Below are 144179 nucleotides of genomic sequence, written 5' to 3'. Positions count from 1 at the left end.
CTCTAATATCTGAGTGAATTTGGCAAAGTCACTTAATTCACTGAGTCTCAGAAGTCTCATTTTATTAAATGGGAAAGTGCCTAAGCTTTTTTTCCCTAAGATTGCTTATGAAACTCAATATAAATTAATGTGTGTGAATGAAATTTGGCAACAAAGTCACAACACAGAACAGAAGATTTATACATGCAATCAGAAATTTGTTTCATATACTTCCCATGTGCTGTAGACTTTGCAAGCACTTGGGAGCCCAGTACTTAAAATTTGCCTGCCCCAATTGAGATTATAACCTGTTGGGGGAGAGACAGAACATGAAAAACAAAATAGAATAGAAAAAAGTGACTCATGCTATATGGTATAATAACAACACCATAGCAAAAATAGGGTGTGAGATAAAGTATGTGTCAGAGAGGAGGTGATTGAATCTAAACTACAGTGACAAGGGCATGTCTGAGAAGTTCGTAAGGTTGAAGAAAGGGATGTAGCAAGTTTTCACATACACATGGGAAATATCTTTAAAACAATTAAATTAAAATAGTACATTCATATTTCCTCAACGAAGAGTATGTCCAGTGATTTTTAAAACAGCAAGAAAGCCAGGGTGACTGAATTAGAGCAGGTTACTGGGAGAGTCCTAGAAGCAATTCCAGAGATAGAAAGAAAGAGTGACACCAGAAAAACCACTGTAAAGACTTTGGTTATCACTCTAAATACAATGGACATGGTTTGAAGGAGTGTTTTACCTGACTCATCTTCAGAAAGGAATTCTCTGGATACTGTGTCAAAAATTGTTGACACCCAGAAATAAGGTGGTAGTTGTGGATAGGCAGGTGGTGGTCAGGTTCTGGGAATATTTTAAAGATAAATTGAAATTCATTAGCTACAGAGATTTGTAATTTAAAAAAGAAAGTATACTACACAAGGATACAAGCTTAGTACATGTATTGTGTCTGACAAATGAAACAATGGAGTTTATATTTGCAAATATGCATATGACTTTAGGAAACAAGTCTCGTAGGAATGAAGCAGTGATACTGCTCACACGTTCATACATGCCTATTATAGATCCATGTGGAAATGCTTGGTAGTGTTACAGACAAGCAACTGAAACTTGGGAGAGACATCTTGACTAGAGATGTAAATTTAGAAGTCACTACTGTAAAGCAGCACTAAAAGCCTTGTGCTGGTTGACATCACCAAGGAAATGATTATAGATAGAGAAAGAAGCCTTGGGACAGTCAGTGTTAAGAAATAAAATAAAAGAACCCAGAAACAGACACTATGAAATCCCATGAGATAAGAAAAAAAAATAAAGAATATGTATCTTGCAATCAAATGAAGCAAACACATTTCAATAATGAGAAACTGATAATTAAGTCAATGTTAAGTCAATTTTGGTGGGGATTACAAATGGAATATTGGATTTAGCACAGGGAAGTTGTAGAAACTTGTAAAAGATAAGTATTATTATTATTAAACTCAAGGGGTAGAAAGAATGCTGAATTTGGAGTGAAGAAACCTAGGTTCAAGACTATAAAATTATGAACACTTTTCTCAATGAGTGAGTATGTTGGTGAAATGATATAATGAAGCTAAATATACTATGTGAAACATGAAGAGATATACAAATGTCAAGTTAAACATACCAAGATCATGGGGCATGTATGATTATTAAGTGTCTGTAATTGCTTTTATGCTCTCAAAGCCTGGGCAGTTGCCCACAAGTCCCCCACCTACCACACACACACACACACACACACACACACACACACACACATGCTGTAGATAAATTCTCTCAGTACTTGTGACTGAATATGTATCATGAAGCTTTTGGAGGTTTAGAAATTAAGCCAGCCTGTTGCAGCTCTAGTGCTGCTGACATTACCAGACAGCATTAATTTAATTCCATTCAGTTATGCTTTTAAATTTGATTTGAGAAATGTGTCATAAAATGCTATTGAGAAGTGTGGTGCTGCATTCATAAGCAGGCTGAGAGCTTGTGTCTGTTCTGGGAATCCTTGAGAGAAACGGATTGAGATCATATGCCTATAGACTATTATAGGGAGGTTACTCTTTGCTGAATCTGGTGACAGAGGTTTGCTGATCCTGGATTGCTCACGCTTGAGAGGATATCAGAAGCAAAGCACACATCACTCAGGAGTAAGGAAAAGGATTACAAAGAATAAATGGAGACATACGAAAAATTGTTAATTTTAGTAAATCACAGACATAGTTGAAAAGACTTTGCCTACATATAAAACTAAGTTTATCTTTAACTTACTTGTTATTTGTATAACTTCTTTCCCTCTGGCCTCAATTTATCTAGATATAAACTACAAGTAATAGACTAAATCCATTGTCTCCAAAGAGAAACAAAGCTACATTGAAGTATATCACAGTGATTCATTGCAGTACGGAAGGAAAATTTGGGGACTTCTGTTCTCATTTATTTTTAGTACATCTTTTAAAATGTACATTCTTTATATATTTTTTGCAATGCATATAAAATTTTGGCCTAATAGATAAACAAATAAGTCTATATTGAATATCCATCCTCTCTCTCTCTGAATGTTTGAATTGGTGACTGATTAATTGATTAATTAATTGCATGTCTGATAGAGACATGCAATCAAAATAATCCAGAGAATTACCTGATCGATCTCAGAGCTTCAGAGCACTATTTATTGTAATGATTTTATGGTTCTGAAACTGATTATTATAATCATTGTGATAATCTTGAAAAAGTGAAACTGAAGTTTGGCTGTCAAATTGACTGCTCAGCTTTTGGTTTTTTGATGACTAAAAAGAAATAACTCTTAATTACCAATTACCATGGACTTAGCAGTAAGAGCTGCCTCAGTTTCTTTTTTTTTTTTGCAGTACTAGGACTTGAACTCAGGGTCTATACCTCCTGCCACTTCACCAGTCCCCCTTTGTTTTAAGATGGGATTTTTTTAAAGATAGAGTTTTGCAAACTACTTTCCCAGGCTGCCTTCGAACTGTGATCCTCTTGGTCTCTGCTTCCTGAGTAGCTAGGATTTCAGGTGTAAGCCTCCGGCACCTGGTGTCTCAGTTTTTGTATTGCAAAAATAATTTAATTGATGCCTCCCATGAAATCCCAGACTCATAAGAAAGAATTTTAACGCAGTTTAAGTTGTCTGTTCTATTACTCCAGCACTGACACACTAGTTGGCTATAGGAGCCTGCACTGGCCACACCAACCCGGTCCAGTCTGCTCGTGTCAGTGTGTGCAATGCTCCTATAGCAAAGCTCAGTTCCTAGTGGGCATCCTCAGAGAGGATTTCCCTGTACCCACCTCTACATTGCCCCTCTGGACCTGCAGTCACTCTTTACCATAAAAAATATTTCATTTTCTTCACATAATATCCTATTACAATAACTACCTTCAATTGGCTATCTGTTGTGTTGCTGACATGTTCATTGCTTGTCTTCTCTAGAACACAAGCAGATGTACCAGGAGGCAATGAAGTTAAAGCTTCAGGACCCTGTGGCGTTGCCTTAGCAACATGGTCATGTGGGTGTTAGTTTGAAGGTTTTCTTCAAAATTTTCATAAGGAAAATATCCTATGTAATTGCTTAAGAATACCCTGTCTCACTTTACTCTCCCTTTCCTTATTACACATTATACTTTATCTTGTGACCAGTGGTGCACACATTTGGGAATTCAGTTTAAAAGATTTTAGTTGGGAATGTAACTTGGGAGGTTTGAAGGGGTGAACTTTTATGTAGTTTTTCATCACTCCTGTGTCTAGTTAATTATTATTAAAAGATTTTTACAGACTTACAGTGGAGAGCTAAGGGGCAAATGGACATCTCACTGACTCCAGTGCTAATGATTTAGTGATAAATCAAGAGACATCTATTTCTAAAAATTAATAGTATGATTATATGTCTCCAGCCAACTACCAACATTTAACACACATTTCCATCCTGCCTTCCTGGTTGTGGGACATCCTTTTTGTCTCCTCACCCAATTTTTCCCTGCTTGTTCCTTGTATTTTTTCTAAGCTATATTTCTTGACTCTATGCTTTTGAAAATATGCCATTGTTTATTTCGTTCATGATCAAAATCACCTTCACCAATCTTGTTTATGTGTTCTTCAGATCATACTGATTTTCCATGAGCTATAGATATCCACAGGTGAGCATAAAAAACAAAAATATATAAATATTATGTAGAAATTGATCAAAAACTCATATTATCATTGCAAAATGTGTAGGTAATAATAATATGTATGTAAGTTAATAACTTGCTGCATCAAACACCTTGACACTCCCTGAGATTTTAATGTTTTTAAGGAAAACATTTTAATATATTTTTCTATTTTTGAATTAGCATATGTTAGCAATGCTTTACTCTAGTAATTCCATACATGTGTACAAGTGTACTTTGTACAAATTCACTCTCTTTATGGTATATAGTTTCTCATTGCCCCTCTCCCACCTCCTACTTTTTTCAAATAATGCTTGGAGGGTTTCATTTTTCTGTAAGAAAAATATTTCTAAGAAAATTTGATACCTTTTTTCTAAAATTATGTCAATGTTATGCATGTACTCCTTAGTTTCCAATAATAAACTGTGATGATAAATAGAACTTTTTCAAATCATTGATTAAAATATCTCATGGAAGCAAGGTGCTGGTAGCACTCCCCTATAATCCTGACTACTCAGGAGGCAGAGATCAGGAGAATCACAGTTCGAGGTCAGCATGGACAAATAGTTCACAAGACCCTATCTCAAAAAAACCCATCCGAAAGTGGGCTAGTGGAGTGGCTCAGGTCATAAAGCTACTGCCTAACAAGTGTAGGGTCCTGAGTTCAAACCTTAGTGCTGCAAAAAAAAAAGTCTAGCTGGAGATAAAAATGAATTAACTTTGTAATCTATAGAAAATAATATGAAGCATCATCATATGGAAATATCAAAAGTCTGTAGGTAAAATGTAAACAATAACGTAGAGATGTATATGGTCAAACAAATTATGTTTTCTTTTGTTTGGATTTGTTGAAATATGTGTCTACCTTACAGCATTGTTAGCAGAAGGACATAATAACTTGTATCATATCTTTCTTAATTTCAAATGAAGATTACTTTCTTATCTAAATTTGTTCTATATTCTTTTTTTAAGGAGCTCTCCCAAATTATATAAGCTATAGTTCCCATCAAATGTAAGTTTACCTGGTAGAAAACTTGTGTTTTCCCTTAAGACTTGCATTCACAAGTTTTAGAATAAGAACAGAAGACATGTGTGCAAGAATCACAAGATGTTCCCTAAGAATTACTCTTCAACTTGATAACTGTTTCTCTTGAGAACCACATGACAGAAACCTTGACCTTTATTTCTCAGAGGCCATGAAGAATTTCCCCAAAGAGATCTGTTCCTGGTGAGGATTAGAGGCTCCACTTTAACAAGCATCCCAGTGCTTTCATAAGCTACATTCTTAAGACCCTCTGAAGCCAGCTCTGCAGCCTCGTCAGTGACCTCATGTATACACAGACTTCTCCTTTGGCTGGTCTCAGCATATTGGTAGAGGCACAGTTCAGAATTCCTTGCGGGTATCCAGCTTTCAGCAGTAGAGCAGGTCACACAGCTCTTCCGTGTCATTGTGATAACATCCTCCACCACTAAGGCTGCCCACCCTTCAAAGACTGTCTGGCCTTTTTTTCCCCCATTAAAACATGGATCACAACTCCTATTCAACATAGTACTGGAATTCCTAGCCAGAGCAATTAGGCAAGAAGAAGGAATAAAAGGAATACAAATAGGTAAAGAAACTGTCAAAATATCCCTATTTGCAGACGACATGATCCTATACCTTAAAGACCCAAAAAACTCTACTCAGAAGCTCCTAGACATCATCAATAGCTATAGCAAAGTAGAAAAATCATTAGCATTTCTATACACTAATAGTGAACAAACTGAAAAAGATATAAGAAAACAATTCCATTTACAATAGCCTCAAAAATATCAAATACCTAGGTGTAAACCTAACAAAGTATGTGAAAGACCTCTAACAAGGAAAACTATACACTTCTGAAGAAAGAGATTGAGGAAGACTATAGCAAGTGGAGAGATCTCCCATGCTCATGGATTGGTAGAATCAACACAGTAAAAATGTCTATACTCCCAAAAGTAATCTACATGTTTAATGCAATTCCCATCAAAATTCCAATGACATTCATTAAAGAGATTGACAAATCTACCGTTAAATTTATATGGAAACAAAAGAGGCCTTGAATAGCCAAGGCAACAATCAGTCAAAAGAACAATGCTGGAGGTATCACAATACCTGACTTCAAACTATATTACAAAGCAATAACAATAAAAACAGCATGGTACTGGTACAAAAACAGACATGACCAGAGTAGAGGACATGGATATGAAGCCACACAACTATAACCAACTTTCTTTGACAAAAATGCTAAAAATATATGATGGAGAAAAGACAGCCTCTTCAACAAAAAATGCTGGGAAAACTGGTTAGCAGTCTGCAAAAAACTGAACCTAGATCCATGTATATCACCCTATACAAATATTAACTCAAAATGGATCAAGGATCTTAATATCAGACCCCAAACTCTAAAGTTGGTACAGGAAAGAGTAGGAAATACTCTGGAGTTAGTAGGTATAGGTAAGAACTTTCTCAACGAAACCCCAGCAGCACAGCAACTAAGAGATAGCATAGATACATGGGACTTCATAAAACTAAAAAGCTTCTACTCAGCAAAAGAAATGGTCTCTAAACTGAAGAGACCACCCAAAGAGTGGGAGAAAATATTTGCCAGCTACACATCAGACAAAGAACTGATAACCTGAATATATAGGGAATTTAAAAAACTAAATTCTCCCAAAACTAATGAACCAATAAAGAAATGGGAAAGTGATCTAAACAGAACTTTCTCAGAAGAAGAAATTCAAATGGCCAAAAAATACATGAAAAAATGCTCACCATCTCTAGCAATAAAGGAAATGCAAATTAAAACCACATTAAGATTCCACCTCACCCCTGTTAGAATAGCCATTATTAGCAACACCACCAACAATAGGTGTTGGTGAGGATGCGGGGAAAAAGGAACCCTCTTACACTTTGGTGGGAATGTAAACTAGTACAACCACGCTGGAAAAAAATTTGGAGGCTACTTAAAAAGCTAAACATTGATCTACCATTTGATCCAGCAATACTACTCTTGGGGATATACCCAAAAGACTGTGACACAGGTTACTCCAGAGGCACCTGCACATCCACGTTTATTGCAGCACTATTCACAATAGCCAAGTTATGGAAACAGCCAAGATGCCCTACTACTGACGAATGGATCAAGAAAATGTGGTATCTATACACAATGGAATTTTATGCAGCCACGAAGAACGAAATGTTATCATTCACTGGTAAATGGATGGAATTGGAGAACATCATTCTGAGTGAGGTTAGCCTGGCCCAAAAGACCAAAAATCATATGTTCTCCCTCATATGCGGACATTAGATCAAGGGCAAACACAGGGAGGTGATTGAACTTTGATCACAAGATAACAGCGAGAGCACACAAGGGAGGGGTGAGGATAGGTAAGACACCTAAAAAATTAGTTAGCATTTGTTGCCTTCAATGCAGAGAAACTAAAGCAGATACCTTAAAAGCAACTGAGGCCAATAGGAGAAGGGGACCAGGAGCTAGAGCAAAGGTTAGATCAAGAAGAATTAACCTAGAAGGTAACCCACACGCACAGGAAATTAATGTGAGTCAACTCCCTGTATAGCTATCCTTATCTCAACCAGCAAAAACCCTTGTTCCTTCCTATTATTGTTTATACTCTCTCTTCAACAAAATTAGAGATAATGGCAATAGTTTCTGCTGGGTATTGAGGGGGTGAGGGGGAGAGGTATGGGGTCGGGGTGGGTTGTAAGGGAGGGGGTGGGGGCAGGGGGGAGAAATGACCCAAGTATTGTATGCACATATGGATAATAAAAATAAATAAATTTTAAAAATAAATAAATAGATAAATAAAACATGGATCACAGATTCCTCGTGCTGACTTGATAGTCTCAACAATAGTCTCAAGATAGTCTTATTTAGAAGCATTACTTAGTGCTTCACTTGGGAGATGCATAGAGGTAAATGATGTCATTCACATTCAGGAACATGAAAAGGAAATGCATATTAGGTTTTCTTTTTCTCTTCATTCCTTCAACTACATGTTCTGCTGGACTTTAATTTGCAAGGTAATGCTAACAGTGGCTTAATAATGCTTACAACTACCAGACCTGGAAAATGGGCATTTCATATGCGTGTTAAGAACAATATCTTATTTGATCATTCTCTGAATTCCACGTTATGAAGATTTTTTTGTATATTTCCTCTTCCTTGGCATATGTGGTTATCTAAATATGTTTCAAGGTCATTTCTGGGTTAGAACTAACCTCCCTTAGTTTTTGTGTTAACCACAGGGATCACTGCAGTGAGTGCCTATTGAATTGAATCTGTTTTCATTTAGGCATAGTCAAGACCAAATCTATGCAAGTTAACAAAAGAGTTTCTATGCCTAGTACAGTGTCTGACATATGGCAAAAGAGAATGACAAAGAATGAATAGGTACAAATGACAAATTAAGTAAAGGTACTATTTTCCTTATCTATTCAAGTAGCTTCCAATCAACAAAATAATGATAAATAATAATACTAAATCTTTATGGAGCATATTCTTTGAGTCAGGTGCTGTGCTAGATACTTTTGAAGATGTTATCTTAAAAATGTAGATTATCTTGTCCCTATTTCACAAGTGGAATTGACATTTAGAGAGGATCGATAAATCACTCACAGTCATGCAATTATTAAGGAACAGAGTCAGAATTTGAGCACAATTTTGACTGGCTTTAGACACTTATAAGTATGTCACATCCCACTTTTCCTCTAATTAAGAACATCAGTACAATTTGTTTATTATCTGATTTGGATTTTGTTTTGTTTTCTTTCCTTTGTTAAAATAAATCCCCATATTTACTTTATGTGAGTCAGACACTGCCCCCATCATACTGTCTGAGATCTACTTAAGAATTCTCTGCAGTTAATTTCTGTTTTCTCTCTCTTTTTTGTCCATCTCTATCCTTCTGACACAAGCAGAGTTACATCTTCCTTACAGTTTCCAATCTCAACTAGCACAGAATAAAGCTCTCAGCTCCGCAGGCCAACAAACTAACCTTGGCATAATGAATGACCTGCAGCTTCAGAATGCTGCTGGAATGCCAAATGACCACAGCCCTGTATCTCTGGACTGTGGAATGGCCCCAGCGTTAGCCAGGTGACCCACAGCTGTACGCCACTGGAATGAGAAATAGATTCCAGCTCCTAGAATACTAAATGTTTGCTGAAGAAAAAGACAAGGATAAGCCTTCCTGCTGAGGAAGAAGAAATGGTAATGATTGACTTTGCTACTATGAGATAGTCATCTGTTAATGTTGATCATACCTGAGTATAAGTCAAGGCAATCTCTTTACGCTGCAAACTGCAAAATAGTTGACCCTTCCCAAATCACAGCATCATATCTATTCCTGTGCTTAAAAATGAGTTCCCCACCCTTCCTACTTCTTATGTTTCCCCTAAGAGAAGAAACAGAAACCTTGTTTCCAAATTCATTTTCCCAGTGCGTTAATTTGGATTTACAAAGATTTATAATCTTTTTAGACAGTGTCAGCAGCTACAAAGTCCTGTTTGGAGAATGTAATTCTCTCCTGAGGAAGCCTGAATCCATCATGGAATTTGCCTGTAAAGAATAAAGGTGTAAGGATATTTGCATCAATAACACTCAGTAACTGGGATTTTAATGAATCTCACTTCCTTTTCTTCCTTCATTGTTTTTGCAGTGTCATTCCTCCGTGAATATTTCTTTTTTTCTCTCTCTCTGTTTTCCAATGCATTTCAATGCATTGGTTTTAAAAGGAGGATTTGCAGACTGAGTATTAAAACTCCAGGGCACTGTACCTCCAAAATCTATAAGACGATAAGAAGATAAGAGGCCAAACCCGCTGAAAGCTTCTCTTGGTGTCTGCGGAACTTCCAGGCTTGTCTATAATACCCCTAAGCCAAAGCAATCTGCCCTCCTCCCCGCGACCCTGTCTGCCTAACACAGGCAGACAAACTTAGCATTAAAATTCTCTACACTTTGGCAAATGAGCACCCAGGAGGCTGCTGACTCAATCAGGGCTTGTTTTACTTACAGTGTAGTACTGAGAAAGGCCATAAACTCTAGCCTGACAGATCTGTAATGCTCATCTCAATATGCTTTCCCTTGTGCAGGCCTGCTGATGAACTTTCATATTCTGCCAATGAAATGTAACAAACATATTAACGACATGTGGTAAATTGCCACTGGATATACAGGGTCCTGATGATAGAAATAGTTGTGGGTAAATGAGATTGCTTGGCTGCCTGACATTACTTTGGGGATGCAGGACGATGCACTGTCCTGGGGCAATGCTGACCATGGAGCAGGGGTGCATGAACTACAGAGAGACATAGCTGACTTCACCCAGAACACATGGGGTGTTGGAAACCTGAGGCCACAAAGTATTGGATCCAGCAGAGGCTATAGAAAGCATCTTGTTAAACTCATTAGTTTTATGTATATTAAAATCAAGTTATGGAGAGGGGATGAAAAGCCCATTGTGAAATAGCAAATATGGAATTCCTGAAGCAAATATGTAATTCCACGTCTACTCAGTGGATTTGATTTGTACCTACCTGAGAATGTCGTTAAGAGAGCAGTTAGACTAAATGAGTGAAAGAAATGTCCCTACAGTTCAAGTCATCTCTGTATCCCTACATTCAACAGGAGCACAGTGTCTTGATGTTCCTTGTAGCTCTAGCAGTTGACTTTTCTGTTGTGTATGTTATGGACTAAAGCATGAATTATTTGAGTATGTAGTACATTTTTCTGTACTATAATCCCAAAAGGACAAATATGTGACACTGAATTGCTAGTGACCCATTATCAATATAAAATACATGACTACTTTATTGTACTGAATGACTATGGCCAGTAAGACTAAAGAGGTGCAGGGTCTGATTTACTCAAATTACAGATCCATTCTACATAAATTATATGAATATCCAGGCCTGTCATCTTTCCTTCCTTCCTTCTCCCATCTGTCTTTCCCTCTTTCCCTTCCCTCCCTCCTCCTTCCTTCTTTCCTTCCTTTTTACTTTCCTTCCTTCCTTCCTTCCTTCCTTCCTTCCTTCCTTCCTTCCTTCCTTCCTTCCTTCCTTCCTTCCTTTCTTTCTTCCTTCCTTTCTTCCTCCCTCCCTCCCTTCCTTCCTTCCATTCTCCTTTCCTCAAGAAATATCTATTTATTATTAGGCCCTCTGTAAGACCCAAGAGTATAACAAAGCAAAATGATTCCTAACCTTCTGTGCTATACAGTCAATTAATTGCAACACTGTGTGAAATATCTAGTTCTGTGAAAGAGGTCAAGATGGGAGCCTGGGATAGGGCACCTAATATAGCCTAAGAGAAAGGGAGATCTAAATAAGGTTCCCCAAGAGAATGACTTCTAAATTGAAACCTGAAGTATTGACAGAAACAAACTAGATTGAGAGTGAGGGTGGAGACAGGGGATGTTCTAAGAGGAAGAGCTAAAGATGAAATGGAAATTCAGTGTGTTAAACATAAGTTCTGCATTGTGCAAAAAAATGAAGATAAATGAGAACAGAGAGGTATAAGTGGGGGGAGGGAAAGCATAAGATGAAAGCTCGTGATGGATTTGGAATTTATTCCAAAGGCAAAGGCAATAAAGAGTCATTGAAGGAGTGTCATGACTGCATTTGTCTTCCAGGGAGAAAATGATCTGGCTCCTAACACAAGAGATACATATAATGAAAATATATTATTGATCTCATTTTATTTTTTAAATAAATAAATACCTAAGTAAATGAAACAGTGGGAAATAAAACTGGTTTAAGGATTCTTTAAGAGTGTACCTCAAGATCTCCACCCTCAGGCAATGCAAACTAGGCTATAAAACCCACTCACCACCCTGACCTACAGGATCACTGGTTTCCGGGTCCCCCTCCATTCTCCAATATGCAGTCTTTCTCTTCTCTTTTCTCCAACTAAATTCTCTGCAAATAAAATCTTTCTGACCTCTGAAAAAAAAAAAAAAGAGTGTACCTCAAAACCCAAAATGAATCTTCTAATTGGCAAAATAAATAGTGTTTCATGTGCATAATGAAATAAAAAGGTAGGTTTTGATGAAAATTCAAAGCTTTTCACATACTAGTTGCAAAATGTATATTTAGGTTCATTGACATTTACTTTACACCAATCAAGCATTAAATACAGAACTTAAGGCTAGCCCCAGTCTCTTACTTCATAAAGTTTTTATCTTGTGAAAAAGAAATAATTAACAAGAAGTACAGAGAAAAAAGAATAAATGATATACACTTTCTGCTAAGCCAAAATGGCTTGGAAACCTATAGAGACAAATAATAGCTTGTTAATATCTAAATTGTGAGTAATGTAAATCTTTGAAATATCTGGAAATGTTTGGATGGATGTGAAATCTCAGGACAAAATGAAAGAACTGGATCATTAACTGGGCTAGAAAATATCCACTACACACTTAAGTACTAAGAATGAGTGATCTATAATGCTGTTCATTTAGAAATAAGCATTTTATAAATGTTAAAACTCTTCCAAAGTTTGTCACTAGGCTAGGCTCATTGGCTGTTATTAGTTGAGGTTTAAATTTAGCTATAATTTGTGAATAGAAGTAGTTAAAGAGTTGTAGAGCTCATAATATATTGGAAAGTGAGTAAAAAGAGGAAAACATAGAGGATAAGAAATGGTACTACAATGTCCTATCAGAAAAAAAAAAGATTTCTAGAAATAACTCACAGAAAGTCAGTTGGAAGCATAATTTTATGGTTATTTTTCAAAATACATGTGAATCTTTGATGATCTGTTTATAAATATTGACTCATTCATTTTGCAAGTCAAGTACATTTACTGACCACCTACTATGTGCCTGGCACATAAGTTTAGGTATGAAGATATATAATAGTTTCATTTTTACAGAATTTTCAACCTAGTAAGATACACAAGTGATAATTTCAAGCAATAATATAATTGAAGATATTACTAGGAAGAAAATAAAATGGAGAAATAAGAATGGAAATGGAAAGTGGAGAAAGGGATATGGGACACCATGAAATATGCCACTCAGCTCTTCAAATGGGTGGATCTATCACTTTCTGATGATGTCAACCCATTTGCAACCCAGGCCATACTTTCCAGGAGCTATTACAGCCAGTAACTGAACTTGATAAGAATTAGAAGGCAGTCCCATTCTTTGGAGATAAACTGAATCCTCTGGCATACAAATTTGGCCCAAGGATTTGCATATGGTCATGAAGAAACTACAATGCAGTTTAAAATGTTTTTTGTAACATTTTCCCTTCATTTTCTCCCTTCATGCTCAGAACCACATTACTGTCAGATTGCTCTCCAGTTCCTGCCCCATTTTCTCCCACTTGCATTTTCCTTGTTAAATGTCTTCTGTGTTTAATTCTGTTTTGGCATCTTCTTGAAGACAGTGTAAAACTGCATTCTTCATCTAAGATGGACCAAGATTTTTTGAAAAAGTAATATTTAAACAAAAACCTAACTGATAATAAAGAAGTTGCATAAAAGTTTAGAGAGAAAATATTGCAAACAAAGGGAAGAGTTAGTAAAAAATATCCCAATAAACATGCTCAATTGAACTGTGTGACTGGAGCACAGTAGGACTGGGGGAAGAAAATATGAGATGAAAATAATTCTAGGAGGTATGAGAACAGAACACTATAGTGTCTTCATTCCTAGTGAGAGAATATAGAAAATCTATCTGAAAACAAAGTCCTTTTTGGAGTCAGATACCTGACTGAATGATAAATCTGAACCAGAGGAAAGGCAAGTGACTGCCAAATTATGAGAACACTTGCAGTAAAGAGGCTGTGGTCTAGCATGAGGGTGGAGTTCTTGAGGGTAGCTGGAGGGAGTTCCAGGATACTTTATATTCTTTAGGTCTCCTATGACCAGCTGCATCCCTCTACCCATTAATGACAAAGCAGAGTTATACCTCTGGGGTTGTAATTCTGGAGCTACAACCTGAGTGTAGCTGTCTCTCTCCATCCACCACAATCTGTCATTCATTCAGCCTTTGATTAAGACCAGGAACTGGAGGCTGGCACAATCATAAAATGAAGCTATAATTTCAGGACTCTACATACATCATAATGTAAATAAACAAGCAGGGAATATGTTTCCTCTTCTTACATGTTTTGGGTCTTGATTGAACATCCAGTGTGTGTGTGCTAGAGGATCAGTCAGTGAAATGAAGTATAATGGAGAATGTGCCTACAAATCTGTATTTGCATATACACAGGTCTTTATATTTTTGCAGTAGGAAGACAGCCTACCTTTTTATATTCAAGATTTGATTTCTTCTCTAAAATGAAGCAATTATGCCAGACACATTTGTCTTACAACAGAGTTGTTGTGAAACCTGATGGAGTGTAAATAAGAGATTAAATTTCAGATGATTGCCATCTTCCTTTCCTTAACTTCAAAAGACAAATCTTTCATTCCACACTCATTTTATCACTTAGTCCCATTCCATAAGGTAAATTTTGTCTGTGCCAGTCCTTGCCTTGGTATTAATCCTGGGATTTTCTCCTAATGCTATGATGAATTTAGATTGGAGTAGGCTAAAATTTACTCAGAACAGTGATATGATAGAAAGAATGAAACAAGGAAGATAATAGTTACACAGATTTCAAGAAAGGACAACCATTTTGATATTTGAGGTTCACCAAGAGAAATTTTAAATTCCATAATTATCTATTATTGCTATACTATATGACCTTGAATGGAGTATTATGTTAAAATTATATCATATAAATTCAAGTTCTATGGATTATGAATACATTTGTAAAACAGGTGGGAAATTATTTAGGTAATATAAGAGTAATAGTTATTGGTGAGTTAGTACGTTAAATGGTAAATTCTTGATTTAGATCAGACAACTTACGTTCAAATCCATTCCCTGTTAACTAATCATTTTGGGCACTAAGCCCATTCCTTAATCACTAATGTTCCCATGAAAGAGAAAATGATATAAAATTTGCCTACTTTTCAAGTATATTATGAAACTCAAATGATATTTAATTTAATATGTGAGTTGCTTTGATATGACCTGTACATACCAACATAAAGCTAAAGCCTTTGAAATATTCTTATTCTTGGCTCTTCCCTTATGAAGCTAGAGAGTGTTTGGTATTTTTCTATGGTATTCTAATGCATTTTTATTTTCCCCTCTTTATTATGTATTCAAAACTTCGTGTTGATTGATCAGTATTTTCAAACACACAAATCTGTGGCTAATATTCCCATGTCCGAGATACATTTTTTTGTAGGTAGTTGGAAAAAAAGAACAATTCAAAGAAGAAAGGGACAGAAATATGTACAAAAAATAGATAAAGATGTGTGTACCAGGATTTAAGCTAACTTAAAAACAAACATAATGTTTTGGATATGAGTAGCTAAAATTTGATGCAGAAGCTGAGAAGAGAGATTCATTCCCTTCATCACTCTGTCCTTCATTATTCGTTTTCCACTCATTGCTATGTGGATCAATATTCTGTCAGTTGCACAAGGATTGCTTGGCTTGGAAACATGTGGAGTCTATCCTCAGGACAATCACTGGACCTCTACTGGAAAATAGCATCAGAAAGTAAGCATTCTCCTAGGTCTGGTAGGGGCTGAGACAATGAGAAAGAAAGCCCATGGAAGATGACAACTGGGAGAAGTATAAGACTTGACTACTCTATGTTCTCATATGTTCACTCTATGTTCACCTCTGTGAGTACTCATTTTGAGTACTTGTTTTTGAGGTCTTCATACTAATACTACTGGGTATATACATACATACATGCATACATATGTATATCCATATCCATATATGTGTGTGTGTGTGTCTATGGTACTGGCTTAGAACTCAAGATTCTGTACTTGTTAGGGAGGTCTTTTATCACTTGTGCCATTCCTAGCCCCTTTTCCTCTGGCTACTTTGGAGATAGAGTTTTGATTTTGGAAAAGCTGTCATGGGCCACAATCCACCCATTTATGCTTCCTTTAGAAGCTCTTGCGACCACCATAGATGAAATGACAGTTGCTGGCCACACACCCAGCTTTTTATCATTGAGATGGGGTCATGTGAACTATTTAGAATGAGTTAGCCTCTAACTGCAATCCTTCCAATCTCAGAATCCCAAATAGCTAGGATTACCAGCATTAGCCACCGATGTCCAGCTCACTAGGGTAGTATTTATCAATTCCATGGTCCAAAAGCTAAACTACAATATAATGTATATGAGAAATTGTGCACATCACAAATAAAAAGAGATAGGAGCAAGAGATATGAGGAGGGAGAGGAGGGAGACAAATATAAAAGGGAGGGAGAGAGAGGAGGAAAAGAGAAGAGGGGAGAGGGAAAAGAGAGAAGGAGAGAGAGAAATATTGAGAGAGAATGAGTTCATGAGAAAACCAGGAAAGCTCAAAGGAGTAAGAATTTAAAGGGAGATAATATTATATACTCAAAATTTAGTGAGAATCAGACACTGTTCTAAGTTTTTATATATATACAAATGTGCATTTACATGGAAACAAACATACTTAAGTACACATAAAAAGATACATGCTCAATCCTTTATTTCTTGAAATATCTGAGGGCAGTAAATAGTATCCATATGACATTCAACATTCAGAAAAGTAAGCCAAAGTGGTATTAAGTTACTTGCATAAGGTCATTGTTAGGGAATGGAATAGAAGTGCTGGGATTTGTATCTCAGATGTCTGACTTTTAGGTTCATAGTGGCAATCATTATATTCTGCTACCTAGGATAGAGAGAATGCTTTTAGATTTTTGATGGTACTGAGATTTGAACTCAGGATTTCCCTCTTGGTTGGCAGACACTCTACCACTTGAGTCATCTCTCTAGCTGAGAATGTTTATTAATTGAGCTTTACCATATGAGAAATGTAGTGATAAAAGGTTTTTCAAGCATAAAAAGTATTGTGAACAAAAAAATGGAAGTGGTTAGCTCAGTACAAATTTGAGAATCACTGAAGTTAATAACAAATGTTTATGTAGGCTATACAGGAAGAATGGTCTGAAAATAGAATATTTTTCCACAATCTGCCATTCAAGACTCTAGAAATCTAATTTTACTTTGGTCATAAAGTAGTGGAAATTCCATTGATGGAACTTTTTACCAACACCTACTTTAATAACAGATAATGAATATGGGAGCTATTGGAACTTATAGCAGAAATAGTCACCTATGACAGCTATTGCTCTAAAGTTATATCTTCTCACATTTGAATTCCCCATGGCAGTTGATCTGTAGTGTACAGACAGGGAAGTGTATGTTTTGAAGCCCAATATTACCTTGGAGATTGAAGTTCTGTCTAGCAGAAATTTTCCTCTGTGTAGTGCTCTGAGGATTCTCTGAAATCATTTGTCCTTGATCAGAGGTTGATTCATCCTTCTCCTACATTCCCTAAACACAGGCCTCAGGACTCTGATCAGTGTGACAACATGTGAGTCACCAAGGTTCCAAATGGTCCCTCTCTGTGGACTTCTGGATCTCACACTTTCTGGGCTGAAAATGTCTCTTTTTTTCAAGGGCAGATGCCAAGGACTCAATTTCCTGCCAGTTCAGTTAACAAGCACTTATTGATCACTTACTGAGTGCAGAATGCCAAATAATTGAATTGGAATACAAAAAAGAAATGAAAATATGGTATCCCCATAGAAGGAGACACACTAATGGAGGTAGAAATCACTGATGGAACAAAAATACATGGTTACAATTCAACAAGATGAAGTTGCAAACAATATTTATTATGTTTCAATATCATTTACATCATTTCTAATGATAGGACCAAAGGAAATTTTGACAATAACTGGCTCCTGAGTTGTACTTGTGGGATAGTACTCATGCACCAAGGAGCTACCAAAGCCAAGAACATAATATGTCCTATAGTAAAACTAATGTAGGCCTGGAATTGTTAGTTTTCCTGAACTGTCAGAAATAATCATGCCTACATCATCCATGAGTCATATTTAAGCTAAATTACTCCTGATGCAAATCCCATAGGAGAAAAAGCCATATTTTTCTTTCACAAATTAAAGATGGAGAAATTTTTTAGAACTGGAAAATGTTTAGTAAGTTGTTTGTGTAAAGCACAGCAGTATATAAATATATAAATGTATCAAGGTCAGTGTCTTGGAAAAAGTACGTTTTGAGCTCCTTCTTGTAAGTATTGAAAGATGATCAATAACCCCAAAATGAGATGATATTCCAGGCACCATTCCAGAAAATCTTGGATTCCCTACAGATTGATTTGGCTTCAGAGAAAGGTTAGCAGGTTTATATATGTAAGCAACTAAAATTACCTCTAAAAGATGTGTAATTGGCAGATGACTGCAAACCTTGAATGTTTGGATATTTCCCAATTGCTCATATTTATAAAACTAGATGGTTAATCAGAAATTATCACTGATTCCAAAGTAATTTAGAATGATAAGTGAAACTTGTTTAATAAATATGAAATTGTTCTAGTGTCTTTTGATAAAAAACCTGGGGAGAGGGAGAGTGTGCTCAGGAAAGAAGTCATTTTAAAATAATTACAAATAATTGATATTTTTATGTTGAAACATGGAATGAGGACCCAGTAAAAAAAAGTTATGTGAGTGAAATGAAAGAGTGAGACAGAGGAGAAATATATATAAATTTCTCTGAAGATACATTAAAAAGAAGTTTTCAAGAATGAAGAAAATGGGGGCCAGGTATGGTGGGTTCACCAGTAATCTCTGCTCTTCAGTAGTCTGACATAAGATGATCATCACTCCAAGGCCAGCCTGTACAAAAGTGTCAAACTCTACTTGGAAAACAAGAAGGATTGAGGACATTGCTCAAGTAGTAGAGTACTTTCCTAGACAAGCTCCAAGTTCCATCCACAGTACTGCCAAAAAAGATACAGAAAAGTAAGAAAATGAATGAACATAAAGGGATGAGATAGAAGGTATCCATTGCATGGTCCATTGCTAAAAACATAGAGTCTATCCTTTGAGCACTACATAGGTAGAATGTGTTAGTTGCCGGTCGTGAGTACCAGAAGATCACGAGGCACCACAAGGCAGATGTTCACAAGCAACATGGGTAGGTCTGGAAAGCAAAAGAAACAGAATGAAAATCAACAGTTTTCATTAACATATTTTAAATATGTATTCATTAACATAAATTTTAAATATGTATTAACTATAAAATGAGATGTTTTCTCTAAGTCTTTGAGCAGTATTTTTACTCCATTTACATGTGAAGAAACTGAGGCTGTGAAGGTTTACCAATACAACTGAGTTATTTTTCAAGGGATCTATATCAACATAAATACAAAGAGTCATATAAACAAAATGGTATTTACTAAATACCATTACACTAATTTTGTATGATGCAGAAGAGCAAATGGGGACATATGGAAATAAAATATGTCCAGGTTTTTGTAAGGACAAATCCTATAATTTGTCATGAACTGAAGGGCACAGCTAGTCAATCATATACACTAAGGGGAAAAAACAGTCATAAAAACAGTTTTTCTTAGGTTGAAGAGAAAAATGCCATAGAACACCATTCATTCCTTTAACAAATATTTATTTTCTGCCTATAATGTGCCTAGCACAATTTGTTAAGAAAAAACAAAGAACAGAATAGTACAAATCCCTGAACTTAATGGAGCTTAGATTTTATGAGGAGATAGCGTGTAAAGAAGTATATAAATTCAAACAGACATACTATAATTTTTGTGGCAGAAATGCTATTAATAAAGATAAATCAGGAAGGAAGAGCAGGGGGTCAATCAAAATAACAAGGTCATGGAAGTATTGTCTAGAAAGGTGACATTTGAACAGAGATATAAAAACAGAGCGAGAGAGATATCCAAAAATCCAGAATGGGGAGTAAGTAGAAGTCTACTGAAATAAAGATACATGAGTAATGAGGGAGCTTATGACCTTGAAACAGCAGGATATAGAGAAGCTGAAAGCAAGAAGCAAGAAGGAGCACATGGAAGGGGAGGTCATGTGAAAGACATGTGCCAAACCATGTGGATGCTTTCCAGAGGAAATAATGGGCTTGGGTGATGTTCTGATATAATGGGAAGAGTCATAGATTTGAACTAGGAAGGGACATAATTTAGTTTACTTTTAGGCAATATTCTTTTAGGATACAGTTGGGGGTACTTCTAGGAAGACAGAATGAAAAGCAGAAATAGAAAATCAACCAGAAGCTTATTTCCATCATTTAGAGGAAATGAAGGTGCCTTGACCTGGGTATGACATGGGCTTTAGCAGAACTTTCACTTTCTTCAGTGGACAAGCTGAAGAAAGGACACTTAGAACATTGTTTAAAGATGTAGACTTTCCACATGGTTCAGATCATAGGGTAAATGAGAAAGGGAAGCAAATATGAAGGCAGACTGAGGTTTGATTAGACCGGGCAAAACTGACAGACTAAAGAATTTGATTACTTTTCTATAAAATATGGAAGTATCAGAGAAATAGCCTGAGGTAACCTTGGCTTTTATAATTCCGTAAGCCTTATAAGTGATGTCTTGGAAGTCAGAAGGCAAGAGGTGAACAGAACTTAGACTAAAATCATAGCAACTTTCAAGGATAAGAAAAGACATGTTGATGTAATTAAGTATGTAAGGTACTTAAAGTTTTGCATAATGGATATGGTAATTATACTACTGCATTAGTTTCTCAGAATGTTAAGTGAATTAATGCATGAAAAGTGCTCAGAATAGGATCAGACACATGGTAATCTCTCAATAAATATTGGGTATTATTTATATACTACAAGTAGTAACAGTATATTGTTCTGCACTAGTCTATGTATGAGTAGAGTATTATTTTGATGGACTAGACCTGCAAGAGCTACCCAGAAGAATATACAAATAAAATTACCATCATTGGTTGAAGCAGTGGATATTGAAAAAGCTTGTTTCCTCTTATAACTCGCAGCTGACTTATAAGCTATAAAGATGGTACACACCATGTGCAGGGTGCTTTGGAGAGATCTGGAGGGGCGATGGCAATTTAAAATAAGAGTTTGGTAAATATTGATGGAGAGTACTTGAAGAAGTAAAGATGAACAGCAGTAAGTAGGAACTTGAATTAATTAATTACCTTATTTATTTATTTTTATTGATACTGGGGATTGAGTTCAGAGACTCGTACTTGCCAGGCAAGCACTCTACCACTTGAGCCATGTCCCAAGTCCTGTTGCTTTGAGTTTGTTTTTCAGTGTCTTCCACTTTTGCCTGTGGCCAACCTCAGACTGCAATTCTCTTAACTCCAGAGTAGCTGAGATTATAAGTGTGAACTATCAGACCTGGCCTTGTAGACAGGGACTCTTAAGTGAGGTATGACATTGGGCTGAATACAAAAACTTTGAAATTTTAATGATATCGAATACTGAGTCTTCCATATCCGAGCTTTCTTATTTTTGGTAACTTAATCCTACGAACCTCAGTTTCCTCATCTTGAAAATTATATTTAAAAAATCTTAGTTACTTTACAACACTTCCATGATGGAAAGTTAAGATAATGAAGGGGCAGTGCACATCACGGTACCTGGTATACATCAAGAAAACACCAAAATACTCCTATGACATTATGTTTATTATTGTGATCTAGTGAACTTTCATGAAAGAGCTTTATTGGCTTCTACCGACTGAGTTCTGTCTTCCTTTAAATGTTGTCTTTCACCCTGTGTGAAGGGCAAATCCTTCCCCATCATTTGCATTTTGTCTCTTTAGATTCCCATGTTTTTGCTCAATATCAAGAAAATATACCTTTCAAATTAAAGGAGATCTAATGTTTTACCCATAGCTGTCTTCTTGCTTTAGAAGTATGGCATATTGATGTGATTTGCACAGAATTCTAGAATGGAAGATTTTTTTTTTTAATCTAGTTAGAATCTTTATTTTCTTTTACTGTTTTTCTATTTACTCACATGTGTATACATTGTTTGGGCCACCTCTCTCTCTCTCTCAACAGACACACACACACACACACGCACACACACCCCTCCTTCTGGGCAGATTTTGTTGAAGAGAAAATATAAGAGATAATAAGAAAGACATAGTGTTTTTGCTAGTTTGAGATAAAGATAGCTATACAGGGAGATTCCTAGCATTGCTCACATGCTCTTGTATTACAATTCACATTGGTTCATCTCTACCAGTTCTCTTCACTACTTCCTAGTCCCCTTCCCATACCGGCTTCTGCCAGTTTAAGATTAATATATTTGCTCCTCTACCATGAGTACATCAACCATACTCAAGTTTTAGGTTTCCTTCCCTTTCTCTATTCCTCCTGTGCATGTTTTCCCCTTAGTGTGTGACCCATGTCCAATAGTATTACTGCATTTGTTTTAGGTCTATAATCCACATATGAGGGAGAATATGCAATTTTTGGCCTTTTGAGCCTGCCTAACTTCACTTAAGATGATGTTCTCCAGTCCCATCCTTTTACTTGTAAATGACAAAATTTCATTCTGCTTTGTGGCTGAATAAAACTTCGTCATGTACAAGTACCACATTTTCTGAATCCATTCATTGGTAGTGGGGCATCTTGGCTATTTGAACAGATTGGCTATTGTAAATAGTGCCAAAATAAACATGGGTGTACAGGTGCCTTTGTAATAACCTGAGTTCCATTCCTTTGGTTATATCCTTAGGAGTGGTATTGTTGGATCATATGACAAATCTATGCTTAGTTTTTTAAGAAGCTTCCATATTGTCTTCCAAAGTGTTTTTACTAGCTTACATTCACACCAGCAGTGTATGAAGGCTCCTTTTTCCCAAATCCTGACCAATATTTGTTGTTGGTGGTATTCTTGATGACAGCTATTCTAACAGGAGTGAAGTGGAATCTTAGAATGATTTTGATTTGCATTTCCTTTATGGCAGGGATGGTGAGCATTTTTTCATGTGTTTTTTGGCCACTTGGACTTCTTCCTTTGAAAAAGTTCTGCTTAGTTCAGTTGCCTACTGTATTGATTCATTTATTTTTGGGGACCTCAGTTTTTTGAGTTCCCTGTATAATCTAATTATCAGTCCTTTTCTGTATAAATAGCAAATGTTTTCTCCCACTCTGTGAGTGGCAATACTGAGCAAAAAGAACAATTCTGGAGTTATCACTTCAAACTATACTACAGAATCATAGCAATAAAAACAGCATGGTTCTGTTACAAAAAAAGATATGAAGACCATTGGAACAGAATAGAGGACCCAGATATGGATCCACACAGCTACACCCACTTTATTCTTGATAAAGTCACCAAAAACATATGATGGAGAAAAATACAAGCTCTTCACCAAATGCTGCAGGAAAAAGTGATTATCTGTCTGCAGAAAACTGAAACTAGATCAATGTCTGTCACCCTGTACAAGTAACAACTCAAAGTGGATTAAGGACCTTAATATCAGACCCCAAACCTTGCAGTTAGTACAGGAAAGAGGAAGAAATATTCTGGAAGCAATAGGTATAGGCAATAACTTCCTCAATAGAACTCCACCAGCCAAGCAACTAAGAGAAAGGATGGATAAATGGGTGTACATGAAATTAAAAAGCTTCTGCACAACAAAAGAAATTGTCTCTGAATTGAAGATGTTCTTTAGAGTTGCACAATATGCAGACTGATGTGTCAATGTATCGGTGTTAATATCAGAAATTTGACTGCAGGGTTTTTTCTTTTAATAGGATTTCAAGCTCCGTTATTCATGGCAGATAATTTTCACTGGGGGCCTGACTTTAACATTTGTGACTTAAGGAAGCCAGCTCCTTCCTAGGCCCCATTATATTTCAGTAGCCAGCAACACTAGCATTTCCATTTTGAATGTGCAGATGTTTATGAGCAATACATGCTGAAATGGAAATTTTTGTTAAGGTAAAAAAATCTGTCTCCTGTTCTTTTCCTACCACTCTTATTTTCACATTATGACTACTGAGTCTGAGCACTTAAGAACAAAGAGAAATTAACATTGGATTTTCTTTTTTTTTAATGTCTATCAATATTTTGTTATTGTTGTACTGGGATAGAATCTGACATTTACCAAAGGTCCTGCAATATATCATAGGTAAATTAATCCCTTCCATCATTCTTTTTTATCAACCCTCTCCTCTGGAACAGTTTCAATAGGTCTCATTCTTCCATTTTCATACATGAGTACATAGTATTTCCACTATATTCATCCTCCTACACCCTTTCCTACATCCTTCCCACCCCTCCCACTGGTGACAACCTCTAAGACAGGTCCTGATTTACCTTCCTATTTTCAATTTTTGAAAAAAGACATTTTCATTTATATAAGATAGTCATTGGCAAATGATCTGAACAGAGTTTTTCAAAGGAAGAAGTCCAAATGGTGATAAAACACATGAAGAAATATTTAATTTCCCTGGCCACAACAAAAATGTAAATCAAAACTAGGTTAAGATTCCAACTTACTCTTATTAGAATGGGTATCATCAAGAACACAAATAACAACAAATGTTGGTGAGGATGTGGAGAAAAAGGAAAGCTCATACACTGTTGCTGATAATAAACTAATACAATTATTATGGGAAACAGTATGGAGGCTCCTTAAAAAACTAAAGATAGAACTGCCATAAGATCCATTAATAACACTCCTAGGGATATACCCAAAGTAACATGGGATTTTCAGTGGGATCCTAACAGATACAGATAGGGTTGTAGGGACCTCTAAAATATTTAGTTCAATCCCTATACATTATTGTGCAGTATAATCTTAAACAACCTCTGAAATAAATGATTTATTATCTCCTGGTCTGATGTCCCATTTTGGGGTAGCTATGATTGCTTGAAGCTATTACTTCTTTATTCTGATTTTTCTATTTTAAGAACTTAAATTCTGTCTCTCTGTGGGCTGGCCTATTTGGTGAGACTCAGAGTTCTAGTCCTTTCTTATTTTAGCTTCTCAAATATTTTAATCTATTGAACGCATTATACTGAGCTTATCTTTCCTTTTCTTGCTTAGATTTTCTTATTCATTTTGCCATTCTTCATAGACTTCTACGCTTGCTTTAGTGTTTGGGTACATATTACGGGCATAGTCTTGAGTATTCTCAGGCACCTCTATTCACTTTTTCAAATATGCTGAGTAGAAAAGAAAGTAAAGTCAGAGTCAGAGCAAGCCACTTGTCTAATCTCTCTCAACTATTAAGCAGTATGTAAAGGCAGTGTATATACTGATGAAGAGAATACCATATTGCCTCCTAAGGACTTTTTAGTGGAGTCTTCTTGAGCAACTTCAAACCAGAATTACTCTAGCAGTAATAATGTTATTCTTGCTACAATGACTAATAAGAATAGCTAAGATTATGGAGAAACTCTGATTTAACTTCTTGACTCTATGAACTCTTCATCTTCACAACACTTTTGGGGGGAGGTTTTCATTTTACAGATGAAGAAACCCAGAAACAGAAAGATCAAGTAACTACCCAGAGTTATGCACCTAGCGAAGTGGCACATATATAATTCAAAGTCTGAGAGTCTACCTCAAGAGGCTGCACTCCGAAGCCTTGTGCTATAATCTCATATTCCGAAATCTTGATGCGCTACCTCTTAATGAAGTCTTAGTTAACATAATTCTCTGTCAGCCACAACTCAGTCTTAATGCCTACTGAACTAGCAATGAAAGTTGAGGAGTGTATGTGTATGTGTGTGTGTGTGTGTGTGTATGTTCTGATTTATAACAAACTGTCTCATGCTGTTAAGCTTTGTGTTCCCTATTCTGTAATTGTTCAGTGAGGTTTTTTTCCTGACCTGACGTTTATCCCTATTAAAGGACAGATTTAGCGATTCAGTCCATTGACTCACCCTGATGAAACTTGTTCTGTTACCTCATTGATCATTCCCTACCCACTTTCCAAATTTTGTGCCAATTATAAAAATGACAAACACTCCTAGCTTTCATTTAAGTAACTCACAAAATATTTTTCACAGGATAGAACTTAGATTTTCAGAGGTAAGTTATCCCTCAACTTCTAGGAGTTTCTTCTTTGCTTAAGCATTCAATAAAAATTATTAAGCAAACATTATGTAACAGATGTCATAATAGCCATGGTAACTTCGACTTTTAATAAACATTAAACTATTTTCTCATTGTATTTTCAGCTCATAAGTAGGACAAATATATTTATAAACTAAGAATACAAATTAATAATAAGTACTCTAAAAAGGTTATGCGTAGTAAAAATGTTCCTCTGCTAAAGTGTTGATGTGCTGAGCTCTGAACATTGAACTGGGCTTGCTAGGGAAAGGAAAGTAAGAAGAATGGAAAGCCTCTGAAACATACTCACTTTGACTATAGGTGACTGTGTACTGATTGAACTGTTCTAATAGGATGTGAAATTGGTGAAGAGAGAGAATTGGTATTAGGAAAACATTAACAGTATTCTGTCACACAGTTATAGGAATTTGATACTTTGTGGGATGTAGGAATATGTCATAAATTAGTTGCACTTGGTTGAAAGATATTCCTAAAACTAAACGACTTAACAAATCCCAAGATAATGAAATTTAAAGTAGTTTCCTCACTGCAGACCTTTTCAGATCCTTTATTACATGTAAACATATTGTGAATCTCTAAGAAGGAGTTACACAGTACAGTGGTTTTTTTTCCCATGCTACATCTATTATTTTATTCCCAATTTCCAGAATATAATTTGGAAAACATTTGATTTAGTTTAATACAATTCCTCAGATCCCACTTCTTGAAGTTACCTTGAAACATTTCTATCAAATTGAGTCTTTTCTTCAATTGCTTTAATGAAGGAGAAATATACCCAAAGTTTTCATTTTTCAAGTAAATTAAATATTTAATAATCTGCCTAATTATCTTAGTTTTGCAAATTCATCTCTTACTTTTGTTGATTAATTAGTGTCTCAAAGCATCAAATGGTAATTGTATCTTGTGATTCTCAGAAGAAGAGCTACATATTCCAAAGGTGTACACTAGGTTGACACAGAACCATTGAAATCTGGATTAGTCATATTTTATTTTTGCAAGAAAGTCTTTTTATGCTCTATAAGAGCCATTTTCTAAACTTCATTAATAAAAAAATAAAGAGCCTGCGTATGAATAAATGATGAAAGTACCTCCCTTGGTAATGTTTTAAGTTTCTAAAAATAGTTCCTATCTTTATCCACAAACTTAACCAGTTTGAAGAACCACTGAGAATGTCATTATGTTGCATGCTTTCCCAGGAGAAGCAGGGAGACAGGAGGCAATTCTGTGACTTGAGATATAATACATCTCTGTGCAGTTCATTTATTCAATGCAGATTATTTACTGTATTTCTCTTGATTGCTGTAGATTGTGCAATGTCAACACAGGGCAAAATTTATAGACCAAAATGCAGATGAGTCAGATGGCCTTCTGGAGTGGAGATGATCAGTTTAATATGCTAATATATCATCACTGTTTCTAGGATATGCTTCTATTATTACTCATATATCACATTAAATTGTTTACATGTCTTTCTCACGACTGGCTTGCTCACTACTCTTTTTCAGGTCTGGTTTAAGCCATGTCTGGCTTAACTATTTTCTTTGGTGCTTAGCATACCTCCAGATGTAAAGTATTATATTAAGGCATAGAATTATTTAATTTTTCATTAGAACAAATATCTTAATCCAAGAATTGCACCTCTAAGATCCAACAGAGTTCAATCAATAAAAATTCAATATGTGAGTTTGTACAAAATCAGTGTTCATGCTCTTATGAGCTGAATGGTAGATTGAAATCAATCATTTCAGAGTATTTATACCAAGGAGATTAGTTAGCCCCACAAATCATATTCCTTCCACACTGGTTGTAAACATTTATTAACACAATACTTCCTGTGTCTCTTACATTAGTTTTCCAGCTTTCTTTGCTTTTCACTTAGACCTCAGTGCCAAAAGAAAGGTTTCTCTTTTAATCATGGCTGATTTCGTGACTGACCTTTAAAATCATTCCTCCACACTTCTTTGGTTTGGTTTTACTATGCAACATCTCTCTCTTACTTATTCTCTCTCTCTCGCTCTCTCTCTCTCTCTCTGCCCCCACGCCCCACTTAGTCACAGCAAGGCTCATGTAGACATTAGCTTTAATGGGAGGAAATCAATTCTGGATAGTCTTTTAATTAAGGCCATAGCATAGGAAAAAGCATGGATTTCAGAATTGGAGTTGCAATCCTCTCGCCATCTTTTAGCTCTGTCATTGAAGGAGTTACTTAACCTCCCTAATCCTCTCTTCTATAATCTGTAAAAGATACAATAAAACCAATGAAAAAAGTTTACCTTGAGGATTATATGAGATCATGTATCTAAAATATCTAACAGAGTTCTTGCTACAGAATAAGTTGACAAATGCATCTATCTTATAATGCCATATCTTCTTTTAGAATTAGAACTAGACCTTTACTCTGTCAGCAGCACATCTGTGTTTAAATATAATCAGAGAGAAAGGATCTGGAATAGATGTCAGGCTTTGCCACTTAAGGGTTGTATGTACTGAGCAGAAATATCTGAATTTCTGTTTTGATACATATGAAGGAAGATAAGAATTTCATATTTACCTTTCTCGCCATACAACTGAAAGAATTTCATGCAGCAAAAAGTGGAAAACACTGGAGAACAAATATGGGGACAAGTGCAAACACACATCTTGAAAACACATGTATCTTACATGTAAGTAAATATAAAGATGGTAAAATACAATTAAAAAAGAAAATGCACGTATCTTTAGCAAATGATTCCAGGTCTGGGAATACATTTAATAAAAGGGATATATACAGCCTGTGCATAAAGCAGATAATTAAAATGATGTTATTGATATAAAAATGGAAATAATAAATATTCAATAAAAAGTTAGTAAACCAATTGATATATATCCATACAATAGAATGAATCATAGTATTAAAATCATTTTATTATAAGCTTGAAATTATAGATCACGCATTGTTATTACATGGTGGTTGGGTTCTTGATCATCTTTCTTTTCACTTCTATGCATATTTGAATTACTTTGATTAATAAAAATAATAGTAGTGTATGCTTTACAAAAGCATTTTTCATTTATGGGTTCCACAGTAGACTGTTAAGTAAAATCAAATAATAAGGTTTTTATTAAACAGAAGAGTAAGTTGAGGAATTTAGTGACAGGCAACAGCATAAGCAAGTTTTGTGTGTTTTTTAAAGTTTTCACATTGAACATATATTGCTTTTTTATTAGAGGAGCAGTACAAAATACATCAATGCAACGTGAGAGATGGATATTTAGTTAGTAGCATCACTATCCTCCAGTCAACAATATTAGTCATTCAGGTAAAGATACTTTTCTAATCACCTCCAGCTAAAAAGATAGTCAGAAAGGAATTTTCAGTGTATCTTCAAAGTCTCATTGTCCTAAGACCTTATTCAATGTCCTCCCAGTTATTTTTTTTTTGTTGTTTATTCATATGTGCATACAATGTTTGGGTCATCTTCCCCCCTACTCCCAGCCCTCTCCTTTTCCCCCCACCCCTTCCCTCTCTCCCCCACCCCCTCGCTTCAAGGCAGAAACTGTTTTGCCCTTATCTCTAATTTTGTTGAAGGGAGAACATAAACAATAATAAGAAGGACAAAGGGTTTTTGTTAGTTGAGATAAAGATAGCTATACAGGGAGATTCCTCGCATTTCTTTCATGTACATATGTTGATTCTTCTCTAACTGACGTTTTCTCTAGTTCCTGATCTTAGTGTTTGTTTTTCTTTTAATATTAGTTTGGATAGAGAGGGATAATTTGGTTAAAAAAATTTGACTTTCTGAGTCCAGTGAACTCTTGTTTCCTGATTTCAGAAAGAATTTTCTTCCATTGGGTATTGTTAGTCTTGTATGTAAATGCAGCGATGGAGAAAATGTGAACATGATGGTGGAGAGAGATGTGGGGGTTAACCACAAATATGGGACTAAAATGGGTTATGAGAAAAATGATTTTCAAAACACTTTCCAAATGAGGTACATGTTGAAGACTGCCCTTTTCTCTTGCAAGGTCTTCAATGTGGAGTGAATAGACCCCAGAATCCTTGTTTTTACTGAGTGACCTTCTCTCCCAGGCCACAGTTTATTGGTCAAGTCTTACATACAACATGTTCTGGGATTGGCAAGGCAAATTGTGAAGACATAGTTTCTATGCATTTCAAAAATTCTGTCACAGTATTGGAAGAGTCTTAAAAGAAAATCCAACAGCTATAATTACTGATGTATTTGGATTAGCTCCAACTTCTAAGATATTTGATCATTCCATCAGTTTTCCATGCTGTGAACTGCCCTGTTTTCCTTCTAGTAGTTCATTTTTCTTTTAATCTAATCAACAATGGCTTCAATATCTGTTGCTTACAACCAAAAGATGTTACCTAATAAAGCATGTGTATGCTGAGAAAGAGAAAGAAAAAGAGAGAGATTGGATCAAGACTGTGAGAAGACTCAGCTTAATGTTCACTATGCTACTGACAATGGCCAGGGGCATACTTACCCCAAAACTGCTTTGAAAGATCAGTAAAGCTACAGAGAACCCAAAACTATCTGTTAGGGAATTGCCAGAATGGAGGTCATGTCATGAAAGAGGAACAAACCTACATTAAGTGGGAGTCATGGATTGCAAACAGCCATGGAAAACAATGTGCAAACTTCATGGCTAGTGAAAGGCCAAACTGGAAGGAAAAATTACATTCTGTGGGGTTAGCAGCTTATCAATATCTCTATCTATCTATCTATCTATCTATCTATCTATCTATCTATCTATACATATCTATCTATTTATGTATATATGTATACAAATATAGATATAGGTGTACACATATATTCATGCAGGGTGAAGCAATGTTTTAAGTAAGAGAAATATGATTTAATATTGTTATGTTTTCATGTTCTGCACAGATGCTCTTTCTATGCTTAGTCTGTTGTTTATATCAGTGATTTTCATTCCTGATTTTTGAATAGGCTGTGACATCTTCAATTATCTCAAGATACACTGAAAATTTATCAAAGATTCTTGAAACAGAATTAAATGTCATACCTGCTAATTATAAAAATAAATGCAGGTAAGAGATAGTTTATGTCATTGAATTAAATGGATGGATTTTAAATGCCGCTTGCTCATGGATGTTTGGAACTGCTGATTTGGGAACTGTGCGATAAGGCAAATATATCAAAAGATGCAGGCAGAGAAAGCTGTGCTTGAGATGGGAAGAGATTGAGAGCTGGTGACAAAAGCTGTTGAGTTGAGAACACCTTGCCACTTATTATAGTTAAGATTGCTTACCTTGCCTTGGGCTCTTTATTTTAATGTAGATGTCTAAGTGAGTGGGTGATTGAGGGAATCTGAGAGAGGTTATGTGTCTTCACAGGGCAAGATGGCAATTGAGTGAAGACCAAGCCCATCCCCTGTGATGTTAATATATGCGTTCATTGTTCCACCCACTTTTCTAGCAATGGTAAACAACATTTGTCACTTGCAATAGACTACTTTTCACTTCTAAACTGATGGTGAGCGGACATTTGTATTTCAACTTCTAAAGGTAAAGCTGCAGAAGCAAGAGGCCCAGAAAAGATGTATGTGGTGGGTAGAAAGAGAGAACAAGACAAGGTTCGCATGTACAATTCAGCAAATCATTCATAAGCCTGGCCTCCATGACAGGAGATGGCCTAATGCCTCATTAATTCCCACAGAGATGACGATGATGTATACCCCCTTTCAATCTGAAACTAAGTAATGCTTTAAAAAAAAAAACTAATTTGCACATGTTTAAAGCATTCATTAAGCTATTATAGTCTTTCAACAAGAGATTTAATAGCAAATTAACATTTCTTTAAATAAAAAAAAATTTCTTCCCCTCCCTAAATCCCCCAGTTAATATAATTATTTTGTATTTTAAGTGTAATGGACTACAAGAGAAAATGTCTGATGTTAGAGGGGGAGTGAAAGACCATGTTAGGTTCTTCCATTTATTACACAATTAGTCACCTCATGGCACTATTTTCTCCCCAATAACAAATGTTTCTGGTGAACAAAAGAAATCTTGGAAGTAGTTATGAGAAGGTCAAAACCAAAAAGTCCAACAAGACTAATTTTGTGAATTGGTCATGATGAAGCAGAAATGCAGTTTAATAGTAAGGTTTGTGAAACAGAAGAAACTGACTTTCGTTGATATTCAAATATCTCTATCTACCTAATATTTATCTAGTGTTTGTTAAGTTGGGCACTGGGATAGATGATATAAGATAAGCAAAATAATAATAAAAAAAACAGAAATATATACTTTGCTTCCATAAGAATTTGCTCAAGAGCTCCTATGTAATATATGCCATATTGAGCAAGTTGATGAAATGGTGACCTGTTTTATTCAGGAAGTTATGAAAGATTGTAGAAAATAAGTATGTGGACAAAATTCCATACACAGTTTATTAAATGTTAAATTATAGGAATAAACAAAGTGCTTTGAGAGTTAAGATTAGAGGAGCTCCAATTCAAATTCAAATCAGGTATTTAGAGAAAGCCTTGTATGTAGAATGAAGCATAAGCTGTGAGGTTAAGAAAGAAATATACTAAGCATGCAGACATGCATGAGAAGTAAACTCCAAACTGAGCAAAAGCATGAGAAAATGCATAAGGGTAGCATGTAGCAAAGAATGGAAGGAAATAAAAACAAACACTTTGACTTACTTTCGGTCTTAGAATATTGTAACCTGAATGGTTTAAATCACACACATTTATGTCTCAAATTCTTGAGGCTGGTAATTACAAGACAAGACAAAGGTGCTGGCATATTTGGTTCCTGGCAAGGGTCTTCTTTCTGATTTCTAGGCAATCATCTTCTTTCTGTGCCCTCATGTGGCAGAAAGAAAGCAAGAGAGTTCTCTGGAGTCTCTTTCATTAGGGCACTAATCCCATTTATAAGGGTTTCATTTTCTTGTAATTATGTCCCAAAGGCACTCACTCCTAATACTATCACATTTAGGGTTAGAATTTCAACGTGTGAATTTTGAGGGACAGATTTAGTCTAGATAGCTATTTTACTTGACATTTTACTTATTTTTCTTTCCTGGATTTCAAAGCATTTTATTATGTGAATTCAAATTCAGTTATTTTTTTATAGAAACAAGGAAAACAGGAAGATTACATCTATTGATTACTGTCCACAAAGAAATACATATGGTATTACGAAAATGGGCTCAACCTAGCAATATAACTATTATGTTCCTATTGAGAAGATAATATGTATTTCTTATTTTCTGTAGTTAACTATCTCTGAGTGAGAAATTCCAATGCATGCCATTAAATAAATGTGAGGATTTTATATCAATCTAAATAGATCTGACTCAGTCATATCTATCTACTCCTGCCCTCATAAAATTTCCTATTTGTATCATTCACTGGACATGTGCTTTCTGTTATGGTAGATGATCCTATTGCAGCCATTACCTTCTTTAAGTATATGCCTTCAAATTAGGCATGATGAAATTTTCATTTCACATTAAAGAACCATATTTAAAATTAAAATCTAGAGTAAAATTTTCTGTGTCAATCTATTAATAGTAGTGTCCATTATTCTTTCATTGCTGTATATACATATACATACGTGTGTGTGTGTGTATTACTTTGGTTTGAAGAAGATTCTTAAATTATTTCTGAGAAAAGAGTCTATACTGATTGACAACTGCACAATGCCAGTTATTAATATTATTCTACATCTGACAGATTTTTCCCACCATGATATACTTTGCAAGTTCCTGGGGTGAACTTTGATTTGTCACCTTGGGAACCAAGGAAAGAAGAAATAAATCTTGAAAAAGCTCAACATTCATCTTTGTGGAAGAGAATGGAGAATCAAATGAGTAAATAACATCTACATCAATATTCAATGTCTACATGCACACCAGAACTTAGAAGAACATCTGTCTTCCTGCCACTAATGATTTTGTTCCAGATGTAATCCAAATATGTTTGCAATGGAGAGCTGAGAGGTTAGCACAATTTACTTTGCAAGCAGTTGGTGGTTATCATAGCCATTTTGTATTTCTTTTAATATATATATACATTTCAAAAGTGATATGACACCCTATAATGATATGTTTGAAATGACAGTAAAATAAATTTAAAATTGACTTTGGCTTTGCTTTGATGTTCGTCTTCCTAAAAAGAGACACAATATGGTATAATGGCAAGAATGCAGATTTTAGAATCAGTCATGAATTTGAAGCAAAGCTGATCAACAACTTTTCACATAGTGATATGAACATTTATGCCTCTGATTTCTTGCATAAATTTTAAAAGCCATTGCTTTTAATAATAGTAATAATAACAATAATAGACTACTGTTCATCAAGTGTTATCCTCAGTGAATTTCAGGGAATAATTCTTCTACAGTCTTCATATCAGCCCTCTAAGTTATGGGATATTAATTTGGGAAAGGAGAAAACTAAAGCAAAGTAAGATAATTGATCTGATGAAAGACTCAAAGCTAGATGAAACTCAGTTTGTCTAACAGAGGTTCAGAATAAAACATAAAACCATTAAAACAACTAGCACTTTTTAGGTACTTACTGTATGACTGGTTCTGTTCTGAAAATGCAATGCTTTTAATCTCATGAAATCTACACTCTAACCCTATCAGGTAGATCATCTTACAGATGAGGAAAGGGAGGAGCAAGAAATGAAGCCTTAATTCATTAAAGGCTGGAGCAAAAATTTGAATCCAGATATTCTGACTACAGATCCCGGGTTTTAAATTTTTTTTAAACTTTTTTCATCCTCTATGGTGCATTTTAAATATTTATTGAATAAGTGCGTAGTCTCACTCTTAATCTTACTTCTGTATTAGTCTTACTTCTTCATTGCAAAATGTCTGCGGTTAATATTAACTTCCAATTTAATAAAAATTTACAGATCATAGCTTTTTGAAAATAGGTAACATTATAACTTCCATGTTTTGAGGACACTGAAGGTATAAAAATGTTCTTCGGTTTTCTTAGATTTATCTATTCTGAAAGGACAGAGCAGAGCCTCAGATGTGGCTTCCATCGTCCAAATGCTCTGGTTCTCACCTCCTTGTTACCTTGTCTAAAGGGTGAGTGGTCATGCTGAAAGGCCCTTATGTATGAGGTGCCCTGTGATTTTAGGCACATGTTATTTCCTAGACCACATATCCCTATAAAAACTTGGCAGTAAATATATTCAATTTAGTGTTAGACAGTGTTAGAAGATAGGGAGCTGAGTCACTGGGATAGTCAAAAGATTTCTAAAAGCCATTTGCAGCCTGCCTGGTGGAAAGTACTAGAAGAGAGACTTGACGCATTAAAATTCAACTGTATCTTTCTGGCACCAAACTATCTCTGAGTCCTGGGAAGCCTGAGTCTGGGTGAGCCGAGGAGTAATGAAGCCCTGCGTCTCATGTCATTGACTCTGGCATTTCAAGCACCACATTCATAACAGTAGATGCAAGCGACTGGGTCCCTCTCTACTTCACTAAATTGAAATGGTTCCGCAGGGGAATATGGCAACAGGGATGAAAGAAAAATAACATTCCCTTCTCCACTGTAAAAAGAGAAAATACTGATGATGTTAATTCAAAAAAGGAACATCTAGAAATGGTACTGGGACATGGTGACATTATGCCTGGCCATGCTTCAGTAACGACATCCAACATCTTTGATGGTGCTGAAGCGTATCATTGTGGCCTTTGTGAGTGTGTGGAAGCAATGAGAAACTTTAAGACTACTGAGTCTCCACTATTTCACCCCAACTGTCATCAGTATCAGTCTTTTGGTTGTTACTAACAGACATCCAGAGGCAAATTAGCTTAGATTTAAAAGATTTAATATCTCATGTTATAAAGTCCAGAGTTACTAATTTCACACTAAGGAGACACAAAATATGATAAAGATTCAGTATTTCCATGATGCTTTTAGTCTCTACTTCTACTTTGATTCTATTCTCTTAGAGTTTTTGTTGTCCTGTGGTTCCCAACTTCTTTTTCTTAGTTCCTGTCTGGCAGTGAAAAACAGTGAGCCTGTTTTCGTGGTAGTTTGTTTAAAAAAAAAAAAAAATCATCAGAATTTAGTCTTTCTTTGATTGGCTTGAGTTGGACCATTTATCTATTTCTGAAAATATCTTGCCAGGGGAAGGCAGCATTTGATTTACTTAAGCCACCCTCAGAGTTAAGTACAATTAACTCCAGCAGAACATATGCCCTCAGCCAGACAAAATCTGTGAGTTTTACAAAGGGGAGTAGATGGATGCTAGGTAAAAAAAGCAAACTATGTTCAATTCACCTGCTATTCTATGAGACATCAAGAACATAATGAGTAATTAAATTCTAATCCATCTCAGAACTGAAAGAGCCTTTACATTTCATCGATCTAGCCCAAGATTTGCCCATTCATGGGCAAAGGACTGGCTTTATCTCAAAGATATGCTTTGCCAAGACTTATGTAGGTGGCTTTTTAATGCAATTTGAGTTACTTTCCTTTTTTCAGTATTAGGGATAGCAGCAACCTATATTTGCTAGACAAGCACTTTTCCACTTGAGCCTAGCCTTTTTGTTTTCATTTCATGTTTGAGATAGGGTCTTGCTAACTTTTCTAGTTTGCCCTTGAATTCACAATCTGCCTTCCTCCACACCTGAATATCTGGGATTATATGCATGTGCCAATTTGCCTGGATAATTGAGTTAAAAATTTTGGGACATTCAGATATTTTAATATATCTTAAGAAATGAGAAGATTCAGCATCTCTGAACCAGCATTCTGGCATTCTGGCTTAGCAATTATAAGCAGGAAGTGAGCAGCTGCTTCATACTTTCACCAAAGACCCATCCTTCATTTCACCAAAGTCTCAATAATCCTATACTATTTCTTTAACAATATAGCCTGGTCTAAGTCATCATAATACAAGATAATGACCTCAGTGATGTTCTTGAAACAAAAAAATATTTCTTTATTATAAAGGGGGTGCAAAGGACAGAATGAGTAATTCATGTGCACCATGAAAATGGGAGACTGGCATTGAAATTTTAGTAAGCAAATATCTGTTGCACATTAGGCACTTAAATTAAGACAAGTAGATATTTGCATTTGACCCAGATCAACTGTACTTGCCATCACCTGCAAAATGATGAAACTAGGACTAAAAGACAGAATCTTGCCAAGTAGCCATGAGTGGTAGAGCTGAGATTTTTGGGGCCCACATCTTCTGCTTCCTCCTAATGCACAGATAAAATCAATACATTATACAAAACTGGAAAAAGAGGTGCAATTTTTATTTATTTAAACTATAAATGCAATGTAAATTTTTACAGAAAAGATCTCATTCATAATCTTACTCACACTAAAACCAAGAAACGATCTTTCTTTCTTGTCCATTTTACGTTCATATTCATACTCATTATTTTGTAAGGTAATTGTGGTATACATGTGACACTATATTCTGCTTTCTTAACATATCTGATGAGGATTTTTGTGATTATACAGTATTCATCAATATTAAAGATGTAGACAATAATTCAGTAACCAATGTGCTATAATTACGTAACTTGTTTCATGTGATCATTCTTAAGATCTAAGAGCATATAGCTCATTTGCAGATAAAAATGAAGAGAGAGAAGTTACTGGCATCTGAAAATAGCATCTCAAAACTGAAGTGAGGTCTGGAGGTGTTAGCTCAAGTGGTAGAGTGCTTACTTAACAAATGTGAAGCACTGAGTTCAAACCACAGTATCACAAAAAAAAAAAAGACAAAAAACTGAACTGAAAACAATGAGTTAGAATTTGAGGGGAACATTGAAGACAGGAAAAATGAATGAGTGGACCAGTCTATAAATGTTTATTGAGTTCCTGATGTGCTTTTAAACGTCTTTATATGAATTGAAATAATATTCAAGTAAACCAAAGTTTATCCTAGCCAAGGAGGAATTGTTTGCTTTCGGAGCCAACAAGAGGAGGAAATGGAAAATGTCACAAAATTGAATTCTACAGTTTTTAGCTAAGAAAGATAGTGATGAAGGAAAAGTTTGGGCTGGGGAAAATGGACAGCTTTATAAGGATTTAATGAGATACTGAAAGATAAGTAAGTAAGTATCAAGTAGCAGGGCTGAACACAGAATGGTAAGATGGGGAGGAGCAATCAAGTTGGAACTGTGAAGAAAAGCAGAAAGCAAGTGGAATAAGTGAGCAGAACCCACTTCACAAGAACCTCAGAAGTGAGATCAAGAACAAGACATCAGGCTTGATTCTTTTCCTTTAGGAGGTCCTTCAGAAGGTGTGACCCCACACTGTTGAATTTTTCAGAATTATTTTTAATGTTTGAACGCTAGGATATATTAGAATGTGGAATCGTAAAGACACTATACATTTATTAAGGATTATGTTTCCATTCCCATATACTTTCATACAAACAACATGATATTCTAAATAACTGAATAACGGCTCCATTTTGTATAGATACAAAATTGTCCATTCATCCCTTGATGGACACCTAGACTTACTGAATTACTTTAGATATTGTGAAAAGTAGTACAATAAATATGAGTGTGCAGGTATTATCTCTGTTGTGTGCTGCCTTTGATCCCCTTGAGAATAGTTGGAACATAAGGCAATTCTATTTTAGTTCATGGAAGAGAAAGTGGGCCAGCAGGAGCAGAGATAGGGGATAAGCGTGAGTCATCAGGGGTAAATATGATCATATACATTATACAAATGCAATATATGCATTATGAAAATGCCACAATGAAACTCATTATTTCATACGGTTCATGTGTGCTAATAAAAGAAATTGAGAAATAAAAAGTATATATTTATTAAACTCAACAATGAATGACCAGAAAATGTGAAAAAATATCTAGTCATTCTAATTAAAATAAGGAAGGATGGAATAAAAAAGGAAGAAAGGAGGAAAATCATCTTTACCAAAAGATTCAAAAGTCTAAGTTTAGCAAAGATAGAGTCAAGCAAACACCATCATGTACTTTTGTTTTTAGTATATTATTCTGGAAGAAAATATGACATTAAAGCATTAAAAATATATGGGCACATTATTTAAATCAAGGATTTTATTTCCAAGAATGTATGCTACATAAATGGTAAGTGAATATGAACAACACTTAATAAGATAAAGATAAAAAGAGCCAATAATATCTGACTCTGGGATAACTATTAAAAATAATTCAATGGCATATTACATAACATCAGAAAATAGTATGTTTCTGAATGTGTTGGCACCATCCAATAGGCTGAGCGCATGAATGAAATAAAAGGGGAAAAGGAGGAATTCAGCTAACAAAGACATTCTCTTTCTGATTCCAGGGACACCATGGGGTGAACAACTTTTGCCACATGATCCTACTGATGTAATATACTGCTTTATAGACGCTTAGAAATACAGAGTGAAGCCACTATGGGCTAAAATTTCTGAAATGGTGAGCTAAAATAAATTTTCCTAGATTTACACTGTCTTCTCAGGTGTTTGTCACAGCAATGAAAAGTCTTGATCAACACAGTGGTATTATTTATATTCTTTTATAGCAAGAATTACTTTAACTTATAATCAACTATCTATGTATCTATTTATCCATCTCTCTACACACACACACACACACACACACACACACACACACACAATATGTGTTCAAAATTAATGAAATTGCTGGGTACCAGTGTATCACACCTATAATTTTAGCTACATGGAAGGCTGAGATTGGGAGGATCAGGGCTCAAGGTCAGTCTGGCCAAATAGTTGGTGAGACCCTCTCCAAAATAACCAACACATAATTGACTGAACTTCTGGCTCAAGCAGTGAAGTGTCTGCCTTGCAAGTGTGAAGCTCTGAGTTCAAACCCCACTTTCACCAGAAAAAGAGAGAGATAAAGGAAATTATTAAATAATAATTATGTTAAGCAGGAACTGATAACATGATCAACTAGAAGGAAGCAGAGAAAAAAATAGGAAGGGGTTTTGCTGTCAATAAAGATGATGTTATAGCAATTATTTAATAACTTTGAAAAGTATAAACTTTATTTAGACAACCTGGGTAAAAGTTCTTGAAAAATAGGCTTGGCTGATCTGTTTGGAAATATCTGCCTCTATCAACTTATTCTACAGAAAACATAAAATAGAAATATTTGACTACGCAACGTGGATAGGATGAGTATTAAGAGTGCTGGAGATATAAAGACTGGAATTTTCAAAACATTAACTAAAGCCAGGTGCCAGTGCCTCACACCTATAATCCTAGCTACTCAAGAGACAGAGATCAGGAGGATTGTGGTTTGAAGACAGTCTGGGCAAACATGAGACCCGATCACAAAAAAGTTCACAGTGTAGGGCATAAGTTCAAACCCCTATCTTTAAAAAAAAAAAACACTGATTAAGCAATTCAGATTTATATCCTGATTCATAAAAGCCAGTTGGTATATAGGAAAGGAGTTACTTTGGAGGTTTTGTTTTTTTTTAATGGCAAGTATTTCTAGTGTGACTAAGAAACACCTAAGTAAAAAAAACAAAGAACATTTTATCAAAAGCTTGCCTTGAACAAAGCAGGTGTGTGTCTTACCCTTAGATCTTCCTTTGATGATGCTTAACATAGGTTCCATTTGACTGCAGCCTTGTGGAGGTGGTCAAAGTAACGACTGCTAGTGCAAATGAATGCAATGACTGACATTTGTATAGTGAAATCAACCAATGTACATAGGCACTCTGAAAAAAATCAACCTTTAAAACTCACAAAGTCTTACGTGTAACATTTTGTATACTTGGCAAAAGAATTTTCTTAGTCATAGTCTTGGATGAGCCTCCAACTTGCTATCACTCAGCTCTTTTTTATAACTTTAAAATACAATGTCAAAGATTTAGATAAATTGCCCAAGGTAACCTTTGTCATCACTTAAAAATGAAAAAAGAAAGCTATCTCTTAATCCCAAATCCAATCCTTTCTCAATAAATTGTGTTATCTCATGTTTTATTAGGGTTTCAACTTCACTTTGACATGGAAAAGATAGAGAATGTGTTTATTAATGGTTCCTACGAAAAACTACTAGATACTCTAGTCAAAGGTTCACCAAATCTTTCATTGGCCAGTTAGACAAATATATACCAAAAACAAACAAAAAAATTTCATCCTGACAACCAAGGTCTCACTTTGATCTGGCTATTTATTTTCCCCTCACTGACCTGTTACTTTTTAAAAGGCTTTACCCATTTTTATGCTGTCAATAATTATCTTTCTCTAAGTAAATGATGCTTGAATATTCATCTTCTTCTCTGATATCTCTCCTCAAGATTCCACTGTACACTTCAAATTATTTTATGCTATGTCCTAGTTCTAGAAATTCTAAAGTTGATGTTCTTTGTTTTTCCATTGGATTCCTTTCATCTTCTGGCTTTTGTAGATAATGTTGCTTTGATCATGGTTGTAGAAGTATTATTTAAGTGCCTGCTTGCAATTCTTCTCAATATATGTCCAGCACCAGAATCACCTTATTAATTATAATTGAAGTAATTTTTTTGAGGAACCACCACACATTTTACCATAGTAGCAATACCATTTTATATCCCCAGCAGCAATACACTAGGATTCCAATTTCTACATACCCTAACCTACACTTTTTATAGTATCTTTTTAATAATAATAGCCATCATAATGGGTAAGAAGTAAGCACTCATTATTTATTCACTCATTTGACAAATAGTAATTAAGAGTCTACAATGTAAAAGACATTACATTAGGAGCTAGTGATAAAAAGACATAGCCAGTCTGGTTGGTAAGACAGAAAAGTAATTAAGTAGTTCAGAGCAGTGTAGTGTATTTGTGATTAGGTAGTAACCAGCTAAAGGGCTTTGTGAAACAATATTACAGACACTTAACACTGGACAGAGTTTTCAGTTTGGGCTTCTTAATAGGTGATATGACCAAGTTGAGATTTTTTAAAGAAGTACATCTTACCTATAAGCCAAGAAAAAGAGGTTATTGGACATGTTCCAACCAGAGTATACAGCCTGTAGAAAGGCCCTGGGGCAGGACGGAGAACAAGCATTATCAACTCACTAAAAATGTTCCTTATGATCAGAGAGGATGACTGTGGAAGGAGTGGTGAGAGACAGGACTTGACAGGTAAACAGAGGTAGGTCCTCAAGAGGTAGATTTTATGAGTCGACCTCCCAAAAAAGTTATGTTGAACCCGAACCATCAGAATTTTAAAATGTGACATTTCTTGGAAATAGGATTATTTTAGATGTAATAAGTTAAGATGAAGTGATATAGAAGTAGGTTGCATTCTTAATCCAATATGTCTGGTGTCCTTATGAGAGGTGGCCATGTTTAGACAAAGACTTAGCAAGAATGCCATGTGATGACGGAGATATGGAGAAATTGAAAAATCCTTAAAGCTTAGAAGATCAGGTAAAGGTGAAATGGGTGGTATCATTTACAGAAATAGTAATGCAGAAGTTTGGAGCAGGTGTAGGCCCATGAAGAGAGAAACTGAGTTCTTTTCTATCAGGGACAGAAGATTGTATTGTGTCCCCAGCCTTGAATGAGCCTGGTCATTTCCTCAGAATGAGGCCCCCATTCTGTTTCATGCACTCTATGAATGACGTGCAGCTGCACTCCTTTCCCTGTGTTCCCGGAAGCATCTGGAAACAAACAGCACTTAGCCCTGCTGCTGAGACAAAGGCATTGTTTCTTTAATAACACGTCTCTTTGGAAACCAACTCCAGACCTACTTCAAGAGCCAGGATGTGCTGACCCTGACGTGATGTAGCTTTCTCAGTTCTGCTGTGAAAAGGGAGCTGTGGAGGGAACCTAAAGAGAAAAAAGGAGGGGACCTGGACATGACTTTGGTCACTTTTATCCTACAATAGACAGGTATTTATTTAAGAATGAAGATGTGGGGTGCAAAGCTTATTTAATCCCATGTGGTGTGTGTTTGTGTGTATGTGTCTGTCTGTGTATAGTGAGCTATTATCTGGAAATCCAGAAGTAAAGCATTACCCCAACCAGTATAATAATGAAAGCACGCTCTCATTTATACCTGTGTATTTACATTACACAGGTAGCAGTAGTGGGGATAGCAGGAGTTATCACTTATTGAGTACTGAGTATAAAAAGTCAGATGCATATAAAAATAAAGAGCAATTTTGTTCCTCAGTCTAGAGTCAGCCATTCAGTTCTGCTATTCTGAGCTACACTTGGTGGGGTTCCTTCAAGTGTCAGTGGTCAACAGTGTTTGGGCCTGACAATTAGGCAAATGCAGGAGTTAGAAGAACTCTCTTGCTTATCTGGAGCCTGGCCTTGGATCACTGGGCTGATTCAACCCTGTCCCACCTGCCTCATTCTACAACAGAGTGTCCCAGGCATGTTCTCACAGCATGGCTAAGAGGTAAGAGGAAGAGCAGAAACACATGATTACCATACAGTGTCTCCCTGCTTGTGACACATTTGTTACTTCTCCACTGATCAAAAAAAAATTTACAGAGTCAAGTCAGAAATAAAAGTGGGGTAGAATAAAATGTTACCAAGTGGAAGAAGAAAGAAAAAGGAATAAACACAAGGCTGCCTTTAGTAGGGTTCATTGATGCACTCAAACTAACACAAAACATTTTTCTAGTCAGTCCCCATAAGTATTCTATGGCCATTTCATATATAAGATGCTTAGAAATAATTTAATTTCATACTTTATTTCAGATCACATGCTAAGAATTTAGAAAGCTAGGACTTCAACTCAATATAACTCTTATCTGTGTATTTTTTTGACTGTTTCTATTTCATTGTGGGGAACTAGGGTATGACAGAATGAGGGCAAGAAATATTAAATTAGTACATTGTCCTTTAACCCAAGTGTTGCTTAAACCAATAAAACAATAAGTTAAATCTTACAGACTTAGTCATTCGTAGATAATAGGTGTGGGGTGTCTACGGTTTGGTAAGGTCAATGCGTAAATTTAACACTTGAACCACAGCTTTACTGATTTCAGAGTCAAAGCAGCAGGAGAATTACCTACAGAGTTTGCTCAGAAACTGGAGTGGACCCAGTCCTCAAGGTGGTTCCATAAAAGGAAAAGATAAGGATTTATAAGGAGAGGTCAGATGGGGAGAATTTAACATAGATCTTAGCTAGTCTAGATATCTAAATAGTCATGCTTGTTAGATTTCTATAATTTCCAAAGAGTCACCACAAATTAGATGAATTAAAAGAACATAAATTTGTTATTCTAAACTTGTGTGAGTCAGAAGTCTGACATGCTTCTCACTATGTTAAGCTCAAGATGTCAGCAAAGTTGCATTATTTTCTGAATGCTCCTGTTTCTTTGCTTTTTCCAGCTTCTCTAGGTCCCCTGCATCTTTTGGTTCATGACTTCCTTCTTCCTTCTTTAAAATCAACAAAGTTGCATTGCTCTCACCATTCCTCACTAGTCACATTATTCTCTTATCTGTTCGAAAACTTCTCTATTTTTTAAGGATCCATGTGATTGGCTTGGAACCACCCAGATAAGAATCTGTTATTCAGTTAAAAGACATGATTTTAAATGTGTTCTATAAATATATAATTAACTTAAAATATGCTTACTTCCTAGAGTCAGTAGTATCTGAATTTCTGCTATTAATCGCTTGGTTTTTTGTTAAATATTAGTCTTACCCTGGAGAAATTAGGGTTATAAAATTCCTTCTTTCTTTCTCAATAGAGCTCCTGCTGCTACCTTGCCCTAATAAGATAAATGAGATACAGTTTCACAGTACTGAAAATGTTGCATATAAGAGCAAAGAATGCTCCAGTTACTCAGAATATGAGAACAAAAATTTACAAATTAAATTGCATCAAATTAGAAAGCTTCTACACATCAAAGAAAGTTTCTAGAATCACAAAACAACCCACAGAATGAGAGAAAAATCTTTACAAGTTATTCATCAAAGGATTAATAGTCAGAATATATAAAGAACTCAAAAAATTAAATGCCAAAAGAACAAATAATTCAATTAATAAATGGGTAAATCAATCGAACAAAAGAAGAAGTACAAGTGGCTAATCCATACATGAAGAAATGTTTAACAGCCTTAGCCATAAATGTCAAGCAGATCAAAATAATGCAGAGATTCCATCTCACCCCAGTAAGAATGGCTATCACCAAGAAAACAAACAAATGATGGCAAGGATACAGGGAAAAGTCAACTTTATACTATACACTATTGGTTGGAATGTAAATTAGTTAAGCCACTATGGAAATTAGTATGGAGGTTGCTCAAGAAACTAAAAATAGAACCACTACATCACCCTGCTGTACCACTCTTGGGCATATATCTGAAAGAATGTGAATCAATATATAAGAGAGATACTTGCATACCCATGTTTATAACATCACTATTTACGATAGCCAATGTATGGAACCAGTCCAGGTGCCCAAAAACTGATGATTGGAAAAAGAAAATGTGGTACGTATAAATAATGGACTATTGTTCAGCCATAAAGGAAAATAAAATCATGTCACTTGCAGGAAAATGAATGGAACTGTAGATCATAATTTTATGTGAGATAAGCCAAGCTCAGAAAAACAAATATCCAATTTTTCACTCCTATGTAGAATCTAGACCAAAAACACCCCCCAAAACCAATATCACATGATTGTAAAAACGGGACTATTGGGGGTGGAACCAGTGGGTAGGAGGAGGGAAAAGAGAAAGGATGAAGGTGAGTAAATATTACAGAAGTCATATGTATATATTCATATGGGATGATATGAATAAGCCCAGTATCTTCATTAATGATTCCCTAAGCATGAATGGGACTGAGTAGAAATGAACTAGGATAAATAGAAATAAGAACTTGGATTTCATAAATTTGCTTAGAATGAACAAGAAATGTTGATTGGTGACCAATTGTGTTCAAGATGCATTGCAGGTCTTCAATTTAAATCTAGATGTTCACAAGATTGTAGGAATAAGAGATGAAGGGTATTGTTCATCTCTTAGGGTAAAACTGGGTTAAATCTCTGTTTCTACCTTTTTCATACCAGATTTTTTATTTTCATCACTACCTTGTGTGGTTCTTAATTCCCTCAACTGTAATTTAAGAATGATACACATACTTTTCTCATATGTCCATTATAAAAATTAAATCAGATCACAGCTTTAAAGTATTTGGCACCAAATAATTGTTCAGTAAATATTGGTTATTGCAATTACATACTAATTGAATGACACAGTGCCCCAGGTTAGCATAAGATGCATCAAATTTAGACATTCAGGTTTCCCAGGGTTAGCTTGGGGGTATTTGCATTACAAAAGCAAGCCACAGAAGAAAAAAAGCTGAGAAAGTGGAGTAAGCACATTGATAAATAGTTCTAAGTGAAAGCAATTTCAGTTTGAGAGCCCTTAGGCTGTCTTCTCTCTCTTTGAGTGACTGTCAAACCCCAGAGATGTGGCCTCATATAGCAACAGACATAGAGACAAATTATGCTCTGGATAAGCTAGGGTTTTCTTTAACTACACTTGAAGTCAAGGTAGGTCAACTTACTGTCAGAATAAATCCAAAGAAAGCTTGAACACTTTCAAGCAAAAGACAAATTTTGTTGGGCATATGTGCATATATGTGCACGTGTGCACAAATGCATGCATATGTGTGTGTACACTCTAAGTAAAATTGGTTTATTGTTGGAAGATAAATCCTGTCCTGCCTTTTACTTCTAATATTTATTAAGTCAACCAGACACTTTTCCAACTGCTTCACTCTCTATTGTCCATTTATTCCATTTATTAAATCCTTAGGGGGTCTGCAGAGAGCACCCACCAGTGGGGCCGATCATGCCTAAGGCTGTACTGCACAACTGCAGTGCAGAACGATAGCATAAACACCTTTCAGATCCATTATGAAGCACCTTTTTCTTCCCAATGACTTCTGATGACAATTGGCTTGAACGAAGAACTTAGGAGAAGCATGAACCAAGTTGTGAGATTTAAATTTGAAACAATAAAAAAACAGATAGCCAAAATCAAACACACCAAAAATCCAACTATTCCTGAGTTTAAATACTATGTTTTTGGCACACACTATAACAATTTATCAAACCAATTAACACATTTTTTATTTCTAACAGCTCTTGAATTTCATGGTGTTTTCCTCACAGACATAATGAGAAAAATATCCCTGACGTTAAGCACTACAGATTCTATTATATACATTTAAGAAAGAAAAAAAGCTGAAGCCGTATTTTTCTAGTTATCTAGTCTGGGCATTCTACTGACATTTTTTCTAAACTCACTCGTATTGTGTGTGACTCCCCTGGAACTAAGAGAGACTAAGATTTCAATCTAGGACAGTCATTCATACTAATCAGATTCAGTTATTTGATTAGTCATTTGAAGAAATTATTTCAGGAGGTTATCCATGGCACAATCCAGAGTAGCAAATTTTCCCCTAAATGGAATGCATTATTTTGCTTTTCCTGTATTTATATTAGTAGTATTCATCAAAACTTAGCACCTGAGAGCAAGGATGCAAAATTCTCTACAATGCTTGGATGCTATGGGAATCAGTATGGATGGTTCAGTACAGCCTGGCACTATCTTGTCATATTTACCAAAATTTCCCTCAACAATAAACACTGGAAGATAAATCCTATGCTATAATTCCCTTCTAGTATTTAGTACATCAACCTGACTTTAATAAAAATTTATTTGGATCACTGATACATACTTATATGATTTGAGCACTCACCCTCAATAATCTAGAAGGGTCACCTGATAAAAATTATCTCTAAAGGTACAAGAAAAAGGTCAGACTGTGAAGTCCAAACACAATACATACTCAGAGTCCCCCACCCTTGCTGAAGGTGTTGATTGTAAGGTTCACAGAAGTTAATTCCCACATTAACACTGGTAGATGTTAATTAGCGCATTCAAATTTAGTAAGACTGTTATTGGCAATGCTATCTTGAATTTTGTTAGTTAGTCTGAATGACTGTGTGTGTGTATGTGTGTGCAGGTGTGTGTCTACAAACTAACAGTTAGTGGAATAGGTGAGAGAGGAATTTTTATTCAAATCTTTACAATAAACCTGTTAAAACATTGCATGGGAGCCCTCTGTGACTATGGAATCAGAGAGCAACCAAATGCTGTGGTCTCCATGGTGGGAAGCAGTGAATTGAAAGAGTGATTTAGGGCCTGTTAACACAAATGAGAGGAGACAAGCCTGCTCTATATACGACAGCCTCTTCACAAAGTTTAGACAAGCCAAAGATGTTTCTTTTCTCTCTGTCATTCTCTCTCTGCAGCCAGCAGATGAGTATTTCATAGTGGAATAATTCAAAGTGAAAGAACCCATGGGTAATGCAGCAACAGTCATCAAACATTCCTTAAGCCATTTGATCTCACTGGAGCATCCATATGTCTTATCTACCCTTTTGCAGACAAATTCCATGCATTCAATTGGATTTAAATCTTTCTCTCCATTCTGTCTTTTTCAGTCCCTCGATCCTGATAGGATTATCTAGCATTGGGAAAAGTACTAGCATAAGTTTTAAAACAGTCTCTTTCACAGTGTGCATCAGTGCTCAAGTCAGAGCCTGATTAGTCCCACACTCAGAACTCTGTATCCCTTTAAATATCAATGGCTATGTATCTGAACAAAGAGTTAAAGGACATTTCAGCCAAATGCTTTCTCCACCAAGCCTGTCTTTTTAAAAATTAGTATTTACATCCACTGGAGCATTTTGATATATACCTACAAACATGGTATACGACATTGCACATATGAAGTGCTCAACAAAAGCTGTGCAATAAAGAAAATTTCTTTGAGTTTATACTTTATTTGACCAATAAGTTTAGCAAGCTAAGAAACTAAACTTGGAACTTAATTTATGGAAGAAAGATTTACTATCCAGTACACATGAAGAAACATTAAGCTCAAATCATGGAAATCAAACCTGTATCTGCTTGTATTACTTAAAACATTTCCAATTATGGAGATAAAAGAATGAATAAAACTGTCACATACATTTTAATGCTATGAAATATATTCTACATTTAATCTATATGCATGCAGTTTTCTTTGATACATTCCAGACTAGCTCATGTAGTTTGTAGAAATCAAATTCTATTTGGATTCCTGGACAAGCAATTAATGCCTTACCACACTCAGAGAAAATCACATTCAGCACCATGGACAGAGCAGACTTGCAATTTTTCTGAACTACAGCTGTTTCCTGAATTATTTTTTCTCTACAAAAACATTCAAGCACACGTCTGTCTTTTAATTACAAGAGGAGTTGTTACTTGACATCTTGAATTTTAAACACCTATTTTAAAATGAAGAAAATTCTCTAAAAACTGGACTAGGGAGAATCTTAGGTACTTTGTAGGGTTCAAAAATTAATATCCTAGAATTTATGAAAGCCCTCTAAGGGAAAACATTGATATTAGATAGAGTAAAGAATTGGGGAAGAGAAGTGTGATCAATGATTTTTAAATAGATGATATTAGAAGAGGTTTGCAGACAATTGTCACAGTGTGGGAGGATGAGATGTCAATTTTGTCATTGTAAATTCATTGAGGCACACAAGAAGAAGTAAAATTTTTATCTGGGGTAGAAAAGAGTGCTTGGGGAATTTGGTTTTATGAATATAAAAGAGTACTACTTGTATTTTTATGCAAACTAGTAAAATAATAACAAAATTCCAATCAACTCTTTACTTTTTGGAAAAGATCAGAAGTACAGACAACTACACAAAGTTTTTTTTATCAATAATGTCTTGAAAATAATAGGCATAAAAGATTGTACATTGTCTGTACAAATATATGTTCTGTACTCAAGAAAGATGCAATGTTCATGTATCCTGATCACTTTGTGGACAAGACAGTTGCTTCTTTTTGATCTCTGCCCATTTATTCATGAACAGGTGCATTTGTAAAATATTTATTAAATACTTAGTATAGTTTAAGAACTTTGATAATTAGTCCACAGAAGCGGCCAAGACACAATGGATGGGGATTCACAGCTGCTAGAAAATGAAGATAATGCTGTTGGTCAAGAGCAAGGGATGCTTCATAGAAGGAGGTAAACACTGGTCATGTTCTTTATGATTGCAAGCACTGTGCACAAAATGCAAAATGTACCGGGTCTCAATGAGATCTGTAATCTCTATCTGCATTCCTAAGTAGATTTTCAATATCTAACTACTCAATGTCCTTATCCCCATTAAAGTAGAATTTATTTCTCTTAGAATCATACATCATACATGATTGTTTTATTTCATTTTTATATGTTTATATATATTTCCTTAAGTTATGATGTCAAAAGGAAAAATCACTTATTGGAAAATATTATCAACTTAGAGAGTAACTCATTTTATTAAACTATGAATTATTTTTGATTCTTTTAAAAAAGTTTATTACTTTAGTGATTCCTTCCAGATGACTTGTGATTTTTATGAAATGTAAAAAGCTTAAACTCAAACTAATGCTTTGGTTTTATAAAGTCATCACACTGGTAGTGGCAAATAATTTTTTTAAATTCTCTTTGACCACTATAACCAAGATTTTGTATTGTGTGTTCATCTTGGCTTGTTTACTTTTTATTTAATCATCACAGTTTGTGAGGCATACATTGTTTTTTGTTGCAGGTCACAGAATTATAGACTAAGTTCTGGAGGAGTTATATAATTTGCACAAAACTCACAGTTTATGTGTCTGAGTTCATTTAGGGCTTTTGTAGCCTAAATATCTTAGATTGGGTAAATTTTAATCAATGTAATTTATTTCTCATAGTTTTGTAGGCTTGGATGCCTAAGATTAAGGTGCTAGCAGATTTAGTATCTGGTAATTTTGCTCTCTGCTTCTAAGACAACACCATGGTTTTGCATCCTCTGAAAGAGAAAGGATGAACATTGTGTCTTTACATGGTTGAAGGGCAAAAAGGGATAAACTCACTCCTTCAAACTAATGCCATCATAGGGTACTAGTCCCATGCATGAGGGAAGAATCTTCATAGACTAATGACTCCTAAAGTGCATACCTCTTAATACCATAACCTGTGGCTTAAATTCCAACATATAAGTCTTGAAAGGACACATATTCAAACCATAGCCATATTTGTTTAATATTTTCTTACCATTATTATTAAATACTTTTAGAGCAGTTTTACCTTCTTAACAAAATTAAGATGCAAGTAGAGAGATTTCACACATATCCATTACTACCATGTATACATAACCTCCCCCATAATTAACATCCATTGCAGAGAGATACCTTTGTTGTAATCAATGAATCAATCGACAGCATAATCACTGAGATTCCATAGTTTATATAAGGGTTTAATATTGGTGTTGTGCATTCTATGCATTTGAACATATATAATGGCATGTGCCCAACATTGTTGTACATACACGGCATTTATTTTCACTACCCCCAAATCCTCTATGTCCTGCATATTCATTAATCTCTCTTCTGATCCAACTCCTAACAGTCACTAGTATTTATATTGTGTCCATAGTTTTCTATTTTCTGGAATGTAATATTTCTGGAATCACAGAGAAAGTAGCATTTCCTGATTTGTATATTTTACTTAATAATATACATTTAAAGTTTTTCCATGTTTTCTGTGGCTTGATAGCTCATTTCTTTCTAGCACAGAATAATATTCCATTATCTGAATTTACAACAGGTACATTCTCCCAAATGAAGTATTTGGACATAAAACAAAGAAAATATGTACAAGATCCAAACCAGCAAAGTTATATAACTATGCAATGTTCATGGATAGAATGACTTCATATTTTCAAGATGTCAGTTCTTTATAACTTGTTCTATGGATTCAATACAATTTCATCAAAGATCACAAAAAGCCCAGAGCCAGAGGCTCACTCCTGTAATCCTAGGTAGTTGGGAAGTTGAGACCTCAAGGATGGTCATTTGAAGCCAGCCCAGCCAAAAAAGTCACAAGACCCTATCTCAAAAATACTCAACACAGAAAAAGGGCTGGCAGTGTAGCTCAAGTGGTGAAACATAGACTTAGCAAGTGTGAAGCCCTGAGTTCACACCCCAATACCACCATAGAAAAAAAAATCACAAATTATTTTGTGGATACAGAAAAATCTGTTTCTAGAGCTTATATGGATTAGAAAAAGAATAATCTACACAATATTGATTGAAAAGAAAAAAAGTTGGAAGACTGCTGCTTCCTGAATTCAAAACTTATTATAAAGTTATTTTATTCACAATAGTGTGGCATTTGTAAAACAATTAAAATATGATTAATGAAATTAAAAAGACAGCTTAGACCACTTAACACCTACATAAATTTTACCACCTGGTTGTTAAAAAGAAAGCAAAGTCAATACAATGGAACAAAAATACTCTTCTCAAAAAATGATTCTGGAATAACTAGATATCTACATTTAATTAATATGTAAATAAATAGGGTCTAAACAAAGCTTACATCTTTCATGAAAATTAACTAGAAAAGGAACATATACATAGGTGTAAAACCACAATTGCAGAACTGCCAGAGATAAGATAAGGCACAGATGACCTTGAGTATGGTGTTGACTTTTTATATATACTAGCAAAGGCTCAGCTCATGAAAGAAATAATTGAAAATCTGAATTTCATTAAAGGTAAAATAAATAAATACATAATGCCATTCCTGGGCGTACACCCAAAGGAATGTAAGTCAGGTTACAATAAAGACTCTTGCACATCCACGTTTATTGCAGCATTTATTCAACCATAAAGGAGAATGAAATTTTGTCATTCTCAGGCAAATGTATGGATCTGTCGAACACGATGTTAAATGAAGTAAGCCAGGTTGCAAAAGACAAAGGTCATAAGTTTCCTTTCATATGTAGAAGATAGACCCAAATACAAATAAAATCATTATTATCTACGCATAAATACACAGAGCATGTTTTCAATAGTAGAACTATTAGAGGAGAATAGGGGATGAGGGAAAGAAGAGAATGATAGCGAATAATTTTGAAATACATTGTATGTGTGTAGGAACAAGACACAACAAAACACTGAAAAATATTGAACAAAATGGAATTGTGTGCAAAGGATAAAGAAGAGTATTAGAGAGGAATTAATTGAGTAAAGCACAATATTTTAAAATCTGTGCCATTCATGGACTCGATTCCCCTATAAATGTCTTCGTTATATCAGAAACCTCCTCAATTTCTTATATTTGTAAACCAACTCACTTCTGATCACACATCTTTCCTGATCCCTATTTATTCTTTCTTATTTAGTGGTCTCAGAGGCAATGTCATAAATCTGCACTTTGCTTCTACAAATCTTTCCATTGCACCCATATTTTAAAAGCTCTTATTTGTATTTCACAATTTTCAACTACACATTTTATTGATTTTCAAATCCCTTTTAATGCCATATGTAAAGAAATGACCAGTTCATCTCAAATCATCTTTTTAAGACAACATTTGATTCCTTTCTACAAACATGTAACTCACACAGTATCTGTGTGCATGGACTTTTGACTAAAACTCCTGATCTCTAAGCACTATTTGTTAATGGCATACATCGAGCAATATTTCATTGCCTACTATTTTTAGGACATGGATTTCTGTCTTTCTTTGAAATCTACCTGCCACCTCCATCCCAAGTTACATCATCAATACTAATATACCAAATTCAACATTGCTTGATGTTGGATCACATAGCCTTCAATGTCACTTCTTTGAGCAAACCACATTAGAAAATATCTTTATCCAACAATATCAAGATGAAATATTTATTGATCTCCAATTGTATATGAGAGATACAAAAATGGACAGCATTTATTGATGCAATATAGGAGATACTGTTTTTGGCAGTTTTCATTTATTAACTCTTAAATTTTTATCACAGTGTGTATTATCTTTTTTCTTTTTCAATGAATAAATTAAGAACAACTAGGTTAAATCACCTGTCATGTTTATGCACCTATATATAGGATGGAAGATTGGTTTAATGCCAGAAAAGAATAGCCATTGGGCCCATGTTCTCAAATATCTCACAATCATTTAAACTTTGATTTCCGGCCCAGGGAAACTTGTAGACTAATAAGAAATTCATAAAACTGGAGAAGTCAATTATATTAGATAAATAAACAATCTAATTATTATTCAGTAGAATTGTAGGGTAGTGTATCTAACACAGGCCATAAAATATAAGAAAGCCATTTTTAGTATTATTTACCTTTCTTTCCTTAATCTTAGGGCAATTTCACATAATGATGTTTCAAGAGGAAAATTAATCAGTGACTAGATATTGAAGTGTAGATTTTAAGTGTTTGAAGATTTTAGAGTGTATATTTTAGATCTTCAACTCCATGTTTATGCCAGACTGAAATTTCTCACCTAAGCCCTATTTATTGAATATCTCTACCCCTGAGAATGCTGACTTTAGCAAAATCTCAACAGCTCTCAAATCACCTGTGTTTAAGGAAAGGGAACAAGAGGGATGCATTGAAATCCCCCCGGGAAAATAGGCTATTCTGCTAAAGTGAGTGCATCAGCCCCTGGCTACACCCCCTTTGTTAACACTGTGTGTTGTTTACTGTGTTCTTTCATTCTTTGTCCCTGAGAGGAAATTTGGTATTGTGCTCACCGTTGAAATGATTTCAAAACTTCTATTCACTATCTACTCTTGACTATTCTACCTACTACTGCTTGATCTGTCATCCCTAAGCACCATTTTATGTTGGCAATTTTTTTTCCAAAAGACTTTCAAAGATCCTAGACTATCTACAGGGCACAAAACTACTGAGCCTGACATTAAAAGTCCTAAAAATATGAAGGCTTTCTATATTTTAAAATTGTTCTAATATTACAGCTTAAAATATATCATAGAAGCTAGACTTAATTATCTGTTTCCATCTCTCTTTGCACTGTTCAACAAAATTATTAAAGCTTTAAGGTTTTCTCTTTCTTTTGTTAACATTCTATTTCTACATAGACATCAACTCTTGTGACTATTGTTTAAATATCACAAACTGATTGTTTTAGCCTAAAATCATACTACAGATCATCTATATCAATGCCTTACTCAGTTTTGCACTTCCCTGATTTTTGCCATTTGACCTAAGATGCATCACTTCAAGTCTCTTTACTTTAGTAAAGAGACTTCTTTTGTCAAATGAAGGCTGATCATAACTTACACAATAAGTTGTTCTGAAGATTAAAAGACCCAGCATGTGTAACATACAAAGAAGGATGTCTAGCATGTAGTGAGAAGATGCAAATGTTACCAGTGTTGCTTTCCATGCTTCATCTTACAGTTATACTCTGGGCACATCCAGTACTTGGCCATCACCACTGAAGCATGAAAGGTTCCTTACAAAATTAAATAATGCTCTGCACAGTAAATTGCTATGGCTAAAACTTGGACAATTTTGTGACTTTTCATTTTCCTTTCTGTCTTGCATTTAAATATCACAAATTTCTATCTTTCATAACCAAAGTCCATTTACTTATCTCAATCTCTACTTTTGCCATCATATGAAAGCCATCACCACCTTGTACATGGACCACTGCAATGGCTTGCCAATAGTTTTATCTGCTTCTACTCTTTCCATTTCTGTTGTTCACGAAACAACCAGAGTGGTAATTTCAAATCAAAATTTTAAAAATCCATGTGCACTCTTACTGTTTCTAGAATAAAAATCCATATATTTTACCATGGTCTATCTCCAACTTCATTTGATATCATTTCTGTAAATGTCACTAAATTCTAGACTCACAAATCTGCTTTCTATCCTTTTATCACTCAGAGCTCTTTCCTATATTTGAGACATTACACATGCCATTTCATTTATCTGGAAAGCAATTTTTGTACATCTGCTCAATTAGTAATGTTCAAGCCTCATAAGAAATGTCACTTCCTCAGAGAGGACTGATATGATCATTCTAAATAAAGTAGAATCTGATATAGAGTATCTCATAATCTCATTTACTGCTTTCATAGCACATAGTTTGATAATAATGATCTTGTTTATTTGTTGTGTTATGTTTAATATGAATCTTTCCTTCTTACATGTAGATTCCATTAGTTTAGCTGTCTTATCTTTTTCACTGAGTCCCAATGTCTTGATCTCCATGAATATTTATTGAGCTAATGAAGGATCTGTGTTGCCTTTTCTTCTGAACATTCTTTGTGCCACTCAACTAGACAAGTCATGTTTTATAATGTGTGGTAGCTTACAAAGTCCATCAGTTTTAATATGATGTTTACTTTCTTACTTTCATTTATATTCTAAGATTCCTAAGATCATGAACTTTTACTTTTTTACCATTGTATGGCCAATGGCAAACCTAAGACTCAACAGATCATTGATGTTTAATCAATTATTAGTTAATGAATAATTAGTCTGTGTTTTAATATAGTGTAAGTTTATCTACACATCTGTTAAATACAGTATATATTGATCATACTCTAGGCCCTGAAGAACTAATTAAGTTGAAGATAGGCATGGTTTCTGACTACATCATAGAGTTTATGGCCTAGACCAAGGTGCTTATCTATTACCATTTGGAGTTGGATAATGCTTTTTTGTGGGATCCTGTCTTGTGTACTATAAGATATTTAGCAGAATCCCAGACACTAATAACTCAATTCTGCTAATGTGTACCCCTGCACACACACAATTTTGAAAATAAAGCATATTCTATGATTTTGCCAAGTCTCCTTTGGAGGAGACTGTGGTTGGTGATCACAAGTCAACTTAAAGAGATATTTATATGTATGCAGTTATGTATATAACTACAAGTTATTATCAATGTTATGAAGAAAGGAAAGGGCCTAACAAAGAAGATTGATTTGTACTGGTGGATATAAGCTATCAATGGAATTCAATGTTACCAATGATAAAGTGATAGTTGGCTTTGGCCTATAGGATAAATCAGATATAAGGCAAAAAGTGGAAGGAAGAAGGTTTCTGAAAGTAGCGAGGGCCTAAAACATCACACTATTTTGTTTATGATGATAACTGGTACAAAGTAGTAAAGAATGGCCTATAAAGTTAGACAAAGAGATGGAGGATACTGTGATCCATTAAAATTATGGATTTTATCCTAAGATTAGTGGTAAGGTGTTAAAATTTTAAGCAACAGGCATGGAAAACAGGAGTCAAAAGCAGAATTGGATTTCTACAAACCAACTGTGGTTAACACCTATCGTGGGGAATGAGATTATTACGTGATTTAAAGTGAGAGATAACTCTGAGTTAACCTAGAAAAACTAGTATCAAAACTGGCAAAAAAAATTACTAACAAAGCTACCTTCATATATAGTTGGATAATTGGGTGAATTCATACATTTCCAAGGAGAAAATATCCTCTAATGGGAAGATGTTCTGTGTTGGGAATGCCATGGTGATGTTTTCTTGGGAAACTTTGGAACAATTTGTCAGCTTCCTGGTTTCTTCTTCATACACAGTTCAAGTCAGCCTAAAGAGTTCCCTTTTGCAAGTATCACAGACAATTCCCACTCTTTCTCTCCCTAAAGAGACAGACCTCTCCTCCCTGCCTCCTATGTCTGGCCATGTGTTTGTGTCTGTGTGCCCTGCGTGGAGAGTGAAGAACAAGTCAAGCAAAAGACACCCATAGTCCGGGGTCTGAAACAGGAATAATTACCGGGAAAATTGTGGGTTGTGTCCTTTCTCCTTCACCTGCTTTGAGTGGTGCAGTTAATTAACAATGTGAGCACAAGTTGACAGTCTTGGCAGGAAGTAATAATGCAGTGGAAAGTGAGAAAAAGCAATCTTTCTGGGGAAGTTGCTCCTGATTTATGAATACAAGTGATTATTATGGTGGTGTCCATTTGTGATTTGATAGTTAAGGGTCTGTCATTTCCCCACATCAAAACCCCTTCTTTTCACTGATGTCTAACACAATTCACCTCAGTATCAGAGTCATCATACAAATCTAAGTTTGTTTTCAAACACTAAGAAGAAATCAATTAGATTCACAAAGTCAATTTAAAAAATCTGTTGGATTCACAGTTGAATAAGTTCAATTAAAAATTATTTGTAATGTCTTTGCTTATTTTTAATCACAGACAACATAAAAACATAAAGATCACTTGTTTCAGCCCCGTTTTAAAGAGGCGGTTACAGTAAGGTTCAATACTGAGAGTTTTAGGAAATTCTTTCATTTATTCTTACATCCCCCTCAACAGTTTATGAAACAGTTATCAGTGGGCACTTGGCCAGAGAAATGGAAAATAGTAAAAAAATCAAGGCAAATTTTTAATCTTGGAGTAGCTTAAGATTTTTTGAGGGAAACAAATTTTATCATTATACCAATATGGTCAAGAAAAAATTAGAAATGTGTAGGAAATAAGGAATTAGGGAAAGTGTACTGACAATGTGAGTTTTTCTTGTAAAAGGAAAGATTTTTTTTAATCAAGAAAAGGAAAGAGAAAGAGATGAGTGTGAAGAAAGAAAAGAAAGAAGTGAGAGAAAGAGATGAGTGTGAAGAAAGAAAAGAAAGAAGTGAAAGAGTGCTCCAGGTCTTCCTTTTTTGAGTATTATGAAACAAGTGAAGTCTTTATTTAAGACCTAGTGGCCAGAAAATACATGAAAAAATGCTCACCATCTCTAGCAATAAAGGAAATGCAAATTAAAACCACGCTAAGATTCCACCTCACCCCTGTTAGAATAGCCATCATCAGCAACACCACCAACAACAGGTGTTGGCGAGGATGCGGGGAAAAAGGAACCCTCTTACACTGTTGGTGGGAATGTAAACTAGTACAACCACTCTGGAAAAAAATTTGGAGGCTACTTAAAAAGCTGGACATCAATATACCATTTGATCCAGCAATACCACTCTTGGGGATATACCCAAAAGACTGTTACTCCAGAGGCACCTGCACATCCATGTTTATTGCGGCACTATTCACAATAGCCAAGTTATGGAAACAGCCAAGATGCCCCACCACTGATGAATTGATTAAGAAAATGTGGTATCTATACACAATGGAATTTTATGCAGCCATGAAGAAGAATGAAATGTTATCATTCGCTGGTAAATGGATGGAATTAGAGAACATCATTCTGAGTGAGGTTAGCCTGGCTCAAAAAACCAAAAATCGTATGTTCTCCCTCATATGTGGACATTAGATCAAGGGCAAACACAACAAGGGGATTGGACTATGAGCACATGATAAAAGCGAGAGCACACAAGGGAGGGGTGAGGATAGGTAAGACACCTAAAAAACTAGCTAGCATTTGTTGCCCTTAACGCAGAGACACTAAAGCAGATACCTTAAAGCAACTGAGGCCAATAGGAAAGGGGAAACAGGTACTAGAGAAAAGGTTAGATCAAAAAGAATTAACCTAGAAGGTAACACCCACGCACAGGAAATCAATGTGAGTCAGTGCCCTGTATAGCTATCCTTATCTCAACCAGCAAAAACCCTTGTTCCTTCCTATTATTGCTTATACTCTCTCTACAACAAAATTAGAAATAAGGGAAAAATAGTTTCTGCAGGGTATTGAGGGGGGGAGAGGGAGGGGGTGGAGTGGGTGGTAAGGGAGGGGGTGGGGGCAGGGGGAGAAATGAACCAAGCCTTGTATGCACATATGAATAATAAAAGAAAAATAAAAAAAAAGACCTAGTAGTAATCCACTTCTGTTTCTATACTATTGACCTGAAAGCAATAATGAGGGAAGTTTTAAATTTCAGTATGTTTTAATAAAGAAACTTACCTGTTTTCCTACTGCCTCAGAGTAGAAATTCTAAGAAGAGGAGATGGGTAGCTAGTTACTCAGAATTTTGTCATTCTCTCAAAGAAATATATATCTAATTATTTTTTAAATTTTTGTTTCCAATTAAGTGTAACTCTGGCAATCCCTGGAAGAAAAAGAAAAGTAGTTCAGCTGGTAACAATTGTTTGAGCTTTGTTTATAGCCATAATCTGTCTGACAGGAAATAAGGGTAATTTTCAAGAAAAAGAAATTTATGCATGTGTGTATATGCACACACACACACAAACACACACACAAATATGTGGTTTTTAAATTGTTAAAAGTGACATGGACAAAAAGCATTGCAAGGATAGGGAAGTATGAATATCTGACAAGTGTTCAGAAATGAGAAAACAGACCCCAAGTAAAATAACTACACAGGAAGAAACAGAAACGGAGCCTGAGACGAGGCTCTCAGGGTGGCTCATGATTGGGCTCAGATGCTCTGCTAGCTTAATGACCTTATCAACTGGTGGCTCCTCACATATCTAGTATCCTTACAAATGAAAAAAACCCACTTCTGATACAACTTAGATGTTTTTACTTCCTGTCTCATTACTTCATTCAATGGCCTCGAGTGTCCTTAGTATCCAATAGACAAGTAGAAAAATTATGACCAGTCCAGGAATTTGGTTCTGTAGCACTAGGTATATCCTGTAAAAACGTTAAGAGGACAGTATATTAAAGGCAACCCCTTGATACAATCTGGGGAAAAGCTCCTATATATTAACTTAGGTACTGGAGGTTAAACTGAGTGTGCTAGAATACCTGAGACAGGTAAGAAAGCACGATCCACTGAAGTAATAATGTTAGTCACAATCTTATCATGTGCAAAGCATTATGTTTATCATTATAGCCATCATCTAATTTATTGCTTTCAATTCCTTTGTTATTCTAATCATATACTTAAGAAAACTGAGACATGACAGATTAAATTTTCTTAAGGTTCTATGCCTACATAACAGCAAATAAGTAAAATTGACTTGTCTACTGTAATATAATTTTTCCTACTTTTCTTGGTAAAAGTTACTCTTCAATATCATTATAACTTGTGTTTAAAAATGGAAAAATTAAGCATCCTTGTGTCTTTTTTTTCTCAGTTTTTGTTTTAAGGGTTTCCCTTATCCTAGAACAGTGCTCTCCAAAAGTGTGTTTCTTAGAATATTTACTCAACAGGATATTAACAACCATTGCACTTGAGACTAAAGTAGGTAAAAAAGGTATCTGTGTTCAAAAAAAGCTTAAAATGTTGTGGGGCATGGAATCACATTTTTGTAATTGTAGGACTCTTTAAAACCTTGAAAATTCTCATGTGAACTGCACATCTATATGAAGAGGCAGAAACTGATAATTTGAAAATGAAGCCTTAGCAAAAGTATCTGACCACAAAATCCTTATACTTTTTTCTTGGTTTCTTTGTTTCTTGAGATTTGTTTGCTTTGGTAGACTGGAAGAAGGAATCAAAGTATACTAATTAATTAGCACATACTATACCTATTCTTCATTTATACTCTAGTCTCTGCTTTCCTCTCACTGAATCCTTACTGCACAAAAAAATGCACAAGCATACACATCCTTCCTTCTTTTATTCCCAACTCCCTCCAAAACCTACACACGCAGACTCTCTAAGATCCTTGAGTCAGTGGTTTTCATAGAGAAACTGAAGGTTGGTCTTTACTGAGACAACCTCCTCAGAGATTGCCCTATCAACCTCTGGTGACCACCTATGTGATTAGCGTGTGTTCCTCTTCTGTGATATTGTCCAAGTGCTATTGCCTCTTGAACTCACTCCTGAGAAATTTTGACAAGCCCATTCCTTCTATTTCCTCAGGGTATGTTTTTTATGTATTTGTTAGACACTAGTGAAGACATTAATATTGCTAGGAATTGATGGCTTTGATTGATATGCAATCATTTTGAGAAATTGTAGTTAAGATCCTAAATAAATTCCCAAAAGTAATTTTTAGATATAAAAACATTAGATTACTAATGCCAAAGAATGCAAGTAAAGTCCAATTATGTTCTCATTTTCTCATTGCCACCAAACACAAGACACTTTTTTAACAACCCCTAACCCACCTAATATGATCCTAACTGACCTATTTCCCAAATCTAATCCTATCAGTATAACCTTGTCCCCAGCTTAATGGTACCCCAGACATTATATCATCAGACCAATTCCAGCCTTATAACCCATTGGCCCATTAATATACTTCTAATATTTTCTTTATAAGACATAACCCACCCAAACAACCCTATAACCTTTTTAATGGATTCAGAATCAGCCAATTACCAAACTTGGTCTCATCTGCATATTTCCTATCACCTTTTAATGAGCTCTAACTGGCCTTGCAAGTTTCAGCATTAACAAAAGCTATTTCATTCAATTTGTGGTCTTTTATTTGATTTTTTTAAACATCAAATACTGTGCCATTTTTAAAGGTCCATTCTTTCCAACTTATCCAGTTCCTTTTCTTTCGCTTGAGAATATTAGAATGTTCTCCAACATTTTAATCCATTATCTTTCCCAAAAGAATTTGAGAGGAGTAATATAAAATGCATTTATATATATATACACATAACCACCACATCTACATTTTCCATTGAACTTAATGGAAACTTTCTAATCTGTGACCAAGGATAGACTTGATTAGGTTATTTTATCAAAGATGTCTGCTAGATGGCAATGAGCTCATACATTCTAAGAGAAATATTCCTTCCACTAAAACAATAACAAGCTAGTTGGCAGTAAGAAGGAAAAGGATAAAGAGAAAGAGGAGGCAAAGTGAGGAAGAGGAGGAAAAGGCAGAATACATGTGAAATAGATAATTTAGCATTTGCATTGAAGATTTTATTTCCCTACAATTTGTATTAAAGCTAGGATCTTCCCTTATGGCGATGTGGGTTTCCATGCTGTCCATTTGTTTATGTACTTGTTGGACAAATATTTACTGAGTATTTTCTATCCTATCCAGCTAGTACTCACAAAATACAATGCCATAAAGTAGGTGGCTTAAGCAACAGACATTTTTCTCGCAGTCCTGGGGGCTGGAAGACCAAGATCAATGTGCCTGAAGATTCTTATGGTGAGAGCTTCTTTCTCGCTTAATGATGGCTGCCTTCCTGCTGTGTCTTCACTTGGTTGAAAGAATTCTGGTCTCTTTATAGTGACAGTAATCTCATCATGTGACCTCCACTTTCATGACATTATCTAAACCTAATTATCTGCCAAAGACCTCATTTTCAAATGCCAGCATGTTGAGGGGAAGGGATTCAACATATCAATTTGGGTGTCTATAAAACATTCAGCTCATTCTATCTATGTCAATGTGCTGGGGCTCTGTGTATCCTGTGGTACGTCTTTATTACTCTACCATATTTTCTGTTACATTTGGATTCATTTTGTGGGGGTAGATGTATGTAAATGTAAATATTTGATTACTTGATTATATATCTATTGGTGTATATTAAATTACATATATAATGTTCAGCCAGGCAGAAATATTTACCAAGGGCTGTGTGCCAAGAAGCCTACCTAACACCCTTATCAAGAAGATATTGTTGTCTTCATCCTGTTTACATTGAGGAAAGTAACACTCAGGGAGCTAAAGAAATTTGCCCAGGATCTTACAAGTGACTGACACAAGATTTGAATTCTATGCCCCTAAGTTCTTTTTCTCCTATTACATTGCCTGTCAAGCAGACTTACTCTGGAGGTATTAGGCAATCTATTCCAAATTCTTTATATTGTAAGCAAGGAAACTAAGAACAGGTAAGTGAAACAATTTGCCCCAGGTTTCATGCTTACACCTGTACTTAATCCACAGAAAGATGGTTTATCAGAAGAGGATGGTCACCCTTGTAAATACAGCATCATGGCAGTTCAGAGTGACTCTGGCTATGAGCAAACAAACAGAGAACAAATACCCTATTGTTCACCACTAGCAAATAAGCAAATGACCCTCCTGTCTTTGATTCACTGAGGCATAGGCCTCCTGAGGAAGAATGCCCTGTTCATCAGGCTGGTCCCTGCCATATAATGTTTACAAATTAGAAGTACCACATATCAAAATTAACATTTGTGCAAATGATCATACAATTCCTTCAGACCTACTGTCTCCTCTTAATTAGATCACCTCTCAACTATGAAGTGAAGAGCAGTCAATGTTCTCCTGAAATCCCATTCTTTTTGTAATATTGAGAGTTTGGAGGATGTGTTTTTCTTTCTACTTGAAGGAGGCCCATCAACATGAGAGAGTTGTTGAACCTACAACAGAGGAGTCATTTTGAATTTTTATTTATATCTTTGAAGTGGGAACCTTTGAAATGTTCATGAGAAGAATAAAAACATTTGCATTTAAGAAGCTATTGCCTTTAGTACATCTGGTTTGTCTAATTCCACATTTTCTTGCTCATGGAATCATAAGATGTTAAGTGGTTCAATTTGAGAAGAATTTAGAAATCAGGCCATCCTTGCTCACAGCTTTATCTATCTGCTCTGCCGCACATTTAACAAATTATCACATGGACTTAGCTTAAATAGAACTTGCTATGGGGGACTCACTCTCTCACAAACCAGTACCTTCCTTTCACAAGCATCAATTGTTAGGGTACAATAGTTTGAATCAAAATTAGTGCCCTTAATCTTCAGACATTTGGTTTATTTTCTGTGTCTTCAGAAATAAGTGCAACAAGTTTTCATTCAAAAATTATTTCAGATGTTTGAAGAAATTGACATTGCCTTATTTCCAATCCACATTAAACAACCTTAATGATGTCTTGGGTTTTATTTTTTTTTTCTTGTCCATTAAATAAGTTCTGCATTTATTTTGTGGTTCAGTACTCCTATGGCATGATTACCAATACTTATTTATTTGAAATCAAGCAAATTACCAAAGTAACTGTGCAATATGAATTAGCTTATTCATATGGAGAGCCTAGAAGAAATAATCAACTGCCTACCAGCATGATTCTAGAACTGGAGATCATTGGGCAATGACCTAATTGTGTTGGAATGATGTGTATTTAATCATTAGAGAAAGTAATTGTGAAAATTTTAACTTTTCCTCCATCCTTTTTAAAATTTTGAAGGAATTTCAAATTTATAAAAAGTTTCAACAGTAGTATAGGAACCTTTTCTTTTTCACTGTGGAATTTGAAAGTGAGTTATAGTTGTGATGTTTGAGCATTCCTGACTATGGAAGTGTAAAAAATATTGTAATCATAAACATTTTCTAACAAAACCACAACACAATCTCCAAAATTAGTAATTGATACAGATTATGTTACTAATACCCAATTCTACAATTCCTGTCAAGTATCTTTACTAGCCAAACAGTGCTCCTTATCGGGGAGGAGGGCAATATAAGATCATATATGAAGTTATCATGTCTTCTCTTAGTATCCTTTAATTAGGAACAGGTCCTTGGAATTTATTTGTCTATAGTGACTGACATCTTTGACTATGATGAGACAATTTTGATTTGTTTTGTACTTCTCCATGATTAGGTTTGCATTACAGTTCTTAGATAAGTTAACACACACACACACACACACACACACACACACACACACGTGTCTTCATATATAGTATATATGAAGAGATTCTTACAATCTTCTCATTGTATCCTATCTGGTGGCACACAATTTCCATGTGTCCCATTATTGGTGATGCTAACTTTCATCACTTGGTTTAGGTTGTATCTCACAGGTTTGTCCACTATAAAGTTCCTATTATAATTAATAGGTATTGACATTAGGCATTCTATTTCCTTCCAATTTCTCCCTAATTTTAAACATTAACTGATGGGTACTTGGATAATTGAGTTATTAATATGGTTAAAAATAGTGATGCTTTATGGCCATTGTTTGTGATTTATTAGTTAGCATTTACTTATTTATATTAGAATGAACTCTAAGGCATCTATTTTATACAATGTGGTATACCCTATTACCATCATTATTCAATTCAATGTCAGTATTATTTCCCTGAGAAATCCTTCATGATGGTTTTTATGCTTTTTATGCATTCTTAGTGTTTTTTTCACTCTCCTTTTTTTCCTGGCATACTGAGAGGTACCATGCTTATCTTCTACATTTGTTCCTATAGCATTGAAATCTGTCATGTCCTTGAAGAGTCCTAATTCTTTTTAGTAAACAATGAGAATGCTTACCTATACACCTACATGCTGATAGCTGTCACTCTCCCTCAAATATACTCTTACCACTTCAGGATCCATCACCCCGCTCAGCCATTGTCCTCTATCCCTGAAGAAAGGCACACTTTGAATCATTTATCAAATGGTTCAATAATTTTGGAGGTAGGTGGTGTCAGGAAGGAGAAAGGATAGAAGTTAACATTATAAAAAATGAGTGAAGGAAGGAAAGAATAAAGGAATGGATAAAAGGAGGAAGAGACCAAGGAAAGACAAATATCTTATTCAAGTTAAATTTTACTGAAAGTTGTTCATGAAACTGAAGAAATTTGAAACCTTTTAGAGAAATGAAATGTGAATGTTGATAAATTGCTCAACATCCACACGAAGTGTATTCTAGTTTCAAAGACCATTACTGTAGTTATAGCTGTCTTTTGGATACCATCATGTTGGCTTTAACTTAATACTAAAGAAATAATTAAATCTCCCTGCAATCTCTGCCCCTCCTGAAGCATCCTCTAGAAAAACTTCTGTTTGCTGATACCACTTCTAAAATATGTCAACATGAACTGCAAATATATATATATATTTCTTATGAGTGAAGAATATGATATAAATTTAGCAATTCAGTTTTATCGTGAACCATTCACTTTGTAACAATATGACCAGCCATTGAATTATCAGTTTTATGTATGTATCAGAATGTCAGAATGCAAATTTTGAGAGAGACACATTCCAAACAAAGGTTTGAGACCAGAAAACAAATATTTTGAAGTGCTGTATGAGAACCTACATGGCAATTCTTCCACCTTTATTTCTCGTTAAGAATATAAAATGCTCATCAACTAGAAAGTGAAGAAAGAATTTTGGATATTGCTTTGTAGGTGTTCTAAATCTCACAAATCTACTAGGAGATAACTGGGCAAGAGTTTCCTTACTCACCTTACATCAGGACATGGGACTTCAGAGAGGCGATTCAAAAAGCTTGACTATTCTTCTTCTTATGTAACATTTAAGTCATATCTAAGAAATATAAAGCTCAGGAGGCTACATAAAGCAACCTATATTCTCAAAGAAGAGAGTTATGGTTTTGGAAATAGGCACTTTCCTGTATTAAAGCAAAGGAAATATATAAATTTCACATAAACCAGCTATGGACCATGCATTACAGAGCACTGATTTGGAATTTTCTAGCAGTTTCCAGGGGGTATATATTGAGAGGCATGAGGACCATGGCATACTCAAAGCTGTAGGCTAAGTCTAAAGAGGTAATATAGAATAGAAATGCACCATGAAAAGTTTATGTGAGAGACACTCAGAGCCAAGGGTGCTATGTTAGAAGAGCCATGAAGATATAGGCAGCATTTTCCATGCAGCTAGGTCAGCAGCCGATCCAAGAGGGAACTTCAGCTTATTTCCTCTTCTGTCCTCTCAAATGTTTCCTCCAGTTGTGGGTTATTTGAAATAAAAATAAAGGAAGGGAGCACATATTATCCACATGACCTTTTGAGGGAAGGAGAGATGCTTTTAACTTTATATCAAGTTCCAAGTTATGAGGATTGCATAGGACTGAGCATATTAAGTATTAAATTAAGTTTTATAACTTAGTTACCTTAGAACACTTTGTATGGTGAATTAGATAAGGTCCCTGTCTAAGAGCAAAGAAACAACTAATTTCTCAGGTTGGGAATTGCTTTATTATTACCTCTTATAATACAGCTTATTTGATGTAATATATCTAATGCAGATCCACCTCAATCTTACAGATGAGATAAATGACTCTCAGAATGCAAATAATTTTTATTTAGTCACATAGCTCTTTTGTGGCAACAAGAATTAGAATTTAAGTTTAACTGAGACTTAACTACTATGAGATACTACCTTATGATTTATCCAAGTACAGTATATAATTTGACCATTTCATGAAGTTTTTTAAATTAAGATTTGAGACAGACATTCCTGAGACTGAACCACACCTTAGGACCTGAGAACTTCCTCTCATCCTGCAGATATACAATGCACAAAAATCATTATTAAGCCCTCTAAGTGAGAAAGTGTTCAACTAATTAGGAAATTTTAAGTTTTTTCTAAATAGATGTACATGTACTGTACTAATTAGACCTATTACACTAAACTAACAAAAAGTAACTATACTGACCTGTATTATTTACAAAATCTTAAGGTCCTTTAAAAATAAATCATTTATATCCACATGTACCCCTCACTGTCATTCATGGATCAACTAATAGAATTCAATGATATACACACACAAAAAAAAACCAACCATGAAATACAACTAAGCATTCATCCTTTACTCATACTGGGTTGAAATTACAGTATCTTGTACTCTCATCTTATTTGTACCTTCAGCATTTCTTTCCTTCCTCTTCCTTCCTTCTTTCCTTCCTTCCTTCCTTCTTTCCTTCCTTCCTTCCTTTCCTTTCTTCTTCTATTCCTCCCTCTTTTCTTTACCCTTTCTCTTTCTTTTTTCCCCCAAATATTTCAAGTCATAGAAACACAAAAACCATTAGGGACAGAGGAAGCTCTGTTATCTCACTTTGCAAAATGATGTAATAATCATTTCTCAATCAGATAATGCTTGTGAAACAGCTAAGTGACTAATGTATGATAAAAGCATCTAAAATTTGTCCCTATTTTCACAAAAGCTATCATACATATTAAATGTTTTCATGTGCATAAATATCTAGTAGAGAGTAGATTTTCAAAACATTGAAGCCCCTGCAGATGCATATGCACATAACTTACTAGGCTTTCATCCTTCAATTTCAAGTTTAATTCTTTTAGAATCTAATAGTTAAGTCACATCTACATGAATTGGTCTCCCTTCTGCTGTCTCCTTCCACAATTTTTTTTCATTGTTCAGTTACTTTTATTCTGTGTTATATTATTTTAAAGATTCACAAGAACTCGTAGAACTATTTTATTCAAGTCCTTTAACTTAACAATTTAGGATCTCACTCCAAAAGAATTAAGAGTCTTTCACCAAATCATACCAATTTAAAAGAAAAACAGTTGTTTTAATTCATCATTAGTCTTTAATTGCTTTATTGAAAGCTCTTCAAGGACTAAGATTATATCATATTTTTTTATTTTATCTTTATTACCTAAAACTAACTGCAATGGTAGGATGAGCAAGTAGGTGCTCAATACATTCTTGATGAATTAAATTTGACAAGAGGGGTTTCCAAATGATTCACATGGGGCCTTATTAGAATACATAGAAGCCTGCCCCAGAGATTCTGGCTCTTTAACTCTGGAGTGTATCCCAGGAATCTGTATTTGTAACAGATGTCCTAAGTGAATAGATCTTAATGTTCCAAAAAGTAGTGCTTGAGAACTACTGACAAGGCTATATATATCATATTCTGGAATGTTTCCAAGAAAAAGAGTCCACAATTTTGCTTAGTACCGTGTTTGGTGTCTAATAGACCTTATAGCTAAAACTGAAAAAAAAACAGTTCTTCATAACACTATAACTAAATTCGCATGACTGCAATTTCCTCCTTACTACCACAGGCGGAAATGGGTAACAGCTGGTCTTTTAATAACCCTTGAAGATTATTATTAAGTTGCTCATCTACCTTCTCTTCTCCCAGCTAAATAGTTGCAATCTTTCTAATCTATCCTAGAGGCACTATTTCCCAAGTCCTCCTTCCTCTCAATGTTGTTTAACTTTTGAAGTCTAACAGCCTACTATTTTGCTGTCTTACATGAGGTGTAATGAAAAACTATTTTTAAAAATTTAGAAGTACAATACAACTGGTAGAATTTGGATTCCAGAGTGATATTCCAGTATTCCTTGTCTGCACATGACTTTAAAGGTTTTTCATTCCTCCAGGCAAGTAGAACTCATGGAGCAAGGCAGGACACCAGAAATTCACACCCATGTTTCTATTCATTGGATACATGACTTAGAACAAGATATTTTCCCTTGCTGTTGTTTGTTTATTTTCTTATAAGAAAGCAATATGTGCTCTATCTAAACTCCAGCAGTTACTATGAAGTTCCAATCAGGGAAGCAAGAGGAAATTTAGAAAGAATTAAGTTCAGCCTCTATCTAGACTTTGGGGTTAGACACCCAGGAGGCTAGTTTGATGGAAAGTGATAGAGAATCAGCAGAGCATTAGAAGCTTGGGGATAAGAATTGCAAGATTACTCAACAATGTCCAGTGTCTGAGACACAATTAGGACAAACCAGCAGGGAAATTCATGGCTAGTTGAGCCAAACTTCAAATGAGAATATTCTTCCTCTAGCAAACTAACCAGTGATTTTTCCTAAAAGGCGGATGCCTCTCTGAGCTCTGGTTCCCGCCTCTGCCCACTCTAGATCTAATTTCTCAGCATGATCTTCCTTATCATGCTCCAGCTGCTGTATCACTCCTGCTGTGGTGTCTCGATTGCAATCCAGCCAAATTCTGCATGCTGTATACTATTATGGTTTACATATGGATTCATGACATACCCATGGTCAAGGAAGAAATCAGATGCAAGGTATCAGCTGTAGGATAAAGACTGGTAAATTAGCAGACTATTTACCAACTATACAAGTCAGTTATTATTTAATAACAGAAAGCATTTCCTGAGTATTACTGAATAACTGATTACTGAGGGCATAATGATGATAATATCTATTGTAAGTGATCAAACACATTATCTCATTTAATCATCATATACTGTTATAAGTTAGGGATCAATCATAATGATATCATTTTACGGATTAGGAATCTGAGGTAGAAAGAGGTAAAATAATTTGAAATCCTACAGTCACCTGAACCTCAGACTGTAGATATCCAAACAGATGCTCTTGAACACCACTATCTTTGTCATATATGATAAGGTACCATTGACTGGGTGGTTTATAAACAATAAATAAATATTTTGCTCAGTCTGGAAGCTGGAAGTTTGAGATCACAATGCCAGCACTGTTGGGAGTCTGGTGAGGATCCTCTTCTGGGTTGCAGAATATCATTTTACCATTACATCCTAACATAGAGGACATAGAGGAAAAGGCTGTTGTCCACTGTACTCAACTATGCAAATTCAAATTTGGAAATGTAACTATGGCTTGATGAAAAGGAAATGATGATGTTTTCATATTCATCCTGTTAAGAAAATCTTATGGGAACTGTATTACTAAATATTAAAGTCTGAACTTACTGACATCTGAGACTTTCCAAGAGCGACGTCCAAATTTTTCTTTCTTACCTCCTGACTCTCCCCACCATCCTTCCCCACATTCAGAGATAAACAAAACAGCATACTGCTGTTCATGCTCTCAGCTATCCCACTTCCCAACTTTTGTTTTCACTGTTCTCTCTGCCTATAACAGTCTTTCCAAAATTAGCATGACCAATCCTTTTCTCTACAAATAATTTCATTGTTCCTACTTTTACTCCTAATTATTTTTTTTAATTTATTTTTTTCTTTATTCATTTATTCATATGTGCATACCTTGTTTGGGCCATTTCTCCCTCCATCCCCCAGGCCCCTCCCTCACTTCCCCTCCACCCACCTCGCATCCAGGCAGAACCTGTTCTGCCCTTTTTTCCAACTTTGTTGAAGAGTAGACATAAGCAATAATAATAATAGACAAAGCGTTTTTGTTAGTTGAGATAAGGATAGACATACAGAGAGATCCCTACCATTGCTACCCTGCATGAGTGTATTACAATCCAAATTGATTCATCTCTACCTGACCTCTTTATTACTTCCCGGTCACCTTCCCATATTGACCTCTGTCATTTTAAGGTTACTGTATTAGTTCCTCTGCAGTGGGGACATCAAACACTTACAAGTTTTGGGTTTTCTACCTATACCCATTCCTTCAGTATGTGCTCTCCCCTTAGTGTGTGACCCAAGTACAACAGCACTACTGCATTTGCCCTAGATCTAAAGTATGCTTATGAGGGAGAACATATGGTTTTTGGTATTCTAAGCCTGGCTATCCTCACTCAGAATGATGTTCTCCAGTTCCATCCATTTACTTCAGAATGATAAGATTTCATTTTTCTTCATGGCTGAGTAAAATTCCATTGTATATAAGTACCACATTTTCTTAATCCATTCGTCAGTAGCGGGGCATCTTGGCTGTTTCCATAACTTGGCTATTGTGAATAGCACTGCAATAACCATGGGTGTGCAAGTGCCCCTGGAGTAACCTGAGTCATATTACTTAAGGTATATCCCTAGGAGTAGGACTGCTGGATCATATGGCAGCTCTATGTTTAGATTTTTAAGAAGACTCCATATTGTTTTCCAGAGTGGTTGCACTAGCTTGCATCCCCACCAGTAGTGTACGAGGGCTCCTTTTTTGCCACATCCTCGCCAATACCTGTTGGTGGTGGTGGTGCTGATGATGGCTATTCTAACAGGGATGAGGTGGAATCTTAGTGTGGTTTTGATTTGCATTTCCTTTATGGCCAGAGATGGTGAACATTTTTTCATGTGTTTTTTGGCTATTTGAATTTCTTCTTTTGAAAAAGTTCTGTTTAGTTCACTTGCCCATTTCTTTATTGGTTCATTGATTTTGGGAGAGTTTAGTTTCTTAAGTTCCCTGTATATTCTGTTTATCAGTCCTTTGTCTGATATATAGCTAGCAAATATTTTCTCCCACTCTGTGGGTAGTCTGTTCAGTTTAGAGACCATTTCTTTTGTTGTACAGAAGCTTTTTAATTTTATGAAGTCCCATTTATCCATCCTTTCACTTAGTTGCTGAGCTGTTGGGTTTCTATTTAGAATGTCCTTGCTTATACCTATTGCTTCCAGAGTATTCCCTGCTCTTTCCTGTACTAACTTCAGAGTTTCGGGTCTGATATTAAGGTCCTTCATCCATTTTGAGTTGATACTAGTACAGGGTGATAAACATGGGTCTAGTTTCAGTTTTTTGCAGATAGATAACCACTTTTCCCAGCAACATTGGTTGCAGAGGCTGTCTTTTCTCCATCCTATGTCTTTGGTGACTTTTTCAAAAATAAGATGGACATAGCTGTGTGGATCCATATCTGGGTCCTCTATTCTGTTCCACTTGTCTTCATATCTGTTTTTTGTGCCAGTAGCATGCTGGTTTTATTGCTATTACTTTGTAATATAGTTTGATGTTGGGAATTGTGATACATCCAGCATTGTTGTTTTTGCTGAGTATTGCCTTGGCTATTCATGGTCTCTTGTGTTTCCAAATGAACTTTAGGGTAGATTTTTCAATGTCTGAGATCAATGTCATTGTGATTTTGATGAGAATTGCATTAAACATGTAGACTGCTTTCGATATTATAGCCATTTTTACTATGTTGATTCTACCAATCCATGAGCACGGGAGATCTTTCCACCTTCTGTAGTCTTCCTCGATCTCTTTCTTCAGGGGTTTGTAGTTCTCCCTATAGAGGTCATTCACATCGTTTGTTAAGTTTACTCATAGGTTGACTTTTTTGATGTTATTGTAAATGGAATTGTTTGCATATATTCTTTCTCAACTTGTTCGTTGTTGGTATATAGAAAAGCTAATGATTTTTGTAAGCTGATTTTATATCCTGCCACCTTGCTGTAGCTGTTTATGGAGTCTAGAAGTTTTGGGGTAGAGTTTTTTGGATCTTTAAGGTGCCAGGATCATGTCATCTGCAAATAGGGATATTTTGATAATTTCACTACCTATTTGTATTCCTTTTATTCCTTCTTCTTGCCTAATTGCTCTGGCTAGGAATTCCAGTACTATGTTGAATAGGAGTGGGGATAGTGGGCATCCTTGTCTAGTTCCTGATTTTAGAGTGAATGGTTTCAGTTTTTCTCCATTAAGTATAATGCTGGCTGTAGGTTTGTCATATATAGCTTTTATAATGTTGAGGTACTTTCCTTCTATTCCTAGTTTTCTTAGAGCTTTTACCATGAAATGGTGTGGGATCTTATCAAAGGCTTTTTTCTGCATCTATTGAGATAATCAAGTGGTTTTTGTCTTTGCTTCTATTAATGTGCTGTATTACATTTATAGATTAGTGTATGTTGAACCACTCCTGCATCCCTGGGATGAAGCCGAGTTGGTCATGGTGAATGATCTTTTTGATATGTTGCTGGATTTGGTTGCCATTATTTTATTGAGGATTTTTGCATTGATGTTCATTAAGGAGGTGTCTTTGTGGGGTTTTGGGATGAGTGTAATACTGGATGCATAGAATGAGATAGGCAGTGTTCCTTCCCTTTATATTTCTTGGAAAAGTTTAAGAAGAGTTGGTATTAGTTCTTCTTTAAAGGTCTGGTAGAATTCAGCAGAGATTCCATCAGGTTCTGACTTTACTTTTTTGGCAGACTCTCTTTATTGCTGCTTCAAGATCATTTTGTGTTATAGATCTATTCAAGTGATTAATATCTTCTTGGTTCAGTTTTGAATGTTTGTAAGTATCTAGAAAGCTGTAGATTTCTTCAAGATTTTCAAATTTACTGGAGCATAGTTTCTCAAAGTAGTCTCTGATGATTCCCTGGATTCCCATGGTGTTTATTATCTCCCATTTGCATTTCGGATTTTACTGATTTGGAGTTTTCCTCCCTCATTTTAGTCAGATTTGCCAGGGTCCATCAATCTTGTTTATTTTTTCAAAGAACCAGCTTTTTGTTTTATTGATTCTTTGTATGTTTTTTTGTTTGTTTGTTTCTATTTCATTATTTTGGCCCTTACTTCTATTATTTCTCTCCTGCTTTTTTTGGGTTTTGCTTGTTCTTGTTTTTCTAGGAGTTTGAGATGTCACATTAGGTCATTGATTTGAGATCTTTCTGTCCTTTTAATATATACACACATGGCTATAAACTTTCCTTTTAGAACTGCCTTTGCTGTGTCCCATAGGTTCTGGTAGGTCGTGTTTTTATATTCATTAACTTCCAGGAACCTTTTAATTTCCTCTTTTATTTCATCAGTGACCCACTGGTCATTGAGCAATGTATTGCTAAGCTTCCAATTATTTGCAAATTTTCTGCTGTTGTTTTTGTTCTTGAGTTCTAGTTTTAATGCCTTGTGATCAGATTGAATGCAAGGGATTATTTCTGTTTTCTTATATTTGCTGAGGCTTGCTTTGTGCCCTAAGATATTATCAATTTTAGAGAAAGTTCCACAGGCTGTGGAGAAGAATGTATATTGTGCAGAAGTTGGATGAAATATTCTGTAGACATCAGCTAGGTCCATTTGATCTATGGTGTGACTTAGTTATAGAATTTCTTTATTGATTTTTGGTTTGGATGACCTATGGGGGATAGTAAAGTCTCCCAATACCACTGTGTTAGAGTCTATATATGCTTTTAGGTCCTTCAGAGTATGTTGATGAAATTGGGTGCACTGACGTTGGGTGCATATAGGTTGATAATTGTTATTTCTTTTTGTTGTATTTCTCCTTTTATTAGTATGGAGTGTCCTTCTTTATCTTGATCAATGTAAGTTTGAAGTCTACTTTGTCTGAGTTAAATATTGCTACTCCTGCCTGTTTTGAGGGGCCATTGGCTTGGTAAGTATTCTCTCAATCTTTCACCATAAGACAGTGCTTGTTTCTGTCAATGAGATGGGTCTCCTGTAAACAACAGATTGTTGGATCCTCTTTTTAATCCAGTTTGCCAAACAGTGTCTTTTGATGGGGAAGTTGAGTCCATTAACATTCAGTGTTAATATTGGTAGGTATGTGGTGACTCCTGTAATTTAGTTGTTTTTGTTGTTTAAGGGTTTGATTGAGTGCAGGTGAATCAGTGTTACTATCTAATTCCTTGTCTTTTCTTCTGTGGTTTGATACTGCCTGTCCTCTCATGATTTTGTTTACTTTCATTTTCTATGTGCAGAATTCCTTGGAGAATCGTTTGTAGTTGTGACTTGGTGGTCATTTATTGTTTTAGTTTCTGTTTATCGTGGAAGACTTTTATTGTTCCATCTATTTTGAATGATAGTTTTGCTGGGTAGAGTATCCTAGGGTTGAAGTTATTTTCACTAAGTGCCTGGAATACCTCATTCCATTCCCTGCTTACTTTTAAGGTTTCATTGAGAAATCTGCTGTGATTTTGATAGGTTTACCTTTGTATGTTACTTGTTTTTTCTCACTTACAGCTTTCAATATTCTTTCTCTATTCTCTGTGCTTGTTGTTTTAATGATAATATGTCATGGGGTAGTTCTATTTTGGTCAAGTCTGTTTGGTGTCCTGGAGGAGTCCTGTACCTGAAAGGGTATAACTTTCTCTAGGTTTGGGAAATTTTCTGGTATTATTTTATTGAATGTGTTACAAATTCCTTTTGTTTACATCTCTTTTCCTTCTTCAATGCCCATGATTCTTAGGTATTGTCTTTTGATGGAGTTGGTGAGTTCTTACATATTCATTTAGCAGGCCTTGAGTTGTTTGAATAATAGCTCCTCAGTTTTTCCTTTAATTTCCATTTTATCTTCAAGTTCTGAGATTCTGTCTTCCAATTGTTCTAGTCTGCTGCAGTGGCCTTCCATTGTGTTTTTTGTTTCTGTTTCATTCTCTTTTCTGAGGTTTTCCATATCATGGGTCACTTCTTCTTTAATATTGTCTATTTTCATCTTTTTTTTTTGTTTTTATTCATATGTGCATACAATGTTTGGGTCATTTCTCCTCCCTTCCCACACCCCCTCCATTACCACCCCATCCCCTCCCTTTCCCCCAACCCCCTCAATACCCAGCAGAAACTATTTTGTCCTTATCTCTAATTTTGTTGAAGAGAGAATATAAGCAATAATAGGAAGGACCAAGGGATTTTGCAAGTTGAGATAAGGATAGCTATACAGGGAGTTGACTCACATTGATTTCCTGTGCATGTGTGTTACCTTCTAGGTTAATTCTTCTTTATCTAACTTTTTCTCTAGTTCCTGATCCCTTTCTCCTATTGGCCTCAGTTGCTTTAAAGTATCTCCTTTAGTTTCTCTGCATTGAGGGCAAAAAATGCTATCTAGTTTTTTAGGTGTCTTACCTATCCTCATATCTCCCTTGTGTGCTCTCGCTTTTATCATGTGATCAAAGTCCAATCCCCTTGTTGTGTTTGCCTTGATTTATTGCCCGCATATGACGGAGAACATATGATTTTTGGTCTTTTGGGCCAGGATAACCTCACTTAGAATGATGTTCTTCAATTCCATCCATTTACCAGAGAACAATAACATTTCATTCTTCTTCATGGCTGCATAAAATTCCATTGTGTATAAATGCCACATTTTCTTAACCGATTCATCAGTGGTGGGGCATCTTGGCTATTTCCATAACTTGGCTATTGTGAATAGTGCCGCAATAAACATGGGTGTGCAGGTGCCTCTGGAGTAACCTGTGTCACAGCCTTTTAGGTATATCCCCAAGAGTGGTATTGCTAGATCAAATGGTAGATCAATGTTTAGCTATTTAAGTAGCCTCTAATTTTTTTTCCTGAGTGGTTGTACTAGTTTACATTCCCACCAGCAGTGTAAGAGGGTTCCTTTTTCCCTGCATGCTCGCCAACACCTGTTGTTAGTGGTGTTGCTAAATGATGGCTATTCTAACAGGGGTTAGGTGGAATCTTAGTGTGGTTTTAATTTGCATTTCCTTTATTGCTAGAGATGATGAGAATTTTTTCATGTGTTTTTTGGCCATTTGAATTTCTTCTTTTGAGAAATTTCTGTTTAGTTCACTTTCCCATTTCTTTATTGGTTCATTAATTTTCAGACAATTTAGTTTCTTAAGTTCCCTATATATTCTGGTTATCAGTTCTTTGTCTGATGTGCAGCTGGCAAATATTTTCTCCCACTCTGTGGGTGTTCTCTTCAGTTTAGAGGCCATTTTTTGTTGAGCAGAAGCTTTTTAGTTTTATGAAGTCCCATTTATCTATGCTATCTCTTAGTTGCTGTGCTACTGGGGTTCCATTGAGAAGGTTCTTACCTATACCTATTAATTCCAGACAATTTCCTACTCTTTCCTGTATCAACTTTAGAGTTTGGAGTCTGGTATTAAGGTCCTTGATCCATTTTGAGTTAATATTTGTACAGAGTGGTATACATGGATCTAGTTTCAGTTTTTTGCAGACTGCTAACCAGTTTTCCCAGCAGTTTTTGTTGAAGAGGCTGTCTTTTCTCCATCGTATATTTTTAGCTCCTTTGTCAAAGACAAGTTGGTTATAGTTGTGTGGCTTCATATCTGAGTTCTCTATTCTGTTCCACTGGTCTTCATGTCTGTTTTTGTGCCAGTACCATGCTGTTTTTATTGTTATTGCTTTGCAATATAGTTTGAAGTCAGGTATTGTGATACCTCCTGCATTGTTCTTTTGACTGAATATTGCCTTGGCTATTCGTGGCCTCTTGTGTTTCCATATAAATTTCACGGTAGATTTTTCAATCTCTTTAATGAATGTCATTGGAATTTTGATGGCAATTGCATTAAACATGTAATTACTTTTGGGAGTATAGACATTTTTACTATGTTGATTCTACCAATCCAGGAGCGTGGGATATCTCTCCACTTTCTGTAGTCTTCCTCAATCTCTTTCTTCAGAAGTTTATAATTTTCCTTGTAGAAGTTGTTCACAGTGTACCTGCTTTCTCAGGCTGGCGTGTTTATTTACAGTTCATGTAGGAAGTGGGCTTCCCCTCTCTCCTGTGGAATTTTCCTCCCACCATCACTTTTACAAGCTTTCCTGCTCTTGATTGCTTAGCATGTGCCACAGCTCCTGCCTTTGAGTAGAATTTAGAATCTTTGGCTAAGATAGGCAGACAAGTCCTTGTTCTCTATTTTTATCTTTAATTCATTTATCTCTCTATATAGTATTCTCTGTTTCACTTTGGTGTTTATTTAGGGCTCCTATGTGTTTGTTTATTTGTTTTTGTGTCTTTTCATATCTTTTATTTTTGGTGTCTTGAAATTTCTTGAGTGTCTCTTGTACATTTTGATTAACCATGTCTAGTAACATCTCCACGAAATTCTCAGTGATTACTTGCAGGATTTCTTCTTTGAGGCTGTTCTTGTGGACATTATCGGGTTTCTTGGCACCATTTATCTTTATTTTACTGAAGTCTGGAACTGGGTATCCATTTTCTTCATTTCCCTTTCAATCCTGTATTAAATTATTTTTGGAGGGAGAATGGTTTCCATGCCTTTTTCTTCTTTTTCCCATTGCTCCATTGGTACTGTGCAGCTATGTTCTTGATAGGCTACTTGGTTGTTTCAGTCACCCGTTTTCTCTCCCTTGGTTTAATTTTGTTTTGTGGCTGTATTGGGTTTTTAGCTAAGTGTGTGTGTCCTATTTGTGTCCCTGATCTGGGTGTAATTTAGTATTAACTAATTCACAATCATAAAACTAAGAACAACAACAACAAAACAAAGAAATCAATAGGGAGCAATGAACAAACTAATAAGAGACAAATAAACAAACAAAAAAACCCAGGTTCAGGAACAATAGAATTTCAGTCTTAGTTTAAGTTCTGGTTTTACTCCTTCAGCATCCAGTCCTGGTACTGGTATTTAAGCAGAAGCTCTGTCATAGTCTTGGCTTGTGGATAGTGTTTTTTTTCTTCTGTCTTTCAGTGACAGCTGCTTGGTCAGCTCCTCCCTCAGTGAGGTGTGGCAGTTTAAGTGTGAGTGCTGCCCTCAGGTTCAGGAGATGATCTCTGTTGTCTACCAGCTGTCCTGCTTTGGAGTTGGCTTTCACTGTGGTTGTTTACTTGGGGCTTGTTTCTTTGCCTCACCCCTTTTCTCTGGGGCAAGGTCAGTGATCCATCAGCTGGCCCCCTGCTGTCATTATGTTCTGATGATTCACTGTTTGTTTTTCAATTTTGCAGAATTTGGGTGTTGCTCATGGGCTTAGGAGATGATATTCGTTGTCTGCTACCTGCCCTACCTCAGGCAATGGCTTATCACCCACCCCATGTCAGCCTTCCTGCCTTTCAAGCCATTTGTTTACTGAAAGTCTGCATGGAGATCAGCAACTTGTAGTTCCCGCCCCCTCTACTGTGTGTTTGTCTTCAGTTTGTTGTTTATTGTTTGGGTTTTTTTGCTGGAGGGGGTCAGTCTGCCAAGGGGGCTATGCTGGTTTATCCCAGGGGTGGCTGGTGGAATACCGTGTGACACTTGGTGCTCACCTGTTGGTCTGGCAAGTGTCTCCCAAGCAGGTTTGGAGCCAGCAGCCAGAGGTAGTGGCAGCCCACCTGTTTTCTCAGTGTAACATGGCATGGAGAAGCTTTCTATGGACTGGAGGTTCAGGGTGTCAAAATTTTGATTCTCCTTGGTGCTTTATTTCTGTCAAGTGTGGCTCCAGTGTCTCAGCAAGGTTTTTGATTCACAGCGCTCATGCTATCTGCTTCTGAACTCTAGTTGTTATTGTGGATCCTCTCTTCTTAATTCTTGATTTAAACATACAGTTGTTACTTTCAAACTCTTATCCTTTTAACTCCTAGAATTTTCTGCTTTATAATGTTATGTGACAATGTTTTTGTCACTGCTAAAATTCAGTGATTTTTGAGGGTCTGTGCTAAAGACATTGTCACATGCTTTATTTATCTTTATGTCAATCCTATAGTATTATCACTATCATGTCCATTTTATGAGGAGGAATTAGAATTTTCATAAGGAACACAAGAGCATGGCACTTGAGTTTAAATCCAGGTATTTCTGTATGTGAATTTTTATTCTCATGACCACACTGTACTCCTCCTTAATATTACAAATTTCTCTGGAACTCTATATCTTGCTCATATTTAATTCCCTTGAGCATTGCACATATAAGGGATGCATTTTTCTTTATTTTTAAAAATTGATTTGTGAAATAATCTGAATTAAATTCTGTCTTAGAACATGAATCTGAACACTCACTCTAAGCACAACATACACTGAAATTTACTTTTCTCCCCATTGTTGAGCATTTGCCTGTTCATTTAGTAACATTAAACTATTTTATCCATTTTTGCTTTAAACTGGCTCCCCATGTTCTTGTGGCTGAATGGACAGTACCTCATTTCAGTAGTTTAACAGCTTGTACACCCTGCCTACCAGCATCAATGTTTACTGATGGGCACGTTTTCTTACAGAAGCTGCTTACAATTAAAAAAAATATGAAGAAATTACTTGACTCCAGACATGTAGTTGGTAGTAACCATGATCTATGTCATTGGGCCATCTGTGGCCAAGCATCAGGGCATGGCAAGCAAGAAGCAGAGGAACAGATTCAGTGGCTGAGAGCTCCAAGGAGAGAGAAAGTAGATGATTTGGTTGTAGGGATCACCTTTGTTTTGTACATCTGATTGAACGACCTTGACATTTTGCATGCACCATGTCATTTAGTTCTCTCAACAATCCTAGGAGATAACTATGGCTACTCATTTTGAGCTTTTTTTTTTAAATGAAAAGATCTGAAAATCAAAGAAAGGAAGTGAAATGTGTCTAAGGAACAGAGACAGAAGTAATAAAAATTATGTGTTATACTGGTTCAAATCTCCATGGCATTGTCACAGAATGGATTCAGATCTACCCTTCCTTCATAGAATTGTCAACTGACTATGAAAGTCTTTATGTGTGTGTTTGTGTGTGTGTGTGTGTATGCATGCATATGCATGACTGGCCAATTTTCCCATGTGTCAAATGGGAATAATATCAACTTTGATAGTTTACTAGGATTAAATGAGATAATGAACATAAAAATCTAACCTAGTTTAAGACACAAAACAACTGCTGCCTGCATGACAAGTATTTTTATTTTTATTCTTCTTGTTAGTGATACAATTAATTGCTTGATATAACATTCAAATGTGAGTCCATTTCCTGGTGAATTCCATGTTATTTTAACACAAGGACAAACTTAATAATTCCATAAATCAAAGGATTATGAAGCATAGGGCATGAATAAAGTTTTAAATAGTCTCCTTTTTCACTAAAACAGATCTCAGAGCTGCTATATAATCCCAGCTCTAGAGAGGTCATGGCAGGAGAATCAAGAATTTGAGGCTATTTTGGACCATATAGGGAAACCCTGAACCAAAAAACAAACACTAACAAAACAAAAAACAGATCTCATATCCATTAGAAAATAGAGAGACCCCCATTCAGCTCAACTTTGTACTTTTAGAATTTCAGAACCTACCAAGTTTAACCATACTCCATCTTTCTGGGTGTCTTTATATTCATAGCAGTTTTAGAGTAAAATTAACTTTTTAGGAACACATAGAATATCATCACACAAGTGGCAGTATATAACATATCTGAATGAGAGAAATGAAGCACTTTATTCATACTATTATGAATTCACAGATTCACCCATTTTTATAGTCTTCATATGAATTTTTTTTTCCTAAATTCAATCCTTTGAAGATGAAAGTTAAATACTTGAACAATGTAATCCTAAAAGCTTAGAGATATGGATTCTAATTTTACTTCGGCCTCGTACTGTGTGGCATTCACTGAATTGTTTAATCCCTCTGATGGTGTTGCCATAGCTTTGGAAATGGGGAAAACAAATCTACTTATTATTTATAGGTAATCATGATAATATGTATATTCTGTTTTGCACTGCTTTCATTCATGTGTTTGATGAACATAAATTTTCTTTCCTTTCTTCTTTTTTATAAATCATGACCAGGTTTATTAGGTTTATTATGCAAAGTTGGTCTTTGTAAAGGGTTGATGTTATTTGATCAGAATTTTATTAGTATGTATGTTATAGTGATTAACTTCTGGAAAAAATGGACAATTGCTGTAAATTCTCCTGTGTTATAAAAAAGTGCACATGTTTAAAAATATCAGGCTGGAATTTCAGTGAATGATATACCCTGACATGTCTAGGATTTAATCTCTCACTACCTTTGTAGCCCAGATATCAATCATCAGCCTAAGATGGCTTGTATTCCACAGTAAGTGTACCAAGCCCTTCATCTGATCTCAGCTTTACAAAGAACTGGTACTTTTTAAGCCTTTGAAAGTCAGCAGATGTGATTTAGTTGAGAAGAAGGAAGAATAAAAACAAGACAGACTAGTCTCAGTGGTGTAGGCAGGAGAGCTGATAGCATGGTGGGAAGCTCTCCCCACCACTTTTGATCATGGTTGAGCTCTATGACCTCATGTGTGACTGGTAAGGTTCTGTCATTAAAAATGAAGTATGCTATTCTCAACTAACATTAAATTTCAAGATATTTGTCATGATCTCAAATGATATGGCATCTCTAACAAATGGTTGGTGATGAAGAAAATACTGGTTTTCTTATTTGAACCCCTGATAACTCCCTTAAAACAATCTCTGAACTTCTTGTAGATGTCTTCCTGACTCCAACAGATTTCCTGGTTGTACTCCTTTACACACATGCCTTCCTTACCTTCTGTGCATCCCTAGCATGATACAAAAGGTCCAAGATACAATTGTTAAAAGAAAATGTTGAATGAAAAAAGAAATAAATGAAAAACTGTATGGATAGATAATATACCCTTATAAGGCAATTACTTAGTTTATAGAAAATCTTGGTTTTCCTCCTCAAAAACTTCCCTCTGAGTCAGGTAATAGTGGCTCATCCTTGTAATTCTAACTAATGAGGAGACTGAGATTGGGAAACTGAAAGTTCAAGGCCATCCCAGACAAATAGTTCATGAGACCCCCCCATCTCCAAAAGAAACTGAACAAAATGAACTAGAATTGTGCCTGCTTTGCAAATGCAAATCCCTGAATTCAAACAACAAAAAAATTCCCTTTCTCAGAAAGGCTTATCTTACTCAATTCAGCATTATAGAATATTATATTTTTGTGTTTATGTATATATTTAATATTTTATTTCCTATTTACTACATAAGTGATTCCATTTTTTCCCTGTGGTTTAATTAAGAAAGGGATTATCTTCTTCTTCACTCTTTATTGTTATTTTATCCATTTATTTTTACCTTTCCTGCAAAATAAAGAAATGATGTGGTGAAGAAAATGATGATATGAATAGTAATCATTTGCTTAGAGTATGCAATTTGTCAAATACTGTTCTAAGCATTTAACTTAAAATAACTTAGCAAATATTTCCCCAAATCCTAGGAAGTGCTACTCTAGTCCCAAGTGTACAAAGAAGTAACTAAGGCTAGGGGGCTATAGAACCAGTAATTGCCAGTGATGACTAGAAAACAGGGTGTCTGACTCCAGAATACAAGGTGTTTAACCATTGAGACATAGATGAATCTCTGAAGAGCTTTGGATTTTAGGGTGAAATAGGATCATGTGGTTTTTGAAGTTTCTTTGTTGCTCTTTTTCAGTTTCTAAGAAAATTCACTTCACATTATCAACCAGAAAATAGATCTGACTAGATTAAAACTCTGGACCACTTCAGCCTCCCTAGCTGTCAAAGGCAACCTGACCGCCTCCATAGTTCTTGATCTAGGGAGTTATGGAGGAATCTTGAACCTGTTAGGATGCTTGACCAGATTTCTGTCCACTGGGTGAATGACAGTCAATGATTCTGTCTCTGCTTGATGTCCTCTCTGGGAGTAGCAAATTCTCAGAGCTCTTCATAAGATATCTGCAACCAAGATACCCATTAAAATGTTTATGCTATCAAGGAAAGTAGCCATAAGTCAAAAAGAGGGCACTGACTAGGGGAGAGGGTCAGTATACCTGAGTTACATTCTATCCTCAAGATCCCAGGCTATGCGACACAGGGCAAGTCACTTAACATTCTCAGACCTCCATTTTCCTAATTATAATCTGAAGGGATTTAGCAAGCACACCTTTCAAGGGTCTATATAGCTCTAGTATTCTCTGAAACTCATTTACAACAACACATAAAAGAAGAAACGCAAAATAATGAATTGCCAGTTCAGGCAGTTTGACCCCAAGGTGGACAGCTGCAACTCTGAAACTCAAATCACAGGAGGCTTCTCCTCCTCTCCAAAGGATGTTCCTACTGGGTATTAGAATATGAAAAAAGAACAATAAGCTATGGCTTATGCAGGGCAGTAAAACAAATGAAAATCATCTGTGAGGAAGGTGAGCCAGGTTCTGGGAGGTGGTAGAGATCTTTAGTAAGTGAACATTAAAGTAAGAACAATGAAGAAAAAAATGGGCCTGATGTGATCAGAGAGAGGGAGTCAGAGATTTTATGCAGAGCTGATAGTCAGTGGAGCATAATTTACTCAGGTCTGAGGCTGGATGTGTTGTTGAATTTGGCTTTTAATATCAGTCCTCTTAAACTGACCCAGACAACAAAGGGATTTTATGACCCTATCAAGTGGAAATCTAGAGGAAGGAAGCTCTTCAGGTCCATTTGATTCAGTGGCTTGCAGATGTCTATAAGCAAGTAGCTTCCTTCCATCTCTTTGTTCTGCCTTCCTTTGTGCCAATTTCAACTTTGTTATAAGGTTGGCTTCACTCCTCAGGTCAAAATTATTAAGCGATTTCTCCTATTGCATTTCCCAGGAAATGCTATAGGGATAGTTTTGGACATTTCACCAAAAAAAGCAAGAAACTATTTCTCAAAAGTTTATAGAAAATATCTTCTCATGACTTATTGACCTAATTTTAGTCACAAAAATACCACTCCTAAATCAAAGACATTGATCAGGGATATAATGTCCTCTGACTGACTTCAGTCTCTGTTATCCAAATTAATCACAAATGCAATGGGTTAAAGTCTTCTTACTATATTAGATAAATTATGTACAAGAGCTGGCCACTTAATCTCCCCAAAACTCATGACTGCTTCACAATATAGAAAGGGGAAATTGGACATTAGGAGGCAGAACACATGGTCATATCATGCAAAGACAGAGCCAAACAAAATCAACAAAAATAGAAGACATAACAACACATTTTACTTTGACAACCAAATCCTATTGATCAAGGTTCAGTGGAGAGTTGCAATTTACAATTCTTGACTTACAGGAAATTATATTTAAAAAAATACCCTTGCTCCCCTCCACACATGTTACCCAATTTCTGAAGTCCAGTTCTATCAGAATTCAAAAGAGATAAAGGCATTGTTAGTTAACTTTTTCCTGGATTTGGTCATTTTTCCTTGGATTTGGTCTATAGACTCTGGCATTACAAAAAGTTGTGTTTACTGAATGGGCTTTTCATTCTATTGACATTTTGCCTATGGACTCACCAGAATGAATGAAAATAAAAGATATATAACCTGACAAATGAAGTGAGACTGAATTAAATGCATAATATTTATTATATCTAAGAAGCAGCAATATTAAAGTTGCTTAGAAGGCAGTCTCCAGTCCATGCTCATCATGACCCTCTCTCTCAGTCACTGGTAGTGGTATTAATCCACTGTGTATTACTGTAATAAAATACCTAAGGCTAAGTACTTTATAATGCGAAGAGGTTTATTTGGCTCATGATTCTGGTAGCTGGAGGTTTCAAACAACATGGTACCAGTATCCTGGAGAGGGCGCCCTAGCTACATTATAACATGGCAAGAAACAGAGAGTTCTCCTTTTGTAGATGAGGCCAAGCACAAGCAATGGTAGCTCTTCTTCTAAAGAACTACCTCACTCCAAAAGATCAGCATCAATCCCTTTTGAGGGAGTGACCTCCATGTCATAATTACCTTGTAATAGGCTCCGCACCTTAAAGGCCCCACCACTTCAACACCACCATATGGTAAGTACTATGTGAGAGTGCGAAGCTAGAACTCATCCTTATTAACTCATCACCTCAGATCTTTTGTATCATCAGATCTCATTTCTGGAGAAGTAATATATCTTGTTTCAAACCATAGCAACTAACGCCTGGTATCTTAAAATAAACTACTATAAGCATGAAAGGAATATGAGGTCTCAGCAGGCCCCAACCCCCTTGTTGGAGAAACCAGTACCAAACATCCCATGCAGATAAGATAAGCAATGCGGCAGGGCTCAGTTAGGGCATATAGAATGTGAGGAATGCAAGATGTGAGATACGAGCAAGATGTGAGGTACGAGCAAGATGTGAAGTACGTGCAGGATGTGCTCTGCCTGCTTGTCTAATGTTGATAACAAAAATATGCACGCCACTGCAGTCTATATAAGATTTCCCCCTAAGAGGCTCAGGGTCTTGCTTTCCTAACCGGTCCTGCGTGTCCGTGTGGGAGCTCGACCCTGGCTAGCCAGTCCAATAAACTCTGCTTTGTTGATTGCATTCACGCCTGGCTCTCTGTCTCTCGGGGGAATAGGATTCCGGGTCCTAACATTTGGAGGTCCCACCGAGATTTCATTTTCTCGAGAGACAGAACCTGCCTGCGAGAAAGCAGGGGCGATCCCAAGTCCTAGGCGTTGGGAGGGGATCCCAGACCCTCATTTGGAGGAACTTGAGTGTTCCATTTGGGCCGCGGCGGGGATTCGGCCAATCCCCAGGGAGATTCATTCTGGGAATCTTGCAAGGAGGACCACAGGGTCCTATTGGGAGAGGCTTTCCTCTCATTTGGGCTCGAGCATTTTAGGAACCCTGGCGCCAGGTGAAGAACTAATTGAGCTAGTCGACCGACCACCCGTCAAGTGGACGCCTTTCGGCCTGATATCCCAGTTGGACGGTGAGGAGGTTGAATGGGGTGCGCACCAGTGTGAGAGAAGGACCGGTCCGAGCGAGTGCTGGAGAGTGTTGTGTGTGTGTGGAATTATTGTTGCCTTTACCCTTTTTGTTCTATCTCTCTTGGTGTTTGAGTCTCCTTCCACAATGGGACAGGGACAAACAACCCCAAAGTCTCTGATCCTTTCTCACTTTCCAGAAGTTAAAGAAAGGGCCTTAAATGCGGGTCTGGTCATCAAGAAAGGTAAGTTCGACACCTTTTGTTCTGCAGAGTGGCCCACCTTTGGAGTCGGGTGGCCCATTCAAGGTTCCCTCTCCCTAGACCTGATCACTAAGGTTAAAGCAGTCATTTTTCAGCCAGACAATCGAGGCCATCCAGACCAAGTTCCTTACATTTTGGTTTGGGAGGATCTGGTGAGGAACCCTCCCCCTTGGTTAACAGTTTTTCTGACCCACCCCTCCAGTTCGGCCCCCGGGGCTAAAACCCCAGTCACGCCCGCCTTGGTCATAAAGGAGGAGGAAAAACTTCCTCTTCCCACCTTGACCGGTCCTCAAATTAGGGCATCTCCTTCACCATCTCCGGTCTTACCAGAGAGTTCCCCCCTTTACCCATCCCTCGCAGGGGCAGAGGAAGATCGGCCGCCTCCATACGTGACTCCCCCTGGCCAAGCCAGTGCCCCGGAGGAGGAAATTTCCTCATCCTCCTCAACAGGACTGGCAGCAGGAGGAGGAATGGGTCGAAGACTTCGCCCCCGAGGGATCCGGGAAAGGGAGGGGGAAGACGGGCCCCCCTCATCAACACAGGGGGAGGAAACTGTCCCTACACTTCCAGTCTGGATGGTGGGCCAAGGGGGACCGGGAGGAGGGCAACAGTTTCAGTACTGGCCCTTCTCCTCCAGTGATCTATATAACTGGAGGACGCAGAACCCGCCCTTTTCTGAAGACCCCAAGTGTCTCATAGATCTCCTGGAGTCCATCATGCATACACACCGCCCCACTTGGGATGACTGTCATCAGCTGCTCAATACTCTTTTTACGACGGAGGAACGAGAGCGCATCCTCAACGAAGCGAGGAAGAACGTCTTGGGGGATAATGGGAGACCCACAACTCTCCAACCGGCCATAGACGAGGCTTTTCCCCTACGCCACCCTGATTGGGATTTCGGGACCGCAGAAGGTAGGGAGCGTCTTCGGATCTACCGCCAGACTCTTATGGCCGGTCTCCGAGCGGCCGCTAGAAGGCCCACCAATTTTGCAAAAGTAAAAGCAGTCATTCAAGGGGAAAACGAAAGCCCAGCCGGTTTCTTAGAGCGCCTCCATGAGGCATACCGTCAGTACACCCCGATTGACCCTGAGGCGGACCTCCACCGGTCTGCTGTGGTACTCTCATTCATTAATCAGGCAGCCCCAGACATTAGGAGAAAACTCAATAAACAGGAAAACTTAGGGGAGATGACTATAAGGGAAATGCTACAGGTAGCAGAAAAGGTCTTTACCGCTAGGGAAACTCCAGAAGAAAGGGAGGAAAGACAGAGAAAGGAAGACAGGGAAGCCCAGGAGAAATTGAGAAAGGAGGACCGGGAGTTTCAGGCTAAGGAAAACCGAAAGCAACAGAGAGAAATGGCTCGTATTTTCCTAGCGGGTGTCCGGGACCAACCCAGAGGAGGGGGCCACGCCAGGACCCCGGATAAGGAACACTGTTTTTACTGTAAGGAAACGGGGCATTGAAAGAGAGAATGTCCTAAGTTAAAGGGAAGAAGAGGGTTTGGAAGGAGACCGGGGGAAAACAGGGAAAGGGAACGAGCAGTAGAGCAGGCCAGAGTCCTACTAGCCGGAGAAGAGGACTGAAGGAGACGGGGCTCAGACCCCCTCCCCGAGTCCTGGGTAACAATGCATGTGGAGGGGAAGCCGATGGGGTTCATGGTGGATACCGGCGCCCAATATTCGGTTTTAAACAAGGCACATGGACCTTTGAACAAGGCACGAACAAGTGTTGTTCAGGGGGCCACCGGTACGCAGTTATGTACATGGACTACCAAAAGAAAGGTGAACTTAGGAAAGCACCAGGTCACACACTCCTTCTTGGTCGTCCCTGAGAGCCCCGCTCCCCTGCTCGGACGGGACCTACTCACCAAAATAGGGGCCCATATCCATTTTGAACCAGATGGAATAATTGTGACTGATCGAGAAGGGAGCCCGATTCATGTCTTGTCCCTATCATTGGCTGACGAGCATCGTCTGTTTGAGAGTCAACAGGAACCAGGAGGGGACATGACTCATTGGGTAAAAAGATTTCCCACGGCCTGGGCGGAGACTGCGGGAACCGGCCTCGCCAAACACCTCCCGCCCGTAGTTATACAATTGAAGGCTTCTGCTCTCCCCATTCGGGTGAAACAGTATCCTATGCCTGAGGAGGCCCGAAGAGGCATAGCCCCTCATATCCACAGGCTAATAAAGGAAGGAGTACTGCGACCTTGTCAGTCTGCCTGGAATACTCCTCTGCTCCCCGTCCGAAAGCCGGGAAGCGGGGACTATAGGCCTGTGCAAGACCTACGAAAGGTAAACGAGCGGACGGAGGACATTCATCCCACCGTTCCGAATCCCTATACCTTGCTCAGCCACCTACCCCCCTCGCAAGTATGGTATACAACCCTTGATTTGAAAGATGCTTTCTTCAGCATTCCATTGTCAGAAATTAGTCAGCCGCTATTTGCTTTCGAATGGCAAGAAGATGGGGGCCAATCCGGACAGCTCACTTGGACCAGACTGCCGCAAGGATTTAAAAACTCTCCCACCCTGTTTAATGAGGCCCTGAGCCAGGACCTGGAACCTTTTCGTCGGAGCCACCCACGAGTCACTCTATTACAGTATGTTGATGACTTACTGTTAGCGGCAGAAACCCGAGAGGAGTGCATCAAGGCTACTGAACACCTGCTAACGGAATTAGGTGAGCTGGGGTATCGGGCAAGTGCCAAGAAAACTCACATCTGTAAAAGGTCAGTGACGTATTTGGGTTATCGGATTGCAGATGGGGCAAGGTGGCTGACTGATGCCATGAAACAGACTATTCTGGCTATCCCATCCCCGACATCCACTAGGGGGGTGAGAGAATTCCTGGGCTCCGCGGGGTTCTGTAGACTCTGGATTCCAGGATTTGAGGAAATAGCCAGACCCCTATATGAGGCCACCAAAGAAGCTCCAGATTGGAGTTGGGGAGAGAGAGAACAACAGGCCTTTGATCAGCTAAAAGACGCTCTTTTGCAGGCCCCTGCCTTAGCCTTGCCAGATCCTACAAGACCATTCACTCTGTTTGTAGATGAGAAAAAGGGGGTAGCCAAAGGAGTCTTGACCCAACAGCTAGGTCCCTGGAAGAGACCAGTGGCATACTTTTCCAAAAAATTAGACGCAGTAGCGGCAGGATGGCCCCCCTGCCTCCGCATCATAGCGGCCATTGCCGTGCTGGTGAGAGAAGCCGATAAACTAACCTTTGGACAGGCCCTCTGGGTAACGGCCCCTCACCCGGTGGAGGGAATCCTTAAACAACCCCCTGGGAAATGGATGACGAATGCCAGGCTCACCCATTACCAGGGGCTCTTGTTGGATTCCCCTCGGATCACATTCACAGATCCCGTAATCCTGAACCCTGCCACCTTGTTGCCTAACCCGGAACTGCAGACACCTGTCCATAACTGCAAAGAACTCCTCTCCGAAGTTACACAGGTACGGGCTGACCTAAAGGATACCCCCCTGTCCGGCTGCAAATTAAACTGGTACACGGATGGAAGCAGTTTTTTCCAAGATGGAGCCCGAAGGGCAGGGGCAGCTGTAGTCGACCAAGAAGGAAATACAGTATGGAGCAGCGCCCTCCCACCCGGAACATCAGCCCAAAAAGCGGAATTAATTGTCTTGGCAGAGGCCCTGGAGAGGGCAAAAGGAAAGCAAGTCAATATCTACACCGATAGCCGCTATGCTTTCGGTACCATCCATGTCCACGGGGCCATCTATCGCGAAAGAGGATTCCGCACAGCAGAAGGAAAACATCTAAAGAACCTAGCCGAAGTCCAGCGTCTATTAATGGCAGTGGAAAAACCGAAGGCAGTGGCAGTGATGTATGTCCCAGGCCACCAGTCTGCCAAGACGCCGGAAGCTGTCGGTAACAACAGAGCAGATCAAGAAGCAAAGAGAGTAGCAATGGTGAGTCCTCCCATGGAGACAGGGCAACCTTCCACGGTTGCGGCGATAGACGTGCCGGTCCCAGAGCTCCCTCCCCTACCCCCCCGACCAGAATACTCCACAGAGGATTTCACTTGGATGAGAGCCCACTCCCCCTTTAGAGAAGGGGAAGACGGATGGAAAAGCGACTTGGAAGGCAAGTTAATTCTGCCTGAAAAACTCGGACGATTCCTGTTGGCTAACTTACATAAGTCCACCCATTTGGGGCGGAGAAAATTACTAGACTTGTTGACATCTGCGCAGCTCCGATTTCCGAACCAGACCATAGCAGTCCGCCAAATTGTGGAAGATTGTGCCAGCTGCACAATCATGAAACCAGGACGAAGGGAGGGGCACCATACAGGTACTCGGGAACGGGGGAGGGCTCCGGGAAGAAGTTGGGAAGTGGATTTTACTGAGGTAAAACCGGGAAAGTTTGGGTACAAATATTTGCTGGTATTCATAGATACCTTTTCAGGCTGGGTGGAGGCTTTTCCTACAAAGAAGGAGACGAGTCAGGTAGTGGCAAAGGCTTTGCTAGAGGAAATCATACCCAGATATGGGGTGCCCGAGGCAATTGGGTCAGATAACGGTCCGGCTTTTGTTAGTAAGGTCCTGCAGGGACTAGCCCAGACTATGGGGGCCAATTGGAAGCTACATTGTGAATATAACCCCCAGAGCTCAGGGCAAGTAGAAAGGATGAATAGGACACTAAAGGAGACTTTAGCCAAATTGGCCCTGGAGACTGGCGGTGATTGGGTGACGCTCCTTCCCTTGGCCATCTTCCGAGTCCGGAACTCCCCCTATGTCCATGGGCTAACTCCCTTTGAGATCCTGTATGGGGCTCCACCCCCCATCATTCAGAGGACCTTAAGCCCAGAACTAGGTGATCTGGCCCCAAATTACCTGACCATGTTGCAGGCTTTAGCTAAAGTGCAACAACGGATTTGGCCCTTAATTCAAGCATACCACGCTGTTAAGAGGGACCCGGCTCCGGAACATGGCATAGTCCCGGGTGACATGGTATGGGTTAAAAGGCATCAGTCCAAAACCCTAGAGCCTAGATGGAAAGGACCTTATGTTGTACTGTTTACTACCCCTACCGCCCTCAAGGTTGATGGCATCGGACCTTGGATCCACCACTCCCACGTGCGTCGAGCCAATCATCAAAAACAAGAAGGGGTCAAGGAGTGGACTGTACGGCGGCACCCAGACAACCCATTAAAGCTAAAGCTTTTGTGGCCCCGGGAACATGCAGAGCCTTCAGGAGCAGCCACGGATGGCGTGGCTGATCGCTCTGATCTTGCTCAATGCCCAGAGCGGGAGCCTCGCAGAAACCAACCCTCACCAGCCCTATAAGCAAACCTGGATACTCACCGATGGGGAGACTCATACCACCCTCAACGAGACTACTCGCACTGCCCCCATAGGAACTTGGTGGCCGGAGCTTCAGTTCTGCTTCAGAGACATCAATCCTGCCTACAAGTCTACTGCCCCGGAGTCAGCCCGACGTTATGGGTTTTATGCCTGCCCCGGCCACAAAAAGAACCAGGAATGTGGGGGGATACAATACTCCTTCTGTAGGTCATGGGCATGTGTCACATCCAATGATAGTGAATGGAAATGGGGGATATCAAAATCAGACCTAGTCAAATTTGCCTTTGTAAATGGGATATTAAGGGGGCACAGAATTCCAATACCCACCCATAAATGCCAGCCCACGGATCTAGATAGAATCAAGGTCACTTTCACTGAAACTGGCAAGAAGGACACCCCTGGGTGGATACAAGGTAAGGTATGGGGACTTGTATTTTATAAATATGGTGGACATGCTGGCTCGACCATAGTGGTCAGATTAAAAATTGAGCCCATAGGGCCACCGTCCACAGCAGTAGGCCCCAATAAGGTACTTAGGCCGCCCAATGTAAAGCCATCTCCCCAACCTTCCACAACTCACCACCTTCCCTCAACCATAGCTCGGGCTAATGTTACAACTCCAAGACCATCAGAAACCAGCCCTCCCCTGGTGAGGCCCAGTCTCATGACCGCATCTAAAGACCCCCTCTGGGGGCTAATGGGTGCTGCCTTCCTGACGTTAAACCACACCAACCCTAACATGACTAACTCCTGTTGGTTATGTTATGATGTGAGGCCCCCATTCTATGAGGCAATAGGGCTAAACACCACTCACGATACCTCATCTGAGGAAAACCCTACTCAATGTTCCTGGGGAGACCGTAAGAGAGGTCTGACCATACAGCAGGTAAACGGCCAAGGAACCTGCTTAGGAAAAGTGCCAAAGAACAGACGGGACTTATGTACTGTTATTAACGCCAGTTCTACCTGGGGAAATGCTATTAAATGGGTAATTCCAAAGGACAATGGGTGGTGGCTATGCTCGCGGTCCGGACTCACCCCATGCCTATCAACTAAGGTGTTTAACAGCTCTAAAGAATTCTGTGTTATAGTGGTTGTGCTGCCCCGCATCCTCTATCATTCGGAGGAAAGTCTATATTCATACTGGAATATAGGAACAGGTGAGAGAAAGAAGAGAGAGCCTATTTCTACACTAACCATTGCTACCCTACTTAGCCTAGGGGTGGCTGGGGCAGGGACCGGCATAGCCTCCCTGGCTACTCAACATAAAGGGATGTCTTCGCTGCGCGCAGCCATAGACGAAGATATAGAGAGAATAGAAACCTCCATTAGCCACCTAGAAAAATCCCTCACTTCTCTGTCTGAGGTAGTACTTCAAAACCGACGAGGTCTGGACTTGTTGTTCCTTCAAAAAGGGGGACTATGCGTTGCTCTAGGGGAAGAATGTTGTTTTTACGCTGACCATACCGGAGTTGTTCGTGACTCCATGTCTAAACTCCGAAAGAGCCTGGAACAAAGAAAACGAGAAAAAGAGGCAGGGGAAAGCTGGTTCGAGTCTTAGTTTAACCAGTCCCCATGGTTGGCTACCCTTTTATCTGCACTGGCAGGGCCAATAATAATCATCCTACTGCTTGTTACCATAGGACCCTGGATTCTAAACCGACTTATGACTTTTGTCAAAAGTCGAATTAATACTATCCAACTTCTGGTCCTCCGCCAACAATATCAGGCTCTTCATCCTCTTGAGGATGATTCCTCAATTTAGGCCATAAGAAAGGGGGGAATGAAAGGAATATGAGGTCTCAGCAGGCCCCAACCCCCTTGTTGGAGAAACCAGTACCAAACATCCCATGCAGATAAGATAAGCAATGCGGCAGGGCTCAGTTAGGGCATATAGAATGTGAGGAATGCAAGATGTGAGATACGAGCAAGATGTGAGGTACGAGCAAGATGTGAAGTACGTGCAGGATGTGCTCTGCCTGCTTGTCTAATGTTGATAACAAAAATATGCACGCCACTGCAGTCTATATAAGATTTCCCCCTAAGAGGCTCAGGGTCTTGCTTTCCTAACCGGTCCTGCGTGTCCGTGTGGGAGCTCGACCCTGGCTAGCCAGTCCAATAAACTCTGCTTTGTTGATTGCATTCACGCCTGGCTCTCTGTCTCTCGGGGGAATAGGATTCCGGGTCCTAACAAGCATAAGAGAAAAAATCAGGTATCTTGGGGATAAAGAAGCAACTGAGAGCATAATAATGAGACTCAGGAAACTATCTTAATTCCATTCTTCTATGTTATATCTTCTCTTAGTCCTCCCTACAAAGGCTTCCTTTACTTTCTCTTTTCCAGAAAGAGAAAACTAATAGAAAGATGCCCAATGTCTCTCTCCTAAGCTCTCATAAAGAAACTATGACTGAATCAATTTTGATTAAGTGCTTCTGTTTCAGCCAATCAGAAGTGAGCAGTATGTGCCTACGGTCACATAATTCAAGATGGCTGTCAGGACTCCCACTGTGAGTAAGACGAGAAGGTGCTGGAGAGTACGACTTCAAATAGTATTGCTCACATTAGTGTAAGAATTGCTCTATCAGAAAGGAAAGGTCATGCTTCCATTTATTAGTAAAGGCTTGAGATGGGCACAGAAAAGAAATAAAACAGTTAATTGCTCTGTAAAGCAAACCCATAGCTCCTTCTTAGCAAGGCTCTTCAGGTAGAGAAAACAAAAGGAGATTTTGGATATATCCCTGAGTTCAAATACAGCCTGCTGACTCAATCCTCCACAGAATTTTGTTCAGGCAAGAGGACTAACAGAGGAACAGGGGCATGAAAACCCATTTATATTTGGACCTGGTGGTACATGTCTGTAATCTCAGCATTTTGGAGGCCAGGGCAAGAGGATAGTAAGTTAGAGGTCAACCTGGAATACATAGTGAGACCTTGCTACAAGAAATTGAGTGGCAAGTAATATAGCCCCTTGGCAGAGCACTTACCTAGCATGTGCAAGACCCTGGTTTGAATTCCCACCACTATAAATATAAATAAATAAATAAATAAATAAATAGCTCATTTATACTTTGTGATTAATACAGAAACCTAAAAGTCTGACTCTCTGCAATGAACCACTGTAATAAAATTATAGCCACTACTATTTCAGTCATTCAGGAATCAATGTTTTATAATAAAAATGTCCCTTTCATGTGTACAGTTAACAAAGCACCTCTATTGCACTGATCTCATTTGATTCTACAGCAACTTTTTATAATAACAAGGGCAAGAAAGGCTATTTGTTTTCTTATTTTACACATGAGTCTACTGAGGTTTGCAGAGGCTCATAGCATTTCAAGGTACTTTGGTACATTTCGATTAGATGCCAGATCTCTTTATTCCCATTTCAATGTTCCTTGTTATTATACTCCAATTCTCCCTTGATAAGATCCCTCTTCTATTTGTTTCTTTTCTTAAATTTCACTGTGCATCCCCTTCAGATCCTCCACCACTTTCCATGTCTTTTCCCTTCGAGAACTTAAAAATATTTGTTATTACTGAGTGTCTCCAATTATTATCATGTTCTCCTTTCATTGATCACTGTTTAGATACATTTGGAGATAAGAGGTTAGCATCACAACATCTATCAATTTTTCTACATATGAGAAAATGTCTGCCTTCATGAAATACAACTCATGTCTTAAGTAGATTAGCAGAATAAAACAGACACTAAAAAGAACTCTCCTTCTGAATTATTTTGGTTCTTGTCAGACTATTAGCACCAGAACTGTTTTCTTTCTTCATCCCTAATTTTCCCTCCAAAAATATTTTACAGGTTTAAAAAATCAAACAGATCTGAAGAAATGGAAACCACATTTGTAATTTTTAGCATTTGATGATGTGGTATCAGAGGAAGCCCTTTCATATTCACTGTCACACAATGCCATGACTATTACCATCTTTGGAAAAGTGGTTCTTCTTCACAGCCCTCATTATTCATGATGCTTTTTGAATTTATACATCATGATCTAGGGAAACAAAACAGGGGTAATGAGATTAAATCTCCAAAATGTATGTTAGTATCCAGATGATGGACAGATGAAGAAGAAACCAAGGGTTTTGTTAAATTTGGAATTCTGAATTCCAAATCTCTACAGAAGAAACTGTAGAGATCCTTTGGTATTGTGCCTTTGAGGAAACTGAGGTAAGGTGCAGCACAGAGATTGACTGACAGTCACCTCCAGGGCAACTTCAACATCTGGGTCAGCAGGGCATATAGAAAACCTTGCTGACTCCCTTTGGTTCATGGGCCACTGCCTGTGAAATGAAGCATTCAGAAAGATTCAGTGAAATTATCTTTGGAAATTTCCAGCTGGGTTATACCCTCCTAATACCAGGGCTAAAAGTATAGGGTGGGTGGAAAGAACATTTCCAAAGGGGAGACTGCAGGGGTGATGGTGTTGGGAGTAGAAAGAAGGTAGAAAGAAAAGGGTTTTGTGATGAGACTCTCACTGAGAGCCAAAATCAGCCATGGGGGTTTGTTCAATGTGTATTTAATTCTGGATAGCTATTTAACATGGGAGTGGTGGTATCAAGGGGTGAGCTGCTTTTCTTGGGAGATAGTTCAACCTTTTTTTTTTAATCCCTTCCCCCAGCAGGAATAAAGAAGAATGGAGGGTTGGGGTGGGTTATAGAGGAGGTAGGGTTTAATCCAATTGTTAAGTGTATCAGGATATAACTCTGTTGAGCAAATTATGGAATTTTCCATGCACCAGAATAGGAAAGTGGGCTTGAATAGGATAGGAGCTGTACAGTTCAAGGAGCATTTTATCTGAAATAAGAGCTAATTGTGGATGATCCAAGAAAGCAGACCTCAACTTCTAATGAGGGGGTAATAGGACAGCCTACAGATTAATATAATAATAATCATCCAGCAAACATTGATAGAGCCTAACTATATGCTGGGCACTAAACATGGTTCTTGAGTACAATTATTTCATTTAATCACCACATTCACCTTATCTATGAAAGTAGGTGTTATTATCACTGTCATAAAAAAGTATAGGTCTTGCAATATTGAAAACTAGGAAGAAGAGTTACAGGATAGTACTCCATGTCAGTCTGTTCCAAGGCTTATACTTAGTGATAAGAACAAATACATTCTAGTGTTCTTGCTGAATAGGAACAGTATGATTCTCAAAGTTGAATTCCAAGTCCTGCCTGATTTCCAAGTCTGTACTTCTACCCAGTCTCTTTCCAAACCCTTGGCTTTGAAACCCAAAGTGCCAGAAAATGGGCATCAGTAAGCATTGATAAACAGCAAAGAGTGGTAAGAAACAAGAATCAAACAAAATGGTTAGGAAAGAACAAGAGAGTCTTGAGAAGCCACGCAGGCAAGCTGAGAATAAAAAGCTCACAGCTATGACAAAGAATTCACTTTAACAAGCCTGTTTTTCCATTCTCTCCCCCAGCTGATCTGATGACAATCTCATTCCAAGTAAATTCTCTTGTGTGGTACATGTCTGTTTTTCCATCTCATTTTCTCTCACCTATTTTATTTCCATTCCATTAAACACTGCCTCCTCTCCCTTCCTGACCACTGCATTTTCTGCCTGGTCTCAAGATGTTCCCCAAGCAGCACAGTCCCTCAGACAGCTCTGTCTTCTTCCTTCACTGGGTCACTAATAGCTTTTTCTTGATCTACTGGTTATCTGGGGGTCAAGGCAGCCTCGACCCTCGGGCAGGAGCCTTTGTAGGTGGCATGAGAAAGCAGAAAAAAAGGAAATAAGAGGAAAAGAAGGGGAAAGGCCAGGGAATCTAATAGAAAAACAAAAGAATGAAAGCAACTTGAGAGGAAAATAAGACAGAAAGAAAAAATAAAGATAGAAAGCTACATCTTAAAAGTGAAAGAAAGGATATGAAACCAAAAGAAAGATTGAGAGGACAAATTAAGATATGGGGATGATGGGATAAATGGAATAAAGATAAGGAAGAGGAGAGAGAGGGAAAAATATATAAGAACACAGAAAAAAAAATCCTAAAAAAAAAAAAAATGGTCCAAGGGTAGAGAGGAATGAAGCTAAGCTGAGGGGTATGTAACATGGAATGAAGTAATCAGGCTAGTTGAAAAGCAATGAGAGACAGAGATAGCCAGCAGAAAGAAATAGAGAAAGAAAAGGAAAACAAACCCAGCGGGAAGAAGATGGATGTAAGCAAAACAAGATTGAGAGAGATTCTTAGATAAAATGAAAAGATGATTTTTTTCAATCCTATCTTTTTCCTTGCTTCTGCAAATACACCGTTTCATTTAACAACAAATGAGTGCATTAAAATAGCTGAAAAACAAGCAGTGCCATATGAGCTGTTGGGGGGGGGTGCGGTTATATTGTTTGGTCAGTGATCTCCCTCAGGAGACTCCGGAACTTCATTTAAGCTGTAGGAACTATGTAAACATCATTTTAACAGCTAATAGTAACTGAAAATGTAATATGTGTTCACACTGTGCTGTGCACTTTGCATAAATTTTTGTATGGAATTCTCACCAGAAATCCTCAATGGAGTTACTATTAGTATTTTTGGTTGGTAGATGAGAATATGGAAGCTTAGTGGAGCAGAGATTTATAGAGGTTAAGGTGCCAGACCCAGCATCAAACCCATGCAGTTCAACTCCGCAGCTCTTAACCACCAAGTTACAGAAAAGGAAGCATCATGTCTGGGAGCAGATCTCAGAACTAGAAAAATTCAAACACTTACTGAAGACTAATGTGTACCTGGCACCATGCTTTTGGTGATCAAGGGTAGTAAAGATAAATAGGATGTAACCTTGACTTTCTAGAAAGTAATGTGATAGGGGTGGGGAGAAGATATATAGCTGCAAGATTTGCATTGGGTAGAAATCATGCTTTTCTGGAGGTAAGAACTAAATGTTGTAGAGATGTGAAATGCTACTTCATTCATAATGGGTAGAAGTTTTCAGCAAATATTTCTGTAAAACAACAAGTAATAAATACTTTAGGGTTTGGGGGTCATAGGATTGTCACAACTACTGAACTTTGATTTTATAGCACCAAAGTAACCATAGATAATATTTGAACAAGTAATTGAGAATGGTTGTGCTCCAAGAAGGCCTGAATTAATGGTAATGGAATTTGAATTTATATGAATTTTCACATTTCACAAAGTATTATCTTAAAAACCTTTTTCACACATATATAAACATTTTTAGTTTATAAGTAGTAATCTAGATTTAGTCTGAGGGATGCTGTTAGAAAACCTTGACCATATGAGCAAAAGTATTACCCACAGAAAGAGCCATGCTTAAAATCTGAATAGCATGAAAGGACTTATGATTCTCTGAGAGCTTGTTTTCTTCCTCAGGTGCCAAATGTGGCCCAGACCATGATGGAATTGGGAATAGAAATGAATGTTCAGGTAGGATTATGTAGCTTGTAAAATTCTATCTACATAAAAGATCTTGATTTTCACAATAATGATGAACTCTTCTTTTTTACATTTGAAATTAATCACAATTTATTTGACTATTTCTCTATAGATATACAGTTTTGAGATTTCAATAATCTTGTAATAGAGAGATGCATGTGTATCATTGTATTTCTCCAGGGATATATTTTTTTTTATTCATTTATTCACATGTGCATACATTGTTTGGGTCATTTCTCCTCCCTGTCCCCCTTCCCCACCCTCTCCCTCCCTTCCCCCCCTCAGTTCTGCCCTTATCACTAATTTTGTTGAAGAAAAGACACAAGCATAATAAGGAAGACAAAGCATTTTTGCTAGTTGAGTTAAGGATAGCTATACAGAGAAATTCCTACTATTCCTTTCATGTACCCATGTGTTACGACCCATGTTGATTCAACTCTAACTGATCTTTATGCTGGTTCCTGATCCCCTTCTCATGTTGCCTCTGTCACTTTAAGATTTTTGTATTAGTTCCTCTGGAGTGAACACTTGAGGTAAGTTTCAAGTACAGCTCATTTTAATTTTAAATGTAAGAAATAAAGGGGTTTGAAAGTTCTAGCAATAACTTAAGAATGTACTCATAAATGTCACAACCAAAGAGGAGGCAAGAGATGTGAAAGCAGGGGAAATATTGATCATTGATTAAGAGTCAGGATTAACTGGTTTTCATAAGTGAATAGCAGAGAAGTCCAGAGTGGCTCATTGGGTGATTGTACTATATAAGTGAATCAAAATAGGCAAAGAAATCATGACATAAGTATATATGTACAAATGTGTGCACTCAGACTTTTTCTAATTATAAGAGTAAAATATTCTCATTTTAGCTCAGGTAAAGGTAGATACTACAATAAACCAATCACACATTTTATGTGACTCTACCAAACACTCCTTGTGCACTTGGAATTCTTAGGACCTTAACTTTCATTCTAGTCACATCAGTCACAATTGGCCTAATTCACCTATAATCTATCAATTCCTTACCAGAGACATGATTTAGGCACCTGTGGCATTTTGCCCCAAGGCTTCACTAAATGCCAAGCAAGGAAGCCTGCATGATATACTCTGCATGCAAATATGTGCAATACTGAAACCAAAGAATCAAAGCCCTAAAATCGGATCTTGACTATTTAGAGCTAGAAGCAGATGCATGAGTGATTCTTCTTTCTCTGCCATAGAGATTACTTTATAAACCTCCTCAGAAGTCCTGGGAGGACTGAGCACCAACTGTCTGTGCTGAGGGTCAACTCAATAATACATTCTTAAAATCTCTTTTTCTTCCTTTTCTGAATCATTTCTTTGACTATCATTCTTGTTTCATGTATCAATTCCAGAAACAAAACAGATCAATCAAACATTGACAACAAAGAAAAACTATCTGCATAATTTCTTCTGTAAGCTCTTTCTTTAGAAACCTCAGGCAAAGGCAACCTCAAAATAAAAGGTTAAGTTTTGCTCACATAATTGTCACATAGTGGTTCTTCTATTTAACAGGCAGTTTCTAAGTGGCAACTCAAGTTCCTCCCATTGTGTGGTTATGACAAACTTTGGGACATCAGAGTGCCTGGAAATGGCCCTCTGCTTCTTTAACTCATATGTTTGATCCCCCACATTCCATAGGCAATCCTGGAGTCACAGGGTCCTACCTAGATACAAGGGGGACTGGGGAACCTAGCTCCAACTGAGTGGGCTTTTCTTCCCACAACTCTAAACTACGGCAAGAGAATTGAGTATTTTGGTGAACAGTTAGCCATTTCTACTTCAAAGGTCAATGTATAAAACTTGAGAAATAAAGCAGAGTAAAAACAAAAACCAAAGTGTAGTGACCTATAACCCCATCATTTAGAGTTAGCCCCTGATTCATTTTGATTTATTTCTGTTTTTCCTACAAATATAGTTATTCAATGTTTAAAAATTCTACAGTAATTACAGGTTTGCATCCTGCTCAGTTCACTCAATATTTTGCAGTGAATTTTCCTTCATTTCATTTATAATTCTCTTAAGATGTCAGGAAGTCTGAATCAGAGTTGGCTGATCATGTACAAAGTAGAGATAGACCACAACAGGCTCAGATTCAGCTCACAGTCTTTGAAGAGATACCACCTGGGCACAAATGAACCTATGCTGTATTATGTTAAAAGTAACTGATGTGTCCTAACTTTACCATGTAAAAGGAGTCACTAGACTCCTTTTGGGAATTTAGTGAAAATAATTACTTTTTTACATTTGATGTTACAGAAACAAAAGACAAATTTGTATTTAATGAACTTCTTAATTGTTATTGCTACCAATCCATGTACCTTTACAGCGAATAGGCAAAACAAATGAGAAGCAAGTGTAATATCCCCATTTGTACACAATGGTGTCTCTAAAGTTGAAAATTCAGTCAATATTGGATTTAGGAAGAAAAATATTTGTCCTCCATGTAGCTAAGAATAGGATAAAAAGAAGCATATCTTTAACTAGCAGTAATCAAACTCTGATCTTGAATAAGCTATTTTTCTTGGACCCCAATTTCTTCTTTCTTATAGTCAATATAATTTAAACAATAATATACTTCTCACTGAAATTCATATTAAACTGAAGCAGAGCCAACCCAACTTTAGGAGGTTTTTCTTATTTATCCTATTTACCACAAAGTTATTATGCAAGTAAATATTCAAATCATCATCCTGTCAATTCATGAACCCAAAGAAAATTTCCATCATTGTTCTAGCACAGAGTACAGATACAATGACATAGGACTTCCAAGGAGAAAAGTGTAGCATTCATTTGGAACACAGAGACTGCAGAAATGTTCTATATGGACCTCCTGGAAGAAAAGGAACAGAACCTACTCTATAGGGTTTCAAGGGAAGTTCATGTTTGAGGATGTGAAAAGACAATAAATGGTTAAGAATTTTCTCTAGTGTCAAACTGACTTTATTGAACACTAAGTGTAATACTTATTGAGAAAATTATGTTACCGAAGTTTCTGCATATTCTTTAAAATAATGTTAACAACTTGAATTCATTATAGGATTTCTGTGAGAAATGCATGTAACCAAGCATGTAAATTATTTTGCACAGAGTTTGAGCCAAGACAAAAGCCCCCAACATGTTATCCAAGTTTGAAAAGTGCTAAACAGATACCAAGTGACATTTGCAAAATTGTCTCAAATCCTGAAACACCTGTGAATTTAATTTACTTGAACAATTTCTGAAGATTTTGACAAGTATTTTAAAATGTACATAGAAAAATAAAAATTTTCAAAGACCTAAGTCAATTTTTCAAAGGAAGAGCAAAGAAGTAGGATTGTTCCCATCAGTCATGAAGACAAAATTATAGTAATAAAAAGTGATTTATTTAAACAGGAATGGACATACAGACTAGTGGGTGGGAAAGCGTTTAAAGACTCTTAAAAGCAGTATGAAGATTTTAAAACTTGAGTCAGTTATAAGTGGCAACTCAATATGTGATGGAGATGGTGCTACAAACCAATGAAGAAGGAACAAATTATTTAATAGATGTTTCTGGGAAGACTGGATAACTATACAGGAAAAGGTAATATTAAACCTGAGCCTCACTCACGATGGATAGAGACTTATATAGAAAAGAAAAGAATTCTATCAAACTGACAGTTCCCAATATAAGAGAATTATAACTTTGTAGTAGATATAGTCCTGTTATAAACTGTAAGGTTTTAGAAAAGGTATGATTTTAAATATCTAATATATAGATTTTTATTCAAAAATAACACCATAGACAAGGATGCCTGATGAACCATTCTTTGGTAAGTGTGATTTGCAATGACAAAATATGATAGTTAAAAATTATCTCAATTTCAGAGAAGTGATGTTAGCAAGACAGCAGACTAGGAGATTATAAAATTCATCTCCTTCCCTCAAACAAACAACAAAAACAATGACTAGACAACTAAACACTGCTATCTACTATAGCAGAGCTCCATGGGACACCAAGAAGTACCAAAAACCCTGTGGAGCAGAGAAACCCTGATCACCTCATAGAAAAGAGTAGTGAGTGCTTTGGTTGAATCATCTCACACCCCATTGGGAAGCAGCTTAGATTCAGAGGGCATCCTCTCAAAGGAATTTCCCCTTTTGGAGAAAATACTAACAGGAGGACCCCAGCAGTCCTCATCACTGCTACAATGCCTGAAACATTGGGGATATATGTAGTATTTGCCAGCACTGATTCCATCTGAAAAGGCTGTCAGAGTCCATACTGTTGTAGGTGCCAAAGAGAAGGAAACAAAATTGTGTCCGACTCTCCATGGTCACAGCTGGTAAAATATCTCTCCATCCAAGGGATCACAGTTGCTTTTCTGCTATTCCCTGACCTAAATAGGTTGTACACCTCACCAGTCCTTAGCACTAACTTCCATTACACCTCTCTGCTTGGGTCCCAGGTTAGGGCTTGCCCCTGATCCATGTCACCCAAGATCTACCTGCTGCACAATAATTCTAGTCCCAGGGCTTGGTTTGTTGATACACACTGTTCCTCATGACCTCAGTTTCTACTAGGTCAAGCAATTTCTGGGGCCTGACTGTCATCCCTGCAAGCACCTGAGCAGCTATGATAACCTAATATAACAGTGGTAGGAGTTGCCTCTTCCCCCCAAGATCTCAGTCATAGCTATGGGGGTATGCCCAACAGTCACAGACTTCAGCACTGTGGTTAATCTGTACATTCCTACACTACTGTGAGTGGCATCATACTTGAGGATGTAAGTATCACAGTATTTCCAAAGGCCCTGAGCTCAGAACTCCACCTTCATGGCCATTATTTAAGCCCCAGAACTTGGTGCTATTCTGGCTGTCTGAAGGACATTCCAGACCCAGAGTCAAGAGACACCCCTTCAATTAAGAATTCTTTCTACAGAGAAAAGAAAAAGAGGAGGATGGTGAAGGATTTCACCATCAAGAATCATAACAGCCTTTCCTGCTGCTGCTACTGCCACAGGCATCCACCATCTTGACTACAAAGAGCATCAAAGTCTTTGATAATATTTACCTCAGCTAACAGTTTCACTGCTACTCCCAAAACAACCATCAAATTGGTGCCCTTCAACTCACACACAGGCAAAGGTATTTTCCCATTGAAGTCAGCCTATAAAATCTGGAAGAAGTCATTGCTCTCTTAAATGCATATACAATAAACATGAAAAAGTAAGGAAACATGACACAACCAAAGGAACATAATAACTAATAAATGGTAACAAAAAAATGGAGATGTATGCATCACTTGAAAAGAAATTGAAACAGTTATTAAATCACAGAGATTAGCCAAACCATAAACCTGGAGCAGAAGAATACAATTAACAGAACTTAAAAAGTAAAATAGTCAAACTGGGTGGCAAACTTGATCAAGCAAAAGAGTTTCCAAACTCAAAGACAAATCTTTTGAATTATTCAGTCAGGGGATAAAAGAAAAAAAAGTGAAAAAGTTTGTAGAAAGCCTATGGGACTTATGGGACACAACTAAGCAAACCAATCTCTGTATTAGGGAAATATATGGAATTTAAGCAATACATTTTAAACAACCAATAGATCCAAGAAAAAATCAAAAGGGAATTGAGGAAAATAATTTGAGCCAAGTAAAATTGGAAACACAACATACTAAGGCCTATGTAAGCAGTAAAGGTAGTTCTAAAAGAAAGATTATAGTGTAGACAAATACATTAGGAAAAAAGTGAAAGATTAGAAACAAGCTTAATTCTATGCCTCAAGGAACTAGAAAAAAAAGAGCAAACTAAGCTCAAAGTTAGCAAAACAAAAGAAATAGTAATGATCAGAGTACAAATAAATGTGATAGGGATCAGAAAAACACTAAAAAGGATGAAGATAATTAAAAATAGTTTTTTGAAAAGAAATAAAATATACCACCCTTTAAATAGACTGATAACATAAGAGAAGACTCAAATGAAAACAGAAGTGAAGTTACCTTATATCTGATACTACAGAAATACAAAGTATCATAACATATTACTTTGAAGAGTTATTCTCCAGCAAATTTGATAACCAGGAAGAAATAGAGAAATTCCTAGAAATATAAAACCTATGAAGACTATATTATGAAGAAATACAAAATCAGAACAGACCGATAGGTAAGAAGACAGAATTGGCAATCAAAAATCTCTAAACAAATGACTTCCTGGATAGATTCTCTCAAATATTTAAAGAAGAATCAATACCAATCTTTCTATTCTGTCTGGCCAAACCTGTGCAAGAGTTGTCCCCCAAAAGTAACAATAGGCAAGGGACTGCCTCAAACCATACTGAGCTGAGGCTGATTAGGACTCCAAAGAAATAAATACAAATATCAGGGTGATCATTTTAAAGCATTTATTTACAGGAACTTAAGTGCAAGGCGTAAGGATACACAATGATTTTGTTGTGGTAAATGACACAAGAAATGTTCTACTCAGGTATGTCTGCAATATGAGAATCAGGTTACAGAGTTTCTGTGAAAGGCTAAGGATTTTGACCAGAGATGGGGCTAGATTTTGTATATTTAGCAATATGATAGAACTTTCTGAGTTTCAAGTAACAATCTAGGAAAGATTATCACTGTCTTGGAATTTTCAGGACTCTAGCTTGGTTCAAGCTTTCAGAGGAAAACATGTAGCTGGTCCATGTCAGAGATGTTGAGTCATGGTGTTTTTCTCAGTAAGTGAGGATAAAATGTGGAGAAAACTGGAGGATGTTATACTTTGCCAAAATCTTCCCAAAAAAGTGAAGAGGAAGTATTATTTCCAAACTTATTTCCTGAAGCTAACATCACTCTAATATCCAAACAAAGGAAACGTATTACAAGAAAAGTACAGATTGATATTGATAAAATATAATACATGCAAAAATTCTTAAGAAAATGCTAATAAACCAAGTACAGAAGCATATTGAAAGGAAGCAATACCATGACTAAGTGGGATTTATCCCTGAAATACAAAGATACTTTGACCTATATGAGTGAATAAATATGATATGTTACTTAAACAGAATTAAGGTTAAATTCATATGATCATCTCAAAAATACAGAAGAAGCATTTGAAAAATTTTAATGTCATTTGATGACATTAAACTCTTATAAATTAGATAGAATATACCTCAATACAAAAAACACCATATATGACAGCACACATATAACATACTCAAAATATAATATCAAAAACAAAACAATGATATCCATTATAACCATATCCATTTAACATACAGTTGTAGTCAGTAGTAGAAAGAACTTTGAGGCATATAAAGAGGTAAAAGTCACCAAATCAGAAAGAAATAAAATTATTTGTGTTTGCAGATGGTGTTATATTTAGAAAACACTAAAGACACCATGATAAAATGCAATTTGACAAATGCAATGTGGCAAAATGTTAAGATACAAAAAATCTCTTATGTTTCTATACATTAACAATGACGTACCTAGAAATTGAAATTGATTAATAAAACAATCCCATATATGATATCAAAAATTATTTAAAAAGTAAATTTAACTTAGGAGGTAAAGATCTACAGACTGAAAATTATAAACCATCGATAAATTAAAAATGACACAATAAATGGAAAAATATTCCATGATCATGAACTTCAAGGAGCAATATTATTGAGATGGCCATACTAGCCAAAGTAACCTATAGATTTAATACAAAATATCTACATAATTTCAATGAAATTTTTCATATATACAGAAGAGGCAATCCTAAAATTGTGGAGAACCACAAAGACCACAAATGGCTAAAGACACCTCCATAAAGGACAAAACTAAGATATCATACTACCTGATTTTAAAATTTATTGCTAAGTTATAGTAATCAAAACTATATAGGCATAAAACAAAGAACTGGAATGGAGTGGAAGTAAATCAATCCCGGTAATTCATTCAATCTTAGTGGAACTACATCACACTAAACATTTTTTCCACTGTAAAGGGAATAACAAAATGCAAAGGAAACCTATAGAATAAGAGAAATATTAGCAAGACATATTACAAATAAAGGACTATTATCCAAAATGTAGAAAGGTCTTCTTCAACTCAACAGTACCAAAAAACCTTCTTAAAATGAGTAAATTACATGAAAAATATTCTCAAAGAATTTGTGCAAAAGACCAACAAGACTATGAGAGTATCATCAGAAAATGCAAATTAAAACCACAATAAGATGTTACCTTGAACATATAATGAGTATCATCTTTTAAAAAGGCAAATTATAACAAGTGTTGGTAAGGTTTTGGAAGAAAGAACACTTTTGTACACTATTAGTAGAACTGTAAATTGGTAACCATAATAAGAAACAAATGGATGATCCTCAAAGAAAGAAACAAACAAATGAACAAAACCTAAACTCAAACCAGGACTAGGGATTCTAGCATAGTAGTAAAGCACTTTCCTAGCATGCACAAACCCCTAGGTTTAATCACCAGCACCACCAAAAATAAATAAATGAAGTCACCATATAACCCAGCCATCCCACTTCTAGGAATATATATCCAAAGTAACTGATCAGTGTCATAAAGACATATTTGCATTTCCATATTCGTTTAATTATTATTTACAATACACAAGATAAGGAAACAACATAAGTGTCCATCAGTGAATGCAAAAATAAAGAAAATGTAAATTATGTGAATAAATATTTAATAATAAAATATTTTTCAGCATTAAGGAAAGAAGGACATTCTGCACTTGTGACAACATGAGTGAACCTAGAGGGCATACTGCTAAGTGAAAACAAAGAAAGACAAATGCTGTGTGATCTCACTTTTGTATGGCCTCTAAAGAATTCAAAGCCATAAAATTCAAATTCTGATGGAAGAAGTGGGTAAATAGGAAGAATTTGGTCAAAGTTTCCAAAATTACAGTTGCATTCCAAGTAAGTCCTAGAGATCTCAGTACGACATAATAACTGCAGTTAATAATAATGCATTGTGTACTTGAAATTTGCTAAGAAAATAGAACTTAAGTGTTCTCACATACACATGCACACAGATGGTAACTATTTTAGGTGATAATTATGCTAATCATTTCACAATGATACATATATCAAAATATCACGTTGTATACTTTAACCATATGCATTATACTTCAAAAACATGAAAAAGAGTTAAGTAAATATAATTATTTTAAAAATCAAATCTCAAACTAAAAAAATCTAACATCTATAACTTAAAAATCTTAAGACTATACTTACAAATCAATAAATTAAAGAAGTATGTTTAATTAACAAATTTGTAAAGTATATGAGTTGTCTTTTTAAAGAAAGGGAAATCCAAATGCCTAGCAAGTATAGGAAGATATTACTGTTCTAGTTTTCAGTATAAAAAGAGATTCTTTTTCATAGCTGTTAGATTTTCAAGATTCAAAAAATGAGACAATGTCAAATGTTGGTAAGAATGTAGAGGGTCAAACTCAGGCACCACTGAGGGAAATGAAACATTTAATGATAGTTATAGAAATGAAATATTCATCTTCCATCAACCAGGGATCCCACTGTTGGACACAATACTGCATCAGTCAGAATAGACTTGATTATGATGTGTTAAGAACAAAAAGTTTCTATGACAACAACAAAATCAATTGTAAAGGCTTTAATGATAAGTTTTATTTCTTTTTATGAACTGCATTATTAAGATATAATTCACACACTTAAATTAAGGAATTTAAAATGAACAACTCAGTGTTTGTAGTATATTCAGAGAATTGTACAGCCATCACTCCTGTCTAATTTGAGAACAGTTGCATCATCTTAAGAAAGAAATCCTGTCATCAATAGCAATCATATCTTTTTCTCCCCTCTTTCTAGTCCTGGGGTATATCAGAGTATCTCGGTTTTAAATTTCAATTCTCAAACAACAAATTGTGTTAAGTTTTAAGGTTTTTTGGATATTGCAGTAATATGTCTTTATCAGCTGTGTATTTAGCATATTATCTCCCACTGACCTATAGCTTGTTTTCTGGTCTCTTCATGGTGTTATTCACAAAGCTTCTAATTTTAATAATATTCAAATGATTACTTTATTATACAGATTATGCTTTTGCAATTGTATATTACTCCAGGTCATCTAGATTTTTTTCTATTTTTTTTTTTAGAGATTTTAAATTTTCACATTTGACATTTAGATATAAGATCAATTGTCTGATCCATGGTGGTTCACTTTTGTGAAAGATGTAAGTTCTGTAAGTAGGTTCATTTATTTGCTTAAGGATGTCAATTGTTATAAGCGCAATTTACTGAAAAGAGCATATTTTCCTCCAAATGAAATACATGCTTTTGTCACAGATAAATTGATTAAAATTATGAGTCTATTCCAAGACAACATATTATGTTGCATTGATCTATGTTTTTACATTTAAACCAATATAATTTGCCATGATTACTTCAGCTTTTTAATGCTTAAAGTTGGACAAAATGACTCCTCTAAATTTTTTGGTATTGTGCTATTTTCTTTTGTTTGTTTGTCTTTGGTTGTTAGTTACTAGTTTTTATCTTACTATACAATTTTAGACCAATTTTGCTATTATTTATAATATTGATTGTCAATATTTTGATTGAGAATGCAGTAAATCTATAGATCAAGTTGGGATGAATTGAGGTTTTAATAATATTGAATCTTTTATCCATGAATACAGAATAACTGTCTACTTACTTGTATCTTCTTTGGTTTAATGAATTTTACAATTTTCCACATATGGATACCATAGATATTTATTAGTTTGATACATCTTTTTTGTGGTATTTTTAATTATATATATGAGATTATATGTATGTGTATATGTATACATAGCTACATATATGCATATACATACACATGGCCCTTGTGTAGTCAGATTTAGGGTCACTGTGAAAGAACACTTGACATAAACAACTTGAAAGATGTATTTAGCTCATGGTTTTAGGGGTTACATTCCATCATGGTAGAAAGGGTCATGACAGAAAAGCTCACATCATGTTCAGCTGGAAGTAGAGGGAGAGATAAAAGAACCAGGGAACAGATACACCCTTCGAAATCATAAGTATACCCATGTCTTACCACCTCAAGTTAGGCCACACTTCCTAAAGTTTCTATCATGTCCCAAAACAGTGCTACCAGCTGTGGACGAAGTGTTTAGTGCATAAGCCTATGCGGGACATTTCAAATTCAAAACATACCCATGAATTCTGTGTCCATGAATCTAACCAACTGTGAATTTAAAAATATTCAGAAAACATTATGTTTGCATATATAGACCTTTTTATTGGTCAACAATCCATAAATAATAGAGCAAACAATTGTTCATAGTGTTTACATGGTTTTAGGTACCATAAATATTCTGGAGATGACTTAAAGTATATAGGAGGATATGCACAGGATTTTATGCAAATACTATGACATTTAATATAAGTGGCTTGAGCATCCAGAGATTTAGGTATCTGCAGCAGATCCTTGAAACAATCTCACATGGATACTAAGAGTCAACTGTATATATGTATTAATCTACTTTGAACTCTAATTGTCATTTCTGGCTATAGAAGAGCAAGTAATTTTTGTACTCTAAATTTTATTCTTGCAACATTACTCACTACTTAGGTCCACAAGATTTGGTTCCTCTGTCCACTTTTTGAAATTTTCCAAGTAGTTAATCATGTCATATGTGAACAATAACAATGTGAACTTACTATTCTGGGTAGGTACAATGTTGAATAGGAATGGTCAAAGAGGTTATCCTTTCATTTTTTCTCATCTTAAGGGAAGTACCTAGTTTCTAACCATAAAGCATGATTTAAGCTGTAGTGTTTGGTCTGTTAAAATTCTCTTTAAAATTAGAGGATCTTCCCTTTATTCTTAGTTTGCTGATGTTTTATCATGGTGTTTCTACAGATGTCAGATCAGGATGCTGTCTTTATTAATTTTCTGCCTGATGACCTATCAATTACTGAAAGAAGCAGCTTTTGAAATTTTTGTTTATGCTAGTGTTTATTACTCCAACTTCTCTCACTTTTATCACTTATTAATTTATCCATTTTGACTTTTATCTGTATTGGATCTATTGTTAGGCACATACATTTTTTCTGGAAGAGTTGACTTCTTTATCTTTAGTAACACCCTTCTTTATCTATGATAATTTTCCCCATTTTGAAATCTGTCTGGAGTGAAATTAATATAATTTCTCCATCTTTTTGAGGAAGACTATAGAAAGTGGAGAGATCTCCCATGCTCATGAATTGGTAGAATCAACATAGTAAAAATGTCAATACTCCCAAAAGTAATCTACATGTTTAATGCAATTCCCATCAAAATTCCAATGACATTCATTAAAGAGATTGAAAAATCTACCATTAAATTTATATGATAACACAAGAGGCCACGAATAGCCAAGGCAATACTCAGTCAAAAGAACAATGCAGGAGGTATCACAATACCTGACTTCAAACTATATTACAAAGCAATAACAATAAAAACAGCATGGTACTGGCACAAAAACAGACATGAAGACCAGTGGAACAGAATAGAGGACCCAGATATGAAGCCACGCAACTATAACCAACTTGTCTTTGACAAAGGAGCTAAAAATATACGAAGGAGAAATAGCAGCCTGTTCAACAAAAACTGCTGGGAAAACTGGTTAGCAGTCTGCAAAAAACTGAAACTAGATCCATGTATATCACCCTATACCAAGATTAACTCAAAATGGATCAAGTATCTTAATATCAGACCCCAAACTCTAAAGTTGATACAGGAAGGAGTAGGAAATACTCTGTAGTTAGTAGGTATAGGTAAGAACTTTCTCAACGAAACCCCAGCAGCACAGCAACTAAGAGATAGCATAGATAAATGGGACTTCATAAAGCTAAAAAGCTTCTGCTCATCAAAAGAAATGGTCTCTAAACTGAAGAGAACACCCACAGAGTGGGAGAAAATATTTGCCAGCTATACAACAGACAAAGGACTGATAACCAGAATATATAGGGAACTTAAAAAACTGAACTCTCCCAAAACTAATGAACCAATAAAGAAATGGGAAAGTGATCTAAACAGAACTTTCTATAAAAGAAGAAATTCAAATGGCCAAAAACACATGAAAAAATGCTCACCATCTCTAGCCATAAAGGAAATGCAAATTAAAACCACACTAAGATTCCACCTCACCCCTGTTAGAATAGCCATCATCAGCAACACCACCACCAACAGGTGTTGGCAAGGATGTGGGGAAAAAGGAACCCTCTTACACTGTTGGTGGGAATGTAAACTAGTACAACCACTCTGGAAAAAAATTTGGAGGCTACTTAAAAACCTAGACAATGATCTATCATTTGATACAGCAATACCACTCTTGGGGATATCCCCAAAAGACTGTGACACAGGTTACTCCAGAGGCACCTGCACACCCATGTTTATTGCAGCGCTATTCACAATAGCCACGTTATGGAAACAACCAAGATGCCCCACCACTGAAGAATCGATTAAGAAAATGTGGCATTTATACACAATGGAATTTTATGCAGCCATGAAGAAGAATGAAATGTTATCATTCGCTGGTAAATGGATGGAATTGGAGAACATCATTCTGAGTGAGGTTAGCCTGGCCCAAAAGACCAAAAATCGTATGTTCTCCCTCATATGTGGACATTAGATCAAGGGCAAACACAACAATGGGATTGGACTTTGAGCACATGATAAAAGAGAGAGCACGCAAGGGAGGGGTGAGGATAGGTAAGACACCTAAAAAATTAGCTAGCATTTGTTGCCCTTAACGCAGAGAAACTAAAGCAGATACCTTAAAAGCAACTGAGGCCAATAGGAAAAGGGGACCAGGAACTAGAGAAAAGGTTAGATCAAAAAGAATTAACCTAGAAGGTAACACACACGTGCAGGAAATTAATGTGAATCAACTCCCTGTATAGCTATCCTTATCTCAACCAGCAAAAACCCTTGTTCCTTCCTATTATTGCTTATACTCTCTCTACAACAAAATTAGAAATAAGGGGAAAATAGTTTCTGCTGGGTATTGAGGGGGTAGGGAGGAGAGGGAGGGGGTGGAGTGGGTGGTAAGGGAGGGAGTGGGGGCAGGGGGGAGAAATGAACCAAGCCTTGTATGCACATATAAATAATAAAAGAAAAAAAAATACAAAAAAAATTTCTCCATCTTTCACTGATTACTGTTAATACGGCATATTTTCTCCATCCTTTTATTTTGAACCTGGCTCTTGGATTTCATGGTGGATTTTTATGCACAATATTGAATTGGATTCAGTTTTTCATCTAATATGGTAAGATTATTGGTAGTTATGATTGGGCTGTTCACATTAAAACTGGTTAGTGACATAAATAGTTTAGTTTATGTCATGTTTATGACAGTTTTCTATCTGATAAAGTTTCCATCCCTTTTCTGCCTTCTTGATTCTTGCTATTGGTTTTCTTACTTTTTTTAATAGACATTTAGTCTATCACAGTTCTAGAGACTGAGAAGTCTGAGCTCATGGCACTAGAATCCAGCATCTGATAAAGATGCTGTTTCTCCTTCCAAGATAGCACCTTGAATGTTATGTCCTCAGGAAAGAAGGAAGGAAGGAAGGAAGGAGGAAAGGAAGGAAGGAAGAAGGAAGGAAGAAGGAAGGGAGGAAGGAAGGAAGAAAGGAAGGAAGGAAGGAAGGAAGAAGGACACTGTTCCTCATATGGCAGAAGAGAGGAAGAAATAACTTTCTCCTACAAGCCTTTTTTATACGAGCATTGCGCATTCTAGAGGGTGCAATCCTTGTTTTACAACACTTCCCCAAAAGCCACATTTTACAATACTGTTGCATTGGGAATTAAATGCCCATCACAAGAATTTGGGGAAACATATTCAAAGCATAGTTAGTTACACTTCTGATCTTGCATGTTGTCTACTTTCGCATTAGTGCCCTTGGAACATTAACATAGTTACTTTAAATCATTTCCGAATAGTTCAAACACTCATATCATGTCTGAGTCTTGTATTGCTTTCACTTTTCTCATAAGTGTGTTTGAGCTTTCATTTTGTGGCTGTATTACAAGTTTTTATTGAAAATCAAACAAAATTTGTGGGGTAATACTAACTGAACTAAATCAGTTTTAATGTGAAAATTTATGCTAATCTGACCATGAGTTGGGTTGTGTTTAATGTTTACTTTATGTTACAGATGTTTTATATTCCCCTAATGTCCTTTTTATCTCTCCTGTTGACTGCAGCTTTGCCCAATACTCCCCTTTACCGAAAGTTAGTGTCTTGCTGTTCTTTCAGTTGTCATCTTATTATAGGGCTCTGTTGATGGGGGTGAGAAAACTCCCTATAATTTTATGATAAGAATTCACTTGTAGATCTGTACTTCTCAGATAGAGTTTTCAAAAATGGTTATTAACTCCTACCATTTCTGTGAGCTAGGAAGATTTTACAAACACTGGTATAAATACACTTCCCCTAGGTATAATAAAGGTCTTCTAAAGTCTCCTCTCTTGAAGAATAGGCATATATTATGAAACAGCATTTCATAATCATCATTCTTGTTCTCCTTTTGCAAAAGTCATGAGTAGATCTTTTTATTCCCTCTTCATGAGAACCTGGTGAGGCTCCTGGAGGTAAAACTCATGAATAGCGGTAAGGGGAATCCATTCATTAGGTGTATGGCTCGCAAAATTTGTCACTATTGTACTTGGCTGCATTCAATTTCCAAAAGTTCATCAAAGTTATTAAAATGTTCCTACAAGTTTATGGTTCCAGTAGCTTTTGCTCCAAGTATTCTTTGTATTTGTCTGTCATTCTCTGTTAAGAGTTTGGTTTGCCTTTAATCTCTGTTCTCTGATGGGTTCAAGAAAGTTGTTGTTTTTCAGTTTGTTCAGCTTTTTCTTGTTACAAGGATATATATCAGAAGCTTTAAGCTGTTTACATGTTGGAGCTGAAAAAATTTAATATTTTTTCATACTGAAAACATGTATCAAATACATTAGAGTGGATGCCTTAGGCAAGGTGTAGTACAGTACATGAAAAATGGAAGTGGAGAAAATGCATACAGGCAAATTTAAAAAGACCAACAAAATATATATAGTATAATAAAATGAGTGGATGCTTGCATAGACTATGGTGAAAGTATGCTATGAAACTGAGTACAATTATTAACTTGATATTTGCACCCAAAGACCCAAGCATACATCGATCAAATTGGTTACTAGGAATGGGATCCTCAAACTGTATTCTAAAATATAAGCATTAGAATGCTTTCAAGTTGACATATAAGTCTCCGGTATTCTGCTTCTTGTATTTGTTCTTAGGTCTGTGTCCTGTTGCCTTACTCTTGCCTTCTGAACTCCACAATTCTCCCTCTGAGTCTCCACTGAAGAGTTGACATGTTCCTGTCTTTCTCCAGTTGTGATGGCCAGCAGCTGCCCATGCTTCATTTCCTGCAGAAGCTGAGTCACTTGGGTACTTGTCAGAAATAGCTGTTAGACAATCTGGAGGGGAAATCAATGATTTTTGCCTGCGAAAGGGCTGCTCAGAGAAAGAGAGGGCAGATGCAGTGGAGGTATCAGATTACTTAGATGGGAGATATTAAAAGAAATAACAGGGGAAAAGAGACAGAACCATAGGTCACACTGTGTAGTGATTGTGCCCCTCATGGCCTCTGAGATTGCCAAGCACTTATGGGCTACACAGGCTAAGGGACCCAAAACCTAGTGTCAGTGAGGAGACAGTAGAGATGCAAGCCCATCAGAGTCATTCTTGATAGTTACCATCCTTCAGCAAGAGATAAGCCACCATTCACTGGTCCATCCCACAGTAACACTTCTTATATTCACCCCTTTTTTCACATTGAGAATGACCTTAGTTTTCCAGAGGAGAGGTGAAAACAGACGAATTTAAAACTGTTAAAACAGTCCCTGTGAAACTACAGAGTGAGAAACAGTATATTTGGTTGAAAATGAAAGTGGTCTGGGAATTCACAGACCTGCCTCCACGGTCTGAAACTTTGGTCAACATGGGCATAACCTTGAACCAGTAATGGAGTCTCTCTTGGCCTTTGTTCCTTCTTCTTGTTGTTGAATTTGAGAAATGTTTATCAATGTAAGTTAAATAAAAAAAGAGAAGAAAATGCCTGGATAATTAATCCATTTACTAAAATCTCAGTATTGATTTGTGGCATGATGTAACTCTTACAAAAATAAGGTGATGCTAGATGGCTTAAGGAAGCAATGTTTTTTTGTATCTTATTCTGCACTGATCAGGTTGTCTGAAACACAAAGACTAATCCTGATTCATACTTTCAGAGGGTACATTCAACAGAGAGAAACTGGAGAGTAAAAAGTAAATTCAGAATTAAGGACATGTATAATCAGGAACAAAAGAGACAGAAATTATTAGATTTATTTATCGTAGCAATGGTTAAAACATAGTTACAACTTAGTAAATGCTTGCTTTGTATTAGATGCTGTCCTAGGAATTGTTTCCTTCTCACAACTTTGTCTGAGGGAAGCAATGTGTGTGTATTCAGGTGTAAGTATATATGTGTGTGACTCTGTAACAAAACTGATGAAACTGGGATTTAATGAACTACATAAGCATTTTAACAGAACACAGATAAAGAGTGGAGTTGCTGTGATTCTAATCTAAATCAGTCTGACAAAAATTCTACCTCATTCATAGGCACCACAGATAAGGCAATAGTCTTCAACTCATTACATAGTATTTCATGTGTTTCTGTCTCTCTCTGTATAGCAACAGGTTGATCTAGGATTTACATGTAAAACTCATAGTGAGGTAGAATTCGTATGATGTGATTATGAACGTGTGTGTGTGTGTGTGTGTGTGTGTTGCTGAAGATCAAACCACAGCTGTCATGCATAGTAGGTAAGCTCTTTGGCACTGAGTTCCAAAGGAATTAGTGTTCCTTGAATCAAATTGAGGCATTGAGACAGAGGAAAAGTAAATATTTCCCTGGAATAGCTTTATAGTCATTCACACAAGACACAGAGTGAACTAGATGATCTCCTAGACCATTTCCAACCCTGTGTTTAAGGTCCTTTAGCTACCAAGTTTTTTCTAATAGTAATGCTCTATGATTCTACAAATGCAAGTGTCAGTTCTGTAGATGGTTAAGTGAGGTTGGTTCCAACATCCTTTAAACTCTCCAAGAAACATAATAAAATAAAATAAACAAGGCAGACCTTACTATTTATTGTTCCCTAGCACAGTTCCAGGCACTAATTGCCTTATAAATTTTAAACCTTATAACAACTTGTTAGGAAGCCTATTTTATAATGGTTTTACAGTGGCAGGTCCTGAGTTACCTAGTGTTTGCATTGTTTCTTCAAGTTCACCAGACTAGTAAACAACAGAAAAGGAGCTAGAATTCAGGACCATGTACTTCCAATTTCTTATTCCTTTCCAATCTCTTATACCACTTCCCTCCACATGGTCAAATTGCCCATTTTTGATGAGAAATCTGAGGTTTAGATGGAAAGAAATCTCATGTAAAAAAATTCCCTAGGTACTTGGTGCTCTAACTATACATAGTCCAAAAGAAAAAAAAAACTTATTTACTGTTCACAAAAATCCTCTTAGGTGATTAATAGCACATTTGTTTTTGTAAATATTGTTGCTATAAATACAGATTTATAAAACTGAAAGGAAAAGAGAATGGTTACTCTACAAACTTGGATATCTTCATGGCCAGCCATTCTGGCTTGCCAAATTAAACTGTCCAAATTCACAGCTATGAGGCTAAGTGGTCTGTTTGGGGCACTCAAAAGTTGAAAAATCTTAACTTCAAATCCATTTTTTTTTAACTGAAACTGAGTTAATTCTATTTTTCTCATATCAACAATGCTGTATTGAAAGTCAATAAGTTTGTGTGGCTCATTTTATTATGGCTAGCACTTAAAATCTCATTTTCTCATCCATTCATACTCTGTTACAAATGTAACAAATGTATGCTATGTATTGCACAAGTTTCTAATTATAAAACCATTCTGGATAAATTTATCTAAGAGAAAAGAGAACCTGTGCCTGGATACAGACCTTTCAAAAACAAGGAAGATCCCTTCCTAAAGCAGGGAAATAAATTGGTTGCAAAAGATGACTTTCTTCTGCTGAGTTCAGATTCGACTGTTGAACTTAAGGAAAATGAGGAACTGAAGTTAATTGTGAAGCACAGTTTGAAAGGGGACAATTTTGTCTTCTCTGAAACTTTTACACCATTGAAAGACTTCTTAGACATATCAGTAAGACAGGACCAACCATAAAAATTATCCTGATTTGCTTCAGTCATCTGCATATCTCACAAGTGAAGAGTTTCTCAGAAAACAGAGCAGAAGGCTAAAAAAAAATTCCTCAGTAGTCCAGTGAGCTGTCTTTTCAAGAGAGTGTGCTTCATGTTTATAGATCAGGGCCTGAGGTTAAGTTTATCTTATCACCATGCTTTAAACAAGCCTGAGTATCAGGAGATGTGGGTGATTTTAATATTTCTAGCTCAGTGTTTCCCAAAAGGTGAACTTACAACCTTCGTGTTTCCCCAAATGCTTGTATGTAACGCTTGAGAGAATTAAAAACGCTCCCAAAATTGAAAAGGATTCTTAAAAAACTACCTTTTTATTTCAGATCAGATACTGTAAACAAATATTCTTTAAGCAGTCTATTTAGTGACTTGCTCTTTCAAATTTTCTTTTGTTTTTTGTTAGTGCTTGTGCTATTTACGGTGATTTCCAGGCTTAGTACTGAAGGCCTGTCCAGTGTTTCCAAGCAGTAGTGCTAATGCAGCTAATAGAGAAAGAATACATGTTAAATAGCTTTGTTTCAGAATTAAATAAAACTGCTCTTGGCTATGAGTTCCATGTCCATGAATCATTATATACATTTATTGGGAAAGTGAGGTGTTTTTGAACAGAAACCACATAAAACAAGGATATGAATTGGTTAGCTGGTAACATAGTATGACCAAAGTCTAGGAGGAATGCAACCCCTAGGCATAATAGATCAGTGTTCCCTAATTCTGTGTTTGAGGAGTTATAGAGCATAATTCCATGAATGAGACTTCATCCTGTTTCTGTTTTAAGAAAGTGATACTAACCTAAGTTAACTTAAATAAAAACATTGAGTTTTAAAACATGGGTTTGTTGTTAGTCGTGGCACATACCTGTAATACCAGTTACTCAAGAAGCAGAGGTAGGAAGATTACAGTCTGGGCAAAAGCATGAGACCTTTTCTGAGAAACAAACTTAAAGCAAAAGAATGGGGGACATGGCTCAAGTGGTAGAACCCTTGCCTAGCAAGTACCAGGCCCTGAGTACAATCTCAATATCAAAAAACTCCCCAAAACATAACAATAACAACAAAAAAAACATGTGTTTGCACTTAGAACTGACATTTGAAAGCAGTAAGGGAAACTATGAAAACCATGGATCACTTTTCTAGCAAAAATTTTAGGGGCAATCTTGTCAAAATATTTAATCAATCATTGAACCTTGTTGTCATCTCTAAAAGACTATACCATCTCACCTTGAAATGGAAGGGCCCTCTGAAATCCAATAGGAATGAGGATCACTATAATCATTGTTACTGCCTCTTTCTGACAAATTGTGAGGATTACCAGTTATTTTGATAGCCTGCACTTATGCAGTTCCATCTGTCAGAGAAAAAAGAAAGTACATTTGATATGCACCTCTCACCCACATTACTCACTAATAATGAAAAAATAATGACCTTTTTTCCCATGTTGCTGAATATTTTCTCTGTCAACTCTGATATGTTCATAATGTGTGCAGACAGATTATTTATGACCAGGGAAATTAAATACTATTTCATTTCACCTAATTCAATCTGCGATGTCTCCCAGCTCCCAATTCCTTGCCATTAAGGTTATTGTCTTTTCTGCTTCAATTGGCCGCGTGCTGTTGGGTTGTAACAGCACTGGCAGAATGCTCTAAGCATAATGGAGGTGGGAGAAATGGTGTCATTTGCTAGGCTGCCTTCCCCAACTCATCTAAATGAAGATATTTGGTCCCTGTGAGTCAAAACTCATTTTGATGAGTTTAGATGCATTTAGACTAATGGAAAAGGACAGCCACAGTTATAATGAGTTTCCAGAACTGGGTTTTCTTACTCAGAATCACAGAATCCCAGAACTGAGAGGCCATCTGTTTCAAGTCTCTCATTTTGCTTATGGGGAAACTGAGGATTAAAGAAGGAGACATATTAATGAGAACTCTTATGACATTTTTTTCTCAGTTAAGCCTGGTTCCATGTCCTCATGCATTCACTAATCATTCAATTTTTGATTTAGATCCTTTTCATGGACCCATACCCTTTTCTAAGCAGAGATATGTAAACTTCTTTTAAGGTCAGAGATAGAACCCTTTCCCAAACTTGCAAGTTGCCTTTTGCCTCTGTCTTTTATTATTCTATTCCTCCAGGCAGTATAGGATAGAGAGCTCCTGATGGGGTGGGTTGGGACTTTGTTGAGTCTGCACAGCTCTTCAACTTCTGTCTGATTCTATCTTCCTACCTTCCTTTCCGTAGGTGTTGGATTCCTAATATCAAACCATTGCGCATCAAACAAAACCTCAGTATCTGCTTCAGGAGAACACTACTTGGAGTTCCGTGGCCACTTGTGCCATAGAAAAGGTAAACGATTTGTTTATTCCTTCCTTATTCTTATATTTATTTCATACCTCCTATATACCAAGACTTATAAAGATCCAATGTATAAAAATAGAGTCCTTGCCAATTTAGAGCTTTTAGCTTAGTAGCAGAGACAGTCAATTAGGAACAATTACCACATAATCCAGACCACTGTTCCCTCCCAACTACAGCTATAGGACCCTTGTTTGTCTTTCTTGACATCTTACTTCCATTTATTCACACAAGTATAAACCCCAGTCAGACTCTTCCCTGTAAAATATCTTGCTGAAGCATTGCTGAAGTTCAAATAAGTCCCAATGTCTTAGCTAACCCCTTCCTATTTACTGAGTGCAGTTTCTTTCTAATTGATTACACCTTATTAACATTGATCTATTTCCAATTTCCCAAACCCACATACTATTTTTGTTCTTGAAGTTTCCATACTGCTTATCCCTCCATCCAGTGCACCCTTCCTTTCCTATCTTTGAGTGGCTGAAATATACTCATCCTGATAATTTGCTTTATTATTCATTTCTGCAAGACTGATGCAAAAAATTTTGTAGGCTATATATTGCAATCCTAAGGGACAGTGTTCACATTGCTAGTCATCTGTAACTTGTCTATTTATTGAAATAATTGAATGATACTTACCAGTAAAGAACTGTAAGCAAGGGATGACTTGTTCTAATTTTCATGAGAAACCCAAGCAGGCACAGTAAGGGAGTAAGGGTCTCATTCCACAGCCACCTAGTTTGTCCAATTTATTCCCTTCCTAAGATATATTACCATCATAGTTTGCTTCATTTTTATTGGTTCTTTCCTTGGTTACATTGTAAGTTCAACATGCTTGGGAATATACATGTTTTTCTTCACCAAATATCCGTGTGAGTCTTGTACAGTGCCCAATATATAAAAAAAATCTTTTTTGCTTGGTATACCATTGAAGACTAATAGATAGAATTTTATCTGGATTGTGAAGCATAGAATTTAAATACTGCTCTATTAAAGACAAACATTTTTGTAAGGGAGGGAATGGAACTTCTTATCTACATAATGGGACAAAAAGCACTTATCTTAAAGTAATATGCTCACAGATGCAAAGTGCTATCACAATGCCTGACATAGAAACAACACTAAAAAAATTTCTATCAGCATTATCATCATTCTTTTACTATGCTTAATGCAAAACAGAAGCATCTCTTATGCATTAATTAGAAAGTACACTATTGTAAAAATAATTTCTTTTAAAAAGCAAAATCAAAGTTTGTGAATAGCTTGTATGGTTTGGGGAATTCTAGGGAGGGATTTGGATTCTATAACTTTGGTGTTTCTTCCAGGCTTGTTATTTACATTGAGAGAGTTGGAAAATAGACTTCACAAAAAATCAAGCATCTTACCCCTAGAAGACAGTGACTGAAAACAGGATCCATGTTTCTCTTTCTAATGACCCTTGGAGACCAAGCAGTCAGACAATGTCACATCTCTAACACAGTAGCATGTATTAAACTGCACATACTAGAGCAAGAATGCTCGAGAACACACTTTCAGCAATTTCCCTTTACATATTCAGAATTAGGAAGTCACTAAAACGTCTTCCAGGAACATTTTTCTTTGGCAGTTCATACATTTGAACTGTGCTTCTGAAGCACATGTTCTATCACCACTGTACTTTTTTGTTTTAGATTATTGTTATAGATAGTGTCCTATGTTTTGCCCAGGACTCACCTCAGACCTCAATCCTCCAACCTCCACTTCCCACTTAGTTGATATAACACATGTGTACCACCATGTCCATCTTATTTATTGAAGAAAGGTAACATTTTTGCCCAAGTTGACTTCACATTGTAACCCCCTCATAGCCACCTCCTGAATAGCTGAAATTACATGCATGTGCCACCAGGCCTGGCCCCACAAAAGCATTTTTAAAACATTCTCTGCATTAAAAACAAAAGATTACTGACTTCACACATTCCAAGTTCATTATGAGTACTCAAATATGAAGTCAATTACTATCTTCTTCCAGATACTCAATCACCACATTTTCTTTCTTTTTTTTTTAATTGTTTTATTATTCATATGTGCATACAAGGCTTGGGTCATTTCTCCCCCCTGCCCCCACCCCTCCCTTACCACCCACTCCGCCCCCTCCCTCTCCCCCCCACCCCCGCAATACCCAGCAGAAACTATTTTGCCCTATCTCTAATTTTGTTGAAGAGAGAGTATTGGCGATAATAGGAAGGAACAAGGGTTTTTGCTGGTTGAGATAAGGATAGCTATACAGGAAGTTGACTCACATTAATTTCCTGCACGTGTGTGTTACCTTCTAGGTTAATTCTTTTTGATCTAACCTTTTCTCTAGTTCCTGGTCCCCTTTTCCTATTGGCCTCAATTGCTTTTAAGGTATCTGCTTTAGTTTCTCTGCGTTAAGGGCAACAAATGCTAGCTAATTTTTTAGGTGTCTTACCTATCCTCACCCCTCCTATAGAGAAAACCACATTTTCTTTTTGTTTTTTAGTTCACTGAGTGTTTTTGCTTGTTTTTCTTTGTTAAATATATAATATGAAATATATTCCTTTAGTGCATCATAATTAAAAATAATAAACTTCTGTTTTCCTCCAAAAAATGAAATTGTGAAATCTTTGGCTTTTTTATGATTTGGTGATTAGATAACATATGGTGGCACAACCACAATAAATTTGTTATTAAATCACCTCCCTCTTTCATCAGAATGTGTTTAGATATATTTTTTCTTCCAATTTAACTAAGTCTCATTTTAAATAATTAAAATAAGAACTTCACCTATTCACTAAGGTGAAATTTTGTAACATTGTTAAATATACCTGTAGATTTCTATCTTTGTTTTCTTGGTACCCTAACAGTAAGTCATTCTACCTGAAAGGACATTACTACCCATAACAACGCTGGTTCTGCTAGGTCATAAGTGCCAATTAGATGCTATTCCAGTTATGGCTCAAATTATCCTTTTCATCTTCCATAGGCCATAGAAAGCGAGCCTAATTTACGTGGCAAATGAGTCAGAGAAGCTTATGTAAAAGCAGTCTATTTTTGACTTCAGAATCCTAAGAGGTTCATGAAGCATTATGTCTCTTGCTACAGATGAAAGCACAGGGGATCCTAACCAGATTTTTTTCCCATAAGATACATCTACTAAAGTTCAGAGACTACACTCAGGACATACATGTTTCTTAACATGAAAAATGATATCTACTACCTCCCATTCTGCAGACTGCATCAGCACAATGTCATAGCAATTGCTATGTTTCAGGCTTGTTCTGAAAACTTTACACATATTAACTAATTTGAACCTCACAGTAACTCTCTGAGGTTGAAATTTTAATTATTCCCACTGTAAAGATGAAGTAATTGAGGCATTAGGACACTGAATCAGCAGCACCAGGACAGTAACTTGCTTGCTCAAATTCACACTGCCATCTCATGGTAGACCTGAGATACAAAAAACCTGAAGCCAGATAATCTAGCTCCAGAACAGACATTTCTCACTAAGACTGTGTCTTCACCCTTTAATTATAAGCCTTCTTATCTGGCTTGCCCGAGGTAAGAGAAAAATAATGGCAGAGACCATTTTCAAGAAAAAAATATATGTACATATGTTTTGCATATATATCAATTATATACCTTGTTTTCACATAGGAGAAACATAAGCATGTTAATTTTACTGCAGTTTTTATTTAACATGCTGTAACACCAGATATTTGGTGGTCATCTACTTTTGTCCTGATGCAACTGAAGAGAAATGGTTATTTTGTTTGTGTTTTATTAGGGTTTGTTTGATTTTGTTTTTAATTTCTTAAGACATAGAAAGTTCCTGGATGTCAGCCCATTTTTTGGCATAAGGGCTCAAGGATTGTGATCCTCATTCTTTTACTTTATGACTTTACAGTTACCCTACTGCTCCTGTCCTTTATATTATTTTGTGACTGTGACATTGCAACACCTAAAGTTTTGACTTTAGTGGGTACTTCACTCAAGGCACACACAGATGATACTTTAATTAACTTTTCCACTGTTGCATGCCATGAGAGGCCAAATTCCCTTCCCTGAATTCTAACAGAATCACTACTGTCTTCTGTTCCAAATAGGTCAGGAAATCTATTTCTCTTTCCTCCTTTCCTCTTAAGAAACATTACCTATAACACACTCGCCAGTACTAATTTCTGCATTGGTCATACTTTTTGGTCACAAGTAACAGAAAGGGACTGAATACTTTGGTGAAAACAAAGCACTATATGAGAAAGATATTGAATAACTTACAAAATCAACAATATACCAATCAACTAAGTTTTGAAAATATGCAGGAAGCAAAAGAAATCAGACAGCAGAAAATGCAGCTTTGGGCTGGACGTTCCCAAAACTCACCTCTGCAGCCAAGTGAGAGACTCTAGGTATGTCATTTGCCATATGACCCTGGGCACCACAAGAATCTTGGTGCCGTTGTCTTTGTGGAGTCCTGTTTACCTGCCTGCATTTCTGTGTCAGTCCTTCAAGATGCAGTGTCTAGTGGGATCATCTGATTGTCCTTCCCTAGACCAACTGGTTGTCCCCATCCACACTTACGTAGCAAAACTTACCCAGTAGGTGGGCACCTACCTATTTATTTTTCCAAAATGAGAAAGAAGTTTAAATATGGGAGTGGTAAATGAATGCCAAATTTCAGTGGCAAAAGTAAATCATGTCTAGATTTCAAAACATGTCCACCTATTTTAATTTTAATCAAACCCTCCATCATAGAGGAAAACAATGCTTGAATAGAGGAAGAAGTTCTTCTAAGAGATGAAGCAGATAATAACAATAAAACAAACACCCTATAAAACAACACATGACAATTTTTCACTATCCATCACAAGCAACAGTTGTATCCAAAACAGAATTTTCATTCATTGAATAGAAAGTACTTATTAAAAGCCTATTTTCCAGATGAGATGAACAAACTGTAGCAATTAAGCTACAAAGATCTATGTGTCTTTTCCTAAAAAAGTAAATCATTTGTATTTAAAAACAGAAAAAAAGAGAGAACATGCCATACTCACAAAGTTCCAGTGAGAAAACTCTTTCTAAAAATTGTGCTTACTTGCTGATAATTTGGCTCTCAGACAACAGAGAGGTGCTTGTTCATGGAAGTTTTGCTGCATATCGAGTAGGTTGGAGTTTTCAGGGATTCTACAAATGACACCTAATTCTGATTTCCTGAGTTTGTTCATTGTCAAACAAACATCAAGATATCAGTGTCATAAGAGACAAAGTGGTATTAAATAAATAACTTCATCTGCAGTCACAGGTGTATTTTCTCAGGACTCATTGTCTAAAATGTACACTAGCCCCTGTGAATCTAATTCATTTCCCAATTTCCTATAAATTTAAACAAAAGTGAATGAAGAAACCTATGTCCTGACACTGTGAAAGAGAAATGCATGAAAGTCCTGAGGTGATGGTGCTGAATTCCTTTTCTTATCCTTCCAATTAGAAAATTACCATATCTCTTGATGATGAGAGAAAAATGGGGTTAAGAGAAATCAGAAATGTTCCTAAGATTTTTCCCTTTGGAAAAGATCAATTTTTTTTTCCTCTCATCCAAGCAGATGTAAGGAATGAGAGCTTGTATTCTTTCCTGGGAAAGAAAATTAAAATTAGCCCTTATCAGAAGGCATAATGCATTCCTGCAGGAAAGATAATAAAATAAGAGAGAAAACTTTTCAATTTATAAGTAGTGGTCTAACTACAACAGAATGCTTTGTATATGACCACTGCATACTGAAAAACATGTGTGTATGAATGGTGGGAATGACTGTAAGATTTGAGTTTTAAATTAAAAAAGAAATATTAGCAGACAGCCAAAACTACATGAACAGAATGGCTGAAGCTTCTAAGATAATCAAAAACATCCTAGTAAGGTTGTAATGGAGACACAAATGTAATAGAAAAATACTTTGTCAGTCAATATCTGTCACTTTTCACCCTGTGAGGTATGATTTTTTGTTTACTATGAAGAGCTAAAATGAAGTTGAGTCCAGGTAGGCGGTCCTATCTCAATTTGGCAAAAACAAAACAGAAGTTAATTAAAGTATTACTCCATTTAACATGCTGTGAGATTAAAGCTGATAATCACTGATCTACTGAAGAACTCACAGTGGTACTACAGTAGATCTAAGACACAAATCTCTACTCTCTACCCCATTTTTCCCACCATTTTTTTCTTTCTTGTCACTGTTGTTCAAAACTTTCCAATTGGCATTGAAGTATATAGGATGACATGATATGCAAGTGACAAGTGAATGAATTTCCCTTTCAGCACTCTAGTGTGAAAAGTTGCAAAGTATTTCAATTTTGCTGGCCACAGGGTCTCAGGCCTATAATATCAGCTACTTGGAAGACAGAGATCAGGAGGATACTGATTCAAGGACACTTAGGATAAAATTTAGGGAGACTCCATGTCTCAACAAGTAAGTTGTGTGGTGGTTCCCACCTATAGTCAAGCTAAGCGGCAGGGATAGGTAGCAAAATTGTAGTTCCAGGCTACTCTGGGCAAATAATGAGACCTTATCTAAAAACTAACCTAAGAAAGCAATGAATGAATGAATGAATAAATAAATAAATAAATAAACCAATTGGAGTCATGGTTCAAATAGCAGAGTGTTTCAAGTTCTAAGACTGCCCAAAAAACTTCATATATACATATGGAAGTGAAGGTGCTCAATGATTTTATTCTGTTGAGTCACCAAAAGCAATAACTGTAAGAGACAGTCTTTGAGGATGAGGATAGAGATTGAACACAGTTCTTAACACAACAATTTTTATAAAAAATATAGAAAAATAGATCTCATTGTATGGCTAAACATCAGTGGGTTCTTGAAAAAGAAACAAAGAGAAGATTTAACAAAACTTTCCTCTGAGCCTTATATTTGGAGGTTTTGAGGAATAAGTTAGTTAGAAATATCCTAGATTGTATGCTTAGTTATGGTTGAGGTATTACCCTTTCTGTGATCTGGATTCTCCAATCAAATGATACTTAAAATGAGGCTTCTCCCCTGTGGTCACTAAACTGTTCTCTAGCATATATCTAGAATACCAAGGGTAGATTGCATAAAATATGACACTATTTTGCTTTGGCTTGGTACTTGGAATTTTACTGCATGTACTATGCTTGAATAGTGAGAGAGAAATTCCTTTTACTAATGTTACTTAAGAAGATCGACACATTTTATGTATAAGAGCAGACTAGTCCTTTAATAAAGCTTGTTCTTGCTAAAAGCCCAAGCTACATTAAACTAAGTCATTTACACACTCACCCACTTATTCATACATTCATTCATTCATTCACTCATTCATATTCATCCAATTTGATAACACTTATTGATAGTTGACTGTTTTTCTTTCATTGCTTTTTCTAAACAATGGTGGTACACCAAAGAATCTTAAATTCTAGTGGAAGACATTGGCAATTAAAAAAGTAAATGATGTACTATTTTAAAGGTAATAAACTCTAGAGAAGAAAATAAAACAAGAAAGATTATCAGGGCAGAACTTTCATTAATAATTTTCTATTTTGATTGACATAATACATGTACATATTTATAAGGTACAGTGTGTTCTTTTTGATGTATGTATATATTGGTTGATGATCCACTCAAAGTAGTTAGCATATCTATCACTGGAGACTCATTATTTCTTTATGGTGAGCACATTCAAAATCCTCTATTTATTTTGGGATATACTCTGCATTATTTGTTGTTGTTGTTGTCTAATATATCATATTTGATTATGTTCACCCTACTGTGCCCACACAACACCTGAATATACTCATCTGATCAAACTGTGTTATGGGATTCAATTAACCAACCTCTCTCAATACACTTTTAGACAGGGAAGTCAGTCAGAAGGGTCACATTGCAAAGAAGAAAGCATATGAACCAAGACTTGAGAAGTAAAAAGAGAGCCAAGCATATACACAGGAAGGGGCATTCTAAGAAGAGGGGAGAAGTTCAAGCCTTTGATCCAGGTGCATGCCTTAAGTCTGAACAGAGGTTGGTATGATAGGAATTGAGTTGAAAGAAGATTAGTAGGAAATAAAGTCAGAGAAATAATTTGAAGCCAGATTGTATAAGACTTTAAGGCCATGATTTTTCTAAGTACAATGACTGAGATGCAAAGCCTCTGTAAGATTCTGTACTTGAACTCAGGATAATGTGAGAGAATAAAATGAAAGGAATAATTCCATCCTCAGTATGGAGACCAATTCAAGTGACAATGCAATGATGCAGATGTGGTGGCAAGAATAGGTTAGTACCAATAGATGTGCTAAAATACAGCCTGGAAAATTTTGAATATCAGAAAACAAGGTTTGCTAAAAATAGTAAAATCAGAGCATGTTTGTAATAGATTAAGAATTTTATTTCAGACACTGTGTATTAGAGATATCAAATGCAGAGGTAAAAACAGAATGCTTGACTTTAGGAGAGAGGACAAGACTGTTGATACCTGTTTGAGAACAGTCAATGTATTCTAAAACCAGAATACTGACTGTGTCACCAAGTGAAAGAGTTTAGATAGATAGAAGAAGATATCTACTTATACTGCTGTGAAGATTAAGAGGCCAGAAAGATAAGAAAGAACACACAAAGGAAACTGATAAGACATAGCCAGTGGGAGGAAAGAAAGTCAGAAGAGTGTGGTCACCTGGAATTAAGGAAAATAAGAGGGTGGGAGATACAGAACTTGCCATACGATGCTTATAGGTCAAGTGAGATGAGTACTGAGGTTGAACAAAGGGCTTAGCAAAGTGGAAGTGGCTGTTGGCCTTGACAAGAGCAGTTTTGTTGAAGTTGTGTTGGCATAAGCCTTATTAAAGTGGACACAGTAGAGCCCTGATTGTAGAGCTTTCACTGGACTGCCTTAGTTAATAGCTTATGTCCCAGGCATGGAAGATAAAAGAAGAACTCACAACAAATCTGATTAAATGCTCTTTCAAGCACTTTAGAGGTCCACCTCTCATCTTTTTCTTGAAATTAGGTACTACTATTGTCTTACTTTGGCAAATGAATTATCAGCAGAAGTGATAAGTAATGATCCCCAGCAGAAGCATTAAAAGCTGGTGTCTGGTTATCCATCTTTTTCTTTTTTCTGCTGTTGTTGACAAGATGACAATATAATGGGACGATTAGCATCCATGATCCAATATGGAACAAAAATGTTCTTTTCTTGTGGTTCTGGGGATTGAAATCAGGACCTGTACTTGTTAGGCAAGTATTCCACCACTGAGTTATAGACCCAGCCCTTGCTTTCTTGACATTTATTGTCAAAGTCAAATTTTCTTTAGCACAACAGGCTAATTTCCATCTCTCTTTATGTACGCAGCCATAAATTAAAGAAAAAACTTGGATTCCTTCAACATTTGTTAGAGGTCTGCTGCATACTGGGTTTGCACTCAGAAAACTGATCTTGGACAAGTTACATTCAGGCTCATTCGTCCCCTTCAGCTCCTTGAGGCATGAAGTCTCTTGTATAAGACAGGAAATCTCCTCATCCACCCCATCTATCTTCAGCATGAACAGAGTGGATCATATATTGCCATGTCAGCATACTGATGCTGCATCTCCCATAAATTTATTGGCTCCTAATCACCAATAGGCAAATTGGAAAAGTAGATTCAATTGTATTGCATGATTTGTTAAGATCAAAAGAGACACACATACACAGAGACAAAATGACAAAGAGAAAGAAAGAGAGAGAATGAAAGAGAGGCCGAGGGAGGCAAAGAAATCAACAGACAAAGATATTGCTGCACAATATTGAGAAAAAAAAAAAGAAAAGAAATACCTAGGCTCTAAAAAATGGATTAATTTTCCATTAAGTATTTCTCCATTGTTTAAGTGAATGCATGGTCCTTACAATGCTTGAATTTAAACAATTGCTGCAATACAAAGGAATTGTGGCTGGTGGAAACACTGAACAGCATGCTAAATGACTCTGAGTTCATCTTTTTACTTTTTCTCCTTCCATAAACTGCACCTAGCCAGACCATTCAATTCAGCAAGCCTTTGAGGACTGTGAGATATTATATCATTATAATGCTGTATATATAATTCATTCACCATGTCAATGAAATGGTGATAAATTTAGGACTTACTCACAAGGATCATTTCACATATTTCATTTCAAGCCTTTTAAAATAATTTTTATTTTTTAAATTCCCATTATAACTTCTATCAGCTGGTAAACCACATCATCATCAAAAAATTATTCAGCTCCCAAAAGGGATGTGGCATAGCAAAATCTAGGTGAGACTTGGTACCCAGCCTCTTGCCTCTCAGATTTGTTCATTTCATGGAAACTAAAGTAGTACAAGGGCTAGGATTTATTGAGCCTTGTCTATGAATTGAGAATTGCAATCTTCCCTTATCAGTTTCTAAAGTACAAAGTGAAGATAGAATATAAAATTTGATTTCCTAAGTTACGTCTCACTAGGTACATGAAGGTGGCAAAGATTTTATTTATTTTTGTTTGTCTTTTCATTCTTCATGTATGTATAATCTTATTTCATTTTGTTTTGCTATAATAAAAGAGGTCAATTTAGATCAAAATTTTGGATATTGAAAGTTCAAGAGCGGGCTGCCCCATCTGTTAGCACCTGATGAGAGCATATCACATCACAAGGCAGGAGCGTGTGCAAAGTGGCAAGGTGCCTGTGTGGAAGAGATCGAACAGGTGGATCAACCTTCTAGTGGTAACTAATCTGATGTCTCAAAACTGAAGCCACTCCCATGAGTCAGGCACTAATCCCTTCAGAAGGCAATGTCTGATGATGCAATTGGTTCCTGCTAAGTCCCACCTCTTAATGGTTCTATCACCTCTCACTAAAGTTACCTTGAGGATCAAACTCCCAATACAAATCAAAACAGTCTGTTACACTGAAGAACTATGTAGGATCCCAGCACTTGAGCAGTTTTCCATCAGTAGAGGAGACTACCAAGAAAGTCATAGCTGAGCAGTTCAGTGTGAGAAAGTTCTGTAACAGAGAACAGAAAATTTTTATGAAACAATCAGGAAGTGAGAACAAACTTGGTATGTGACTTTTCTAGGAGGTTTCTCTGAAAATGTGGCTTATTGCTACATCCTGAAACATATTTAAATAAATTTCTATTTGGGGCAAAGGAATATATTGTTCAAGGTCATGGATCACTGAAAAGGAGTGTCATATCTATCATAATAGTTTCCTAGGGATGTCTTAGCAGAGCACACAAACAGATGTCTTAAAACAACAAAAATTTAGTTTTTAGATTTCAGCAGGCTTGAAGTCCAAAACCAAAATGGACATTGGCATCCTGACCTACAAAATATCCAGGAGGGAATATATCCTTTCCTCTTCTAGCTGTTTTAATCTCAAGTGTTCTTCAGGTTTTGGCAACTGTAATCTTTGCCTCTTTCTTTATTTGGCCATCATTTCCCTGGTCTTCACATGGTCTCTCTCTCTCTCTCTCCCTCCCCTTCCCCCTCTCTTCTCCCTCCCTTTTTTCCCTTTCCCTACCCCTCTTCTTGTGTGTGTATCTATATCAAAAGTTTCCTGTTTTTATAATGACTCCATCCTTGTTCAGTTAGAGTCTAAGATAATGATCTTATTTTAACTTCATTGTATTTAAGGATACTTTTTCCAAATAGGTTAGAACTTAGATATATCTTACCAATTTTGGTGGGAGGCTAGAGGGAGCAGAATTCAGCCCACCACATTCCTGGAAATTTAAGTATGACAGAAATATATATGTTAGAAAAGGAGGGGAGAGAGCCAGAGAGGATTGTGAGGAACATAATGGAGGAGCCATCAGGCATGTTTCAGCAAAGCGTGTCTAAGGCAGTTTTCTCTTATAAAGATAACTCTTATGGCAATGAAAAAATGGATCAAATGAAAGTAAAAGTTGTATATGAAGGCCTTAGCAATTGTTCAGATGAATAATAGGGAAGCACATGAGAGGTCAAAACTAAGGCAAGTTTTTCAGATGTGGTGATAATTGATGCACTGTGGGAAAATCAAGAGGAAGACATAGAGGGTAACCCCGAGCCATCTAGCTTTGAGTACCTGGCAGCAGGAAGACTATTCACCAAGAGATGAACTACATGTAATAAAATTGGTTGGGAATTATAAGGAGGAGGCAACTGGAAAGTTTACTTTAGTATTAACTTATCTGGGGGAAATGGAATTTAAGTAGTATTTTGAGGAAAATAAATGATGAGTACATTTTGCTTTGGGCTTGTTCTTATACATTTGAGAATTTTAGAAGTTTTATTCTTGACACTTATCATATTAAAGAAATTATTTTCCAGGATGCCTGTGTTTTTGATTACTATGTAACAACTCACTACAAACACTAGCTTAAAACCACACAGACATTTGTTAAGTAACAGATTTTCTCAGGTGTCTGGGGGTAAGTTAGTTGCTCCTCTGTTCAGGATCCACCAGGCTAAAATGAAGTTGGAACTGTGTTCTCATCTGAAATTTAGGTTCACCTGCTATATGCCCTGATGGTTGGAAGAATTTAGTTTCTTGTAGCTGTAGGAATGAGTCCTTCAACTTGTATATACTTCCTATGATTCCTGCCGTGTAATCATCTATACAGCGTGGAATTTCTCTGCTTCAACTCTAAAAGTGGATCATCTATACTGCTTTGACTCTATGGCATCTAGAACATCATATAAAGGGCTAAACTGATTATGATAGGACCACCCAGATTAGTCTTCCTTTTAATTATAGTCAAATACTTAAGGATGCTACTTGCATCTAAAAAATGTCTCTTCCCCTCTGCCACATAAGCTACCCTAATATGACAGCATCTCAATAAAAACACAAGTACCACCCACATATGAGTAGGGAAGGATTTACACAGAATTTGTACATCCTGGGATACAAACCTTGGGATCCTCTTTAGAATTATTCCTGCCACAGTGGGTAGAATGGGTGTTGGTAGAACAAGAACTACACTTTCTATCTCTTGACCTCAATTTTATTTTTACTTTGTGATGAGCTATTTTGTTTCCATCAATGCCACACATGTGATTCCTTTTGGACTAGGAAACCTTGGTGCAGGGCCATGATTCTGGATTCAGAACAATCATCTAACTGAAAAAGAATAAATATATATAAGCAATCTTAACTTACACAGGGATAAACATTAACTTTGCACCAATCAAAAAATAAAAGAAAGAATAAAGAAAAAAACCCTAAGGAAACAAAAAGTTGATATGTATTTTAGAAATATTTACTGAATTTATATTTTGTAGGCATTCCAGAACCTCTCAGTTAAGAGTAAAATGTGATAATTAAAAATAATGGTGACGCTTATGCATAACTTGCATTCCTATAGTGTTTTTTAATGCATTTTCCAAAGTCAGCCTCACAGTGACCCTAGGGACTGTATTCAATAAGCACTAATTTAACCTCAAATGTGTGCATTATAGAAAGCTCTATGTAAGAAATTCAGTGAATTACAACTTTTATCCTTACCTACTTCATGAATAAGAGGGAATATGTTTCATTGGTTGAAACATGTAGATTATATTACTTCATGTAAGAAAAGAAAACAAGGTTCAGACTGAGGAGTTAGTGAGCAAAATCACAGTTATTCAAGTATCAGAGCTCACTTGTTGCAACATCATGGACTTGCTCCAATATCACAATATCTTTCTACTTTCTCATATCCATGTTTGTTTTAATGGCATAACAATAAATCCACAGTCTTCTACTTATATTTTAGAATAGTACTTTAGGGTCAGGATAAGTGGTAAAAGCAGATATAACAGTCAATGGAAAAAATCCTCTGGATTTCTTGATGGATCCTGTTTTCTCTGAGTAAAATTCAACAGATCTCAGTGAGGAAGAATTTGACACTGACCAATGTGTTATGTGGACATCTTGGCTGTTTCAAATAATCTAGAACAAAAAAAAAATAGAGAGGCAAATGTGACCTTCTTTCTGATGTGCTGAATTGTTTATCAAGGGAAATTTCTATAGGAAACCACAATTGGAAAGACTAGGTCAACTGCTTTGCAAATTCAGAGAGGATAATAAAATCCCAAAATTAGTGAAAAGAAGTGATTTTTGAGGTTGGAGGAAGAAAGGTAAAAATCTGGATTCTTCAGGAAAGACTCCTTAATAACAGTAATACTATATAAGCAGATACTACAAAAATGGCTAAACAGTTTGAAAATTGTCTACTTAGTATTTAGAAAAGGAAACAGCATTCCAAAAAGGATTGAGCAGCTTTGTATCACAAACAACTGTGTTGTTCTACTTAACTATCTTAGTTTTTTCTTTTAAAAAAGAATTTTAAAGTCCCATTCTATCTCATTTTAGATTTATGTCTCTACCTGCTGATTGGCTTGAGTTTTCATCACCTCGATCTTCCTAGTATACTAGAGACATAAAATAATTTTAAAATAAGAGAGGTTAAAATTCTTTTTCTGTACATATGTGAGAAAGTGCCTCCTTTTCCCTTTTCATCAAGTTATTCAACTCACTAATGATTAGGCAAAGGGAATAAATTGCTGGCTAATTAAATTTGTAGATGGTATTCAATAGTGAGGGTATGTGAGGATAAAGGAATAACTCAAGGAAACTCAAAAGCTTTGTGTTCTATGCATGAGAGAATGGGAGGGCATGAGTCAGTATGTGCAATTACATCTGGCAGAGAAATAAAGGGCAGAAGGGAAACTTCTGGATAAAAGAAATATTGGATAGGACTGAGAGGGCATTTATAGGAGGAGCAAGGGATGGACAGTGATATTAGCAAACAATGACTTCTGTCTAGGTTAATGCCTATGCTAGTATATAGGAGACCTGTGTAAATAATTCTAGAGAAAAAAACCTCAAAACTGTATCCCCAAGTGAGATTTTGGTATTTGACAATGATCATCAACAAGACATATTTCTTGCAACAGCCACTGGGGTTTTGTTGACTCTCAAGGTAGAATCTATGTTTGTTTATTAGTTTTTCTGGGTGAACACAGTATTTCTTTCATTTTTACTAGTGTATGTTAGTTGTACAAAGTAATAGTTTTCATTATAACATTTTCATACGTGTACATAGCATACTTTGATAATATTTACCACTCCCACCTTTGTTTTATGTAATGCTATGCACATATTTGTTCAGAGTGAACAAAAGAGTTGACTTTGAGATCAGAGAAGCTAATTCTCTTTTTTGCCTTTCACTTTCCCAACATTTCCCATTTTACTTTCATGGTTTTTTTTGTTGTGGTGGTCTGAATTCAACATATGGGAGAAAACAGGTAATACCTGTGTTTGTGGATCTCAATTATTTTGCTTAACATGATGATCTCTAATTCCATCCATTTTCCTGAAAACAACATGATTTTGCTTTTCTTTATGTCTGAATAAAGCTCCACTGTGCAGAAATGCATTTTCTTCATCCATTCATTTGTTGATGGGCACCTACGCAGATTTTATGATTTGTCTATTATGAATAGTGCTATAATAAACAGAGGTATAGAAAGCTGACTTTGATTCTTCTGGAACTATATCCAGAGGTGCTATAGCTAGATTTTGTGGTAGTTCTATTGATCATGGAATATGTCCTTGTGCCGGAGTGTGAAATCAGATACATACAGCATATGTATTTTTAAGTATTAGTTCTTTGTAGCAAGTAATTTAAAAGTTTATTTTTCTATATTAAAGGAAACACAAGACACACTGGTATTATGTTGGTTTACATATCTGGATTCTGGAAGGTAGCTATGCTCACCACTAGACCAACGCCTGCCCCAACATACATATCTGGACTCTGTAAGGGAATATATTTACCCTTCTTTATTCAGGGTGAAGAGGTATGGAGTGTTATGAAAAATAAATGCCGGTTACTGGTGGCTTATGGCTGAAATCCTAGCTCCTCAGATGGTGGAGATCCAGAAGATTGTGGTTCAAAGCTAGCCTGGGAAAAAATTAATGAGCTTTCATCTCAACAACCAAGCAGGGTATAATGGTATTTTCCTTCAATGCTAGCTATGTGGACCAGCTAAGACCTGAGGCTGATTCAGGCAAAAAATGTGTGATCCTTTCTAAAAACTTACTAAAGCACAAAAAGATGAGAGGCATGGCTCAAGTGATAGAGTACCTGCCTGGCAAGTGCATGAGTCTGACTTCAACCCCCAAACCACCAAACAAAAAACAAACAAAGAAAAAAAAAAAAACAAAGATGAGAAAGGTGGCCATTGGTTTTGAACTGTGAAAGGATTACCATGTGACTGCCATAGGAGTTTAGTGAGTAGTTTGATGAGGTTGCTTTTGAAATCATTTTTTATTATTATTGTTGTACAAGGGGTGCATTGTGACATTTACAAAAGTTCTTACAATATATGAAATATATCACATTTGAATTCACCCCTTCTATCATTTTCCTTTATTCCCTCTCCGCCATTCCTGGGATAGTTTCAACAGGTCTTGGTTTTCCATTTACATACATGTGTACTCAGTATATGCACCAAACATCCAAGCAGAGGTAGTCACTGAATAGTTGAACAAGAGTGTAGAAAGTAGGAAAGGGCTAAACCTTGATCTTGATGTAGGGTTTTCTAGATCTTGAGCTGGTAATACCCCAACACATCCTGTCCATTGGACTAGATTTCCTCCAGGAACTAAAGCTACAATTCTTCCTTTACACCAGCACATGGCCATTCTTCACCCTGTCATTATCTTGACAATAAATTCAACATTATCCAGAGAAACTTCCAAAGTGATTTACACAGACTTGCAGCCATTAGTAAAAGAGTGAACAACTGTGCCTATGTCTCCAAACTATCAAACTGAGATGCTTTTATTTATTCCAACTGCCTGTCTCCATCTGTAGGTGAAGAAAGCCCCTCTACTGGTGAGTCTGCAGTGAGTCCGACTGAAGTCTTACACTTCTTCCATCTGAGAGGAGTGCCCAAACTTGTTTTCCCGCGTAATGACATCAGTAACCCATGACGGAGCTCCTTCTCCCTGCAGAAGGAAGCCAAAGGCCTATTTGAACATAAGCCCAGTTTCTCCCCGACTAACCATCACTGTCATAACTGACCATTTCAACAGTGCTGCCAGCGAAGAGCAGACAGGCTGACTGACAGGAAGTATAGATCTGCCGCTCACACAAATCTAGGTAGGCAAGGGTTGGAAAATAGGTGTGCTTGGCTTGTCTGGCACAGACAGCTTCTGCCACACCAACATTTCAATCTGCACCATGTTAAGTCAGCTCACATGTCACTCACAAAACAGCTCCAGAGGTAGCATCTCAGAAGTCAATATAGTCCCTGTGCTGATAGAATGAGGGGTTACCAAGTCTGTCAGCAGCATCTGCCACACCTCCTTCTCTTGCCAGATAATTAGAACACAGTCCAGTTAGGTGACTTACTCTTGCTCAAAGAAGTTACAACTAACATTGGGCTTGCAGGGGAGAAAACACCATGGTTCATAGTGATTGTCCAAACAGGCAGAAGCTGTGTGGAACATTCAGGAAAAGTTGAGGGTTTTTTATTCTTTCTTCTAGAAGTTGAGGGAATAGCAAGGCTAGAAATTTTTTAGAATGCCTTTAGAACTACATAGCTACTTATTTACAGACGCAAACATTTATTCACTCAGATGGATAAACATAAACCCATGCAAACACTTTCTCACAAAATTACCTTTTCATCGACAAATTGATGAGGGCATCAGTGTTTATGTACCCAAAACACACATATCCTAATATGAGAGCATATAATTTCACATATCCAAATTTGAATTTGAATGTGCACATACAGAAAGTACACGTACATAAATAAAAGCATTTGCAGCATGTACAAATGTACTCGTGTACATATACACACGTGTACACACACGCAACCACTGATATCCACAAGCACGTATATGGTGCAGGAAGATTCATAGGTTCATATTAACATAGATTAATATAGATATGTGTACATATGGATTGCACAAACACATTCACTTTAGACACACACACACATTTCTCAGGGACAGATTTCAAAACAGAAAGAGAAAGAATGAAGATCATTTATGCATTGAAGTTTCTACATGTCATCACTCAAATCACTTTCAAGTTGTAAAACAGAATAGAAAAAATCAATTCCTGATAGGAGAGGTTCAAGGAGCTGTGAAATCAATTCTATTTTATTTTCAAATATCATTCAGAGAAGCTTACACTCTTTCAGAAAAGTCTGATCTCACCCAAGGGGAAGAAAAACCCAGCTGGAAATGGTAATGGGAAGGCACTGCAGAGTTCAAGGCAAAGGACAATTCTCAGGTCAGAAATAACCCTTTCATCTTTTCTGGCAGGAGAAGGGGGTTGGGAAGGTTTCAAGTGTCCCAATTCAAGTAATGGCCAGGAGGCCATGGGATGTGACATTAGTCACCCCATTGGTTGCTAAGTTTGATTTAGTCAATTCAGATTAAAAAAATAAATGCATGTAGAAGCTGAAAGGCGCCTTAGAAAGTTCCTCTTTTTTCTAATACAAAAAGACAAAGAGGCTGAAAAAAGAGCTGTGACTTCCCCAATATCATCAAGGAAGAAGGTTCAGAGACTGGGACTGAGCTCAGTCAGCTGGTTTCCCAGCATCCACCTTCCTTCTTTCTCCATTAGATATCTGCCTTTAGAATACATTCCCTACAGGACAGAACTTTGAGTTCTCAAAACTTTTATAAACATTCGACTAATGAACTCACCCAGTCCTGGGGTGTATAAATGCAGACACCAGGCTGAGAGCTGTTGGCTGACCATAGTTATGACCAAGGCCAAACTGAGGTGGTATATGCTGAAGAATGGTCCAGTTTCCCATATGAATAGCCTCAGTGCCTATGGGCTCTCTTTTATTCCCAATATATATGCCAAAGTTGCAGGCTCTTCTATGACCAGAGCTGGACTCCAGATAACATAAGGAAATGCTGTGGAGGAAAAGCAACACTCACTGAAATGCAGAAATTTTAATGAGCAAAGAAGCTAAACAGAAAGTGAAAGGATCAGCGCAAAAGATAGGTGACACTGGCAAAGTCAGATGCTACCATTACAAGCTTCAACATTTTCACTGAAACAAACAAACAAACAAAAACCACTGGAGTTCAAAAAGCTAAGCTTGAGTTGTTGGGGGTTTAAATTAGTATTTGTGTTTGAAAATGTTTTGCAAACTTCCTGGACAAATGTAAGAAAAACATTACCTAAGAACTTTTTTATTTTTAAATACTATTATTTCCACTGCCAATGCCCTTGCTATTCAACAAATTGAACTTGAGCCATCCTTTAAAGACTGGCCAAGTGAACTGACATGAGCTGCCATGTCTATCAACCATGGAGTTAGAACAGCCCACCTGACATGATTTACAGCAATCCTATGCTGGCTCTGAGATGTTATTCTAAGAGATGTTACTTAGTGCCACACTATAGCAGTTTCTGTGGTAAAACAATTTAATAAAATGATGCAAATAAGATATTCCCTTTGAAGATGATTCTTACAGGTTCTTCAAAAAAAAACCTGCTCAATTTCTAAAATGCTTGCATCTGGTACCCCTCCACACTGTTTCGGTTTTTTGGTTTTGTTTTTGTTCTAAGGTTAAATACTTTTAATATCCTAAAAAAATTTTTTTGAGAGAAGGCAATTTTAAGACCCTCATTTTATAGCTTAGGAAACAAAATCAGAAAGGGAATTTAGTTGACAAGATCACAGAGCAGATTAATGACAGAGCTACAATTCTTCATGAAATCTCTCTTCTCAGAGACAAAATTAGTACTGGGTTTGCTCTACTCTATCATGTTATCCTTTTGTTTATTAACTTGTATATAGTTTAAGCAAAACAACATGTGGAAAATCACCCAATAGAGTTTCCACAAATCTGAATTTGTCTGTTCATGGGGTTTCCTCCGGTAGATCATGAACTTTTGAGAGAACCTACATTTTATAAGCTTCAGAATATTACAATGGTTCATATAGTCCTTCTAGACACATCTGAGGCACTCAATTCCTGCTTTCTTTTACTGATTGAAAGTCAGTGGCAGTCCCAGTTTTGTGCCCATTGGAGGAAAGGAGAAAACATGACATTAAAGCAATAAAATGAACCATTTTCCCTACAGAGTTAGTCTAACATTAATAAAAGCTTCATGTTGCACCATTATCCTCTCCCCTATCATTCTCATGTATTTTGTGCTGAATATAAATGTCAGAATGCTTTTTCTATCCGCATTTTCATGGGATTTATTGCTACTGAAGGAATACATGCTGTGGCTTCTGGCAAGAGAAGCCAAGTCCTCAGTGACCTTTTCCCTCTATCCTTCCAAGTCCCTCAGTGACCCCATAGTGATATAAACTGGGAAAGGAACACTATCTCTGTTGTCATAAGTCAGAGTTCAAAACATTCTTCTCTTGCCTTCCAATTCTATAGGATTTTTGCAACTTGCTTCTACTCTCTCACTACAAGGTAGCAGAAATAATGGTTTTATCCAATCATTCCTCAATCTCACCACACCTAACTCTTCTTAATGAAACCATGATTTTTTAATTTGTGGTTTGGGGGTTTGAACTCAGAGCCTACACCTTGAGACACTCCACCAGCCCTTTTTGGTGATGGGTTTTTTTCAAGTTAGGGTCTCTTAAATTGTTTGCTCAGGCTGGCTTCAAATGGTATCCTCCTGATTCCTGCTTCCTGAACATCTAGGAAGTGAGCCACTGGTGCCTGGCTGAATCCATGATTTTGTTCAAATATCTTTCTATTCTCTTCACAATCAGGTGAAGCAAAGTAAAAGCTTCTTCCCGCAGAACCAGGGATACATTCTGACTCACCTAAATCTGAGATTTTCAACCTAACATCCATCAAACCATTTGAAGGACTTGTTAAAAAACAAAAACAGTGCTGGTCTTTGTTCCCACAGATTCTAATCCCATAGGCCAGAAGAGGAATACTGGTATTTGCATTTCTAAAAAGTTCCTAGGTGATTCTAGTGATCCTCTTCTGGGTTCCACACTTTTTGAACCACTCATTTAATCCAGTTGGTGGATAACTCACATTTCCCTACAAGTTAGGTTGTGATGTTTGACTCATTTTCCCACACATAAAACGAAAGAAAAGGATATAGGTTCAAGTAATTTACTGGGACATGAATCTGGGCATCTCTGTGAAGAAGTCATGATTTGAGGTGGAGAAGCAAAGAAACCCAGCACCAACAAATTAACTGGCCAGTTTTCTCTGTGTTCTGGTGAAGAGTTTACTGATAGAGACTCCATGTATAACTCAGAATTTACTGTGCCTAACCCAAGGAATGAAGAGACCAGAATTTTAGCCCTCTTTTCTCACTTTTTGATAGTAGCTCCTAAAAAGTTCACTTCTCTGGTATCTGCAGCCTGACCTGTGCATGAGCAAAGCACACTCAAGAAGTAGCCATCATGTTCATCAACAAAATTTTCTGAGGTAGAAATGGAAGGATAATATAGGACTGAACTTTTCATTTTCAAGGGACCTTGGAATGGGCCAAGTGTTGACAATGTCTACTGTCTACTGCTGAAGAACAGTGTAATACAGTGTAATACAGAGCTGGCCAATAACACGTGCAAGATACCTGCTGGGAACTTTTGTTTTTTGTTCTCAAAATGAAACCTGTAGAAGAGGAATATTTTCCTTGCTGTCATATCTGAACAAGACATTGCTAAAACTCTACCTATTTTGTGAGCAGAAATAGCCTTAGGATGAAGCTGCTGCCAGGGAGAGCAGAGTAGGGAAAGGGGAAAAGGTTGCTTTTGAAATTACCGAGGTACTAATATATCATGACTACAGTTGCCCTACCACTGGATTTATTGTCATGAGAGGTGACAAATGGTGTCATTGTTTAAGTCAGTTGGAATTGAGGTTTTCTATCACTGGTTGCTAAATCACATGATAGGTTAATTTTATGAAGTAC

This window comes from Castor canadensis, chromosome 13 (assembly GCF_047511655.1).
Source record: "Castor canadensis chromosome 13, mCasCan1.hap1v2, whole genome shotgun sequence".
In the NCBI taxonomy this organism is placed as follows: Eukaryota; Metazoa; Chordata; class Mammalia; order Rodentia; family Castoridae; genus Castor; species Castor canadensis.
The sequence above is the reverse complement of the archived record's forward strand: the minus strand, read 5'-3'. Positions refer to the sequence as shown.